At 37.0% G+C, this 144,179-nt stretch overlaps 5 protein-coding genes across 10 annotated transcripts; 2 read left to right on the plus strand and 3 right to left on the minus strand.

Annotated features, from left to right (window-relative positions):
- The first annotated feature begins 6,894 nt into the window (after positions 1-6,894).
- LOC149814796 (V-type proton ATPase subunit B 2-like) lies at positions 6,895-18,710 on the plus strand. 2 transcript variants are annotated; one of them, XM_089988459.1, is made up of 15 exons: positions 6,895-6,986; positions 7,854-7,925; positions 8,306-8,361; positions 8,497-8,595; positions 11,642-11,701; positions 12,487-12,598; positions 12,693-12,901; positions 13,290-13,418; positions 13,565-13,702; positions 16,506-16,656; positions 16,753-16,835; positions 17,003-17,050; positions 17,798-17,851; positions 17,935-18,018; positions 18,279-18,710. In XM_089988459.1, the coding sequence occupies exons 2-15, from the start codon at positions 7,865-7,867 to the stop codon at positions 18,462-18,464; spliced, it is 1,470 nt and encodes a 489-aa protein (XP_089844585.1). In that variant the 5' UTR covers positions 6,895-6,986; positions 7,854-7,864; the 3' UTR covers positions 18,465-18,710. The 2 variants fall into 2 exon arrangements, with proteins under 2 accessions (XP_089844585.1, XP_089844584.1); XM_089988458.1 differs by lacking the exon at positions 6,895-6,986 and adding an exon at positions 7,639-7,660.
- Positions 18,711-21,591: 2,881 nt separating this feature from the next.
- On the plus strand, positions 21,592-22,418 carry LOC149814797 (uncharacterized). Its single transcript, XM_089989384.1, has 2 exons — positions 21,592-21,976; positions 22,085-22,418. Exons 1-2 carry the CDS (start codon positions 21,839-21,841, stop codon positions 22,226-22,228), a joined length of 282 nt encoding a protein of 93 aa, XP_089845510.1. The 5' UTR covers positions 21,592-21,838; the 3' UTR covers positions 22,229-22,418.
- An 8,578-nt stretch (positions 22,419-30,996) lies between these two features.
- Positions 30,997-60,658, minus strand: LOC149814798 (D-isomer specific 2-hydroxyacid dehydrogenase family protein). 5 transcript variants are annotated; one of them, XM_089988464.1, is made up of 3 exons: positions 60,102-60,618; positions 31,540-31,654; positions 30,997-31,430 (listed from the first exon to the last, which is right to left on the minus strand). In XM_089988464.1, the coding sequence occupies exons 1-3, from the start codon at positions 60,502-60,504 to the stop codon at positions 31,136-31,138; spliced, it is 813 nt and encodes a 270-aa protein (XP_089844590.1). In that variant the 5' UTR covers positions 60,505-60,618; the 3' UTR covers positions 30,997-31,135. The 5 variants fall into 5 exon arrangements, with proteins under 5 accessions (XP_089844590.1, XP_089844588.1, XP_089844587.1 ...); XM_089988462.1 differs by having other exon boundaries at positions 30,997-31,455; positions 60,079-60,618; XM_089988461.1 differs by having other exon boundaries at positions 30,997-31,654; positions 60,079-60,658.
- Positions 60,659-67,106: 6,448 nt separating this feature from the next.
- Positions 67,107-74,494, minus strand: LOC149814799 (protein ABIL1-like). Its single transcript, XM_089990428.1, has 8 exons — positions 74,408-74,494; positions 74,219-74,301; positions 72,952-73,102; positions 71,503-71,602; positions 70,403-70,433; positions 68,155-68,195; positions 67,889-67,992; positions 67,107-67,242 (listed from the first exon to the last, which is right to left on the minus strand). The coding sequence occupies exons 1-8, from the start codon at positions 74,492-74,494 to the stop codon at positions 67,138-67,140; spliced, it is 702 nt and encodes a 233-aa protein (XP_089846554.1). The 3' UTR covers positions 67,107-67,137.
- Positions 74,495-83,770: 9,276 nt separating this feature from the next.
- On the minus strand, positions 83,771-120,896 carry LOC149814800 (uncharacterized). Its single transcript, XM_089988740.1, has 3 exons — positions 119,949-120,896; positions 89,312-89,392; positions 83,771-84,414 (listed from the first exon to the last, which is right to left on the minus strand). The coding sequence occupies exons 1-3, from the start codon at positions 120,328-120,330 to the stop codon at positions 84,041-84,043; spliced, it is 837 nt and encodes a 278-aa protein (XP_089844866.1). The 5' UTR covers positions 120,331-120,896; the 3' UTR covers positions 83,771-84,040.
- Between the last annotated feature and the right edge of the window lie 23,283 nt (positions 120,897-144,179).

Here is a 144,179-nt window from a genome sequence, read left to right on the forward strand (position 1 = left end):
AAAAGTAATTTACCCAACTAACTTACTGTTATGTAACAAAAAATAAGGGGAATTTAACCTTAAAATGACTTTAACTTCTAACTATAAATTAACTAAGTTAAACTTTAACTAAAACTATAAAAGAAAGAAAACTACCAAATGATCGGACTCCACCTAGAGAGCTGGACGTCTAGACCCAAGTTGGGTGCCTAACCTGGTCCACACACCTACCTCTTGGGCCCACATTGTCTCCCAAGACTTACATTGCCCAAAACTAGACTCAAACAAGCTAGGAAAGTAGGTCAATACTTTAACCAACTCTAAAAAAGAAAGTTACTAAAACTTAAATTAGGTACTTTCTAAAACCCAATCACGAAGCAAATTAGAAACTAAAACCTATCCTAAACTTGCAGCACAAGACTTTTTAAAAAGTTAATTAACTAAATTAGAAAGTGGATATTTAAGAAAAATAGAAACTACCTAGGCAAACACTACTTACCAAATTAGAAAGTAAGACTTCTAATTTAGTAACTTCCTAAAACCACATGCGAGGCCCTAGAAAATTAGCAACTAATCAATCTAATTAAACTAATCTACTACTAAAATAACTCTTAATTACCTTAATGAAATTAAAACTAAGAAAAGAAACAATTTTAACTAGGAAAAGACTAGAACACGATTATGCAAAAACCCAATTTTGAACATGTAAAACCTGGTTTTATGAAGAAAAAAAAGAAAGAAAACATACCCTAAACCGACTCAATAAATCAGGAAAAAATATAGACATGACTCTCTTAAATCCTAATAAAATATAAGAACAAAAAGCACAAGAAAACTTGAAGTAGTCTGTCCTGGGAAAATCTGGGATCAAGGTCGGATCAAACCTGAATTATGCAGAAACTAGTTCTGCAGAATCATGACAGAGCCCTGATAAAATGCCAATATCTCTCAAACTACTTATCCAATTGACCTCAAATTTGGGATGTAGACTCTAGACACACACACACACACACCCCAAGTTTCAGCCAGAAATATCTCTGGTATTGGTGTGGAGGATCAAAACAATTCACGGTTCTATTTCAGCCCTATCGCCTGATAAATTCTGGATAGATTCGGTTCTTGGGTTAATACCGACAATCCGGCCAAAAACATGACCCAAAACTTATTTTTTCTAAAAATTAGACACATTAAATTACTAAAAAAAGAAATAAAACAAAAATTAACCACCAAAGAAAGAAAATCAAATCGATTTTTGAAAGTAGTTCAGAAACCTAATTGTGCTAAACAGCCTATTACTTAAAAAGAAAATCAATTCTGCTTCACTAAAAACACCTAAACCAGATAAAAACATGGGAAAAAAAATCTAATCTTAAATGCCTAAGCTATGATGCAACAAAATAAATATGAATGCAAAACCCTAATTAGACTCAATCTTAACTACAAGGGGTGGATAAGAAGGCTTACTTTAAGGGCTGCCTGACGAGTTTGGGGGAGAAAAAGAGTGATCCAAAGCTTCGAAGACCATGCCACACGTCTCTTAGGCCTGCTGCTACATGTGCCACCTTGCGGGTTTTGGTGTGGGAACCGAATCATCGAAGGGGGAGACCAGTGAAGGAGAGAAGAACACTGGTGGTTGCATAGGAAGGAGAGTCTCAGCTACCAACGGTGAAGGTAGATGGTGCAGCCACACCAAATCTGAATTCCAAGTTCCACGCACCTACATATGCAAGAAAAACACAACAAAACAACAACCCATAGGAGAAAACATAAAGAAAACCGAAGAAGAAGGAAGAAAGAAGAAAAAAGAAAGAAGAAAGAAGAAAGAAGAAAGAAGAAAGAAGAAAGAAGAAGAATAAGAAGAAGAAGATGTGGAGGAGGAAGAAAAACACATCCAATGTGGGCTCCAAGGTTGGTCAACCTCCTAGGGCTTCAACAACTCTTCTAAAAACAATCCTACACCCAAAACTATTTTTGAAAACCACCTTTAACAAAACCTATTTCTCAAAACAAGGTTGGCGCCACCTAATAAGGGTTTTTTGGACTTTCTTCACCCATGGGCTAACGGATCTTGGGTTGGATTGGACTAGAATATGATCCAAGATCCAAAATATGAGGCTTGGCTTGGATTTGGATTTGGATCTCCTCGAAGTTTGCTCCAAACACCTTAAAATGGTTCCAAAATGCCCATTTTCACCTGATTTCGAGTGAAATTCAAATCGTATCTCATTTGCACCTGAAACAATACAAACATGGCTATTTATCCTATAAAAACAAATATAAATGCATGAATTTATGATAAAAATAATATGCATTTCATGCATCATCATAGATCTACCAAGTTTCATTGAAAGAGCTGATCCAGAAATGACAAAAAGCTGAATCGAAGAAATCTAGCGAGTCTTTCAAGTATTATCAGTGTCAGATGAGAAGAAAATCAACTTTGGCATATACATGTTAAAGGACAATACTCACAAATGGTGGGATGCCATTAAAGGAATCTGTTATCCTAGGAACGAAGTTATTCTCTAGAAAGTATTTCAAGAAGCTTTCCTGGAGAATTATTTTCTCCTACATGCTCAGGACAAGAAGAAAGTAGAGTTTTTGGAACTAAGTAAAAAAAATATGAATTTGGTGGACTACACCAAATTTTAGATTTTGAAAAAGTACTACCCTAATCTTTTTACAGATGATCGTGAAAGGGCGTACAAGTTTATTCGAGGACTCAAGGAAGGATTGTGTTATCAGGTTATGATCGATATGCCGCAGACATTCCCTGTCGCCATAGCTGTGGCAACCATGTTGAATGAACAATGGGTGCATTTCAAAGGAAGTCCAAACAAGAGACCAACAAGCAGTGGTGGGAACAAAAGGTTGTTCCCTGGAAGCCACGCACCGCGACCACCATTTCACAAGAGGAATTTTAGAGGAAAGAACTCTGACCCATAAGGCTCGAAGGCACAACAACAAGAAAGGGCATCACCTCGTCAACATCCTAACACACACTTCTCGAGATGCAGTTATTCCCACCCCAAACAACCATGCCCCAAGAAATAAGAAGTTGTTTATATTGTGGCAAAATGGGACACTTCATACATGATTGTTGCAAAAAGGTGATAAATGAGCAAAGGAGGATCACGGGAGGAGGACAATCCTCAGAACAACAACATCAACAACCTCAGTACTAGCAGTGACTGCCACAGAGGCAAGCAGGACAAAGGACTATGGCGGGATGGGTCTACGCCACCACAACTGAGCAGCTCACCAAAGGCGACTTGGTGCAAGGTACCATATAAGTCATTGGACAAGCTGCATTAGTTTTATTTGATTATGGTGCAACACATTTTAGTCATCTTTGCTAAACAATTGCATACACACATTGAACCATTAAATCAGATGCTAGAAGTATACAACTCTATAGGATATCATTTTTTTGTGTAACCTATGTACCAAACTTATAAGTAGAAATTGATGGGCAAAGCCTTATAAAAAACAATCCATGCATCAGAATCAAATGATCCAAGTACCAATTTCTTGTGAATCAATCATGTTGAACACATTACAAGGTCAGAATTTAAAAAAAAAAATACCAAAAATTGACGATCCTAAGCAATCTGGTAGGGATGCATTCAGGTAGCTTCCCACTACCCTATATATATATATATATATATATATATATATATATATATATATGAAGAGAGAGAGAGAGAGAAAGGAAGATAGGTTAATACAAGAGAAAAACTCCCCTTCACTGGTCACGCTAGCCTCCGATTGGTAGAACCCTTAAGGTGCCCCTACCCATCGAAGAGTACACCTAATTTCGACCTTGCGGCAAGGGATGCCACTTGTGGGTTTTGAACTTGTGGCATCCAGTCAACTTGGTGACATTCACAGTTTACTCCTACCAGATGAGCAATGCCATATATCATGCTTCTTGTTTCACATGGATTTTATAAAGTCTCATTTCTTATTTTTGTTTTCCATATGTCTCATTTCTTATTTTTGTTTCCCATATGTCTCATTTCTTATTTTTGCTTCTTGTTCTAGACACTCTCAGATCATAACCCAAACCATGAGCAACCATGAATTCATAATTGTAGTAGTCTAGGAGGCATTTGCATCATGCCTAGGGTCGAGTTTACCCATACCCGACCTATACAAAACCCTATTCCGGTTATGGTGATAAATTAGAAGACCTGAGTCTAGATCCGAAGGTCTGATTAATACATGGAGCCTGGTATAGTTTGTGAAATTTTATATATACCCAAGCCTGACTCGAGTTCAGATTAAGACCCATAATTTTTTAATGTAAAAATGATAAAAATATTATTTTACCGGGTATGGCCCGGGTCTGGTTCATGTAGTTCTTACTGGGTTCGGACCCGATACCATACCCAAAAATCAGGGCCAAGTCTGGTTTCACCTGGGTTCGAACCAAACCCGACCCGTTGACACCCCTAATCATGCCTAGAGCATGGGCCCCACACGTATCCATGCCCAAGCAAAGGAGTAACATGCAGACGCCTGCTGAGTGTATCCAGCAGATGCAAAATCAACATCCGTTGTTGTTCCATGATGCCCCTCAATGAACAGTGGAGGACGAAAAAACCCTGGAGGTGTGAAAAAAAATTTGTAATACATGTGTGGACAGCATGTCCTGTCTGTGTATAGTAGATAGGATAGGACATACTGTCCATGTGCTTTCGTGAATCAAACAGACCCTACTTATGTCACACGGTTGTGTCGAGGAGGCCCATGCACTCATGATGGGTGCGACAGGTATTGGCACCGATATCGTCGGAAAACCAAACGCACTGGGCCGGTTTGGGTCCGGAGTTAGCCCCATTGACCCACCCACACTCCCTCTCGTCTCTTCTATGCCTCTGACTAGGGGTGTCAACGGGTCGAGTTTACCTGGACCAAACCCTATAGGGTCTGGGTATGGTGACAAATAAGAAGACTCGATTAAGACTCGGGTTCAGATCTGAAGGTCCGATTAATACATGGAACTAAGTATAGTTTGTGAAATTTTATACCAAACCTGGGCCCGACCCGAGTTTCAATTAAGACCTGCAATTTTTCAATGTAAAAATGATAAAAAATATTATTTTACTGGGTATGGTTTGGGTCTGGTTCATGTAATTCTTATCGGGTTTGGGTATAGTTTCTCTTATAGTAGACCTGATTAGACTCGAATTCGAACTCGATATCATACCTGAAAATCTGGTTCAAGTCTGGTTCTATCTAGGTACGAACCAAACCCGACCTATTCACACCCCCTACCTCCTACTGCACACCTCCCCTCCACCATCATTGGCAGTAGAGAATGAAGGAGGAAGAGGCATTAAGGGAGAAGAGAGGAGAAGAGGAAGAAAGGAGGAGGAAGGGAGTTGAGAGAGAGAGAGGTGGAGTGGCGGGACGGGGTACGCACTTGCTGCCACCACCTCCTCTTACATATTCTCCTTCTTAATCTGCCGAGAGAGGCGACAAGCCCCCATTTCTTTTTTAGTTAATAGAGAGGGGCACCCAAACCCATATGTTATATAAAATATAACATATGAGTTTAGATTGGGAAGTCAGCATATATATATTCAGAATATGAGAACTGCCATGTGAACCGTGATTTTCATAATTTTTTTTATCTTAAATCTAACCGTACGCATGTGATCTACATGCTTGGTTTTATAAGGACCAGCTCTTAATTCTTTTTTTTTTTTTAAAGTCAAACTGGGGTTAGTCTGACCCCTACCAGTTATACAACTATACCATTGGGTTTGAACATGCAACATCCCAACACATGGTTCCGTGCACTAGCTGCTCCTACTGGACAAGCTGAGCCCCCGTTGGTAGCTCTTGAAGATAAGATTTTAAAAATCACATAATCTTAGCAAATTTTTTGGTCTCATAAATATTAAAACATTCAAAAATCACATTTTTTGGTCGTAAACACATGAACTAATAGTTTATTCTTAGCAAATTTACCATGCCAAACACTTGTACAATATTGAATTTGCAAAAAAAGTATTGAAAATGTCCATATTTCTAATTCTCATATTTCATTTCTCATATTCTAGTGACTCTATACGAGTCATTAGAATTCGTGTGAACTGTGATTTTCATGAATTTTTTGTTCATTTTTTTAAAATTTAATCAAACAGATATGATCTACATGTTTGGTTTTATGATGCATAAACAAGATTTTTTAAGGCTTTATAATCAACTCATAATCTTCATAAAATTTTAAACATTCAAAAATCACATTATTTTATCAAAAATATATGATCCAACAGTTGATTCTACATTGTTGGATTTACAAAAAAAAATGAAAAAATGAGAACTACCTTGTGAACCATGAATTTAATGGATTTTTTATTCATTTCTCTTAAATCTAACCATAGAGATGTGATATACATGCTTGGTTTTATAAAGACCACTATTTATGATGCATTAATGAGATATTTTAAGGCTTTAAAATCAATGGCTCATAATCTTCATAGATATTTAAACATTAAAAAATCATATTTTTTTATCGTAAATACATGATCACATTTGATTCCTAGCAAATTTACCGTGCGTGCAAAAAAAACTGTTGAAAATACCCGTATTTCTAGTTCTTATATTTCAGTCTCATTTTCTAGTAATTATACGAGTCACTAAAATATGAGAGCACCATGTAAACTACGATTATAGATATTTTTGTTCATTTTTCTTAAATCTAACCGTGCGGATGTGATCTACACGAGTTCATGGAATTTTCTGAATTTACCGTACACTGGTACCCACATTTTTTAATTTGCGGTGGCGTACATACCCGTACCGGAACCCGCACTCGTGTCAATGTCAGTGTCAATGTCACAGAAGACCCTACCCATCTCAGAATTTTATTATTTTCTCGTCTGTTTTGGACGACCTTTCGCATTGTGGGGCGGTCGGGCGAGCCAGCGAGCTCTGTAACAGAGAGCTCTCGTCTTCTTCTCTCTCTCTCTCTCTCCTTCCAACTCTAATCGAAGGTATCTCCCTTATCCCTTTGCCTTTATTAGCGTTTTCATAGTTGGTTCCCGAGTTTCGTATCGCAATTGATTCACGATTTTCCTTTCGTGGATTTCGATTGAGGACCTCGTTTATCCGACGAATCCTTTAATCGATGTCGAGAGCCGTGTCCGCCAACCTGAAAAATCAGGACTTTCGCTTCCTCATTGGTTCTATTCTAGGAGTCTGTCGTTCTTCTGAGGTTCACTAGGAAGTTTCTGAAACCTTCTCCCCAGTACATAGGGGTTTGGTATTTCCTGGAAATTCTGCCATTTGATGCTTCCTCTTTTGATTTGTCTCGGAAAGTTTTTTATGGCCTTGTGGTGATCAGGTTAAAGACTGGAGGGTTGAGATTATGAGTTATGCTCTCTATTCTTCGATTTATTTGGATTTTTTTAATGTTTTGATCGTGATTGACTTGAAGTGTAGACGAAAAGGGAGGTTAATTCTGGAAACCGTCGAAGAATATGATAAATAACCGTTTCCTCTAGTTTTTATGGAGTGATGAGCGTAGAAACTGATGCCTTTGCTCAAAGAAAATAGTTGTTCTCTAAAATTGATGCCGAGTTTATATGTTTCTTCCCTTTTTATGTGGTGGTGGGAAGGGGGACGGGCTACCATTATTTTGCCATGTTGACATCGGAAAGTGTTGTTGGTATTCTTCTTCTTGTTGTTCATACCTCATCTATTGGCGTCTTCTTAGTTCTTATGGACGTTAATTAGTATTTGTTGCTATTCTATAGCTATATATAATCTATTGCTTATTCCATGTGATTGGTATTTGGTTGAGGGCTTTCTTCCCTGGTTTTTTAACTGCTTTGTCAATTTATGTTCTATGCTTTCATCAGGTCATAGATTAATGATGGGTGTCGCTTCAAAGATTAGCGACTCAGATGAGGGGACACTGGAGATTGGCATGGGTAAGCTGAAATCTCCATGTTTCCATCTTTGATTTGTTCACTCAATAATGTATTTCCTCGTTAAGGGCATTCTTCTTGATCTAGTCACGTATTCTTGATTGACGAATATAGTCTTTAACTTTTCACTATGATTCTGGCATGTCTTGCGCTAGGAATTTCTGATCAAGAAGATTGACTCTTGACATCCTGCAAACTGTGTTGCAGCAGACATTGAGTTGTCTTTGATTTCCATCCATCTTGTATTTTCCAATACTGACATTAGGCTACATCACTTAAGTGTGTGGGCATGTATTTGCACACATATGCATGTGTACATATATGTATATCACGCTTTTGGGAACAGATTGCATGTGCCAATTGATGCTTTATGCTCATTGCAGAATATAGGACTGTTTCTGGGGTTGCAGGTCCTCTTGTCATCCTAGAAAAAGTTAAGGTGACATTTCTGGCAGTCTTCTTAGTAGATTTCATGTGTGGTTTCCTCACAGACCTGATTTTCTACATGATGTTACTGTTAAGCCAGACACTTGTCCTTCTCTAAAGTTCAGTTTTAAGTTTCAACATTTCTTAGGGTCCAAAATATCAAGAGATTGTAAACATAAGACTTGGAGATGGTACAACTCGGCGTGGTCAGGTTCTAGAAGTTGATGGGGAGAAAGCTGTTGTACAGGTTAATTTTCTCTTCTTTCTTGCGCATTTTTTCCTTTTAGAAACTTTTTCATTGCTGAAGTGTTTCATCTTCTCAACTGTGGTGATAATTTTTTAGTCTACTCATTAAGAGCCTCTATCATGCTGCATTTTTATGAATGTCCCTTCAATAACTTCTTTCTTTTTATTTTTTTATTTTTTTTTGAGGAGAAAGTGTTACAGTTCTAATTAATGAGGTGGCTTCTAAAACTATTCCTAATAATCTAAAGGCACTCCAGCGGTTTGGTCCATACTCTAGAAGCATTCACCTGCAAATTGTTCATAAAGTTAGAAAACTAGGGGCTGTGTATTTACTTTAACTTGGTTTGACGGGTAAAGTTTTTGGTCTTCTTGAGTGAAAGGTAGGCCTTTGACACCATTCTAGATGGCTTCTTTCAGCTGGGTTGCATATGTTTGAAGCTATGTCACATGGGTGCAGGTGCGACACGGGTGCGGTGCAATTTCAAAAATTTTGGACACGGGGACTCGGCTATATATATGTATATATATTTTAAAAAAAAGTGCACAGTCTGTGATTGTGCACACATCCTGACTATATATATATATTAAAATATATATATAAAAAATGTTTTTTTTTAGTTTTTTGCCCTAAAATGGACAAAAATAGACTCGATCAAAGTTGACTGAGTCCAAAATCTGGACGGGCTCGGCCCCAGTGCGTTGACCGAGTTCGACACTTGGTTGACCGTGTCCGCCCCGTGTCCGAAGCCGCACCCGTGTCGGGGCATGTCAATGCGGGTGTGTCGACCCCCTACCCGAGTCCGTGTGACATAGGTTTGAAGAGCTTAACCCAAGTTGGGTTCAGAATATGCATTAAATCATTGTCACTTGTCGATATGAGGATACCCTCAGCAAATTTATTTTCTTATAGACATCTATAAATAGTTTGTTTTCCTCAGGAAAATATTGGGACAAACTCTATGTAGTCAAAACCGGCGACTAGGAATCTGTCTGATTCCGGGGGGTGAGGGTTTATAAACCCTCTCTCTCTAAAAACCCTCTGCCCTCTGCCGTCACCCTCGCACGCCGCCATCATTCTAGCCTCCACTCTAGCGTCTCCCCCTTCCTCCGCCTCTTCTTCTTCTCTCCCTCTTCCTCCGCCTCTTCTCTCTCTCTTCTTCTTCTTTCCCTCTTCTTTTGCCTCTTCTTCTTCTTCTTCTTCTCTCCCACTTCCCTCGCCTCATCTCTCTCTCTCTCTCTCTCTCTCTCTCTCCTTCTTCTCTCTCTCTCTTTGCCTTTCTTCTTCTTCTTAGCATAGGAGGCAAATGTAATTGTTGTAATTGCTCTGTCCCTATTTTTTGCTGCTGCTGATTTTGTGATTATGTGTTGAACTGTTATTACTTATTAGTTTCCATGTAATATGTATATGCTATGTCACACGGACTCGGCTAAGGAGGCGCCGCACCCAAGTCGACACGCCCCAACACGGGTGCGGACACGGACACGGCTCGGACTCGGTCAACGCCGAGTCGGACTCGGTCAACAAGTTGAGGTTGAGTCCGTCCTTGTTTTGGACTCTGTCAATGTTGACCGAGTCTATTTTTGTCCATTTTTAGGACAAAAAATGTATAAAAACTAAAAAAATAGATCTTTTATATATTTTTTATATACTTTTGTTTTTAGAGAGAAAGACTGTGCAGAGCACAGTCTTTACCAGACTGTGTTGTGCTGAGCACAGTCTTTACCAGACTGTGTAGATATTTTGTTTTTAACTGTGCTGAGCACAGTCTTTACCAGACTATATATATATATATATATATATATATATATATATATATATATATATCTGTGTCCCCTTGTCCAAAAAATTTGAAATTCAGCCGCACCCGTGTCGCACCCGCACGCATGTGACATAGTGTATATGTTTCTTTGATTTTTTTCCTCTAAATTGTGTATTTTTTATTAACTTTTTGGTCTATTGCTTACTTTTGATTGATTTTATGTTGATACATGTTTAGCAGTTCATTTGCATATTTTTTTTATTTTTTTAATTAAGGTACTGACTAGTCCGCCTAGTCTTTTTAGGGGTCCACCAATTAGGCACCTCCTAGCACTTTTGACTACATAGTCACAAACTCAGCAATTTTTAAAAAATTCAAAAATAATAAAAGATGAAGAAAGAATAGAACTGAATTTCCAAAATTAATTTCTTGAAAATTTTATCAGGATGTTAAATACAATAGTATCATGATAAATTGAAATAATGATGAAATTGAGCTTGTGTGAGCTATGGTTAAATATGTGGCTCAACTAGGATTCTTAACTCTGCTTCTTTTTCGTGTAAGAGGCTGTATTGATTCCCTAGTGTGAGTTTGACATAGAATGATGATTTCAAACCCACAGTCTATTATAAAAAGGAATCTGAATTGTAATAGTGTTAAAAAAACACTTTTCTTTTTTCTTGAAGTGGTGTTTTTTGGTGGCACACTGATGGTAAAATGGATGGGTTTCTTGTTGGAATGGACTCTTGGAAGCATGCAAACAGTTTTCAAGCTGGAGAATTGCAGCTTTTCTGCCAGTGAAATCTTAGTTTTTTGCCAGTTTTTGCTTTTCAGAAGCAATCTGTTTCTGCATAGGAATGTGGTTGGGTTTCTGGCAAGTATGGACAGATTTCACATTTTTAATTTAAGTAAACTTCATTTTGCTGTTTTTCCTTTCTTGAATATTGGCTTTCCTTGTAGAAAGGATTCTCTTTCTGGCCCACACTTTGGAAGTATTGTTTTCTGAATCTCTTGTTGTGCTTTTTGGTTATGAGTTAATGAGTCATGACTAGGAGGGGGTGAATACTTAAGAAGTTGCTTTTGTGTAGATATGCTCCCTGCAATTCTTCTTTTTGTTATTTCAGTATAAGAATTCTTGTGATAATGCTAGAGAAAGCTTCTATTCTGTTTGAGATGCAACTGATACAGCTTCAGATATCTCTCTGTATCATGAATTTTCATAATAATGCCACATCCAAAGCATCACACTTTATCTGGAAAGTTTACAATTTTGTCTCTGTACTCCAGGTTTTTGAAGGAACAGCAGGAATTGACAATAAGTATACAACTGTGCAGTTCACAGGCGAGGTTAGTGGATTTTCTGTTTTTGTAATTGAGCCTTACTGATCTTGCCTCCATTCTGCTGGATATTCTGTTGTTGGAAGCCCTTGGAAAAACCAAGGTTCCTATGAGGGGAATCAAAGAGGGTATTGAAAAATCGAAGGCAATTCTCACTTGACTTTGACAAACCATATTCATTCATTCCTTACAGTCCTTAGCCTTAACATTTTCATTGCATCATTTCTCAAATTGTCAAAATTTGTTGGATTTCAGATATTAGTATGACTTTCATACATTTTGCTCTGGTTACAGTTTCTCTTTTCATTTGCATGTTTTGATCATTGTAACGTGGTTAAAGAGTCTTGTTATTTTTCTTTTGTGTTGTTCGATGTGTGACCTTTCTTAGCATTTGGCCGTTAGAGTGTTGTGTCTATTGTTGAGTAAATTAAGTTTTGAAGCATGAACATGACAAAGATTTTAGGACTTATCTTGTTTGTTTCATAATAGAATTTGGTGAAGACATGCACTATCGCTGTTAGTTTTACATAGTTAATTTTTTATTGCTTGTATACAAAATCTTCATTCATTTCTTATGAAGAGGTCTCTGTGATGGCATTCATGTTTGTGTGCTTAAGCTCTATGTAGCTTTGTTAAAATGCTTAAGATATCTAGAATTCATGATTTTTATATTTCTTTCTTTTTCCTTTTTCCTTTTTCCTTTTTTCCTTTTAGAAAATTCAACATTACTCTTTCTATTTCATCCCTTTACCTTCTGTTATTTTGATGATATTATCAGCCCTCTCTATTTTCAGGTGTTAAAAACTCCCGTTTCTCTGGATATGCTTGGGAGAATTTTCAATGGATCAGGAAAACCCATAGACAACGGCCCTCCAATTCTGCCTGAGGCATACCGAGATATTTCAGGTTGGAAACTTCAAAGAAATTGATATGCTTGAATCTGTAGACTCGGGCTGTACTCAGGTTTCTAATGATATCTTTTTGTTTTTGGTGTTTTTAGGAAGTTCTATCAACCCTAGTGAGCGAACATATCCCGAAGAGATGATTCAGACTGGAATATCAACAATTGATGTGATGAACTCTATTGCAAGAGGGCAAAAAATTCCACTTTTCTCTGCTGCTGGGCTGCCTCATAATGAAATTGCTGCTCAGATTTGTCGTCAGGCTGGACTTGTCAAGCGACTGGAAAAGTCTGGAGACCTTATGAAGGTATCATATGCTAGACTTTCATGGGTCCATGTTTGGGATTATGATATTATGTAAGCTTATCCCTTTGGAAAACTAGTGGCATGAGTATAGCTATCTGAAAAATTTCTCAATTAAATCAAATATCTATGAGCAAAATTTCATTTTCTTTTCGATAAGACAAATTTTGATTTTTGTTGAAGTGAGGATTAAAGTTTTCCCTATTTCTGCACAAATATGTTGGCGAAATTAGACCGGCATAATTGTTAAATGATCATGCCTTGGCTGAATGTTGTGAATCACAATTGCTGTCTCTAGATCATTTGGAAGAATAAATGTTATTGTAGATGGTGAGTAGCCGAGTTCAGATGAATATGCATGGACTCAATACATTCCTACGAAAATCTGCCAGGTTGAAGAAGAGGATAATTTTGCCATCGTCTTTGCTGCAATGGGGGTCAACATGGAAACTGCACAATTTTTCAAACGGGATTTTGAAGAGAATGGTTCAATGGAGAGAGTTACTCTGTTTCTGAATCTGGTACCATTTGCTTTCTTCTCTCATTTTGTTGTTGTTTATGTGTCATTAGTTTTGATAACTATTGCAGTGCCAGTACATTGCTATTCATCAGTTACAGCTCATGAAACTGTGATACCCTGTATTTTCTGCTTTTGCTTCTCATACAGGCCAATGATCCAACCATTGAACGCATCATTACTCCTCGAATTGCCCTGACAACAGCAGAATATCTAGCGTATGAATGTGGAAAGCATGTCTTGGTCATACTAACTGATATGAGCTCATATGCAGATGCACTTCGTGAGGTGATAGTTCCTTCAAATTTTATGCTTCATTTGGCTAGTTTAGATCCCAAGATTGCCTTGATTAGCTATATCAACTGCATTATCTTGTGGACAGTTAACTATGTCACATAGGTGCGGGTGCCAGTGCGGATGCAGCAATATGACACTTTAAAAAAACTTGAGGGGCTGCGGGTATGTATATATATATATATATATATATATATATATATCAACCATGTAGATCACATCTATATGGTCAAGATTTGCCAAAAAAACATATCTTACAGATTTTCAAGGGAAGAACAATGGTTGGACCATTTAGTGGGTGGACTATCCCCTTTCTTTATATATATATATATATATGATTGACATGGTTAAACCTAAATCTGTTTTGACCAGGTCCAATCTAGACCTTGGTCAAAGAAAGCTCAACCCATATTTTACTTAAACCCAATGTTGTATGTATCGTACGATATGGTACAATATGTATCATTATTATGAGGAATGTCGATACGATACACCCTCGTATCGTGATATAAGTGTGTATTGTATCTGTATCGTATATATCGTACGATACAAACCTGTATTGTATCATATCTTAAGATACATGGTGTAGCGTATTGTATCGTATGATACAGGGTATGGTGTACCGTATCATACTATACAAGGTGTGGTGTACCGTATCGTACAATACAAGTCGGTGCACTTAAAAAAGGGTTGAATCATAATTTTTCAGTTTTGGGTTTTAAAGACCTCTTGAGGGTTGGCTCCTTCATTTGTGTAGAAGCCATTAAAGAGGTATCTACGCACCCTAGGACTTGTGAGAGCGATTTGCGGGTCGATCTGTACGCAAGATAGAGGAATTTTGTGGTTTGCTTAAGTAAAAGTTCATTTTCACTATTTTGTTACTCAAGGAAAGAGGTTAAGGTAAAAAATCTTTATTATGAGTAAAATTATAAAGCTACCCTCCAACAATTTCTGCCTTGGGAAGAGCTGCTCCTTGCAACCCTCCCAACTTACTGCAAAGTTGAATCGGCGGAAATTAGAGATTTATATCAAGGTAGAAATCAAGCTCTACACTCCAACAAAGATGGCATTAGATGATTTGGCATGGCAATGGGGCACTCTAATAATGAGTGAAAACCAGGGTTACCGGAAGCGCCTAGCTAAAAGGGGAAGCGCGCTTCGGAAGCGCGAAACGTCGCACTTCCGAAGCGTGGGGGGAAGTGTCCCTCTTTTTTGGGAAGCGCGCTTCCCTTTAATGGGGGACGCGTTTCCCTTTAATGGGGGATGCACTTCCCTTTAATGGGAAGCGCGCTTCCCATCACGCTTCCCCCTCACTTCCCCTGTTTTTTTTCAAATTTTTTGTATTTTTTATTTTTTATTTTTTTCGCTTCCCCCTCGCTTCCTAGGTCGCTTCCGAGACACTTCCCGAATCACTCCTAAGTGGTCCCACGCTTCCCCGCTTCCCGTATCGCTTCCCGCTCCCGCTTCCTCAACTGGCAACCATGGTGAAAACCGATTGAAAATCGACTGCAACTATTTTCATAATATTTTTGTTTATGTAACATGAAAGTATAATTCTTGTGGCATGTTCTTAATTATAAAATATTTAATATTTTGCATTGTTCTTATGAGATAATTGATGTTTGATGATGTCTTATGCAGCTTATAGAGACATAAATGCTAGTTCATATGTAATTTTATGGTTGTATTTTGTGCAATTCATCATTGTTTCATGTGTTATGATTTTTTTAGAATTTTTGCTAGTTTTTTTTTCCTGATTTTTTTGAAATTTTTTATTAAAAATTATGATTTTTTACAATACGATATCTTATTTCGGGCCCGACCGATACAGGTAACGATACCATACTTACAACCTTGCTCAAACCTGTGTATATTTTGGCCCAAGTGATTTGGACTTGGCTTTAACCCAGGCCTGATTCAAACCTTGGTGAAAAAAAATTGAGGTGTGTGTCAACCAGACATGGGCTGCTTTGACCCAGATCTGAATAAGACCTGGGCTAAAACAGACCCAGATCTGATAGAATCAGACATGGCCTGCTTTGACCCAGGTCTGGTTTCAGCTGGGATCAATTTAGGCCCACGTCTGAATCAGACCTGTGCCTAGACCGATCCAGGTCTGGTTCATAACTGGGTCAGCTTAGGTCCAGGTCTGATTCAAATCTGGGTCAGTCTGGGTCTGAATCAGACCTGACTCATGGTGACCAGGTCTTGAATGACACCTGGCCCTACAGGTGTCATTCATGACTAGAGAGAAAGTACTTCACTAGAGGGTTGCACCGGAAAGCCTCGCTGGAGGATGACGTCACTGCCGGTTTATGAAGGAGGAGCACGAGTAGGGGGGAGGGGATGTTTTCAGAATGAGCCCTACCCCGCTCCTTTTTTTTGAAAAAATCTTTGATAAAAGAACAAAAAAGGCCCGGTCAGCATTAAATGAGTCTATTTTTTTACTATTTTGATATTGGGTGCGGGTTGACTGCACCCAGTTCAGTGGGATCCGAGTCCAACTGCACCCGCACCACATCAATGCGGGTGCGATTGGCCCTATGAAGAGTCTATGTGACATAGATGGTTAGGTGTTTCTCCATCTTTTTCTTCCTAAAGATGCATGAAGCCCACCTTTAAACCTTGTGTGTGTGTGGAGAGAGAGAGAGAGAGAGAGAGAGAGAGAGAGAGAGAGAGAGAGAGAGAGAGAGAGGTGGATGTGTGTGTTGCCCTTGCCCAAACTCTTCACTTTTTTCTTTGAATTTTAAAGACCTCTTTCAAGCTATCTCCTGATGAATCAATGACTTGTCTTCAGGTATCTGCTGCTCGGGAGGAGGTGCCAGGTCGGCGTGGTTATCCTGGATACATGTATACTGATTTGGCAACAATCTATGAACGTGCTGGACGTATTGAAGGCCGTAAAGGATCCATCACGCAAATCCCCATTTTGACTATGCCTAATGATGGTAGAAGATGAAACATTTGTTTTCTATGTATACCCCATAGGTAACGATGCTACTGGGGTTGTGCTGAATCTATTGTTGGTATGCTTTGTGAATCAGATATTACTCATCCAACTCCTGATCTCACCGGCTATATTACCGAGGGCCAAATATACATTGACAGGCAGCTTCACAATCGACAGGTGAACTTTATTCTTCATAGGAAAATCTTCTTAGGGTCCAAGATTTGCTGATGTTGGTTAAGGACTAGAGAAATAGTTTTGGTTTAATTTAGTTTGTTGTTTTTTCCCCTTTCCGACACCATATTGTTCCTAATGATATGGTTATTTGCTTGATGTGGCTTCTGCAGATATACCCTCCAATCAATGTCCTTCCTTCACTGTCACGGCTTATGAAGGTAAAAAGCATAATTATGTCATTGGTCTGTGCCCAAAGTTTAAAGTTAACGCGGAAGGGTTGTGGGTTGGATTATTCTTTAAGTTGCCAATTGGTCTCATAATCTAATTGTTTATGAACAGTGGCTTTCAATCTAAGAATCATAGTTTCTGAGGTTCAAGCTCATCCTGAGTAATGAATTTTGAGTAAAAACCAATAGTCATTGAAATGCTGAACCATAAGTTTAACTTTAAGAACCAACTACCTTGTCATCTGGGATAACCCAGGACATATGAAGCGATGTCACGCATAGAAGTGTGCTTTGTGCACACAAAAGCACACATGCACATGAGTAAAAACCAAAAGTCATTGAAATGCTGAACCATAAGTTTAACTTCAAGAACCAACTACCTTGTCATCTGGGATAACCCAGGACATATGAAGCGATGTCACGTACAGAAGTGTGCTTTGTGCACACCAAAGCAAACATGCACCCCAAATTCATCACTTAATCCATAGCTTGTACTGCGTGAAACTTGAGTTGCACGAATTTATCTCATAGGCCCTTTAGGCTCAAACACAAAATGTGTCTACGCATAGCTTGTGATGAGCAAAACATGGTTTGCAGTTTGCACAAACTTATCTCATAACTTTCCTGGTTTTCTGAGCTTTAACATGCTAATTAGCAAGCCAAGCCTCAGCAACTTTTGAGCCTCTGGGCTTGTCACCTTTTCAGATAATGTCATGATTTTTTGCTAGTCCTTTGCAGAGTGCTATTGGTGAGGGTATGACTCGGCGTGATCACGCTGATGTGTCAAACCAGGTAGGACTATTCAGAGTATCTGAAATCTACGTCTCAAAGCTTTTCTCTTTGGACAGCTAATCGGTCGCCCTTTTCTGGTACAGCTATACGCGAACTATGCCATCGGCAAGGATGTTCAAGCAATGAAGGCTGTGGTGGGGGAGGAAGCACTCTCATCTGAAGATCTGGTCTCTCTCTCTCTCTCTCTCTCTCTCTCTCTCTCTCTCTCTCTCTCTGCATGCGTGCGTGCGAATAGTAACAGGTGGGTGGGGTGAGGGTAGTGGAATATTTTGCATCTATTTTCCTGAGATGTGGGTTGCGGGCTACTTTGGATGCATAGTTAAGCGTTGCTTTGTTGTGGTGTCTTGTCTTCTGTACCGGCACGAGTCTATGCCTAGTTGCCTACCACATGTTTCTGCTCACACTATTCTAAATTTTCTGGATACAGTTATATCTCGAGTTTCTGGACAAATTCGAAAGGAAATTTGTTACCCAAGGTGCATACGACACTCGTGATATTTTCCAATCCCTGGATTTGGCATGGACTCTTCTGCGTATATTTCCTCGTGAGCTTTTGCACCGTATTCCAGCAAAGACCTTGGATCAGTATTACAGTCGAGATTCTACTCACTGATAATTTTGTTAGTGTCGGCACTCGGTTGTGCGCTTCAAATTAATCTGCTCTATTCACTTGCCCCTTCCTCTCGGGCAACTTTGATCTTTCTAAAGTCCAAACATCAAGAGAATAACTGGGAATCTTGTGATTCTTTGATTTCTGCACTCTTGTTCTAAAGGCGCTGGCATGTCGGAATTTTTGGTTGCAATGTAAAATTTATATGTACGTGTTTTTATCTAATATGATTTTTTAGTATTCTGTAGCCATGTTGCGTCCAATTTCTCAGCTTGATTTTCAGCCATTTCATTTTATCATTTCCACTGGATGGACCTCGAATACTTGCATTCGTTACACTTATCGATGATGTGTTGGCTTTCGCTGTTGCCAGGACTCAATTGAAAAGCTTCGATTTTCGAAATGCCTCAGTTTGCCGAACTCTTTTTCATATCTAAAATCACCTATTTTTTTATTCTTTTAAGATATTTTTGCCTCTCCGCAAATATGGTAATCATGAATGTCACCCAAAATGTGCGAATATCTTTTATCTAAATACTTTCGACGGACCATCACAAATATGACACGATCTTTACAAATTATTTTTTTTATGTCATCCAAAATATGTGAAGCTTTTTTAACTAAATGCTTTCAACGTACATTCACAAATATGGTAAGACAAAATGTGTGATCTTCATTTAACTAAACACTTTCATAAATATGGTATGACCTTTGCATGTGGCATAAAATGTGTGAACCTTCTTTAACTAAACACTCTTGACGTATATTTACAAATATATTATGACTTTCGCAAATAATTTGTGTGAATGTCCTCAAACTATGTAAACCTCTTTTACTTTTGCAATTAATTTGTACGAAGGTTTTTAAAATCTGCGAACCTCCTAGAACTTATACGTGAAACTCAATTTTACTGGCAGTTGAGTTTGGCTAAAACTGTATAGGTGAATCTCAGTTTCACTGGTGACGAGTTTCGCTGAAATGGTGAGTTTTGCTAAAATAGTATAGGTGAATCTCAGTTTTGTTGAAATAGTGAGTTTTGTTGTTTTATGTTTCAGCAAAAGGGTAAAATTGTCATAAATACCCTCATATTAAGCAAAAATCAAATGGGTGATATTGCGATATCTTGCTGCTATTCTTCTAAATAACATTATTATTAGGGTTAGTTGATCATTTTCTGTACTTTTTTTCATAAAGCATCACAAATAGTCTTAACTTATGTATTGTACAAAACCACATTATACTATAAAATTTTAATGCTTTGAAAGAACAAATGCCAGCAGAAAACTAAATTGCTTACATGTAGAGCTGGTAAATGAGCCAATTGAACCAAATGGATGGTAGTCTAAGCTCTCCTCATTCCTTGTGGTGAATCCAGCCAAGCTCGTACTCACGGTGAGCACGAATTAAACAAGCCCGAGGATGAGCCGTCTCATTTACAAAAGTATGTATTTTTAAAATTGAAAATAATACCGTTTGGACTCTAAAAACACTAAGCTAAGAGCTCAAATAAACTCATTTACTAAATAAATATATTGTTGTAAAAAAGAGGATTTGAACTCTAAGTTTTTTGTCTATATTCTATGATATAAAATATATTTATTATTATTTAATGAGCCTATATGGGTCAAGCCCAGCTCAGCCTATTTCTCAAGTTGGAATGAGCTCCTTATGAGTTGAGGCACAAGCAGACCATCTCTTTTCCAGCTCTACTAGCACGTATCACGTCAACATAATAATCAGACACTACCACATATTATTTAATTTGAGAACAACTTTTACACGGAACTTTAACCCATTATTATTGAATTTTCGTAATTGAATTGTATCTCATCATGTACTGGTAGGGGTCTACCTAACCCCAGCTGGATAATTAAAAAAAAAAAATCAATCATGTAAGAATGTTGTTTTACAGTGTAGGAGCTTTGAGGAAACTTTTTGTTCATTTATTCACCTCTTGCATTACTTTTTCATTTTTTTTGTTCTTGGCTTTTATTCTTTTTAATTGTTTAAGCAAATAACCATGAATAGCTGTATAATTTTACACGGTCATAGTATAGAAAGAAATTCTTTCATTTGGCACTGGACAATACTTGATATAGGAGATTTTTTATTTAATTTAAATGCAATTTCTAAATACTTTTTGTCCACTCATATCTGTGCTTAACTGAATATTTTTTTTTTCGGGTAAAGGACCTTCTTAAGGGGATAAAACCTTTGATTGCACAACGTTGAGAGGTTTAATTAAGACTTTTGATAGAGGCTTCAGCCTCTTTTAAGAAAGAGGCACAACCCTCCTCCTCACCTATCAAAGAGATAGGCTTAAGCCTCTGAAGCTGTTAGAAGCATAGATCGAGTCGAGTCGAGTCGAGTTTTGTTTTTCGATAGAGAAAGCCGGGCTTAGGCCGACCCCTACCAGATGCAACCATATACCATCAGGATTCGAACTTGCAACGTCCCAACACAAGTTGTGTTGCACCAACTGTTCCTGACAGACGAGCAGAGCCTGTTGGTCGAGTCGTGTCATGTGGTGTCGAGCCTAGCTTGATCATGCTAAACTTGTTAGACTTAAGTGGTGGACACAAATAGGGATGGCAGTGGACTGGGGTGGGGAACAAGGTCTCCCCACCCATGCCCCATCTCAAAATTCTTCCCTTCATTCTGCCTTCATCCCCGCACTGGTTTTGATTTTAACCTCCATCACGGCCTCTATCCTCGTCTTAAAAAAGAGAAAACAAGGCTACTTTACATTGTTTTCCAATAATCTTTGATTCACTTTCTTAAACGGGGAAGAACTAGCTAGGCCGACTACGGCAAGAAACCTACTGTAATTGGTTTCGTGGATTTTTCGCAAGGTTGGCGTCGACCCAAATGGGGTAGTTTAGTAATTCAGTTGTTGGCCTTATTACTTGTCTACCTCCGTCCACCCTGCCAAGACAGAAAAGTCTCATCTGTTTTTGGAGAAAATAGCCAATAATCCCTCCCGTATATTCTGCATCACCGCAACTTTCTTCGAAACTATTGGGATGTGGGAATTATTCTCTATATTCAAGAGGAGATTATCCTCAACAAAAGAAAAAATAAAATTTGGTTAAGCAGAGAGAGAGAGAGAGAGGACATTAATAAATGACGGAGAGACTCAAACCCATGCCATGCGAAACCCCAAGTTTTCAGATACAATCAAGTCCTCCGTCTTTCTTTCCTCCTCAGAGGGCCAAAGGATCAGTTGAGGTTGGTTTTTCCTCAGAGGAAGAAGACCCACAGAAGTGCTCACCTTCTCCTCCATAGAAAGAAGGTAAAGGAAGACCCAACGATTTGGGGGCTTCAAGAAAAAGTTGTGATCATTCTTCCTCCTCTGTGCCCAGATAAACTACACGAAGATGTTGAAAGGAAAGGCTTTGGTTCAAGATACTGACATGCCACTGAAGATGCAGACCCACGCCATGACCTCTGCATCCCACGCTCTTGATCTGTACGACGTCTTGGACTATACAAAAATTGCAGCCCATATAAAAAAGGTGAGTTTTGTTTTTCTCTTCTTTCTCTCTAGAACTATCCAAGGAAGAAGTTTTTTTTTTTCATTTTCAGCATGAGGTCACTCTGTTTATTGTTTGTGGGGATTGCAGGAATTCGATGCAATTTATGGGTGTGGGTGGCAGTGTGTTGTGGGTTCCAGCTTTGGTTGCTTCTTCACTCATTCTGAAGGCACTTTCATTTACTTCTGTTTAGAGACCCTCAATTTCTTGGTGTTCAAAGGAGCTGCTAAGTGATTTGTATCAGTCTTCATCCTTTCATTTTCTGGGGTTCGCCTGATGAGAAAGAATTTCGAGCCCATGCCTCGGAAGAAGCAAATGGACCCGTTTCACTGAAGACCTTTGTGAATTTATGTAAATCTCTCTCTCTCTCTTTCTTCTCTCTCAGTATATAGAGGTGTCTCTGTAAATGCTTGTGTTATCAGACGTGTAGTTTGCTGCACTATGAGAAAGCACGAATATGAATATGTGGCTTCGAGTTTCCTCTAACAAATCACGTCCGATAGACGGCCGGACTTTGGTGACTTCCGGCTGCCAGAATCCAGATCCTATTGCTGGTTGCTGGCAGGTGTTGACACTCGCTTTTCCACCGAGGTACACGTTCTGAGGAAAATGTCATATGTGCGTAAAGGGCACACGTTTCGCGGTGGCGAAACGACTCGCGTTACTTGTTTCTGGTTCCGTTCAGAGAGAGAGAGAGAGATTTCTAAAAGTTGCGTTGCGCTTCCTTATTCTTTTTCAGATAGAAAACGCGTAAACAAACAACGAACAGTTCCATCAATGTCACGTCTCTCTCTCATAATTAATGGTTTTTATTTCACCTGAATGGGTTGAGCTTAGATCTAGGTGTCTCAAACTCAGATATTAAATAGGTTCAGGAATTTGATCAGTTTTGGATGAGATACGATACATGCAAGCACATCCTGATTAGGATATAATGCATAGTGGATCTAATCGTAATATGTCAAAATAATATCAGGATCCAATCCAATTAAATCTAGTTCACAGAGTTGAATTTGACATAGACATATATATATATATATATATATATATATATATATATATATATATGCTTTGCCTACGCGGATCTGGCGTGGCAAAAAAGTTTCCCACGGGATAACGATCAGTGCAATGGGAGTGATTTGATGACCAATTCAAACGTTCACGGATCCGGGATTCCGGATTGAAGCTTTCTTCATGTGGGCTGGCTGGATCCGGATCTCACCTGGTTCAGACCCCAATTTTTTACGGATCATATCGGGGAGCTGAAGATCTGGTCCAATCCTACTTTGTTGAGCTTTGACCCAAACGCTTCTGATGCAGCAAAGCTGGTCTGTATATATTCTTGGTACCAAGCATTGCAACGTGGTGACTGTGTAAGCCGTGCCTTTGATGGTAGTTAGGCCAGTAAGACCGTTAGATTAGATCCTGGTTGATCAGGATTCATGTGACAAAGCCCTGTTTGAACCCAATTTTAAGCACCAGATCCAACTTATAATATGATATTTGGATATGGATACAGGGTGACAGGCCATGGCCACTCTCTATCTGTTGGATTTTCCGATCCAGATTCAACACTTCCCACCTTATACAACAGAAGATTTAAGAATGCATGCGAGTTGTTTCACTGTGGAGCTGTGGATTTGTACAAACAGTGCATGGAAATCTTTCTTGGCAGCTCTCAGGACAAGAGGACAGTACCCCAATGAGCTATAGACCCACTTATCGGGCTGGGACTAATTAAGGATGTCAGTGAACAAGATTTTATTTGATATCCGACCAATGTCATTTCCATTTAATTACATTTGGTAAGCCAAAACCATATATGATTATAAACGGATGTGGATATGGTTTTGATTTTTTGCTACCCAATCCAACAAATATCTGAGTTTGATGGATATCCAAATCCGTTTACATGTAAAAAAAAAGGTCAATATGGTATGATTTTTTCACCATTAAAATCCAAATCTGAATTTAAAATTCGTTTAGGCAATTGTTGAAAATAACATCGGCCACATCCGACCCAAATCCTAACTGTTGACATCCCTCGCAGGAACAGTATATTATTAAATCTTCGTTGGAAGGTTGGCTTTGGACAGAATTGAATATAAGAAAGCATCCGTATAAGTGGTCGAAAATTGGAAAAAGAAGATATTATGAGAAAAAAATGCATGCTCATCTTTTGGGACAAGCAGACCCCTACCAAGGTGGCTATATTAATTAATAAATATAGATTCTCATGCATGACGGAATAAGCCGTCAAAAAGGTACCCATTGTATAAAGGTTCATGTAGGGAAAACCCCCCATAAACGTCTTGTCTTGCACCACCCTATCCACTTAGAGAGAGAGACTTTAATATGAATTCACTTTACCCTGGTTGAATCAATGGTAAATGATCGTATTATATGGGTAATTTGACATGATTTCCTAAAAACCTTATAATTTTTTATATTCTCTCTGATGTTCAAAATCGTAAATATCCGAGATCGTTAGTATACTTTTACCTTTCGCAACTGCAAATTTAAGTATTTTTGCTATTAAATTATACTGTTGATCGAATATGTTCAACATCCACTTAAATCCAGAATTACAAGTTTTTTATGTGAATATATACCTCAAAAACTCGAATAAATTTATTTGTGAAATCTAGGTGAAACTGAAACCATCAAAATCGCAAATATCATATTTTCACATATATATTAATATTTCATATAAATATATTTGTGAAACACTTACCACTAATTTTGCAAATATCTTATTTTTTGCATATATTGAATTTGTGAAATTATGATAAATATACAAAAAAATTTATTTTTTATGAATTTCTTAAATCATATATAAACCATTGTGGATTTTCGTGTATAACAACCCAAATAATAGTGAAAATAAACAAATGGATATTTAAATGATTTAAAAACATATAAACATATAAACAATGACATTATATATAAATCATTCAACAATGTTTTCAGTTTGAACATTTAAATCATTTAAGGTGCAAGAGTAAGGGTTTCAATTTAAACATTCAATAGTGGTTTCAATTTTACATTCAAATCATTTAAACATTCAATTAATGACATTATATATAAATGAATGGCAAACAAACGACTCTATATAAAAGTTCATTCATAGAAATATTTAAATGACATTATATACAAATCAACGAGTAAGTCAATAAGTTACAATGTTGATCTTTAAATATATACAAAAAAACAAAAAACAATCAGATGAATTTCTACGGTTGATGATGTTGTGATTGCCGCGATCGTAGCTCCTTGATAACCTTATTTGCATTATCTAAAAGGTCAGCTTGAGTACGTATCATATCGTCTTAAGTACGTACTATATTCTTCAGCATGCAAATTTCTTTAAGTGAAAGAGTCAACTCTCCCTCCGATCTACTTACGCTCTTTCTATACTTCTCTTCAACTTTCTTCTCCTCCTAAAAGGCCCTCTTTGTCATTGAAGAACATGTAACCTACTGAGTCGCTACGAAATCGTCATTAGTGGCACGTTTCATGGATGACAAGTCGACGTCTTCATCGCTCGCATGTCAATCTTAAAGTTTGGAGAGGAATATTGTGGGGTAATCCTTCGTCTGATCCTTCGTGTCATGTGATAAAAATTTACTAACTCAGCGAAGGCAACTAGTTGGTTGTTGTACAAACTCAAACTGTCGAACGACTCGATTAGTCATTTGACGCTCAACTTCATTCATTTTATGTATCCAAATGTCCTCATTGACGATGTTCTTCACCCTCACAACCATATCGACATGTTTCTCCTCCTCCAATGTGCCTTCATAGGGGCACAAGTTTACCTACATTTTCTTTACGGTTAGCCCTACAAACATGCATTTATTACAAAACATACGAAATATCAATAATAATACTTATATTTTTCCTAGTCAGCCTGTAAAGCGATGCAACGCAGTCGGCACGTGACATGCAAGGACCCACTAATCTTCAGTTATGGCCCTCTTTGTTGCATGACTAACTCAACATTGTGGCATATAAAAATTCATGCACAATATCACACATATGGATTCTTTTAATGGATATGTGCTCCCATATCCAAACCTGCACAACAATGATTAACAAGGATTAATACATAGTATGTAAGTATAAGAATAACTATAAATCAAAAAGTTTAGGTACAATGAAGAAATAAATACCTCCAACAACACTAACATTTCGGCAAAATTTTTTCTTTCGCTCCTCATGCTACTCAAACTTGCATACAAGTGTGCAAGTGTGGCTGCTCCTCATGTGTATTGATTGATGTGATCTAGATCGTTCAACAGTTCGATGTATGATGCATAGACCAACTTTTCATCAGTATCAATGAATATACATAAGCCAAATAAGTATAACAAGAATGCTCCCACTATCTTGTTCACCCTACTACTACTCTTCCCTCTAACACACGATAGTTTTGGTTTTATCCTCCTTGCCTTAGTGGGGTCATAAATGCTCCTAAGCCATGAAAACTTGATCATATTAGCTTCGAACACATCATAAGTTGCTTGCAAATAAATATAACACAACTGCTTAAAATTTCTCCACCGTTGTCCACTAGATGGCTCACATGGCACTTCAGTCTAGTTATTCATGTCACGTCCTCCAATGTCATGGTTATATTAAGATCTTTGAACTAGAATGTGTTGGTTGCCGGATTCTAAAACTGTATAACGGCTTCTAAGAGGGAGGGTGACTGATGTTCTATGGTGTGATCTCTAAGAATTTGCAAAAATATATTTGATCTAATAACGTCTTCGGTTTGTTCGTTAGTATTAAAAATGGTTCGAGTAGAACTGATGCATGCAGAATGTTGGCTCTTCTGAATCAATTGGCTGAGAATTCTGCAATCCAAATTCATTTTACTCAAATCAGTCAATTTCAATGAATTCATGTATAGTATTAATATATATATCTCAATTTAACCAATAAAATCATTCAATTGCAATGAATTTTTATATTTTACATACATACATGACAAATTAATCAATTGTGTTCATGTATAGTAGCAATAGCAATATATATATATATATATATCAATTTAATCAAATAGATCAGTCAATTGTAATGAATTTTTATATTTTACACACATACATGGTAAACTAATCAATAGCATTCATGTATAGTAGCAATAGCAATATATATGAGTAATGTGTTCCTTAAGCCCCCTTTTTTGTTAGGTCTCATTAGACCCCTTTAAAAACCATAGTTTTAAGTATTTGTTCTAATGCCTAACACCGTAGATGTGATCTATAAGTTTTGTTTAGTGCAAACTGACTTTTGGATCACTCAAATCTGACCTGTATACAAGTTTTTTCTATGATCCAAAATCAATAGCTATGAAGGTACCAATTTTTTCTTACTTAGAAAAATAATTTTTTTCATCCAAAAAATATGATCCAAGAGTCAATTCTCACTAAATCGAGCATGCTAAACACATCTAACGGTTCAGGTCTATCATAAAAACAATTAAAACCTATGAAGCAAAACAAGTTTGAACGAGAAATATGGCCTAATATATTCAGTTCTCTCTCTCTCTCTTTATATATATATATATATATATATATATATATATACACACATATATAATCAATGAAACCAGTCAATTCCAATGATTTTTTATATTTTGGACACATACATGACAAACTAATCAATTGCATTCATTTATAATAACAGTAATAATATATATATATATATATATATCAATTTAATCAATTAAATCAGTCAATTGCAATAATATTTTAGATTTTGCACACATGAAAAACTAATCAATTGCATTCATGTATAGTAGCAATATATATATATATATATATATATATATATATATATATATATATATATATCAATTAAATCATTCAATTGCAATGAATTTTTATATTTTGCACATATACGTACAAACTAATCAATTGCATTTATGTATAGTAGCAATATATATATAGAGAGAGAGAGAAATTGGTAATTACTCACACGTTAGGTGTGAAATGATATGTGCTAAAAGGGTTTTTCTACCCTTTTGATATTTTTTTCGCAGTTCTGACCCCATAATTATGTTGATCATGGTCGGTTTAGAAGGGATCCACACCTTGATCATGTGCTTTTGATGAAAAAAATGATATTTAGAGCCTTAAAATTTTACAATGATTTTGGACCGTTGATTTTTTTAACCATATAAAAACTCACTCATGTGTCGGAATTGAACGCTTCAAGATTTGATCCCTATAAAATCAAGTACATAGATCACACCTGTATGGTAAGAATTAAAAAAAAAACTGAAAACCCCATTTAGCACGTTCATTTTGCACCTAACATGTAAGTAGCTACCAATCTCTCTCTCTCTCTCTCTCTCTCTCTCTCTCTCTCTCTCTCTCTCTCTCTCTATATATATATATATATATATATATATATATAGTAATGGGTAGGAGTGAATTGATAGGTGCTAAATGATACATGAACAATGAGTTTTTCAGGGTTTTTTTGTTTTATTTTTAAATTCTGACCATACATATGTGATTTATGTGATTGATTTTATAGGGATCAGCTCTTGAAGTGTTCTATTTCAACACATGGGTGGGTTTTTATACGGTTCAAAAAACCAATGGTCCAAAATCTTTGTAAAATTTTTAGGCTCCAAATATCATTTTTTGATTGAAAACACATGATCTAGGTGTGGATTCCTCGTAAATAGACAATGCCCAACACATTTGTGGGATCAGAATTGCAAAAAAAAACATGAGAAGGGCAGAAAAGCCCATTTAGCACCTATCAATTTTGCACCTACCTACGTATATTTATATATAAAATCAATGAGATTCATCAATTGCAATAAATTTTTACATTTGGTGCACATACATGACAAACTAATCAATTGCATTCATGTATAATATATATATATATATATATATATATATATATATATATATATATTAATTCAATCAACAAAATCAGTCAATTGCAATGATTTTTTACATGTCCATGAGCACCGGACCTTCTTCTCCATTGCGACCTCTTTATCGAAGCATGCATTTTCTTCTGCACATAGAGAGTAGCATCGAACTCTCAAGTAGTATTTACATCTGACGTGACCCTCACTTACATCTACTTCCTAAGGAGGGTTCACATTAACCTCAATCCCTTGGTCAGGTACATCCTCCGCTCTCTCACCACTGCCACTGCAGCCGCATCTCCAGCTTTATTTATCCGAGCATTGAGGTTAGCAACATCATATCTAGCCAATGGGTCACCCTCCCCCTCCTTAGATTCTTTCAGGATGGTAGACAAGATTATGCCTACAAACTCTTAACTTTTTTTGCACATTCTGCCTTAGATACATGCCGCTTTGGAATTTGATGTTCATTATACGACAATTCAAGATTTTTTTTAATTGTATGTGATTATCGATGGTGCATTTTTTATGAAAAAATGTCAGACAACCACAGTTTTGGCAATGGATGTGGCTCCTTCTTTACTCACTTATGCACACTAAGTCATGCTTCCAAATTACCAGGATGACCCAGCTCGTACTTCTTCGTTGGCTTTTGAAGAAATTTCAAATGATGTGGTTGTAGTCCCCTTCAACACAATCTTCTTATTTGCCATATTGTATTAATAAATAAATTCAATTTTTTCTATAATAACAATACAGAGAATATTGACCAAGCATTGCAAAAAACAAACAACATATTTGCGTTTCAAAAAAATAAAAAAAAATAAATGTGAACATTGTTTCATTCATTCAACTGTTAAAAAAAATGAAACAATGTTTGATTCAGCCATTAAACAAAATGGAAAAGGTGCTTGATTCAACCATTAAACAAAATAGAACAGTGTTTGATTCAGCTGTTAAACAAAAGGGCACATTGTGCTTACCGAAAAAACACATCGTCGATGGTTCAACGGTGATGAAATGCCTTCAATGAATAGTTGTAAAAAATATTTGACAAAAATAATTGCCAAAAGGGAAGCAGGTTGGAGACCACTTGTTGGGGACAAAAGACAAAAAAAAAACTGGATTATGCGAAAGTAATCAGGTTGGGGACCACAATGGGTTTAGATATGATTCGAGAAAATGTTTTGTAATAAATAAGCAACATTGCATATGCGTCATGCTTTTGCAAAGAGTTAAGTATGATATAAGGCAATTCACAAATTACGTTATGCGAGAACATGTAGTATATGAGAATAAGATAATTGCGAATTTAGTGAGGTTTCACAAAATGGAACAATGTTATAAATTTATGCGATTTTGAAAAATATATGCAAAAAAGTATGATATTTGTAAATTTAATGGTGTGGAGTTTCACATCTATATTTTTGTGATTTCATGAAATATATGCAAAAGAGTAGAATATTTGTGATTTTGATGGTTTCAGTTTTACCGAGATTTCGCAAATAAATTTATGCGAGTTCATGAGGTACAAATTCGCATAAAAAACCTATGATTGTAAATTTAAGTGAGTGTTGAACATATTCGATGGGCGGTACAGTTTCATCGCAAAAATGCTTAAATTCATGGTTGCGAAGGACAAAAGTGTCCTATCAATGTTGAATATTTGCGATTTTGAGCATCGAAAGAATATAAAAAATTATAGAGTTTTTAAGAAATCACGTCAAATTACTCGTACAGCACGATCATTTTCCGTTGAATCAATCTCTGGATGCCCCTAGTCAAGCCATCGGATCCAGTTCAACACCTGAGTGATAGACCATGTTCTAGTATGGTTCAAGGCAGTCAGTTTCCAACCCATGGTTGGAAGCTCTTGCTGAAGTAGAGGGTAGGAGGAGCAGCAAAATTTTATACACAGTGGGTGGCCGTCTCTTCTGACCCATGTCTTTTGGATAACCCGACCCTACAAGCACCCAACAAAGAAAACTAAAACTAAAAAACAAAAGGAAATTAGAATAAGGGAATTCAAAAGTGGGCCAATTTCACTTGTTCATCATGTATGGGACCCATGCTCATGCAATGCAATAAAGGTCGCAACAAAGCAGAAAGAAAATAAGTTTATTGTTTTTAATCACGAAACAGAATATTTTTATCCAAGTAAAAAATCAAGTGTATGCTATAAACAAAAACCGACGTAGATGCCACAATTAAACAACCTTATGTAGCTCGCATGATTCATGATACTACAACGCTGGTGTCAACAATGGCCCTCCCATTGCATATGCCTCCAAATTTCTCACCACCAAGTCTGCCATGTCCTTCCCCGTTTCAATAGTCGAACTTCCTACATGCGGTAACAGCACAACATTGTCCATATCAAACAGTTCTTTGGGTGGTTCCGGCTCGCATTCAAACACATCAAGCCCAGCACCACCAAGCTTCTTATCTAACAGCGCTTTGACTAATTCTGGCTCATCAACAAGAGAGCCACGGCCAATGTTCACCAGCACTCCTTTTGGACCTAGTGCATCTATCACACTGCGGTTTACAATGTGATGAGTTTCTTCGGTCAAGGGGCATGCCAATACAAGAATGTCACTGTCAGCAGCAAGATCTACGATATTTGAATAATACTTGTAGTTTGCACCTGGTTTTTCTGATCGTGAATGGTAAATAATGGTGCAGCCAAAAGCTTCGCTCCTCTTGGCAATGGCCATCCCGATTCGACCAAGCCCGATTATGCCAACTGTTTTTCCACTGAACTGCGATGGCCATGAAGTGGGAGTAAGTCCACCGTTTTAATGCACTTGCATGATGAATGCTGCAATTTGCACTGAGCATATATATAGGAAAATTAACTAGAACTTGATCAATTATGAAGGTCTTGAAAGGGTTTAAGAATTGAACAAGAAAATTTGAACTACTCTTGCCCAGATTTGCATATTTCTCGTGCAAGTACAGTGGTCATGCTTGAGAAGTTACAAAAGAAAAAATCCAGGTTGATTCTTGGCATCCCAAGAGCAGATCCCAACAACATGAAAATTTCTATGATTCAACCAAACACAATTGCTTATTTGAACATCAAACTTGGCTATCTTTCTTTTTGATCTAGACAGTGGATTGATGTTTATATTTTCGACGGAGAAAGCTGGGGTTAGGCAGAACCCCTACCAGTTATACAACCATACCATTTGGGGTTCGAACTTGCAACGTCCCAACACAAGGTGACGTGCACTAACTACTACTGCCAAACAAACGAAGCCCCCCCCCCCCCCCCCCCGGTTGGTAGTGGATTGATGTTTAAACAATGCATCTGTGATAAATCATCAGTATTAAACATTAATTAAGCCATTAAACACCTTTGTAAACCCAACAGGTAGTTGGCAAGCAACTACTTTGAGGGATCTCATGCAATTTGATCCAAAGTGGCATATTAATCCATTTAACAAAAAATGTCTAGAATTTCCATTCTTTATTACTAGAACATAATCAATTAGAGAACCAGAAAAAAAATAACCCCATAACACATTGAGATTTCTCCCACTAGCAAACTGGAGTAATCAATGGCTTTTTCAATGAATGTGCCTCCAAATTCTTCACCACTAAATCTGCCATGTCCTTCCGGGTTTCAACAGTAGCACTGCCCACATGTGGCAACAGCACTACATTATCCAGATCAAACAGTTCCTTGGGCACCTCAGGTTCCTGTTCAAACACATCAAGTCCGGCACCACCGAGTCGCTTTTCTAGTAGGGCCTTCAGCAACTCCGGCTCATCAACAAGTGGACCTCGTCCAATGTTCACCAGTACACCCTTCGGACCCAGTGCTTCTAGGACAGTTCGGTTTGCTATGTGACAAGTTTCCTCTGTTAAGGGACATGCTAAAACAAGAATGTCACAGTTCGCAGCAAGATCTACAACATCTGAATAATACTTATATTTGACACCTGATTTTTCAGATCTTGAATGGTAACTAACAGGACAATCAAATGCTTCAGCCCTCTTGGCAATGGCCAATCCAATTCGTCCAAGCCCAACTATGCCAATTCTTTTACCACTGAACTGCAAGAATCATCAGGGGAATTACATGCCATCGTGAATTTTGTTACTAGGATGAGCCATTTGTATCAATCACGATAGAGAAAGATAACTACAGAAATGGTCACACATTGCCATCATAAATTCTAGCCATCACTAACACAATCAATAGATCATTTAATCGCCAATCAAAATGGCAATGATTAACTGAAACATGTAGTTTGATCACATAAATCAGATCATGGCCAAATGCGTTCTGCAAAAATATGTAGAACTTTCTAAAGAAAACCATAACTAAATCATTAAATTCCATTCTTAGTTCAGAAAATAATTTATTGAAAATAATGTAATGCATGCTATAACACCATTAGGTAAAACTACAATAGTTGACTGACAACTGATCATTGAAGCTACTCTACGAACTACAGCTTTATCTGGTGTGCCCAATTTAACAGAAAAGCTTTATCTTTATTGAAATGCCTCAGGTAATGCACCAAATGAAGACTAAATGATCTTGGTAAAACATTCAGGCTCCTGGCAAGTCTGAATATGACCATGAGAGGCAGATATTATTCTAATCTGCACTACCTAGTTATGCCCATTTTCCTTGGTATGGCTCCACTTATACATGCTAAGCCGATGACAGTATTAGATATTATAATCCAGAAGGTGACGTTGGACAAATAAAGGTTGCTGATTATTGAAGGAAGTAATCCCTTGGTGAACACATGGAAGATATTTTTGGTGTCATTTCGGATTCTTCCCCAACCAGAGGTTGCCATTCATGAAATCGAGGACCACAATGATTTTTAACTCAGAATAAAGTCTCCCGGATAGGGCTTTCAACAGGTTGGACCTGGGTCTAAATGGATATGATTTTGAGGAACTGATACTAGGCATAGTTCTGATTGAAACTGGCATAGGAAGACCAGGTCTGGGTCTAGATTCATATAGCAGAAATAGCTGATAAAATCTCCACTTTTAAAATATTACGTGTAAAAATTCTGGATCTTAATTGGATCTTGGGTGTTATGAACCTAAATCTATGTGGTGGGCCTTGGATCAGAATAGGGTCCATAATTTTAATGAGTTGGATCTAGATCTAGGATTTGAAGTATCTGAGTCGCGGGTTTTAGGTAGGTTGATGGATTGGCCATTAGTGATCTGGATCCGTAGCATTATGGTAGGGTTTCAAAAAAAGTTCTTCATTGTGTAATGAGATTATGCCTAGTGGAGGTTCACCCCTCTCTAAAGGTGATTTGGAGGAATGGCAAATTATGGGCTTGAATGGCAGGCACAGAAGCAACAATTCCATGAGACAATCCAGGAGATGGACCACCACCTCTGTGTGGTGCTGAAGGCATCCCAAGCGAAGGACAGATCGCCCAACTGACTTGCCAGACTTTGTAGTGATCCAAGTGCAATGAGAGCTCGATGAAGCACTAGCACAAATGAGCAGCACACCCTTTCGAATGAGGTAGGCAAGAAGGGTAAGGTGGATCAGCCTTAGGCCATGATTGCAGTGAATTCAAGCCACACACACCAACTATTTAATAAAAAACACAATCATGCGTGCTTAGACCTCGAAGAAAAAAACTTCATAACCATGTTTCCTCAAATGGTGATTTCTCGCTTCTGATGAGCTCAATGACAAAAAGATTGCGCTCATGTCGACGATTTTGATGCACCAAGAGGCATTTCTAGATGAAGCTGAAAGGCCATCTATTTTGGGCGAGCTAGAGTGTCCCTCAAGAAATGGGTTCACTTTGAATGTGAGGTGGCTGTAACCTGCCTCCGCCTTCACCTTCACGTTGATGAAGCAAATTGGGGTTGTAATATTTGATCTAAGAGGTGGTTTAAACGTTATCATTTGTTGCCCAACTTCAAATGCCATGAAGTTCACATGAGAAGTGTTCAATGAAATGTTGGCAGGCATGAAGGCTATGGATCTAAAACTTGATATTACAATGAACGTTAGGTTGTTGTTGAATATCTAGGGAGCTCATTTCTTTATGACCCAGATGGCATAAAATATGGATTAGAAGCTAGGGATCGCCAATCACAGAGTCCGGTTCCAATCTCACATATGATGAATAACTTCTGTTAGAATCGTAATGTCGACAATTTCGATGCACCAAGAGGCATTTCTAGATGAAGCTGAAAGGACATCTATTTTGGGTGAGCTAGAGTGTCCCTCAAGAAATGGGTTCACTTTGAATGTGAGATGACTGTAACCTGCCTCCGCCTTCACCTTCACATTGATGAAGCAAATTGGGGTTGTAATATTTGATCTAAGAGGTGGTTTAAACGTTATCATTTGTTGCCCAACTTCAAATGCCATGAAGTTCACATGAGAAGTGTTCAATGAAATGTTGGCAGGCATGAAGGCTATGGATCTAAAACTTGATATTACAATGAACGTTAGGTTGTTGTTGAATATCTAGGGAGCTCATTTCTTCATGACCCAGATGGCATAAAATATGGATTAGAAGCTAGGGATCGCCAATCACAGAGTCCGGTTCCAATCTCACATGCGATGAATAACTTCTGTTAGAATTGTAATGTTGACAATTTCGATACACCAAGAGGCATTTCTAGATGAAGCTGAAAGGACATCTATTTTGGGTGAGCTAGAGTGTCCATCGAGAAATGGGTTCACTTTGAATGTGAGGCAGCTGCAATCTGCCTCTGCCTTCACGTTGATGAAACAAATTGGGGTTGTAATCATAGTCACTGATACGGACCCAATTGTAGAGGAACCTGATCTGCATCCGCTGTCCCAAGATTTTCGAAATGGATCTGTGTTGCTAGCCCAAATTGAAACCGAAGCACCAAGTACTCGAAATGGATCAATAGGTGTTGCTCCAGATTCAAGCTCCATCCAACAATAATACCCACCCCTGAGGCGCCATCTCATCAGATCAGCTATGTGAGGCCCATCATCAGGACACCACATCAGTATTGTAGCCATCAGACCAGCCAAGTGGAACCTTTGGCCAGGGCGCCACCTCATTTCATCATTGGAGGCACAAATGGGACTCGGATCCACCAACCCGCCCTAGAACCGGCCAGCCCTTGTGGGGCCTACCTAGGGGGCTGTTAAGATAAATGCACCTTTTTACCTTTTTTTATTATTATATATGTATATGTATATATAAGTATATATAATTTTATATATATTATATATACCATGTATGTATAGTTATATATTGACTTTATCTAGCCATTGGAGGCTAGTTGCATTCCGGTATATATCTTTGAACCTTTTGGTTTCATATGTATGGTAGGTATTTTTAAAAAAGTGATTGTATTAAAATGTTTTTTTTAAATTAGAAATTGTTGTTTTTGATATATGAAGTATATGTTTTAGATTATGGATACGTACGCTGAAAAAATTATATTTTACAAAAATATGTGGTTTCTTATATTCTTATATGTGTTTCAATTTTATGTAGTATTTCTTCCTTGTATGTCTCTTAACGTATGTGCATACATGTGTATGCTTGTTCTTGTGCCCATATATGTGTATACATGGTTTATCTTTGAGATTTTTAATGTATCGTGATGTTTCCTTAAAAATTTTAATTATGTGACCAATCATGAATTTTTGTGAACTTAAGATTATGAATCTTAGAAATTTTTCACATGGTAATGTCATTAGTGATAACATGGATATTTTTCATGCTTTCATAAGGTCCTTCTATCATCATGTGAATGTATTATTCCATGTATGTTTGTGAATGTATTATTCCATGTATGTTTATGTGATATTGCTCTTTTTTAAATATATATATATATATATATATATATATATATATATATATATATATCTTATTAAGTAAAAACCATTCTCAAGTTAATGGCTTGTGTATAATGTTGCTTTAAGGAATTATTGCATTAGATTTCTAGGTATATGCAACGAGTAGTCTATATGATTACTATTGGATGGGATAATTATGATTTGTCATCATGTGTGCTTTAATAATTTTGAATGTATTATGCATTTTGTGTGCATTTGTTAGTGAATAAAGATTATATTTTTTATGTTGTAAGTGTTCCTTTGTGACCCTTTTGTGGGTTTGTTTTTGCCTCTTGTTTGAGGTGTGTGAGTGCTTGTGCATTTTTGTAACCTTTAGAAGTTTCTTGTGCATTGATATTTCATTACATGCTTTTTAGAAATTTTATATTTGTTGAATTATGATAAATTTCTTGTATGACATGGGTTCATGGTTGATAGTTATACATACTATTGAACCTCTATATGTATAGTGATTTATTTGTTCTTTGAAAATCTATATATATGGTTTGGTCATCTTTAATGTTATATGCCAATTGTGGTCTGCTAGTAGACTTGTAATTTAGATTGAGCTCTCTATATAGCTTGCTTATATTGACCATGCATATGATTGTGTTGCATATAATTGCATTTATTGACATTGTTGTTCATACGATTGCACTATATATATTCTAAAATTTTCATCTATCTTTATTGGATTTGATTTGAAGCCTTATTTTTTTTCAAATCGGCACTTTTATATATGAACTCACTTATTTGAAAATTGATTTCAGTGAGTATTTTTTGCCTTATGGCATTGGTTTTGTCCATCACAGAATTTTACATGATACATCATTTCTTTTGGCCTTGTTGTTGTTGTTAGAAGAGAGTTAGCCGTTGAGGTGAGTTATGTGTGCACCTCAAGTCATCTTTGTTAGAAACTCAGATATATACGTATATACTTGAATATATATGTATATATATTCTTCGTAATACAAGAGTATGTATATGTATGAATATATATATATATGTATTTAAAGTGTATACATATGAAATACAATTTTGTAATATGTATTTTTATATTTCTTATTTTATTTTTTGTCTTCTTTATTTTTTAGTCAAAGTCAATAGTCAACATTTGACTAATTGACCAGCCATTGGGAAGTAGCCCAACGGCTATAGCCTTCTCATGTCTATAAATAAGGGACTATTTTGCCTTTGTAATGTATCTTTCAAGTGAGGTTTTTTCTCTTAATAATATTCGATATATTTCATGTGTTTTGTGCCTTAGTGCACTTTGTAATATTTACGCCTTAGTGCATTTGATGAGTGAATGTTCTTGTCAAGTTTTTATAAACTTGATTATTTGTGAGATTCTTCACATGATATCAGAGCTTGGTTTATACTCACTCGTAAAGCATGAATTGGTGGGCTGCCTCGTGAAGCGTGCTCGTAATTCTTCCTTGGTTGTGGTTTTCTTCTTCTCCTTTTCATCATGGGTGAATTCTTCCCGCACAATTCAAGCAACTTCAATTTTATTTCACCATTCAAGCTTGATGGAGGCAATTACATCATTTGGGTCGGACACTTGGAGACATTCATAAAAGGTTAAGGTTTGTGGGGATATGTGAGAGATACTATTCTTGAACCCACTCCTAAAATTATAATATGTGAAAATGGTATCGAGACAAGTCTCGAAGAAAAAGACAAAGCAATGGAAGAATATTACAAAAAATTAGATGAATGAGACATGAAAAATGCCAAGATTCTTTCATGGATGCTAAGTGGAGTCAAAACAAAAATTGCCTCAAATCTCTTGTGTTACAAAAAGGCAAGCGAAGCAATGGGAGTATCTTAAAGGTATGTTTACCGAAAAAGATATGGCTCATAAGTATTATCTCCAAGAAAAGGCTAGAAATATTAAACAAGGACATAAGAATGTTAGAGATTATTTTATTGAGTTATCATCCATTTGGACTCAACTTGCTCAATTTGAACCAAAATGGGAAGGTAAGTGTATTGAGATGTGGAGAGCTCAAGTTGAAGAAGATAGACTCTTTTCTTTTCTTTATGGATTGATACCCGAGTTTGCACAAACTAGGGCTTCCTTGCTATCATCCTCATCGCCTCCTCCTATTCATAAGATTCTAAATAAACTTAGTGGAGAAGAGGCTAGTCTAAACATGATTAAGAGTCATAATGTTCTTGCTACTTCTAACAATAGTCAAGAAGAGGATTGTGCGCTTGCCACCTCCAAACCGAGACATTATATCAAACCATATAGACCTCATTTTAATAAGAATAGAGAGTTAAAAATCATTTGTGATAATTGTCATAAGCCCGGCCACATTAGACCTCAATGTCCTAGATTCAAGGACTATAGACCTCAAGAAAAAAGGGTTGTTGCGGCTCCGTCAAAACAAAAAGTGGATACTTTAAACCTCAAAGATCTCACCAAATCATTATATCAATTGACGGAAGCATTACAACCATTGCTTAAAGGATCTACATCAGGAAAGGTCATTGCATCATCTTCAACTCCTGGTATGTGCTCTTGGCTTCTTGATTCAGGAGCTTCATTTCATATGACGCCACATAAGTCTATTTTATCCGAGTGTAATCTAACTCAAATGCATCATTTGTTTCCACTGTCGATGGAACTTGAAAATAAAGGGTGTTGGGATTTTTAAAAATGATTTGACAAAACACAAGTTTTATATTCTAAAAGTAAGACTTATACCAAAACTACATCTTAATTTACTTTCGGTTTCTCAAATCTCGGATCATGGATGTGATGTCATATTCTCATCAAACAAATGTTGGGTGCAGGATCACCAGTCCGGGAAATTGATTGAAGAAGATTCTAGGCAAAGAGATCTTTATTATATGAACTTCCTTTGTATTCCAAAAGAATCATTTTGTAATATTGCCCAAACAAAAGATATAAAAGTTTGGCACCATAGACTTGGGCATCCAAATATAAGAAAATTGAATTTTGTACCTATTACTAAGGATCTTTGCAAAGATAATTTTGAATGTAAGAAATGTTTACTTGAAAAAATGACATCTTTGCCTTATGGACAAAGAACTTTTTACTCCTCCATGCCTTTTGAGTTAGTTCATTCAGATGTGTAAGGTCGTGCTCCTGTGATTTCTAAAGAAGGATTCTCCTACTATGTTGTGTTTGTCGATGATTTCACTAGATATTATTGGATTTATTTTCTTAAGTTTAAATTTGATGTATTTGCAACCTTCAAAACTTTTCATAACATGATTAAAAATCAATTTGAAAGCAAGAGCAAAATCCTAAGAACTGACTCTGGGGGAAAATATTTGTCAAATGATTTTAAACAATTCTTAGAAAATAAAGGAATTTTGCATCAAAGATCGTGCCCTAGAACTCCACAACAAAATGGGATTTCAAAAAGAAAACATAAACATATTATGGAAACTACAAGGATACTATTTATTGCTAAGAATGTTCCTAAAAATCTTTGGGTTGAAGTTGCCTTAACCTCAGTATATCTCATAAATAGGATGCCTTCAAAAACTTTATCCAATGAAATTCCTTTTGAAAAATTATTCAAATACCAACCTGACTATCAAAGACTGAGAATCTCTGGTTGCAAATGTTGTGTCTTAAATGATAAAAAAGATAAACTATCTTCTGAGGCTATCCCCTGTGCTTTCATTGGTTACTCTGAAACACAAAAAGGGTTTAAATGTTATGATATCAAAAATGATAAACTCATTGTCTCAAGGAATGTTAACTTTGTTGAAAATGAAAGTGGATTTGGATTTGGATTTGAAGGAAATGTCTCAAGACATAAATTCTGACTATTCCTTCTTATTTAAACTATTGTCTAATGATGAAGATACTTATTTAGAATCCTCTACTGAGAATAGAACAACAATTGAACCAATAGTATACACTAGAAGAAATAGATATATATCTTGTGAAAGTGTAAATCAAAATAATCATGAAGCATTGGAAATTCCCTCTAAACAAATCATCATTCGTAGATCTGAACGAACCTCAAGGATTCCAAATAGATTTGTTTCTTATGACTAATTCTCCCCTAAACATAGAGCATGTCTTATAGCTATTCATTCATATTTTGAACCCTCCTGTTACAATGAAGACAAATGATGCTCTTGAAGGATACTATTTATTGCTAAGAATGTTCCTAAAAATCTTTGGGTTGAAGTTGCCTTAACCTCAGTATATCTCATAAATAGGATGCCTTCAAAAACTTTATCCAATGAAATTCCTTTTGAAAAATTATTCAAATACCAACCTGACTATCAAAGACTGAGAATCTCTGGTTGCAAATGTTATGTCTTAAATGATAAAAAAGATAAACTATCTTCTGAGGCTATCCCTTGTGCTTTCATTGGTTACTCTGAAACACAAAAAGGGTTTAAATGTTATGATATTAAAAATGATAAACTCATTGTCTCAAGGAATGTTAACTTTGTTGAAAATGAAAGTGGATTTGGATTTGAAGGAAATATGTCTCAAGACATAAATTCTGACTATTTCTTCTTATTTAAACTATTGTCTAATGATGAAGATACTTATTTAGAATCCTCTATTGAGAATAGAACAACAATTGAACCAATAGTATACACTAGAAGAAATAGATATATATCTTGTGAAAGTGTAAATCAAAATAATCATGAAGCATTGGAAATTCCCTCAAAACAAATCATCATTCGTAGATCTGAACGAACCTCAAGGATTCCAAATAGATTTGTTTCTTATGACTAATTCTCCCCTAAACATAGAGCATGTCTTATAGCTATTCATTCATATTTTGAACCCTCCTGTTACAATGAAGACAAATGATGCTCTTGAAGGATACTATTTATTGCTAAGAATGTTCCTAAAAATCTTTGGGTTGAAGTTGCCTTAACCTCAGTATATCTCATAAATAGGATGCCTTCAAAAACTTTATCCAATGAAATTCCTTTTGAAAAATTATTCAAATACCAACCTGACTATCAAAGACTGAGAATCTTTGGTTGCAAATGTTATGTCTTAAATGATAAAGGAGATAAACTATCTTCTGAGGCTATCCCCTGTGCTTTCATTGGTTACTCTGAAACACAAAAAGGGTTTAAATGTTATGATATTAAAAATGATAAACTCATTGTCTCAAGGAATGTTAACTTTGTTGAAAATGAAAGTGGATTTGGATTTGAAGGAAATATGTCTCAAGACATAAATTCTGACTATTTCTTCTTATTTAAACTATTGTCTAATGATGAAGATACTTATTTAGAATCCTCTATTGAGAATAGAACAACAATTGAACCAATAGTATACACTAGAAGAAATAGATATATATCTTGTGAAAGTGTAAATCAAAATAATCATGAAGCATTGGAAATTCCCTCTAAACAAATCATCATTCGTAGATCTAAACGAACCTCAAGGATTCCAAATAGATTTGTTTCTTATGACTAATTCTCCCCTAAACATAGAGCATGTCTTATAGCTATTCATTCATATTTTGAACCCTCCTGTTACAATGAAGACAAATGATGCTCTTGAAGGAGTTAACACTTGAAAATTCTAAGTCTACCCATCGAAAAGAAAACCATAGATTGTAGATGGGTTTTCAAAGTCAAGACAAAAAGTGATGGATCCTTGGAAAGACATAAAGTCAGGTTAGTTGCCAAAGGTTATTCTCAAGAATATGAAGTAGATTACGAAAAAACCTTTGCTCCTGTTGCCAGAATGACAATTGTTTGAATTCTTATAGCTATTGCAGGTATTAAAAATTGAAATATATTCCAAATGGATGTTAAAAATGCATTTTTAAATGGCAATGTCAATGGGAAAGTATACATGGATGTTCCACCTGGATTGATAGTTCCTACAGGTAAAGTGCTTAAATTAAAAAAGGCATCGTATGGACTCAAACAAGCACCTAAAGCTTGGTTTGACACATTCAACAATGTTATTACAAAATATGGTTTCAAGCCATGTTATACTGACACAACTTTATTTATTAAGAACTCTTTTGCAGGTATTATAATTTTACTTTTATATGTTGATGACATGTTGATTACAGGTAGTGACAAAGAAGGAATTAAAAAAGTAAAGCAGTTTTTGAAAAATTCTTTTGAAATGACTGATCTTGGGTTCCTAACATACTTTCTTGGGATAGAAGTATCATATTCTAATAGAGGATATATTTTGTCACAAACAAATTTTGCTTTAGATATCATTGACAGGTCAGGATTATCAGGTGACAAAGTTGTTGATACTCCAGAGATTGTTGGAATGAAGATGCAGGCTGATGATGGAGTTTCTTTGGACAACCCAACTCCCTTCAGACAGCTCGTGGAATCTCTTATGTATCTTAGTATTATAAGACCTCACATAGCTCATGTTGTATACATAGCTGATCACTTTCAGCATGTTCAACATCAGCTGATATGGGTGCAATCATGAGAATTATCAAATACATCAGAGGCACAATAAATAAGGGAGTCTTCTTATCCTCTTCTTCCTCATTAGATCTTGTTGCATACCCAGATGCTGATTGGGGAGGGGATCCAAATAATAATCGCTCAACAGCTGATTTTTTTGTGTTTTTAGGTGAATCCTTGATTTCATGGAAATGCAAGAAACAACAAAAAGTGTCACTATCATCTAAAGAAGTTGAGTATAGAGCAATGGCGACTACTACCCTAGAAATTGCATAGCTCAAACAACCAATTTCAGATATGAAAGTTCATCTTCAGAATCCTACAAGATTATGTTGTGACAACAAGAGCTCTATATGCATTGCTCGAAATCATACATTTCATGAAAGGGCTAAGCATATAGAAATGGACTGCCACGTCGTTTGTGAAGAATACTTAAAGAAGACTATTGATCTTCCCTATGTGACATCGAAATATCAACTTGTTGATTTCTTCACCAAGGCACTATGCTCACCAAGATTCAATTTTCTACTTGACAAACTTTCGGTGATTGCACCATAAGTTTGAGGGGGGCTATTAGAAAGTCACATATATACGTACATACTTATATATATATATATATACTCTTCGTAACACAAGAGTATGTATATGTATGAATATATATATATATATATGTATTTAAAGTATATACGTATGAAATACAATTTTGTAATATGTATTTTTATATTTCTTATTTTATTTTTTGTCTTTTCTGTTTTTTAGTCAAAGTCAATAGTCAACATTTGACTAATTGACCAGCCGTTGGAGTAGCCCAATGGCTATAGCCTTCTCATGTCTATAAATAAGGGACTATTTTCCTTTTGTAATGTATCTTTCAAGTGAGGTTTTTTTCTCTCAATAATATTTGGTATTTCTCATGTGTTTTGTACCTTAGTGCACATTGTGATATTTGTGCCTTAGTACACTTTGTAATATTTACGCCTTAGTGCATTTGATGAGTGAATGTTCTTGTCAAGTTTTTATAAACTTGATTGTTTGTGAGATTCTTCACAATCTTATCAATTTATAATTATCAAAGTTTATGAGTGTCATGTTAACACATATCTTAGATCTAATTGATAGTTGATTGGCCTCTGGATCCATGGTTGCCTTTGTTGAACCAGAGATGTTTGTTATGGTGAGTTGTGTGCAACTTAGTTTTTTGTCAGTTTAGATTGTCGACTTATAGTTTGGTTCTAATTTACGGTTGTTTGATCTCTGGTTTTGTGTGTTGTATCACCCATTTGTTTATTTGGTTATTGTTATTATGGATGCTTAAAAATATACTTATCTGTGATGGCTATCTATTTTTGAAACCATGGTGTTTTGAAAGAATGTTAAAATCGATATCCTTATTCTTCTTGGTGACATTAGTTTGCTTTCATTACAAATTTTCTTACCTTGTATGTTTCCTCCTATTGTGCCTCTTATCTAAGTGTCATTTTATGTAGACAAGAGATGTTTTTCAATGTGGTGAGTTATGTGCACTCATTGGTTATTCACACTTTTTGTGTGTTTGTTTTGCCCATATGTGGCATTGTGATTGTACTCTTGTTCTAGTAGTAGATACACTTGTTTAAAGTGTCAGTTTATGTAGACAGGAGATATTGTTGGTTATTCACACTTTTTGTGTGTTTTGTTGCCCGTATGTAACATTATTATTATGCTCTTGTTCTAGTAGCTGATACACTTATTTAAGTGTCATTTTATATAGACAAGAGATATGGTTGGTTATTCATACTTTACGTGTGTTTTGTAGCTCATTAGTGGCATTGTGATTATGCTATTGTTCTAGTAACTGATACACTTGATTTTTGAGATTTGGAGGTCTAGTGAGGTGAATGCTTGTGGTGGCCGAACTAGTGTTAAGATTTGCAAATATCATTCATTGTGTTATGTGGGATTTTTTAAATCTCTTTGTTAATTTTTTGAACTCATTTACTCTTGTATGGGAAATGGTTATTGAAATATTTTCATGCATTTTGCATTAAATATGCTTTAACTTCATGATCAAGGATATTTTAAATTTATTCCATGATTGATTGTCTGGTGTGTTTTGCATAAATTTAATTAATGCTTTTCTAAGCATATGTTAAAGAAAGATTTCTTATATTTTACTTGTGACTCTCCTTGTGAGGTGTCAGTGTGTATCTCCATTATGAGATTTCTTGGTCTAAGCATTTCTTGATATTTGTGAGATTTTAAATATCTTCATACTTTTTTGTAAGTTGTTATCTTTTGAAAGGTTTTCTTAAAATTGGTCCATAAGTACCTTTTTTTGTTGATTCTAAACTATTGCGTGGTTCATTCATATATGCATTAGTTGTGTGGTTAATATTGCTTCTAAAATGTAATAGTTAATTTATCCATGTGTATTTGTTTGTTCTTAAATCTTTATTGAATGATTTAAATCATTTCTTTTATCTTCCGTTGTGTAAAAATGATTTGTTCTTATCTATGAGTAATGTATACTCCTTTGCTATGTCACATGGGTGCTGGTGCAAGTACGGGTGCGGGGATGCGGCACTTCCAAAAAACCCGGGTATGGGGGTGCGGCAATATATATATATATATAGTCCAAAAGTTGGACATAAATCACCCTGGATGTGTTGACTGCACCCAGGGTCAGGTTGACCACATCAGGTGCGGCACCTAGTTGGAGAATCCCTGTGACATACATTAAAAAAAAATTCTTGGCACAAATTTTTTTTAAGTCCGAAAATTTTGACCAAAATGACCCTGGGTGCGTTGACCGCACCCAGGGTCGGGTTGACGGCACCCGGTGCCGCATCCGCACCCGCATTGCGTCGACGCGGGTGTGGCACCCTGCTAGCCGAATCCCTGTGACATAGCTCCTTTGAGAGTTATTTATTCATGGTATTGTTTGAAAATCCATATTTAATATGTTTTATGCATTAATGAACTTTTCGTGATAGATGCATGTTTTTCATAAATGTTTTAAGTAATTAATGATTTATGAGCTTATCTTTGAGATATTTTATGCATGCATCTCTCTTTTTGATAATATGTAATTATGAATTAAGAACTATGATTTCTTAAAAATTATCTATTGAGGTGAGTCTCTCAATGACTCATGTTTGAAATTAATGATTTTTCAAAAGTAATTCTTACTTTAAATGATTTTAAAAAATGTTAAATTGCCTTATTAAATATTTTATATATATTGTATTTTTGTGTGTTTGGCAATCCTCTATCCATATATATATATATATATATATATATATATATATATATAGTTATTTCTAGTTGGATTGCTATTTTGCTCTATTTTATAGGTTCTCAAAGTATTAGCGTTATTGATGATTGTAGAGACCTTTCGAGCATATCAAGAAAGATCTAGAAGTCCCTTCAAGAATTTATATTATAGAAGAACATGATGATATCTTGTGTAATGAGATTCTTTTTGTATTTGCAAACTTAAGTTTGAGGGGGATGTTAAGATAAATGGATCTTTTTACCTTTTTGTAATATTATATAGTATATAGAGAGAGAGAGAGATTAAGTCAACCTAGGGTTGACTTTATCTAGTTGTTGGAGGCTAGTCCAACGGCTAGATTCCTAGCCGTTAGACCCTCTCCAACATCTAGAAGGGTTCCCTCTTATTCCCTCTTTCCTCTCTCTTCTCCTATAAATATGTGAAGGTGTGTGCTTTGTAAAGTAAGAGAGTGATAGGCTATGTCACAGGGATTCGGCTAGCAGGGTGCCGCACCCGCGTCGACGCGACTCGACGCGGGTGCGGGTGCGGCACCGGGTGCGGTCAATCCGATCCTGGGTGCGTTGACCGTACCCAGGGTCATTTCGGTCCATTTTTGTTTGGATTTTTTTAATAAAAAAAATCTGACCTACGAAATGGGCTGCAGAATTTAAAAAAAAAAATTCTGGACAGCTGCTTGCTGCTGCTGCTCTTATTTTATAAAGGGGCACTTGTGTCCACAACAACTGACGAGCTTTGTTGGCATCCCATGCTATTCCTGCCTCCAAACAATTAATTCACAGCGTTGGAAAACATACTGTTAACTTGGAAATGATGATCCATCTTCCTCAAAAATTAAAACCAAAATTCAAGAGCCTTTTGAAGTCTTTATACTTCAACCAACCAAATCCTTTTTCGTCAAGGATTTTCTCTCTCCATAATAAATGATAATGGTGGTGGTAGAGTAGAGCCTTGGTGGCTATTAGTATTCACTTTTCTCCTGACGAGATGGGTGCTTTAGTCGTAGCCTTGTGTAGACCTCTCTTTTCCACATGTCAAATCCAATAAATTTCTTTTAGCTGTCATCTGTGTGCAACTGTATATAAAATGAAATTTGAAGAACCCTAGGCAGTGGCGTGGCAGTGGCGCCATAGGCCTCGTGAAGACACTCTCTCCAACAAACCACGTCAAACCTTTCGCTTATATTTTTTTTCGTGAAGACCAGGGAGTTTCAGACATGATTGAATCATGACAGTCAACAGAACGTAGCAGGCTGGGTCGATCAGATTGCCAATCCTTTTGGTTCATCAATTTTGTCCCGTTGAGCTAAAGTACACAAGAAGCAGAACGTGGGTAACAAGTCTTCAAACAAACACACCAGCAAAAAAAACTGAACCCCGACCTGCACCGGGGAACCCCCGACCCCTTCTCTCTCTCTCTCTCTCTCTCTCTCTCTCTCTCTCTCTCTCTCTCTCTCTATATATATATATATATATATATATATATATATATATATATATATATATATACATTTTTGCCCCTGCCGCACCGCCGCACCCTGGTTTTTTGGAAGTGCCGAATCCCCGCACCCGCACCCATGTGACATAGGTGATAGGTAGTTTTTTGGGCTTTTGTGTGTTTGGTGAGGTTTTTTGTAATTTCGTATTTTTTCTTTGTATTATTTTAATTTCATTCTTAATGAAAGTATTCATTTTATAATTTTTGTGTTTCATTTTTACTTCTATGGTGAGCTTGTATTCAAATATATTATATTTTAGTCCTTGGGGTTCATTCCAGAGTGCATCAGCATCCGTGTCTTTTTCATGACATAGTATCAGAGTACTTTAGTGCCTCTATATAAGAATAAGGGTGATATACAAGATTGCATAAACTATCGTGGTATAAAACTCATGAGTCATACTATGAAACTTTGGGAGAGGGTGATTGAGTCTAGGTTGAGGAAGGTTGTCATGATATCGGAGAATCAATTTGGTTTTATGCCTGAAAGATCAACTATGGAAGCTATACATCTTCTTAGACAACTTATTGAGAGAAATAGAGAGAGGAACAAAGATTTGCATATGGTTTTTATTGATTTAGAGAAGGCATATGATAGAGTACCTAGGGACGTTCTCTGGTGGACAATGATGAAGAAAGGTGTTTCTCTCAAGTACATTAGTATAATTAAAGATATGTATGAAGGAGTAGTAACAAATGTCCGCACTTTCGAGGGGTGACAACCAATTTTCCTATAACGGTTGGGTTACATCAAGGATCTGCTTTAATCCCTTTCCTATTTGCTATAGTGATGGATGAGCTTACAAGATCAATTCAAGAAAATGTGCTGTGGTGTATGTTGTTTGCTCATGATATTGTTTTGATTGATAAGTCTAGAGCTGAGGTTAATGCTAAGTTAGAATTATGAAGACAGACATTGGAAGCAAGAGGTTTTAAGTTGAGTAAGAGTAAGACAGAATACATGGAATGTCTGTTTAGTAAGCAACGAGGTAGTGATGGGAGTGTAGTGAAGCTTGGTGAGCAAGAAATACCGGTGGATGATTGTTTCAAATATTTGGGATCTATCATTCAAAAGTATGGAGAAATTGATGGAGATGTAAATCATAGGATAAAGGTTGGGTAGATGAAATAGAAAAGTGCAACTGGAGTGTTGTGCGATCGTAGAATGCCATTGCGGTTGAAGGAAAAGTTTTATAGGACGACTATTAGGCCCGCTTTACTATATGGTACGGAATGTTGGGCTGCCAAGAGACATCATATTCAAAAAATGAGTGTAGCTGAGATGGATGTGTGGAAAATACAATAAAAGATAAGATTCGGAACGAGGAGATACGTAAGAAGGTAGGCGTTGCACCCATTGAAAATAAGATGAGAGAGAATCGTTTACGGTGGTTTGGACATATTCGGCGAAGGCCTAATGATGCTCCAGTTAGAAGGATGGAGAAATGGAAAAATATATTAGTTAAAAGAGGTCGGGGTAGGCCTAGGAAGACATGGATGGAGGTGATAGGAAAGGATATGAATGCTTTGAACCTCACCGAGGACATGGCATTGGATAGAAATGACTGGAGGAGAAGAATTCATGTGGAAGACCCAGAATGATTTTCTTTTTTGGTTCATATCGCCGACCCCAATTGTTTTGGGATGAAGGCGTAGTTGTTGTTGTTTGTTGTTGTAGTATCAGAGCAAGGCATCGTGGTCTTGAAAAAGATTTGTATGGTATGGATTCAAGGACTTTGCATTCTAGTATGTATCTTTGGCCCTTTTGGTTTCATATGTATGGTAGGTATTTTTAAAAAATGATTGTATTAAAATGTCTTTTTTGAAATTAGAAATTATTGTCTTTTGATATAGGAAGTATAAGTTTTAGATTGTGGACATGTACGTTGAAAAAATTATATTTTACAAAAATATGTGTTTTTTTATATTCTTATATGTATTTCATGTTGTATTTCTTCCTTGTATGCATGTGAGAGAGGAGAGGGACAGCGTGCGTGAAGGAGGAACATGGGCTTTTTAAGCAATGCTTAAAAAAAACCTTATTTTGTGGTCAAATGAGGGCTTTGACCCTCATTTGACTATGAAAATTTAAGGCGTGTACGCCTCAGTGTGAGGCGCGCCTCGCCTTGAGGCGTGCACCTCAAGGCGTATGAGGCGCATGCCTCGGGGCTTTTGCGCTTTGTACGTGCGCCTCAAGGCATAAAGTCCCTCGCCTTGAGGCAAAGCGCGCTTTTTGCACCTTGAGGCGCGTTTTTAATAACAGTACTTGTATGTCTCTTAACGTATGTGTATACATGTGTATGCTTATTCTTGTGTATGTGCCCTTATATATGTGTATACATGGTTTATCTTTGAGAAAGTGAGAACTAATTAGACATGGCTTGGTTGCTGCAATCAATAGATCCTATCAAAGGAGAGACCTTTATGGATTATGAAACAGAAGAGAATCTTTGGGATGCAATTGTGGATGCATACTCAAGGAGGATGAACATTGCCAGAAAATGTGGTGTTGAATAGAATCTATAGATGCAAAACAAGGAAGAAAATCATTAAGTGAATACTATAATGAGTAGAGAAGCCTTGGGGAAGAATCTATGATAGTGTGAAATGCTCACATTGTCAAAAAGCAAAAAGGTGGCAAGAAGTGAAAGAAAAGAGTCTTTGAGCTCTTACAAGGACACGATGGTGAATATGAGCACATCAAGTCAATAATGATGGGATTTGAAGAAGAAGAGAGAGCAAAGAGAGAAGAAACTTGGAGGAACACTTCATCCAAAATAGAGAGCACTACAACATAAAAGGGATGACCCTCTTATGGTTACACAGTTACACTACAAGAGAAAAACTGTCGACCCCTTAACCTCCTACTAAAATACAAAAATACCTCTCACTAAATAATCTATGTACAATATTGAGAGGGTAGCAGAAATTAAATAAATACAAATAGTATTACAAATGATACATCAGCATATTACATTTCTCAACACTCCCCTTCAAACTTGAAATGATGATAAAGGAATCATTCTAAGTTTGTAAAGGAAGGGCTGAAAGAATGTCAGAGCCAAACTTTAGTCAATATATCAACAACTTGCTCATTTGAGCTCACAAGCTCTAATGAGATAATTTCATCTTCATAAGCTCTCCTTGTAAAATGACAATCAATCTCAATATGCTTAGTCCTCTTATAGAATTCAGGGTTTTTGGCAATATAAATGGCACTCATATTATCACAATACAAGGAGGTTCTCCCGCAAACTTTCACACCAAGCTCTTTAATAAGCCATCTTATCCAAATGATTTCTACAATAACCTGTGTCATGGCTCTGCACTCCACCTCTGTTGTGGACAAAGCAACACCTTGTTGCTTCTTGCTCTTTGAAGAAACCATGGAACTACCAAGAAAAACACATAATCCAATAACTGAAAGACAATCTCTAATTGATCCTCCAAAGTCTGAATCATAATATGCTATAATATCCATAGAGGATGAAGCTGAAAAGAATATGCAAAAATGCATAGTGTCTCACATACTGAATTAATATGACCACAGCTGCAAGATAAACTGTAGGGGCACTCATAAACTGACAAACTGCATGGACTGCATATGTGATGTCAAATCTAGTGATCAAGTATATCAAACTACCCACAAGTTGCCTATAAAACATAGGATTTTCAAGTTTCTCCCCATTTGTAGCACTCAACCTGACATTTGCCTCCATAGGAGTAGCAACTCTCCTACAATCATCTGCTAGTCGAGCCTTCATAACTAGTGTAATATCTCGTATTTTTTCATGATTTTTAAAATCGAAAAATATAATTTTTGAATTATATATTTATATAAAATTGATAATATCGTGAAAATATATTAAAATATAGGTGACATCAGCTGGGTTTGGGCATGGCCCAAAGCCCACTGACAAGACCTAATTGAACCAAGTATAATTTGAAAATTTTTTAATTTTTAACCTTTAAATTTGAGCGAAATTTAGGATAAATTCACACAAAATTCGGGTATGACCACCATTAGATCTGCCTCATAATGTAGATCGTGTTGGCGGCCTGCTTTTTCAAAATTGGATCACGGTTGGCCCAAAAAATAGATTTTTCAAAAATAACATGCCTTCATTTTTGAACTTTTTCTGGATTGGATCAGACTGGATCCGCTCCATTTGATCCAAGTTAATATGGATCTGGACCCAGTCCATGATCCATATTGACTAGGATCTAATACAGGTTGGATCCATGTGAATTTGGATATGGATTTGGATCTTGGATCCAAATATGGATCCGAAATCCATCCGTGGCAATTTTAAAACCACTTTGAATTTAAAGTTTTAAAATCAACTTTTAAATTAAAGGATGAGGTAGAGTTCTATCTGGGGTAGAACTCTCCCCCATAGAGCTTTCTAGAAGGAGGCGTCACCCCCTGGAATATTCTTTTAAAATATATTGTATTAATAATAATAAAAAATTAACTAAATCCTAAATAATATCTAGAATATAAGATATTAGAGTTCTACATTTAGTAGAACTCTACTCTAATAGAGGAATTCTAGAGGGGACGTCACCCCCTTCTAGACTAAAATAAACAATATAAAAGGGGTCATACTCTCCCTCTCTCTAGAACTGGTATTCTAGAGAGAGAGAGGTAGGGAGAGAGTGAAATAGAGAGTTGAGGTGAGAGAAAAACAAGAAAGGAAAATCATGTGAGGGTTTAGAAGAGAGAAAAGGAAAAAGGGAAAAGAAGGAAAGAAAAATATTTTTTTTCAAGCATCCATTGATTTTCTCTATTCTTTTCGATATTTGAATCAAGGTATGGGTTCCTCTCTCAATTCGTACGGGAAAGGAATATGTATAAATCGATTTGGGCATAAATTTAGGGGGAAAAGAGAAATCTGATTTTTTTTTTAAATTATATATGTATATATATATATTATCGATATATATATAGTTAATGTTTTTATGATTTGTTGATTTTCCTTGTTCATCTATGCTGAAAGTATGCATATTATTTTTTTTAACCATGCATCGGAATTCATATGGTCGATTTTCTCATGTTCACGCAAATCTGAATATATATATTCTAGGTTGGTCGATTTTTACAAATCTGATTTTATTTGTGGTTTCAGGATTGATGAGTTTGACATGCATGCATCTGAATATATTTTTGGTTCAGACTTGTCGAGTTACATGCTCATGTATCTGAATATTTTGTTTTGATTTTGATTTGTTGAGTTATATGCTCATGCAGATTTGTTGAGTTATATGCTCATGCATCGGAATATATACTGTTTTGATTCATATTTTGTCGAGTTACATGATCATGCATCTGAATATTTTGTTTTGATTTAGTATTGTCGATTTTCTGGTTCATAAATCTGAATATATATATATATACAGATAAGTATATGTTCAAATTTGTTGATCTTGTCGATCATGCATCTGAATATATTTTTGGTGATTTAGACATGTTGATCATACAAAATGAAATATATATATATATACATATATATATATATACATATATATATATATATATATGTTTTCAGTTCTGATGATTATTTGATCATGCTTTTGACAGATATATGTGTTTCTGAATTTGCCGAGTTCTTGCTCATGTTTAGGAAATATACATATGCTTTTTATTGTTGTCCAATACATGATCATGCATTGAAATTTATAAATGTGTTTTCAGCTGCTGTACACATGTTGTACAAGGTTTGGCTGACCCATGTACATGATTTTTTATCATGTACTTGGATCAGCCAGTGAGTTGTACATGTTGTACAAGTCTGGCCGACTCATGTACATGATTTTTAATCATGTACATGGATCAGCCAGCATGTTGTACAGGTCCGGCTGACCCATGTACATGATTAAGATCATGTACATGGATCAACCAGCAGGCTGGTTTATGTGTGCTTTTGGTTTGGCCGACCCATGTACATGATTTTATTTATATACATGGATCAGCCAGCGGGCTGGTACATGGTTATCTGTGAATCTGGCCGACGCATGTACATGATTATGATCATGTACATGGATCAGCCAGCATGCTGAATACGGGTTTGTTTCAGGTCTGGCCGACCCATGTACATGATTATGATCATATACATGCACCAGCCACATGTTAACACTTATTTTTCAGCTTGGCCGACCCATGTACATGATTTTGATCATGTACATGGATCAGCCTCATCTATTAGCTTGATAATCAAACCAGCTATGATATGTTTATGCTTGAGTGGTTGATTCATGTACTTGAATATGATTCGTGGATTGCACTTCTTTGGCTATGGTCGATACATGTACATAATTTTAAGTATGTACATGAACCGGACCAGCAGTGGTAAATTTACTACATAGTTGATTTGAGTATATGAAATTGGTCATGTACATAAATCTGATTGGAATATGTGTTCTTTTTTAAAAGATACACAAATCTGATCCTAAATGGATCATTTTGCAATTGTGCATGTCATACGCATGAATCTAAAAATAATTTGATGTTTGCATGATTGTGATCATATGCATGTTTGATTGATTATATGCATGAAATTGATCATGAATGGTGTGGTCTGTGAGCATCGTATTCGCATGCATATGTGCTTAGTTTAATGTGCATTCATTTTGTGTGTTTTGAACGTGCATTGTGAACATGTTTAGAAATAGTGTATGTGTTGCATGTTCACTGAAATTTTGCAATTTTGCATAAATCACTTTTGAGATATGTTGGTGGTTAGATGTGAACCACTGCGGGCCGTGTAGGCCAAGAGCATGTGTTGCTCTAACTGTTGTTGATCTTATTCATACATTGCAAAATTTATTTCTAAAAATTTGTTGGTTTTTTAAATTTAATTTCACTGTTAAATTGTGAGGGTCAGGGCCCAAAATTGTTTTTGCACTTTGATTTGCAAAACGGTTCTTCTGTAAAGAACTTGAAAATTGATTTGAAATGGTAAAAAAGACCAAACAGTGTAATTAATCTCTTCCTTAATATCCCTTCTAAAGTGTGGGAATATTGAATGGCGGACATAGGAGACCGTGAGGATACTAAAACTTTGTGTGTGATTGTGCCCTAGAACCCGATATAGTGGTTCACCTCTCGGCCACGGTTTTAGAAAAATTCAGCCACTTTGCCTGAGGGTGTTGTTGTTGACTCAGCTGTAGTTACTGGTACACCAAGAAAGTAGCGTCAGTGAATATTGATTTTTCCGATATCCCGGCATTAGATGTTGATTTCTAATATTTCAATGGATGGTATTGATTCCTGATATCGGTCAAAGAACAAGTGTGGAACTCAGTAATAAAATACAAATTGTGTTAAGCTAAAACTGAGAACCTAACTTGAACTTTGAGAATTGTGTCTGTTTTAAGTATCTGTGGGTTTAAGAAAAAGTGAAAATTAAACTTACTTGTGTGCATTTAATAGGGACATGCATGCAAAAGCAACTCTGATAAATAACTTAATAAGTTATTCATGTATGTGCATTAAATTGCATATTTTACTGTTCAGCATTAGTTCATGCATTTATGCGTATTCGACTTTGCATAATATTTGGTTCTGCATGATATTTGGTTGAATGCTTGAATGGTAAAGTATTTATGGTAAGTTGTTGCTTGTGATATTCCTCTGAAATTCATGATGTTATTTCCTTTACTATTTAGATTTTTAGAGGAATTCGTACGAAAACTTTAGTTTTTACTTATTTTCTTAAAACTATTTTACAGGCACAGATGCTTAGTGATGTCTCAGACTAGATAGCTAGAAGTTACGAGAATTGTGATGGTGTTCGGAGTGCTAAAATGATGGCTTCATTTGATATAGTTGACTCTTATGTTCTTATACCATTTTGACTTTTTGATTTATTAATAAAGTCTAATTTATTACTTCAAGGTTGATTCAATGCACGGTATGGTTTGTAGTTTGGTATACTAAATCTATGATGTGTCCCAGATCCTTGAGAGTGTTTTCTGTAATTGTTTTAAAAAAAACTCCACTATTTTTATGAGGGTCAGTTGGGGTCGTTACAACTAGATTCGTTGCATACTTATGTTGCCCTCTTATTGAGTATGCAACTTTCAAACCTAAGAAATACTTCAAATTTCCTAGATCCTTCATCTCAAATATCATAGCCAGAGCTTTTTTGGTATCCATAATATTTTGTGCATATCACTAGTAATGATAATATCATCAACATATAATAGTGATATACATTTTCCATACTTAGAAGAGGACACAAACAAAGCAGTCATAATAAGCTTAAAACCAAAGGATTTTATTACACCGCTAAACTTCTCAAACCATGCTCCTATGGTGTCAACGGGTAGGGTTTACCGGGACCCAACCCGTACCAAACCCTATAGGGTCTGATTAATACATGGATTCGGGTATAGTTTGTGAAATTTTATACTAGACCCGAGCCCAACCCGAGTTCCGATTAAGACTTGCAATTTTTCAATGTAAAAATGATAAAAATTAGTATTTTACCGGGTCTGGTTCATGTAGTTCTTATCGGGTCCAGGTATGGTTTCTCTTATGGTGGGTTCGATTAGACTTGAGTCCATACCCGATACCATACCCAAAAATCGAGGCCAAGTCTGGTTCCACCGGGATCCGAACTAAACCTGACCCATTGACACGTGGTGCTTGTTTGAGCCCATATAGAGCTCTCATCAACCTGCATACTCGACCCACAGAGTTTGAATACCCTTGAGAAAACTTCATATAAATCTTATCCTCCAAGTCCTCATTCAGGAAAGCATTTTTCACATCTAGATGCTAAAGGTTCTACTGACGAATTGCAACAACTGCAAGCAAAGTCCTCATAGTTGTCATATGAGCCATTAGTGCAAAGGTCTTAGCAAAATCAATGCCAAATTATTGGCTACCCTTAACTACAAGTCTCACCTTATATCTCTCAATCGACCCATCTACTTTAGTCTTAATCTTGTATACCCGCTTGCACCCTATGAAAGATCTACAAGATCCCATGTATGCATTCTTTCTTCCAACTCCCTTGTCATTGCTTGTTGTCACTCCTCTTTTGAAGTTGTCTCTACATAAGAACTAGGCTCGACATAGGAGTAGATTAAAGCAAAAAATCATGATGTTGAGGAGAGAAAGAATCATAAGACACTAAACGAGTGGGGGAATAGAAATTCTAGAGCAATGACGCACATGAGGAAGAGATGGTGCAGAAGGAGAAGGTTCTTGACTCGTGTGCTTTGAATCAATTAGAAGGGGATCAAAATTGGCCTCTTAATATCTTGTTTTCTCTGATTCTATCTGATCCAAAAATAGTATTTATGCCACAGTCTTGGCTTTTGAAGTAGGATAGACCAAATCTATCATCTTCCCTTTGAGTTATCTCCCCCTGAGCTCCCACGTTCTTTTTAACCTCCTTTGCCACAAGAAAAGGTATTAAGAAAGAAAAATCACCAATGTTCTTTTTTTTAGGTTTAAACTTATTGAAGTAAGGTGTGTCCTCGTGAAATACCACATGCCTAGAAATCCATATACACGCTTCTTTATTGGGCCATAACATTTATATCCTTTTTATCCATGAGAGAACCCCAAGAAGCAACACTTTATAGTGTGTGTTGAAAGTTTATCTCTATATCTATTAGGCAATAGAGCAAAACAAGTGCACCCAAAGGCTCCCATAATGCTATAATTAGGCACAGATCCATATAACTTTTGAAATAAAAATATAACTTTAAGAACACTTGATGGCATACGATTGATCTAATATGCCGCCATAAAAAGAGCATTTGCCCAATACTCTTTAGATACACTCCCATAAAAAAGTGGTGCTCTAGTAAGCTCCAAAATATGTATGTTTTACCTCTCTGTCACGCTATTTTTCTCAGGTGTATAAGCGCAAGACTTCTTATGTTCAATTCCTTTGTCTTGCAAGAGACTCTCAAACGTACCACTAATATACTCTCCATCGGAGTCAATACAAATAGCCTTAACTGTAGTGGAAAACTGATTTTCAACCATAGCACAAAATTTCTTGAAAATGTCATAAAGTTCATTTTTATTTCTCATAAAGTAAATCCAAGTAAACCTGGTACAATCATCTATAAAAGTAACAAAATATGATGAACTACCCTTAGACAAGACAGAAGATGATCCCCATACATCCAAATGTATAAGTTCAAATGAATTCTTTGATTGTCTCTCTCAACCCAAATTGCAAGGCATAACCTTATGCCAATCTACAACTTTCACAATCGCGAACATGTTAAAAAACCACAAACTTCAAACTTTCTAAACATCTTGAAGTAACTAAGTATTACAACCTAGAGCTAGAGATATGCCCCAATTATGGTGCTATAAAAAGGACTCATCTAGACTAGTTGCTCACAAACCAACTTCACACCTCCTCAGGGAGTGATAAATCAGGAAGGAAGAGTTTCTAAGCTCAGACGAGCCTTGTATAGATTGGAGCAAGCACTTCGAGCATGGTTTGAGAAGTTTAGCGTAGTTGTAAAGAATCTTGGTTTCAAACAAAATGTTCATAATCATGCTTTGTTTGTATCAACATCATATACAAGATATTGTCTATTATTACTTATGTGGATGACATGATCATTACAGGTGATGATCCACTTATTATTGCAAAAGTAAAAAGGAAGCTTGTTGAGGCATTTGAAATGAAGGATCTAGGAAAGCTAGAAGAAGTAGCAGCAACTGAGGAGACTACCTCCTCTCTCCCTAATACACCAGACGTTGCTGAGGTACTAGCAGTTGCTTCATACCACTTTTTCTTGAGAGCTAGGCATGTAAAATTTCATGTGCCCCAACTCTTTAAAATAACGACACCTCACACCACTCATATGACCTCTAGGTGCCCCACCCGAGCCTAACCTCACACCTCCACGAATAGTACTCTGTCTCGTGACCAAGCAACTAATACTTTTCTTGGGTGGCTAGGAACTCGAAGAAGACGACTGGCTTGACAATCATTTGGCATCTATTCTTTATATAGGATCCCAGAGTGGGATATTGTGGCACATTTGGCAAAGGCACATAACCTATACCACAAATGTTGTTCTCTAGAATAACTCAGCTAGTAAATAACTCAGAACATCTTTAGAAGTTTGTTTTCCTAGGCACAATGGCAACAAATTGCAAGTAAGAAGAAACAAGAAAATGTAGAAAAAAAGAAGTTTTTCCCCTGGGTTATCAGGATGAACACATCATAATGTCACAATGCAATAAATTTAAATTGTGAATCTGTGATGTTTTAAGAATATTGGATGTTCTTGGGATATTATTTATTTGCAAAAAGACATGGCAAAGTTATCACAATATTTTCAAATACCAACTGTAACTTTCTTTTCTATCAGAAAGTTTTTCTTCCTCTGAAACATGATACAATTTGTGGAGTGGTTCTTAGCAAGAACAAGTATTTTTGCTATATGGCACATTGTAGGAAGAGATAAACTTGGTTCACCATAGAAAATGATGGTCTGCTATTGCTAATGGAAAAGCAGCTAGAACATATCTAAGAAGTTTCTCCTGCTTTGACTAGTTTCTTGGTTCACTTATACACAATGAATTCACTGGCTAATCATCAACGTGGTCAAGAAAGATTCGTTTCAAGAGGTCCTCAACATCAAAAGCTTCAGAGTCATCCTGTTTCTTTAAGGCCAATAGACTACCTTCCTTGGTCGAGGGTGTGGAATAGGTATGGAATGAAATTTATGTGGCATGCTAAAAGAAACTGTTACGGACACGCCACAACCAAATAACGTGCCCAGAGTAAAGCACATATGGCACCCAAACTTCATCTTGACACAAATCATCCCTTGGTAAATAGGTTTTCCATAGTTTCTCCCATCAACATTTGGTTTTCACAGTCAATTGTTCGCTTCCTTACTGTCTCCAGCATCTGCGAGTAAGCACCAAATATATCCAACCTTTCTAGCTTCTACCATTCAATTTGAATATCTACACCAGAGATGGAGCACTCCTAAGTAAGATTTGATATCATGTTCCCTGATACAACATTCTCCCATACGGTTAAGTTCCAATCATCGAGAGGGGGCCAACTAACAGAGAGCAAAAGCAAATCTAAATTATATATCCCCAACTTCCTCAAAGCGGAAACTTAAGAAAAAAGGGAGGAGAATAAGCCAAAAAAAATATTAACCTTGGTGGTAAGTTTGTAGTCACCTCGGCTTCCCCAGAGGCCCATCCTGACGTAGCGATCGGAGGCGCAGATATGACGGAGGGTGGCGAGGATGAGGCCGATCGCGAGGTCGGCGACGTCGTCGGTGAGGACGTCGGGGGTGTTGGTGACCCTGATCCCCCTCTCCCTGCACTTGGCCAGGTCCACCTTATCCAGCCCCACGCTGTAGGAGGAGACGATCTCCAGGTTGGGCAGCGAGTCGATGAGGTTGGCGCTCGCTCCGATGACACTGTTGCCGACGACGGCCCTGATGGAGGGGGCATGAAGCGAGAGGAAGTCCTTCTGGTTGGGGGCATCGTAGTACTTGAACACCTTGAAACGCTTGCCCAACTCCTCTTGGAGGTAAGGCATGATGGGGTGCATCATCAGAACACCGAGGCTCTCCATGAGATTAGACGAAGTGGGATTCTGGGATTCAAGGGAAACTACTACTAAGGACCGATGAGGAGGTAATCTCCAAGTGTGGCGGATATTTCCGGAGAGAGAGATACAAAGACGCAAAAAAAACTTGACAAAAAAAAAAAAAAAGTACTACACCCTCGCAGGTCGTGATAAGTGACGGCTATTATATTTTGTGAATCACTATTTTTTAAAATATTTTGAAATAGATATTTTAAAAAATATATTCTGATTTTTAAACTACGACAAGGGTTTTGTTGTTCAAGAATACGAGTCTTCTCTGCTCAACCGATTCAAGAGCGCAAATTTTGGTCATGTGATTCCTAGCCTTAGACTTAATTTTTGACAGTGATGTTCCCGTACATAAAGTTCATGTTTTTTCTTCTTTTTCCCAAAGCAATATACCTTCAATCCATTTTTTTTACCTTCAAAATAATCTCTTTCGAATCTTCGACTAGTTATAGAGAAGATTCAGCTTTCCAATCAGCCAAAAATCAAGTTTATCTAACATCAGGATTGAAGTTATAACCAAAATAATTTTTGAGCCTCAAACGATAACTTAACTTATCGTCAACCCCTTGTCTTGAATTATCATCATCACCCTTATATTGTCATCATTATCTTTAAATTATCGTTAGTGTCTTCTCACCTTTCTTTTGGTAGGGTGACATCATCCAGAACCCGGCATAACTCATAATTTGTCATCAATAACCATGAATTTCAATTAGTGTCTACCTCTAACAAGAACTTAACTTGTCATCAGCCGCCCTTTTTTTGCACGCCTCTTGGATAGGATTCGCCTGTTCAGCCTTAAAAACTTGGAATTTGAAAGCTTCAAAGTTTCAAAACCCCTTTCTTAGAAAAATCTCTCGTCTAAGTCAATAAATCTTCAACAAATTTGAGTCTTTCGTTCAAAGGCAACTCATTTAAAAGTCGTTCATCTAGATGAATCATAGATACATAGAAAACATATTAGAATCCACTTAAAAACTATAAATAGAGATCCACCCCTTATTTCACAATTTGGTCCTTGCTCCTCCTAGCATTATTACTCCGCTAAAATTTCGACATACCCTAACCTAGCTAGTTAACCTAGTGTAAGCCTTCATCTAGCCTGGTCTAGGACCCAGATCCTTTGTCTCACCCCTCTCTTGAAACCTACGCCTAGCCAAAGTGTCATTCATGCTCCTTCGTAGAAAGTGCAACCTAGACCCAAGGTGAGATTTGATTTTTTATTTTATATGTTTTTCTAAGTCTTGAGAACCCAAAAGTTTGTATATTGCTTGTTTCATATTCTTTTCGAGTTTTAGTGGTTTCTACCATTGAACTCACCTTTTTTCATTCATATATGAGGTATGAGCTTTCGCAATGCCGGCACTCCAAAAACGAAGATCGAAGGTTTCTGGTTAGGCTTATCCCTGCTCAATGGAGGAGGAAATGCACATTATTCTGAAAAACGGTCTCCACAGTCTCTCAAATTCGGATCTGGTTTTCAAACTCATTAAAAAATATATATTTTCTTTAGTGGAGACCGTTATTTTTGTTTTCAAAAATCTGAGGATCTATAGAATGGCTATCACGACCGTTCGCTTAACTTCAAGATCTGAGTTTTTTAAAAAATCGACATTGCGAGGTTAGCAGTTTCACTGTTTTTGTAATTTTCGGATATTGGATCCACCTCAGATTCAAAATCCTTTTTTCTGTTTTCTAGCATGTTAGACTCTATCCAGTTCATAGAGTTCATATCTCTCTGGTCATAAGTCATTTTTTAACGTTCTAGGGCTCTTTGGAAAGGAGACGAACATGGCTATGTTTCATATGTTTAACTTGTTTTCATATTCAATACCTACAGCCTCTAAAAACAAGCATGAACAGTAAAAAATAGTCATTTTGTGACTTTTTTATTAGAAATACCTCTTTTATCTATATCTCAATGATCCGGTGATAAAAACTCATGTTTTTAGGCTCGTTGGAAAGTTGAGACTTATATTTAAGTCTGTTTAGTTCTTAGCCAGAGCCAAAAACTCCTCTAATGCAAACTCCTGTAATGCATTCATTTTTTTTACTCAAAATCTGGTGCTCGTATTTTTCCTATGTGGTGAAACAATCAACTAGTTTGTATTCTCGAAGGCTTATTGAATTGTTGTGATTCCAGTGTGATTGAAAACATAACAAACATCTTTTTCTCTATTATTTTTACTGCATTTATGGATTTCTTGGGCAAGTGGCCAAAAAATAAGCTATAATAATCAGAGTTGGCATTATGGTGCATGTTCAACACCTATTTTTAGGAATGCCTTCAGGACTATATTTCAGCACCTGTCTCTCGGTTTCTAGTGTGCCATACGACATTGGAGAGATTTTTTTACTAGCTTTCCTTTTTTTGTTGGGAGTTTTTCTGAATTCTGTTATTTTTGGAGTAAAAAATTAGTAGCAAAGCTTGCTATTGTTTCTTGATTTAGACAAATTTCGATAAAAAATCACTTTTTTGTATCTATTTTTTTTGGGTGCTCCAATACGTAAAATCTATGTGTGCATCTTGATCTTGTATGTTGTTTGTGGTGTTTGGATCTTGGTGCACATTTTGGATAAGGTTCATATTTGAATCCATGATCTTACCCATTTTCACTTTCTTGCATGAAAAACCGTTTTAGATAGAAAATCATAATATTTTCTTATGTGATTCTTTCCTTTTTATTTTTTGGAAGACTTGGTGTTTATTTTCTTGTCTTAATTCTTAGTAAACATAAAGATCTTTGTTGAAGAATCACATGTTACTTAGTTTCCTTTTTTAAGAATATTAACCTCCAACAAGTTATGAAAGTCATTTTGATTGAGACACTTCTTACTTCGTGGTTGTCTTTTCATATTTATCCTCTTTTCTTAGGACTCTTAATGTAGAGCCATTGTTTTCTGTTTGGTTTTTCAAAACTCTATCACACCCTATATTTTGAATCTTCAAATTCCCCCTAGTACCAGAAAACATAAGCTTGGGTATATTGTTGATAGACCAAGGAGATCATGAACTTGCTTATCGTACCAGGAGCCATAGATCGGGTATATCGTGAAAGATCTGGTACGGAGAAAAGCTCATGCCATTAGAACTCATTTGAAGTAACCTCTCTAATTCACAAGAAGCTTTCAAGGAGATCCAAAAAAACAGTATGCAAAATCTTGATCCATTTGTTATTTGATTGTTTTGGACTCTTGTTTGCTCGTAAAATCCCAAGCCATAGTTTTTTAAAAGGAACCCACAAATCCTCCTGTGAACCTAAACATTAAAATAGGTCAAGGTTCCCGTAACCCTGACCAACCTGAGTCTACGACCACAAGTCCACCTAAGAATATCCAAAAATTGCCTATAGGCACTTGAGAATTGTGATCCTTGTTGGGTGGAATTTCTTTCCAAGAAATGGAGAGAACCCTTTTCCCTGGATCTTTCAATCATCCCATTGATGCAAAATTGGATCAACTAGAAGGACGAGAGACAAATCCTGAAGAAGGAGAAGAAGAAGAGGATGAAGTCCAATATATGCAAGCGGACAAAGGCAAAGCAATAGTCCAAGAATTCCCAAATAGATTCGCTTTGGAAGAACTAGAGAACTCAAACGTTGCTTTAAAAGCAATAATGCATGCTGTGTTTTTACCTAGTGTTTTCACCTAAGAAAATTAGAAATAAATACATGAGAAAAGACTATGGTTTTCTATCCAAAACGATTTTCACGCAAAAAAATAAAAAATGGATCAGATTTTAGATCTATATATAGATCTTATCTAAAACATTTATCCAAATGCAAACACTATAAACAACACATAAGATGAGGATGAAGACATGGGCCTCAAGAATCAAAGCTCTGAAACCCAAAAAAATAGGATCTAATTACAAAAAAAAGGAAGGGTTTTTTCTCAACTTTTTCTAAGTCAAGAAGCAATAACAGATGTTACTGCTTCTTTTTTACCTAGAAAATATAGGAATTCGGGAAAACTAAAAACAAAGAAAATATGGAAAATAAAAATATATTTCCAACGATAAACAAAAAAGACAAAGAAAGCAGAGTCTATTATCTTTCCAATGCCACTAAGATCACAACGATCTGACAGACAGATGGGAAGATAAGACTCCAGGAACACAGACTAGTTGAACTATTTCACAACACAAGAGGAATACTTTACAAAATAAAAGTTTTCCACCAAAAAATATTTTAGAAAATCAATCTGATATCCGGATCCAAATTTGATTAAGATTATGGGAGCCGCTCTTCAAGATCTTGTGTCTTCCCTCCTCTATTGAGCAAGGATCAACCAGATCAAGGACTGAAGATCATTATTGTTGGAGCTTTCATTGTGAATGTTGGTATACCTCAGACATAAATTCTTAGAAAAAACGACTTTGGTGGTAAAAACCATCAAAACTCATGAAAAATATGAAACCCAAACAATGTAATATTCGTTAAAAAATTCAAACTTAATAAATGACATAAAATATATAAAATAGATAAAAAAATAGGGAATTGAATTTCACCTTGAGCTTCGGTAGCCCTTTCTGCGGTTGACAAGCATGAATGAGCATAGGTGACACTTCAGCTTGGTGAAGACTCCAAAAAAAGAACGAAACAAGGGATCTGGGTCCTAGGCTAAGCTAGGTGGGCTTAATTGGCTAGGCTTGGTTAGGGTCTGTCGAGATTTTGGTAGAGTGATAGTGCTAGGAGGGACAAAGACCAGATCTGAGAAAAGGGGGCAGCTCTCTTATTTATAGTTTTCTAGGCAGATCCGGATAAGTTTATTATGTATCCAAGATTCAAAACTCTGGACCTAGTCCATATTGCGATGGATGACTCCTAATAGTTTATTTTTTCAATTAAGAGTTGAGATTTAGCAAAGGTAAGTTGCCTAGGATAGGGATTTTTCTTAAGGAAAGGGGTTTTGAGACTTGAAAACCTTACAAATATGAGTTTGAAAGGCTTAGGGGGTGATTTTTATTCAAAAGGTGTGCAAAAAAGTGTCTAACGACAAGAAATTTGTGGTTGACGATAATTTTTTCAAACAAGGCTCTAATTTGTTGGGACGGTATGGCTTATTCTATGGAGTTTGCTTAGGAAAGAGGGAAAATGGTTTTAGCAGGATTACTAAGCTTATCCTAAGGTTTTGAAAAGCCTAGTCAAGAAAATTCATGATTTTGGTAAGTTGATTTGGGCCAAAACACATTTCTCTAGACAAAACAAGTCCAAATGTCATGTCTTGTACAACTCTCTAAGATTTTATTATACCTACCAAAATATAACTCATTTTAATGTAAGATTTTTCTTGTTTGAAAGATAACAAAATTTATCTTCAACTTTTATTTTAAGTTTAAGACCCACAAATATAATTGGATTGGTCAAAATGTGTGCTAAGTGGAGCGCACCTGAAAATCAAGGTATGTTTTGAACATACTTGACTATTTTGGCTATAAATCCTTTTTCGAGAATCCAATTTGACCCAAATTTGTTTTATTTGAAAGGTAAGACACACTTAGAGTATTTAATATTATGGGAGGTGTAGACACCCCAATTTTCACCAATCATCATTCAATGGATTTTATCCAATTGTCTTCTAATGATAATTCTTGACTTATGAAGATAATTCTTCATTTTTGGATCCCCCCCCCCCCCCCGACGACGACAACTTAAAAAACCACTGACAGTACCTTTAAATCTCTAATGACAAGTAATCTTTAAGCCAACATTTTTGGGCAACTACGAATGGCAACTTAACTTGTCATCAGCGAAATTGGGCAAAAACAACTAGAGTGACGAGGTTGCAATGGTTCATACCTTTTGTGAATCCTATAAAAGAAGTGAGCTTGGTGGTGAGAACCACCGAAATTTGAAAAGAATACAAGGAAATAATTTATGAAGCAGACAATGTCCCAATCAGGCTGACTTTCTTAACTTGTTGGGGGTTAAAAATATTTCTAAAAAAAAATTGGATGATATGCAATTTTTTGACAAGGGTTTCTAAATTAATCACGCTAAAGATCTAAAATAGAAACTGAAACACCAAATCTACCTAGGGTTTCTTCCTGAAATAGAAAAGACAATTATACACAAAAATGCTATGGTTTTATATTCAAAATGATTTTTCACACAAAAAAGGAAGGTGGATTGGATCCAGATATAGATCTTACCCAAAAGATATATCTAAAATTCAATGACTTTAGTGCTTTGATAATCAAGTTTAGCAATATTCAATGTGTATGTTTCAAATTTTAGATTTTGCGTGGAACATATCTGAATGAATATGGTAAAGATTTCATGTCAAAGAAGCAATAGGTAAACAAGATAGACATGTTTCTTTTCTTGTAGATGCAAGAGAGACTTACAGATGTCCAAGACAAATTCTTAGGTTCTCACCCATGTTTGGTTGTTAGTGAAGATGTATTTGTTAATGTAGTTCATGTCAGTCATGAGGGCTTGGGTTTAAATTCCAACGGTACAGTTCCTAGCAATCATAAGCTGGTAAATATAAATTTTGACTTTGTTTTTAAATCCAAAAATTTATTAATGGCATTGGCTGAGCTTCCCAATGTTCGCTATGTATAATGCATAACACTGCTAAACTTTTTGAAAAGAGACCATACAGTCAAATATGTGAACCCCCTTTCTGCTTCCAGGGAAAGACGAGAAGCTTTTTGTGTCGCCTGCAGTCCCTCGCCCTCTTGCAGTATCCGTCCAACATTCCGTTTTCCTGACTCCAGTAGAGAAGGAAAGCAAAGTCATATATGTGTTTTCAGGAAACAAACAGAACATGCAAGTAAACCACTTCTTTATGATCTGATGCCCAGTCCACACAGCAGCAAGAAGTGCGCATGATGTTAGAGTTCATCAAGTGCTCAAGTGGATGCAGAGTATGCCAGCCAGCATAGGCTGCACGCAGGGCCCACTTGGCATCTATGAGAAAAACACTGCACTCAAATTACCCAGTCACTGCAATAGGCGGTTCAGTATCATCCTCTTAGTTTCCGGGGATTGGTGAGAATGGCCCAGTTGTTCATTACACCAATTATTTGGTATGCAGTAGCAACACTTAAACACATCCACTGCTTTTTGTTCCTCGGTTTTAATTTATGATTTTTTCTTTACCTGTTTTTTTAATCAAGAGCAGGTGATTCTTTAAATGCACAACACTAACTTTTTTGGCAAAATCCACTTAAATGTAATGAACATTGAAGGAAAACTCTCTTCAGTAGATAAAAAATTTATTAGTTTTTGGAAAAATAATCATAGAGGGAACGCAACAAAAATAACTATGATAATAATAACATGAACCTTTTTCCATGAAAGCACTGAATGGAAATCATCAAAGGAAAAAAAAAAGAAGGAAAAAGTGCCACCTCCCAGGCATGAATGGTTGAGCGGAAAGAAGTGGCGCTCCCAGACTTCTTAAGTGCTGGCTGGCATTCAATCTTTTCAGGCAACAAAGCGGAGAATTCAAATCCTATGAATGAACCAGCAGACGAGAAGAGAACATCAGCATCACTGTTTAAATGTTTCATCTTAATAATGGAAAAGGTAAACACCAATCATATGGCAAAGGTGCATGAACCTAGAGCTATAGAATTGTAGGTTGTATACAGTGCAAACACAGTCTCACGCGTACCTACAGAGCATGATGAGGCAAGTGGAAGAGTAGCCTTGGTCCTGCTTACACACAATGAAAACTGTTAGAAAATTGTTAGAAGAAGATGAACAGTGAGACCGACAAAATGCCGACTGGGTAGGCTCATAGGCACGCGTTCAATGCGCTGTCTTTAAAGCGAGAGTTGCCCCACTAGGATCAATGTCTTCGGCGCCATGGGACTCAACACAACAACATTTCCAGGATACAACAAAGCTTTGCCTTCTCGCAAAATATCGATCCACACCTTGCACTAGGTGATACGGACTCACTAGACCCGCACAAGCCTAGGGTGTGCTCGGTTTGCCCAAACCTTGAGCCCATATAGCTAGTTTGACTTCTATAATTGTTTGAAGTTGAATTTCATGTACATTTTTCATGAATTTCATTTAGAATAAGGGTGTAATGGGATGTTTGGGTCATAGGATCATGCATAAAGTGGGTCTAAGTTCAAGATCCAACTCAAAGGTTTAAATACCCCATTGGCGCCAAAATTGAAGTATGCTTGGAAATGAATTGAGTTGAATTCCTCTTCTCTACTTGTCTTTTCTAGTCTTCTTCTTCCTGCTTCTTCTCTCTTCTTCATCTTCATCCCATCTTCTCATTTTGAGATCTGCAATTCAGATTAGATCTGGTTAGAGTCGAGCTCTAGAGTGCTCCTCACCGATCCTACAGAGTTGAGCTATATAGAATGCTCCTCACATCACTACCACCAGCCGATCTTTTCAATTGGCAAGAAAAATGGAGAAATCCGACGATCAAACCCTAATTCACAGTTGATCTAGCTCGCTCTTCACTGTTGACGCCTAATTCGCACATCTGGAGCATCATCCTTGTGAGATCTAAGCAAGTAGAGGTCGATCTTAGCTGCTGCCTACAACAACAAGGTACATACTGCGAGACTGAGCTTGATCTATCCTTTAATTCATTGAATTTGCTGTAGATCTACTTCTATTTGATAGATCTATCTCTAATCTACGAGAATTCATTGATATCCTTAGTAATTCGTCTAGTTTAGAGCCTAGATGGAGTGACTAAGCTCATTCTCTAGCTTGGCTATTAGTTTAGGTTGAGATCTGATTTTTTCGGCATAATTCTGCCATGCTTCGGAAAATCCCTCAGCGTTTTTATGTTGATTGCGTGCCTAAGGGTCCCAAGACCATATATGGAAATTTGCACGTTCTAGGCTGAGGTGAGTAGCTTGGATCTAACAATTTTCGCTGACTCCCGGTTAGATTTCTGCATTTCTAAACTGTTTTGCTATAGCAGAATTTCCGCTGACTTGTGTGTACGATTTTCTGAGTTCTCAGACATAATCTGCCGATATCTTTTATGTAATTGGATTGCTTCAGATGTGTGCTTGAGAAATGATCATGGTGCACCATTGAATTGTCTCGTTTTCTGACGAAATTCACCATTTTCCGACGAGATACAGAGTATCCTGCTCTGTTCCTGTGCACAGTGGACTGCTGGCACTTTGGATCACAATTCTGGTGAATCCGTACGTGCGCTGGTCCTTAATTTTGGTCCACAGAGGCTTGGAAGTGTGTAGAAAGAATTAGAACAAGGTGTACTGGTGGAAGTTTTGAAATTTGGGCGCAATTGGCCGATTTCCAGCGAAGTGTCACGGCAACAGAATACAGGATGTGTGCAGTTGTGATTTTCCGGCGATTTTGTGCATGTATCTCATAAACCACTCCTGTGTTTTGCCCCATTTTTTTTTTGTGTGATTACTGTAATACATAGAGTCTTTGTACCAATTGTGTTGAGAAATTGTCTGTGAATTGGGTGATACAGCTCTGTAAAATTAGGCCCAAAAACTGTGTATAACTGTATTTTCTGTTTGCAGTTTTTGTTTTGAGTGTTCAATCTTTATACTTAGCGTATGTTTTGAGTTGTAACCCTGCCAATTGTGGCTAGGGATATCAAAGTGTTTGTAATTGAAGCAATTATGAGTGGTTCTTAAGAGCACTAAAGTCAACTGAAATCGAAGGAAGAATAGGGTGTGTGAGTTTGGCCTAGAGGCCACATACCTACTGGCTAAGGGGGATTTGGACTCTACATTGACTTCGAAGTTGGAGGATCCTAGTAGGGCCGTAGCAGTGAGATCTTAATACTCAACACAATGGTAATTCGGTATACCCTTACTCAAATCTAGATACTTGCATGAATGCTAAATTGAGAACAAAAAGAAGGAAAAAGAAATTAATGATCGAGATTTAACAAGTACCTCACAGCTTCATTTGACTTTGCAACTTTACCTGTTCAATTAAGTTTAGTCAAGAAGCAATATTTAGCGTTTATATATCAAGCATAATAAGATGCACCAAACTCAACTACATACCTCAGGGCGCTTGTTGAAATGTCACAATTAGTTAAGTTGAACAAATGCCATTACTAATATCTAATTAATTATCTAGGCCCTCCCCAAGTTGCCCAAGTGGTCAGATCGGTTCTTGAAAAGATGGTGGAAACCCCATCTTGCCCAAAAAAAAAATCCCTAAATTAATCATACTGGTGTGGTTCTTTTTTTCTTTGGCTTAATGTAGTTATCTAGTGAAACCGAATTTTCACCGGACACAAATGTCATTTTCGGCCGTAGAATATCTCGAGAGATTTTGAAATTTTTTGTTTTTTGTCGGAAAAATATCGGGTTATAAAAAACTATTATAAATGCTATTTATAATCTCTTGTAACAAAGGTGAATTTTCCTAAAAATATTATTAAAAATTTGTAGCAATTATGGTAAATAAGGTATTTATTACACAACAATTATTGAAAATAAAATATGCCACAACATATGGGTGACAAGATAATCTTCTAATACATGTTCACAACACTTCATGGTTCAAAAAAATAGTCCCATGTCGTTGGGAGGAAAGAAGGTAAGTTAACCTCTACATAAGAAGCTGTGCCCTCTTCACAGTCCATGTAGGGATGGCAGTGGACCAGGGCGGGTATCGGGGATAAGGTTTTCACCCCCGCCCCATCTCAAAATTCTGCCATCCATCTCTGCCTCCATTCCGGCATGGGTTTTGATTTTAACCTCCATCCCCCCCTCCATTCTTGTTTTATATTCTCCATCATCGGTTCAAACGGGAAGAGGCAGGGCAGGCCCCATTTTTCCTCGGTCCACTACCATCCCTAAAAAGGATTGAGATCCAGGGTCTGACTAACCCCAGCTTGCCTTAAAAAAAAAACTAACCGAATCCAGCTCAGATATGTTTTGTATCATTATTCGGGTTGGGAATTTTGGCTTTAGAGCCCGCCTCCGTCCCATATGCAATAAGATAATGAGGTAGAAAAAAGGGGATGTAATTAAGAAATTACCAGACACGACGTAGCGTCTATGATGACTTGTGCAGGGCATCTTCCACCATTGCTCAGCAAGCCCTTCTCTCGCCGAGTACTGTTCGCACGTGAGAAGCCTCTGCAAAGAATAAATATTTAATAAGACATCAACTTTTTAGACCTAATCGATCAATCCACCCAAGTATTGTTACTTTTTTAAATACCCACAAAACAAAAGCTTTTAACGTTGACATGTTTCGAAGGGCTCAAAAAGCAAATGCGTTATCGAATACAAGGGAACAAACTAGACTATAAAAGTAGTACAGGGAACGACGGGAGCAGAACACCTTGGACTGCCGTCAACATCATAACGTATGGCACCCAAGTAGGGATGGTAGTGGACCGGGTGCGGGTGGAAGATAAGGTCTCCCCACCTTTGCCCCGTCTCAAAATCCTGCCCTCCATCCATGCACGGGTTTTGATTTTAACCTTCATCCCCGTTTCTCATCCTCCATCTCTAGACTAAACGGAGCGAAGCGGGGCAGATTCCCATTTTTTCCTTGATCCATTGCCATTCTTAAAGAAGAATTGGGGATGGGATGGAACGGGGCAAGGCAGGGATAGGACAGAGCGGGCAAAAGCATAAGTGCATCTCTGCACGGGTTTTGATTTTAACCTCTATCCCTGTTTCATATCTTCCTCAGTCCAAAAGAACGAGGCAGGATGGGCCCCATTTTTCCCCAGGTCCACTGCCAACCCTACACCTAAGTATCATCAAAAGCTTCTTTTGTTTTGAACAAATCTCAGCCGTTTACTTTTTAAATCTAAAAAGTGAACATCATGTAAAATTAATTTTTATGAGACCCATCACAGAGAAGAGACCATTTTTGTTTTCGTTTTTTTGACATCTTCTGGGTGTCGTTGGACGGTATCCAAGATCCCAAAACTGTCCAAAGGGAAGGTCCCTTGAACAAGATCTGCTCTCGAAAACGACGACGGCTTTCAAATTCAGACACGGGCCGTCACAAAGACGGACAGACGTCCAGTAACCTGAGTGAGTGGGTTGGGTCAATGTTGTATAGGTGTGTATCGGCTCATATGCATACGTATCGGCAGAATTTTGACACGCTGCAGGCCTGAATCGGCTATTTTTTAATAAATATAAAAAACACCAAAAAAATCATTTTTTTAATATTATTAACATGTGTCATTGACACATGTTAATAATGTTTTATGATTTTGGGCCGATACAGAACGATTCAGTTTGGTATCGGTATCTGCCCATACAGATGAATCGGTGGACCAACGATTCAGGGCCGATACCCAAACTGACAACATTGGGTTGGGTTGGGTCTGGCATTCCCCTTAATGAGTGGCAGGTGGTTGCGACACGTGACATGAAGGGAGGCATCACGTGAAAGGTGGGGAATAATATGGTGGGGCCTACGATCGATGGGAAGCGAAGTTGAAGGACACGCACGCACGCACCTGTTTCAAACAGTCGATTCGAGGCGCGATCCCTGAAATTTCGTCCCTGCTGAAGCAAAGAAGAGCATCCAGTTTGGCTGACACGTTTCCCAGATGATCAATGGTTGTGACCACCGCCTTCCCTACGTACTCTTTGGCATTCTCAACCGCCCTTCAACCATGCATAAGATGTGCATACATGCTTTTAATTTTTTCAACCACCTATAACATCATATAGATAACACTAACAGTACATAATTTACGACTTCAGCACTTGTGTGGAATCGGTCGACGTTCAAATACGCAGCATATGAGTTAGAGGGAAGTCTAGACTCTCGAGTCAGTCAGACGTACGGGTCTGCTGGACAGGGGAACAAAAACCAACATCTTCATCTTCATCTTCATCTTCATCTTCATTTTTGTCATTGTCAACTCCATCGATCCCCAACACAGTGTGTTGGCAACACCACTTCTTCCAAACAACACGAGGTGTTGGGAGAGATCACAACGTACTTGGTTTTTCTTTTTTGGATAATCCAAGGGAAAAACTCATCATCATGGACCACAAACTGGCTGACAAATCCGATTGATAAAACCCTTGAGGTCCCCTCCCCTCTGCTCTATCGAGGAGTACAAAGTGGAACACCTAGTATTATCACTTGGCTTTTGGGATTTTGAGTTGGGAGTGACTAGGCTTTATAGTCTTTTAAATGACAAGCAAGTATGCTTTATGAAATTGAACAGGTTAATCTCGAAAGTAGGGCAATGGACAGGCAGGGTCTCCAGGTTTTTAGTTTGTCAGGAACAAAATTAAATATGGAAGCACTACTGTTGGGTGTAGATGTATCTTAATTAATTTTAGAAAAATGACACCAAATTGACTTGTCTCAGTAGCTTAGGATGGAGATGATCCGTTGGTCACGTTAGGACGGATGGAACAGAAGGACGTGTTCTAGTGGGTATCTTGAAATCTAGCGTGTCTGTTAGTGCTTTTGGGAAAAAACCAATTTCCTAGACGTCATTTTCATGTAACTATAATGATATAACGTTGGACAGCAGGCTGGACATGGGGCACTCGTTATCTATGAAACACCAACTTAATGTCGCTGCATGAATTTTTTCTCTCAAGCAATAGCAATGTGAAGGGCGGTTGGGTTAACTAAGATAGGGTATGTTTATTGAAGTACAAGATTGGTTAGTTATAATCATCAAAAAAGAGTAAGAGAGAGAAAGAAATAATAGATAATAAACTCTTCGTGTAGACTGCAAAGAAAGGAATGAGACCAACTTCTTCCTCTGACTTGTCTGCTTTAGAGAAGCTTCACAGTAGTCCGCAGCATAGTGAAGCTGTGGTCTTAAAGATTTTAGCTCCTGTACAATTAAAAGGAAGATTTCTCAAGGATGAAAGACAGAGGAAGGAAAGAAAGAAGGAATAAATGCGCGCGGAACAGAGGCTGAAGAAGAAAGAGAGGCGTACTTGGAGTGATTTCTGGAAGCGAGCAAGATCATCCAACTTCAGTGGCTCGTCTGTGGCATTACTCCCCGATTTCTCCGAGACTACCATATCTCTCTCTCTCTCTCTCTCTCTCTCTCTCTCTCTCTCTCGTACAGGGAACTCCATAGTCTTATATATAAAATGGTATCTATTACATTCCATCAGAGAGAGAAAGACAGGGGGGGTAAAATTAAACTAGAGCAAATGTGAAGAAAGGGATGAGAAACCCGTGAACCTTTTCTTTGGATTCAAGCATGGCCAGAGTCCAGGCCAGGCCTCTTGGGATGTACTCTTCCTTTTTTTTTAACTCTCAATCAATCAATCTCTCGCCTGCCTTTTGTCTGTTTTTTTCTTTTTTTTTATCCTTAAATTATTGCAGTCCGATGGCCACAGCTGACTTCTTGCTTCAGATTTTGTTTGGGTGTTGAAAAGTTACCAAAACGCCACCTCACAACCTTGGACAATGATCTCTGGTAGGTCCGGGTTCGGGTCTGGTTGGATATTACCAAATTCAAACATGTTACGCCAATGAGTTATTAGTAATATCTGGTACTGGACATGTAAAGCCATCAGCAGATGCAAATTTGATTAGCTCCTTACGATTATTAGATGCAATCCTATAGGTGTAATGAGTTGGGATATTTGTCAAACTTTGGATATGAAAGCCCAAACAAAATAACAATAAGTGATGATGCTGGTGAGTGAGATTATAACTGTGTAAATGTATTATTCTTAAAAAAAAAAATTGTGTAAATGGATCAGATAAACGCAAACCGAACAGATTAGACCCCACCTACTTTGTCTGCTACAAATCCTTGGATTGGATAGAGTCAAAAGTATAGACCCATTCAGTTGGTTGGTGTTATGGCCCTTCAAAATTTTTGAATTTGATGGTTCAAAAGAAGGCCGGAAATGTAGATTTGGATTATGTACTAACGGGTGCTTCAATTTGAGCCCAACGGCTACTATTGTAGATGCTGAATCTCTTTGTGGGTGATGACCGCTTCGGCAGTAAGCATGTTGTAACATGTGAAAAAGTATTTGACCTTCAAAGCCCACTTGTTCTCACCATGAAAATAAGAGACTTTGAGGTGAATCTTCTTACTCATGTTTTGAGTGAACTCATGCAGTGGCTCACCACTTTGATAATTCGATCAGGTGTGCCTTTTGACCACCGTTGAAGTCGACACCTCAGTTGGTGTTATGTCTTTGCTTGTAGAGAGCATCCAACCGATCTTATAGGGATTCTACAAGCCTCACAATGCGCTCCAAATGACTGGTTTTGTCGGTGCCCTTTTGCCTTCGCCAAAACAACTCAGCTTGGATTCGTGGATTCTCGAGTGTTTTTGGCATGCTATCAAATCTCTTTGAGTTTTTCATTACAAAGAGGTTGAGATGCCTCCATGGTATTTTGTTCAATCTAATATCACTTATTATAACTCTTCAAAAAATTTGAAATTGATGGTTCTAAAGAAGGCCTAGAAGGTAGATTTGAATTCTATACGGACGAGTGCTTCAATTTAAGAACGACGAACTCAAGAATATCAAACCTGAGATTCTTTAATTGTGAGACATGTGGTACACATGTCAGGGGTGCAAAACCTTGTTGGACACGGTGGAAAAAAGGTCTAACGACAACATGTAGATTGGGAGAAATAAGAAGAGTCAACTAAATTAGGTAAGCATTTTAAGTGTAGTTTTGGTCCAAAATTGAATTGCATTGATCCAGAGGTTCTAGGGTTACCTAAGGATATGTAAGAGGGTCTCAGTGTTAGGAAAAACCACGAGCAAGAGACAATCAAAAGGAAACAAAGAACAAGAACGATCAAACAAAACACAAGAACACAGATTTACGTGGAAAAACCTCTCCTCAAATTCGAGAGAGAGTAAAAAACCACGGCCGCCCAAAGAGAAATATTATTACTCTTAACAGACAGTTACAAGCTCGGGAAAGAAAAGCGAGAATATAAACAAGGCAAGGGCGACAACCCTAACCCTAACCAAATCGGGTCGGATCCATTGAAAACCGGGTCCTAAACATAAGCCTCAGAAAAAAAATCTTCTGGGGGGGCGCTGCCCCCCTATAACCCCCCGCCAGGGGCGGCCCCCCCTGGACCCCCGCCCGATGACCGCGCAGCGGGACCCACGCCGGGAAGAGCCCCCGGACCCCTCTTTCTGCAAGGGCAAAACAGTGAATCAGACTCCACAACTCATCACTCAGATATGACTTAAACTCAAGGGAAGGGTGTTGGTGATCAGGGTCTATCGGTTTAACAATTTTGGATGTTTTGGGCACTCGATGGGATGTGATTTTTTAGGTTTCAACACCTATAAAGTTAACGAAAGCCAAACTAAGGCTAAGGAGGGCTGATATAAGTAAGTGGGAGGTCGATAGTAGTCTTGTATGAGCTCCCACATGTTCAAAAGTATAGACAAATGATCTACAATGTAGAGATGCCACTTAGTTCGTCGAAAGAGCAACATGCATGGTCAGGTGTTAGGAGAAGTACGAGCTTTAAAGAAGGGTTGAATGTCCAATCTTCGGGGTCTGATAGACATTAGAGAGAAATAGACAACTAGAAAGATGTGAGACTTCAATAATTCAATTTTATTAATCAATTTATGATTCATATGACTCTTCAAAACCTCTTTATATATATGAATTTTGGCTTGAGACATACTTGCATAAAAAAAATAAACTAAACTATGACTCCTTCTTAGTAAAGGACTCCTTAAAAGAACTAATCAACTAAAAAACTATTTATAATTAATTAACTAACTTAATAAACCCTAATTAATTTGAGCCGTAACATATGAGCACATAAAAAATTAAAACCAGAACCACTTGTATGCTTAAGCTTAAGTTCTTCATAACGTGTGCCCAAAACAACCATGATCAGGACCCAACTTGCATGTCTCTGAGCTCGGTTGCACCTACACCTTGTAATGGGAAACGACCCAAACCAATTCAAAGCCAACAACATACAAACAAAAGAATTTGATGTCAATCCCATTCAACCTTTCGTAAGCATATGTAAATCTCGATTTCGTGAAGTAATTTACCCTAAACTTACAAAGCTTTCTTGAGACCTGATCGATTGGCAACTGGGGTCATTTGTATCTAAACTACCAAGCTGAAGCTGTCAAGGAACCCAACTGTGTATTTTTTTTTTTACCTGAACCACTTCTAATCTAATCTAGGCCGTTATAAATCGTTCCATCCAAATCAAACTCAAACCCAAACGCAATCCCATTAAAGGTCGACCCATCTACATTCAACTAGGTATAAATGATGACCTACTTGGCTCTCATACAAAATGTAAAATGGCACACTAACTCACACTATACTCATAATTATAATATTTGGTTTCTGAACCCAGACTAACCTAGCCCACTTACCCCGCCGGACGACATTGGTATGGGTGTTAATTTTCGGTATTAATTCTACTACTCTATCGACCGGTGTGACAAATACCGCCGGATATATCGCGAGAAAATGCCTGAAAGTTTAAAACGGCAATTTCTTTCGAGATAAATATCGTGATATTTATATTTTTAAATAATATTTATCCTTAAAACCCCTGAGATTTTTATTTTTAAATGTGTTTTATTTATATTTTCTTATAAAAATTTAATTTTTATATTTTTAATTTATTTTTTATTCTCAATATTTTAACTAAAAAAAATGCAAGAATAAAGAAAATTTTCAAAATCTCTCGAGTTTTTTGCCTGCCGAGATTTTGCCGTTTTAAACTTTTGTCACTATTCCGGCAGTCACAAAAGGGGGCACCAAAGGTGGGGCCAGCCAGAGTAAGTCGAAACGGTTAAAGAAAACAAAAAAGAAAGGAAAAAGGGGGAGTGGTTTCTTGACTTGAAAATGGCCCGACGGGGAATTGCGTTGGTTTTTGTGATTCGTCGTTTTTCGGGCCTTTTGGATCCCGTGGGTTGGCGCCTGGCTCCCTCATGGATTCTCTCTTCCCCCGAAAACGAGCCTTCATATGACATATGATGATGGGCTCCATCTTACATTCAATCCCAGCCGTTCAATTAACCGACCAGTCCACATTCATACCTAACTGTGACCCATCTGGCCATCAAGATGCATCGGGTTGGACAATCTAGATTGAATTTAAAATAGATCTCATCATCATATCTTTTTGTTCTCAAAATGAAAAAAAGAGGGCAACTTTCACTCTGATCATGTGTTAGGTTTCAACTCCAACCCCTTCCTCCTCTAATGCAATATAAGTTGGATTCTTTTTCATGCCTACCGGCGTGCCTATCGAGCTCGGAAAAAGATTGTTTTTTATTTTTTCTAAAATCTTTGATCGTTCCATTCTAACACCAGGTTTTTATAAGATTCAAAAATCAATGGCCTTTAATTTTTAAAGATATTCAATGCTTAAAAAATTATTTTTTCTCTGATAACATAATCCAAGTGTGATTTCTTAGCAAATCGATCATGGAAAACACATAGGGTCAGATTTTTGGAAAACATCATGAAAATCCTTATCCAAGCTTGGTAGGCACAAAAAGCATCAAGCACCTCCTCATTTCTCTCTCTATATATATAATGATAAGGTGCCCAGGTTTCAAATTTAAAAAAAAAATGAGGTTTTTTTTATTGATCAGACCCTATAGATATGGTCAGTGAACAACAAGTTTTGAATCATGTGATCATGGCATAAACGTAGGGTTTTTAAGATCTTAAAAAATCAATGGCTCACAGTGTATCAAAATTTAATTATTTAAAAAAAACTTATTTTTATATAAAAAACATGATTCCTATCAAATAAACTGTGTAAAGTACATCTATAAGGTCTGGTTGAGAAGATGCAACTTACAACTATGATTTTTAGGTGGTGGTGGGTAGAACCGTATCATTACTCTCTCTCTTTCTCTCTCTCTCTCTCTTTATATATATATATATATATATATATATATTTTCCCCATCGTTTGTAAAGCGTGTCTGATCAGGTTCTTAACCAAGTCTCATGAAAAGATCCAAACCTAAACTACAATCCGACTTAATTTGTCATATCAGACCTAGTAAAACGGGCTGATGTGGACAAGTATATATTGTGTTTTATTGCGGAAAAGGCCAATAGTTTGGATTAGGCTTGAATATTGACCCAATTGAACCATATTTACCTCATTTTGGATCCAGATCCGTAAGATCTCACCATGCATGAACCTTATCCAAGGACGTGTCCCATATCAATCAAGCTTACGTACTTAAAGATGAGAGACAACAAAGCAGTGATGGACATAGCACACCAAACACAACTTATTTTGGTAAGGTACTAGCATAGTTTAACGGCCTGTCCATATAGCCGGGCTTGATAAATGTGAATAAAGACATAAAGCTATATATGCATTTTTTTATTTTATTTAATCACAAAATCATTTACAACAATCTTATAGCATGCCAAAAAAATAAAACATACATAAATTATCTTTTAACAATGGCAAGTTAACCATTTTGTAACAAAATCTAACTTGTTGACTAGGAATTTCACCTCAACATAGGTAGAAAGATCAATGAAAAGAAAAAAAAGATGTAATTCAGGTAGATATCGGACGACCAATATTTTGGCCACTAAGCAGGCTTCTTCTCTATTTGTGTGTCAAGTTGATGAAGTATATCATGGTAGATAGGATGACCCAGTATGTAGTTTTTCTTTGTTGGCATTTTTTTTGTATTGAAATATTGTGGCAAAGTACATTAAGTATACCAAATATTAAGAAGCACAAAAATTATTTATTAATAATGAGAATAAATTATTAGTTATATATGTCATTTTTACACCAATAACAATATCACTACATACAAAACAACTTAAAAGAAATTAATCAGTAAACTAAACAAAAAACATGAGCCTCAAAGGCTTTAGGATTTAGAAAATAAAAATGCTTATAACCATCAAACAATGTTCGTATGTAGTCTGGAAAAGCTAAACTAAAAATCATGCTTAAAATGTAAGATACAATATTTAATTGTATCGGATAAAAAAATTTTGCAATGCCTCCAATATTGCTATAGTTTACTAGAAAACTCATAAAGAGAGGTACAAGAGAAGATGCAACAACTTAAGAAAAAGGGTTACAAAAACTCATCAAAAATATTGTGCTTACCGAAAAACTCATCGTTAAAAATATGTTTGCCGAAAAACTCATCATCGATGAATTTGAAAAACTCAATGATCCGATGAATCATCAAAAAAGACAAAAATAGTTGCCAAAAGGGTCAACATTTTTTCTTCAGAAGATCAAGAAGGAACTACGAATTGGGGGCAACAAAAAAACTCTATAATATGCAAAAATAATGGGTGTGTGTAGACAATCACTTTTTACACCCTCGAAGAGTCACATTTATTCTATATCGATTTGCATGGTTTTCAACAACTTTGATACCAGATATATATGACTTTGCTAAGGTATTTGTGAAGTTACTATCATAAGGAGGTTAGCAAAACTTATATTTACACATATTGTGAATACCACAAGAAAATATGTGTGAACATACATTTAAGTGAAAGGTTGAAAAAAGGTGAAAGGAGGCTCGCACGATTTTTTATGACTTTGTTATAAAATATAAGATTTTACTAAGGTATTTGCAATTTTATGATTAACAAAGAAAGACCACATGAATAACTTGTTAGGAAAGTTTTAAAATATTAATGATTACTACCAAAAGTGTTTTGAAAAAGTTTAGTCCCATATCTAAGAGAGAAAAGTTTTCAAGAGGTTTAAATAGAGAGTTTGTTATCTATTCTTTACTTTGGTAAGCCTTGATTCTTTAGGTGGATTGTAGACGTTGTTGCGCATCGTGCAGCAAGGGCGCTTGAGGCGCAATGTGGCGTTTTGATGGCGCACTTTGCACTTTGCACGCTCGCAGCAGTGCGAGGTGCTCATGAGGTGCAAATATCTGTTTTGACTTTTCGGTTTTGAGTTATCTGGCCGTTTGAAAAGCTTTAAGTTGCATGCATATCGAGTTAATGTTGCATTGTGACGGTTGGGCGGTTTTGGAGGCCTTTGATTGACAGTCAAAGGTGGGTGACCGTTCAAGTACTTTTTTGTCTTATTTTCAAACCGTCAGATTTATGACCATTAATCTCATTTATCTCAAAACGTTTTGGCCTCTCTAAAAGTTTATAAATATCTTCTATTTTCGTCTTTTCAAAGATAAGAATTTTTTGACTCTCCAAAATCTTCTTCTTCCTTCTTCTCGATTTGGCTTGCAGAGTACAAGTGTGGTAGAGATCATCTGTCCTTGCGAAGCAGTGACTCTCTTGAGGTTCAAGCCTAGTTGTATCCTGGAAACTCAGTCGCATCAAACCTCTTTTCGCATCTTCGGACTTCCCGGAGTGAGGCGATTGAAATTCTAAAGATAGCGATCTTAAGAACGCGCCTCTAGGCTTGAGATCTCTTTTCTGAAATCCATTTTCACAAGGTTGGAATAACATAACCTTTCTTTGCAAATCCACCAAATAAAAGCATTTTCTTCCATGTCAGGTTTTTGCAAGCAAAAAATCCTTGTATTTAAAACGTTCATCTCTCTCTTTCTCTATATACATGTATATCTCTTTTGGATTGAGTAATCTTCTAGGGGAAATAGATAACGAACACCTGCTTGGGTCGCTGTAGGCTCCGAATGGGCTTAGATGTTGGTCATCCCTTTGGGGTTTACCTCATAGGGGACAAGCTCATTAAGTGACTCAGTTCTCTAAAAGGGTTTCTCATTATTAAAAAAAAAAAAAATTTACTATATGCATCTACTTTTAAGTTTCAAGTTTTTTTAACTTTTGATTAAGGCTCTGTTTGCAAACTGCCTCTTGGAAATGAAAAAGTGAATTCCATAATGGTCATGGATTTAGTAAAGACTTAGAGTCGTTTGGAAGCACTCTTTAGAATCCATCAAGGATTCGTCTATGGTTCCTATAAATGAACCGAAAAGGTCATCGGTGTTAGCTGAAATAAGGATTTGGGACTAGCAAAGGTCAATCATGCCAGCTATGTCACAGAGACACGTGTGGACACAGATACGTGATTCATGGATGAAACAGATTAGAAAAAAAAAATTTAATTAAGCACGATAACACAGATATATATAGTAATAAAATTTTAGTCCAAAAAATAGATTTGTTATATATAATCTGATCGTAATTTATGTATTTATTTGTAACTAAGTGGACCGCCAAGTTTATGATATAATTTTGGGATGAACATTATAATATATGTGTGGATTTATACCTTGGGAACTAATTTATGAATTATGAGATTTAATCATGGGTCTTGAGTTACAACAATACATGGTTTTGAACAACAATGGACTGCAAATGGGTGTCATATGCATTAGTGTTAGAAACATTTTTCAAAAAACGTGGTGGGAGAAGCAAGTTTAAGTTTAATGTATGTCATTCTTTTGAAACACAAGAAAAATAGTCCCACGTAGGAGACACAACAGTCAAAGACCTCTCTCTCTCTTTCTATATAATGAGGGTCAATCAAGCCTTGGTGTGTGTGGTCTCCTTTTGGAAGGCACGTGAAGTGCCCTTTTGGGCTTCTCAAAAAAGGAAACTTGCTAAAAGATTGGAATATTTCTTTGTTAAATTAAAAAATATTTTTTTAGAAAAATTTGGACAAGAATGTCCAAAAATGCATGTTTGACCATGTCTGATGCAGGCTGCAGCCAAACATGTTTGACCGTGTCCAATGTTGTCAAACTCGTGTCCAAAGCGTGTCGTATGAATCAATGTTGTCAGTATAGGTATCGGCCCAAAATCATTTGGCCACCAATTCAGCTGTATAGGCCGATACCGATACTCAAGTGAAGGTCCAGAAGATAATAAAAAATATTATGTGTCAATGACACGTTAAAACTATTAAAATAATATTAAAAATTTAATTTTTGGTATTTTTTATTGATTAAAAATAGCCTGTTCAGGGGTGAAGTGTCTGATACGATATGCACCGATACTGATAACATTGGTATGAATAACAGAGTCTTGTCACTGTGTCCATGCAAATCATGGCAGATTCGTGGTCAAAGTAGCATGTCCCTGTGAGTCCGTGACACAGCATGTCAGTTCCTACTTTTCTCCTTTTTCCCAACTTCCAAACAGTTTTGGAAGTCAGGATTCCACACTTACCACTCCAGTGACCACCGATGGTCACTTTTCAAATTTGATTTCCACTGGTATGGTTTGATTTAGTTCATGCTTCTGTTTGCACAATGTTTGGTTGGTTTCTCTGCCAAGATAAGGCGCAAAGGTGCATCCTTATGTTTGCACAATGTTTTCAACGAAAAGACCATCTCAATCTTCAGGATATGAGAGTTGGTGACTTTCTGAACCATTCTTTCATCTTTACAATTTTTTGCTACAGTTGCCAGGCTTTGCAAGTGATTTATCCAGGATTAATACTTCTCAATTTGTACAAATACAGAGGACAACGAGCAAGTGTATTCGCAAGGCCATAAACCTTTTAGTCCTAACCTCCTTTTGTCATGACATTCATCAGTCTGGACGATGAAAACCAGCAGGGCAAGAGAATGCCAAGTGACAGAAGACCTGAACTTTCTGTCACTCATTGTGAAGAACCATGGGCTTCCAGTCACCATCTCTCCGCAGGACTTTCATCATCATCAGAAGAAAGCAGTGAAGAACCCATCCAAGACTTGAAACCTTCATTCATGCGCCTAGCCATCTCCGGCGTCACCTCCGGCGGAGCCTCTAGCATCTCCAGACCAATGGTCCGGCTGCCTGCAAACTCACCATCATCAAGAATAACTGCAGCTTTCCTTCTGAGGAGGAATCCTGTGCCTCCATACAAGATCACAAGCCCCCAGCTGGACACTTCATAGCACCAAAACAGGGTTGTTGAGCAATTGCTTCCCAGTGTGAGAATGCTGGATCCCAGAAATAGGGCAAGGAGACCAAAAACAACCGCAAATATTAAGTTGAGAATGGACAGGCAGCGTACTCCACCTGGTTGACAAGAAACTAACTCTGTTCATAAACAAAGCTACAAACGGCACACAATGAAGCCCTGATGCACAACAGATGAAATTTGAGACTTGACACCATCAATCAATGGCACAACACGAGGCTTGTGCAGCAAGCATAACATAGCCATAACATAATAATGTCAAAAATAGGCTGATAATTCATTTGAGTAGTGACAGAGTTTGACCAAAATGTCACATCTTCATGCGTACAAAATTCAGGAGCACTTAAGAAGCTTGAGCTTTGTTAGGAAAACCTCGTTACATTGCTGCAAGGATTTTTATTCCCAAATATGCAAGCTGGTTCACGAAACCATTATTAGTCATAAGATACGGCAGAATGAAGAAAAGTTGCCATCATGTTGTGTCGTGGCACACAAGTGTGTGGAGATGTGTATGGATTTTCTTTATATAGAAAGAAACATTATATGGTTAGTGTTGAAAGGGTTACTAGTCGCGCTAAAAAAGCGACATTGAACAGCATCATTGATAATAAAAAAAAATAATGCTTTTTTTAGAGCATCACTTTCAAAATAATGATTTTTTAGTTGGAGTTACTGGTATAACTCATGGCCATCAGAAGTTTCTAGTAGCTGCTTTGGAGGCTAGAAGCTAAGCACTTCTAAAACTTGGTTCTGTTATCATGGGAGCACACTTTCTAAGACATTGAATTTCCAATATGACAATTGAACTTTCATTAAAAGACAACACATTTGCATAATTATTGAATTGTTATTCCTGTAATAACAGCACCATAATTAACAGACTTTAATTAGTGTGAATAATAAATCTTGAATGCGACACAGTTTCTATAATAAGTGCAAATGTTTTCACTTTTATTGAACTCAAAGGTATTTTGGGTTATTAACTTATTACTTAGAAAACATAAGCAAGCCACAAAATGTTCAAAGCTTTCTTCTCATTATAGGAACACATGTACACTATTATGCATTCTCATGTATTTCATGTATGCTACATTGATCTTCATTTAATATGTCGCTTACTAATTATTATAAATACTAACAACAATTTTTTCTTAGATATGTTAAAACTAGGCTTTGTTTGTCATGTGATATATGTACAATAAAACTAATTTTAGTCATATAGTAAACAATAACAGATCCAACAAGTATTACATTAACATATACTTTATGTTTAAAAAACGTTTAGTTAATTAATATTAGACGAACTAGTAGCATCAGACAGTATAACCACTTTAACTTTTTTTTATTTGTGCATTCTAAAGAATTAGTTAGCCTCTTAAATGTTTCTTGGTCACTTCTAATTTCCCATTTCACATGTACTTACAAGCCCTCGTTTTCTTGCTTTCGCTTCCTGTGCATCGTTTCTCAATTCTGCTTTCCTTTTTGGCAACCTTAATACAACATAAAATCAAATCCAACCAAGTACTCAAAGCTGTGAAGATCATAACATTGATAACCTTTCTAATTTTCATCATAACCAACAAAAAACACATTCCCTACTTCATCAAATAAAACATGAACACACAACAAGCTGGAGGATCTGAGTTAGAAGGATCTTCTAGCCTTGTAGGGTTGTAGTATTTATGAAAGTATTCTCCTAGCACATGAGATTGTGGAGTCTTTGGAAACATCGTCAATGCCAACTGCATGTTTGAATATGAATATGTCTAAAGAATATGAACATTTAGATTGGGAGTTCCTCAAGCATGCTTTACTATACTTAGGATTCCATCTGAGCTAGGTTCACTATATATTGTTGAGAGTTACTACAGCCTCCTTTGCAGTGGTTGTGAATAAGATGCAGCGGGGATTTTTCAACAGCTTCAGAGGCATTAGGCAAGGAGACCCGATTTCTCCTTACCTCTTCTTAGTGGTGACGGAACGCCTCCCTCAACTGCCTCTCTACACAGTCTGCAAAAAAGAAATCTTCATTTCCAGATTCACTAGAGCCATACTCAACCTATTCCAACCAGGTATTTCGCAGACGATGTCTCTTGTTTAGCCGAGCCACTCCCGCATCACTTTGGTGTCTTTGGGAGATTTTGGAGGAGTTTGAGCAGCATTCAGGTATGAAAATGAATCCTACCAAATCGATGATAATCCTCTTGAACATGCAGGCAAATCAGGTTCAGCATGTAAAGGATATTATGGGTCGGTCCTTGGGGGAGTTACCTATTACTTATTTGGGGCTTCCCCTGCTTGGTGGTAAGATGCTGGTAGGATACTGTCAGAAGTTGGTGTTGAAAGTGAAACGAAGATTAGCTGCTAGGAAGGCTCAAATCTTATCCTATGCAAGAAGGATCTGCCTCCTCAAACATGTGTTCCAGATTTTGATCATTCATTGGAGTCTCTTTCAGGCTGCCAAATCAGGTGATTCACACTCTTGACAAGGTTACATCGAATTTCTTGTGGTGCTCAGATGGAGAGGACCAGAGGTGAGACATGTCGGTTGGTCAAATGGCCAAAACTGTGTAAACCAATTTTAGAAGGAGGCAAGGTAGGGTTGAAATATCTCATTGAAGTTAACAAGGTCCCACCAAGCTTTCTTGGCTTGGCTCATTGTCTTGCATAACTCATCATGGACCGAGTTTAAGAGATCCAAGTACTTGAAGACAAAGAGTTTATTGACGATACGATGGGGAGTTGCTGGTGCATGGAGAAATGGAATCATTTAGGGGTGCATGCAGTGCGTGACTCCATTAGTTGGAAGATTAATAGTGGATGTAAGGCAAATTATTTGTTAGAGCCCTGGGATGGGTCACTACTTATTCAGCGTATTAGTGGTGCTACATATGGACTCATTGAAAAGGGATGTTAGATTAACTATGCAGCAAGACCTTGTCCAGAGGTGAAGGAGATTCTTTCACCATGGGAGGATGTGAATGGGATACAGCTCTCACGGGAGGATGACGAGTTGCGCTGGAAAGGGGAGTATTGGGTACTATGAGTAGGAAGTGGCTGTGGGAGGAAAGTAGAAGTAAGATGCAAATTGAGGGATGATGTACCTTTATTGGGCCTCGCATTGCCTTCCAAGAGCTGCATGGACAATATATCTGGCTTCTGACAATAAGTTGTTGATGTTGAATCTGCCACATCGAATTGGAGTGAGCATTGCAAATCGCTGTTTTATGTGCAAATGTGATCCTGAGTCTATTAGCCACTTATTTTTCACCAGTCAAGTGTCAGCATCCATTTGTGGGGAGATTTGGCAAAAAATGGAGGCCTTATTGTGAGGTTACATGAAAATAAAAAATGGCAGTTCTCCCAATCTTTTTCAACTCCATGGATGACCACGTGCTGGAGGTAAGTTTTACATGTTATGATATGGAAAATTTGGGCTGTGCAGAATAGAATCTATCATGACCAAGAAGAATGGTTGTTGCATAAGACGCGGCAAAAAAGTTTGGGTTGCATGTATTGAGAATTTATTGAAGTTCAAGTAGACTCCAGAGCAGGCTCACGAAATACAGTTGTGGGCAAGAATCTAGATTGTTGTTCATACCTGGTCCCTGGCCCCCTCCACGGAGGAAGATATTTCATATTCAGATTGTTGTTTCCATTAAAGGGAATCTGATTCAGATAGCATACATAATGTGTAAAATTCAATTTCAAGGGAATTTTATTGAAGCAGGAGTTCCAAAGTCTTTGGTAGTAATGTTGTTTTTGGAAGCCCCAATGCTTGATAGAATTTTGGGTAATGTGCCCATTGCAGATAAGGATTGTTCAGTGGTATCAAACAATATGGAGTGGTTTCTGGTTGCGAGTAGTGTTGGAGGGAAGGCAACATCTTAATAGAGAATACTCACACTTGTACAATCATGTAAATAAATTAGCAATTTTGAATGATAAGCCTGCAAATGATGTAGGCATTTTGTTGTTGCTTCCCTTAGGCAAAGGTGACCAAAGAAGGTGGGTAGATGAGCCAAGGGAATTGGGTGGTGGGAAGAGATTAAGAGCATACAACACCCCTCCACCCCCTCTTTTTCTTGTTTTGCTGATTTTTTTTGTCTTGTATAACTGATTTTGATGTACAGGTTATTTTATTAATGAAAGGGAGCCTTCCCCCAACTTATTCATAAAAAAAAAAAGACTAATGCTTAATTGCATACCACTAGCTTTAAGAATGGGTATTTCATCACTAATGTGCTACAGCATATTATGAGTTCAATACTGAAAAGAATCAATGCCACACACTCAATAATACTTTTAAAGCACATTAAATCACCAAATTCTTATATAGTGAGACCTGGTTTAGACTTCACTTGGATCACCTACGATTTCGGTCAACAATAAACAGGAAGAAAGCAGAAGAGAAATTGGATCCATACCAGGATGGCTGAACAGTTACTGATTTTATCTACACAAAAGAAGCCCTATAGCACCAGTAATTAAAGCTAAATTGCCAACCAATGCGAACATGTAATACCTCATTCAGGAAGGCTATTTGATGTCAAATGCATCATCGCACCACCAAGTTCTTGAGAAAAAAATAAACCTCGGTTGGCATGATCAACTACTTAACCAAGCCAACATCACTATCTATATTGTGCAAACTCTAATCTATAATGCAATCAATCTAACCCCAAGTTTGACTATCGATCAATGTGGTCTAAAATAAATTTAGAAAGTTGATAATTATCCAAGGAAAAATCAAAGTCAACACATACTAAGAACTAACATGAAAAATACACCAAAAAAGAACCAATATGAGCAGGAAAATTGGTTGCCAGCAGTCCTCATAATTATGGATTGAATATCTTCAGATATTCCAATTTCAACCACCAGAACTCTGGAATCTTTCCAAAGTTCTGTATGGAGAGAAACTACATGTAAAAGTAGATGTGAGTCACTGAGCAATAACAGAATTAATAAAGTTTGCTTCCATAAATAACATACCCCTCTTTGAAGCACAGTAATTGTTTTCTACGACCCTCAAACATGCATGTCTAGCAGGAGCAGAATATGCAACAGCCATTCCTGCAATTAAAACCATTGACATAAATCTTGAGATATAATAATACATCATTCAAAGTATATCCAAATTTCTTTATTTCTTTAAAAAATATGACCAAATTATTTAACATAAAACACATGATAGATCATGGAACTCCAGCAAAAATAAAAGATAAGTATATAAAAAATTTCATCGACAGATTATGATGCCTCCTGACAATCCAGAAGCAAAATCAAGTAGAGCTTTTTTCCAAAAATGAGTGCCTACATCAACCTCATATAAGTATAGAAGAAACTCCACTCGTGTAAACATATAAGCTCCATTCAAGCCATGATATATTTGGATCCTCAGTAGCGTCTAGAAAGGTTAGTATTAGACAAGGTTGAAGCAAAATGATCTTTTGGAATATTAGAAACCCAGCACCAACTATCTTAAAACCCAGAATCAACTATCTTAAGGTTGCATGTTTTTGACATAGAAATACAACAACTAAATAGGCTCTCAAATATCCAAATGACAAGATCTCCTGAAATTACAAGTGCAAACAACTATATTAAAATAAATATTTATAACAAACAGGAAAGAATAACATATTATAGCACCAATGTTGTAAATTTAGATATCAGTGTGAGTACTAATAGTCACTCTGATGCCAAAACAAGCACAACGCATAATTGTTCACAAAAACTTCATACAACCCAAAAGTGAGAACAAAGAATTATTCAACTAGGTCAAGAATCCGCCCCAATCTAGGGAATTTCAAACATCAACAAGAATGAAAAGTTCTCAACAAAGCACACAGTAAATTCCAAAAAGTTCATCAGTATAAGTACATAAAACATCATAGGCTTTCTTGCATTTGAATATGAACAAGAAGATGAAATTGATAACATGAGATTATTTTTCCAGATCCCAGAGGATGATGCAAGTCATAAAACCAAAGGAAGTGCCACAGATGAAGACCAGATGGGTTTTCTTAGTGCGTTGTACCAATGTTTGACCTAGGAATCGAGCTTCACATAATACCCGAACATGTTGAGGGAGAATCATGCATGCAAGGAATTTTGCAAACTATTGAGGCATGCCCTGTATATAGCACCAACTTAACAGTCAACTTCATAGTCCTTCCACACAATAACATCCTAAACTCCCTCACACATAACACATGTAGAATCTGTATATTATTCCAGGTTGAAATTTGAGGCATATTACAAGACAATTCAACCAGACAAAAAACATGACAAAGGTCACATGAGATTGAACACCAATCAGACGATTGAGTAAACAAAGGCTGTAATAGGTAAGACAGTGCATACCTTATCTGTTTTGACAAACTATTTGTAAAATTCAGCAAAAGATGCAGATCAAACCAGAATGAATGTTTGTAACATATCCTATACATACATATGATATGCATTTATGGCATATAAAATAAACTGTCTGCCAATTGTTGCATATTCCAGATCAAGTCGGATTTGCTCCTACCTAAACCAACACTCTTAATTAGATTGGCCTTTCTGAAGTGTTACCCAGGAATATCAGAACAAAGTTGGATTGTCGATGATCCCCTTATAAGAGCTGCATGCATAAGGAAAACATAAAACATGGAAGTCTTGTGCACATCTATTGCCTTTAAACACGTAGAAATGCAACACTTGTAACTAGTTTTAACCATGCTCTCCTCTATTTTGTTCTCTCTTTGGGCCATCCTTGAAAATGAGAAATTGTGAATAACAGCTTTTTCATCCAACCAGACAGACTGCTAAAGATTGAATTTCCATTCAAGACCATATTTTCATTAAGTGATCAAGTGGTTTGTCTTTGTCACCAACAAATTGAATCTAATGGAATCCAATCAACGCACACAACTCTCTAAAGGCCCATTTTTATCCACAAATACACACTGTAGAAAATCAAGAACTTAGGTTGGATTTCTGGCAACCCATGGTGAAATGGGAGGCCATTCAAATTTCTATTGCCTTCATTTTGCCTATTCTCCAGATCACAGTAATTTAGGAGGTAGCAGTAATTTACCCAGGTGTCACCCATCCATAGATCACAGAACATAGATGCAATGGAAGTTTGGAAAACCCTACACAGCGCTCATCACCTTTCTCTTTCTAACTGGTCTCCACCAAATGAATTTTTTAGCTTTTTTGGTGCTTTGACAATTCTGACCCCATAGATGTATTGGCATGGTAAATTTGGTAAAAATTGGCACATGTATCATGTTTCTTCGATGAAAAAAAGGACATTTAGAACCTCAAAATTTTACAAAGATTTTGGGCCATTGATTTTTCAAACCTTTAAAAAACCTACCCATGTGTCAGCATCAAACGCTCCAAGAGTCGATTCGTATAAAATCAAGCATGTAGATCACATCTGTAAGGTCAAATTTTCAAAATAAAATAAGAATAAGAATAAAAAAACCATTTAGCATGTTTTCTTCATTATATATATATATATATATTGATGACAAAGGAACCTTCACCGAGAACCGGGTCACTTAATGGGCATGCCTCCCTGCAAGATAAAACTTTGGGTTAAGGATACCACCCAGCCTTACGCGCTCAAACCGTGATAGAGCAACGACAACCCCCATGCGCCAGTGGGATTTGATCCTGGGCCTTTAGCTTGACATAGGACCCTATATATATATATATATATATATATATATATATATATATAGAGAGAGAGAGAGAGAGGGGAAAATCAGATGGTGTTCTCCAAGTTTTGGCGTGTCCTAGCGTAACCCATACCTAAATTGCCCAATCACATAATTAGATGGTTAAAACAATCCCATAGATGTGATCTACATGGTTTGTTTGATAAAGCATGTTTTGGATCATATTATTGCAATGTGTAGAAGGATTTTCAAAGGCATGAAAATTCAACAGCTCACAATGTGCCAAAATTTAACAACTTAAAAAATCATGATCTTGGTGTTCTTGACCCTGGGGCATAGGGATATCAATGGATCGGGTTTGGGTTGGATATCTGACAAACCCAAACCTGATTAGTCGGGTTTGGTACAAAAATTCAATCCGATTAAGAAATCGGGTCAGATTCAGCTTTGTACAATCGAATTCGGAGTCGGAGTCGGTTTTTTACCGAGATCCTATGTCACATGGGTGCGGGTGTGCGTCACTTTCAAAAAACTTGGGTGCGGGGTGCAGCAAAAATATAAAAAATTATATTATATATATATATATATATATATATATATATATAAAGTCCAAAAGTTGGACATAAATGACCCTGGGTGCGTTGACTGCACCCAGGGTCAGGTTGACCGCATTGGGTGTGCGTGCGGGTGTGGCACCTAGTCGGCGAGTCCTTGTGACATAGCCGAGATCTGATCGAAGTCTCAAGCATGCAACATGGTATATACATTTTCAATAAAAAAAAAGATGTCCATAAAACTCGAACAGCCAACCTCGCATATCAATCAACAACTTTAACGACAGCGGCTAACCACCCAAGCACTTTCGCACTTGAGAATGGTTATGGAACATCATTTTATATAACGACTAACAGCGAATCCGAACCAAATCACCTTTTTAAGCAGATTTTGGATCAGATTCAATTATTTAATGTTTGGACGGATTCAAAATCAGTTTCAATAATCTCTTATCTAACTCTGAATCTGAGTCCAATTAAAGCATATCCGATTTGCCGGATTTGGTAATGCCCACATCCGACCCATTGACATCTCTATTGGAGCACACCAAAACTTGGGGAACATTCACTCTCTTGTTAAATATATATATATATATATATATGTGTGTGTGTGTGTGTGTGTGTGTTTGTTTTGATGTACTTGTGTATGTAATATAGTAATATATGCATTTCTATGTATATATACTATACTTTGGTACATTGTAATAGGTAATGCCCTCTAGGGGAATTTTGGTCTTTTCCTATTTGTAATAGGTGTTGTCCCTTAGGGACATTTTTGTATTTTTATCTTGTTATTTTTGTCTTTTTAATCTTAGTTAGGGCCTTTATGGTCTTTTGACCATATAGTCGTTGGGAGATCCCAAGGGTCACATTTAACAAGGCAATACTTTTTGGAAGTAAGAGCTACAAAACAAGGGGATATGAATGTAAGTGACTACTTTAGCACATTATCCCCTTTGTAGCATGAACTATCCCTTCTTGAACCCAAATGCGGATGCTGAACTAAGGCGAAAACAAATGAAGAATGAACATTTTTTCAATTCCTTCATGGACTTCGCCTGGAATTTGAGCAAGTTCGGTCATCCTTATTGCATAGGACATCCCCACCTGCTCTTAATGAAGCTCTTGCCGAAATATGTCAAGATGGAACTCATTTGTCTATGACGAAAGAGGTTGAAGTTCATGTCGTTTCAAGGTTGGGAAACAATTTGAAGACATAAGCCTCATCATTTTTGGAGGCATGTCAATGGAGGGGAAAGAAAAAAAAAAGTCATTTTTATAATGAGTCAGGACACATCAAACCCGATTGTCTTAAGCTTAAAAGAAAGGTGGCTTCCGTTGGAGAAAGATCCTTCAAAGCAATTAAAGAGCCAAAGAAGGATGAGGGCCTCAAGGAATCTATTGCACAATTAACGGAAGTCTTCTAACAATTCTTAAAGACAAACTCTTCTACTCCATCCACAACCTGTGCCGCGATCTCATCTCCTCCAGGTATGTTCTCTTGGAATCTTGACTTGAATACTTCTTTTCATATGACCCCCCATGCCTCGCTTTTATCCGAACAATGCATTAACTCTTTTAAATCTTTTGTTTCTACCGTCGATGGAACATCCTTAGAGGTTAAAGGAATTGAAAATTTAGATAAAATTTCAAACAAATCAAAAGAATTTTATGTTTCAAAAATTAGAGTTATTCCAAAATTGAACTTAAACATTTTTTCGGCTTCCCAAATTTACGATCACAATTGTAGAGTTTCTTTCTCACCCACTGATTGTTATATACACGATCTCCCGTCCGGAAAGCAGATTGGCCAAGGCCATAAGAGAGGAGATATCTACTATATGGATTTTTTGTCTTTACTATCCAATTTTTTTTGTAATCAAGCTCTATCTAACGATATTGTCGCTTGGCACAAGAGACTTGGTCACCCAAGTGCCTCTAAGTTATGTCTCTTTCCATTATTGAAAAAGTTTTGTAATGAAAAAAAAATTGTTTGCAATGATTGTATTCTTAAAAAAATTCATTATTCTCCTTTTCCCAATAGTAACTTTGTTTCTCAAAGACCCTTCGAGCTAGTGCATAAAGATGTATGGAGATTGGTGTCGGTCATGTCAAAGGGGGATATTCCTGCTATGTTATTTTTGTTGATGATTACACTAGATATACTTGAATATACTTAGGCACAAATCCGATGCTTTCTTCTTTTTTAAAGAATTTTACATGCTTATCAAAAATCAATTTTAAACCAATATATCTATCTTTCGATTTGATTCGGGAGGTGAATATATGTCCAATGAATTTCAAAATTATTTTACACAAAATGGGATTATTCACCAAAGATCTTGCACAAAAACTCTTCAACAAAATGGGCTTGCAGAGAGAAAGCATAGGCATATTATTGAAACAACTCGAACTTTACTTATTTTCAAAAATGTTTCTAAGTGTTTTTGGGTCAAAACCGCACTTTCCGCAATATGTCTTATTAATAGAATGCCTTCTTCTTCTCTTAAAAATATCTCTCCTTTAGAAAAATTGTTCAAAATATATCCTGATTTTAAGAAATTAAGAGTGTTTGAATGCAAATGCTTTATTTTTTTTCATGGAAATGATAAACTTTCACCAAAAGTCATGGAATGTGTTTTATTGGATATGGTGAAAATAAAAAAGGGTATAAATGTTATGATTTACAAAAACAACAAATTGTATATTTCAAGAAATGTGACTTTCTTAGAAGAACAAACCAGATTTGATTAAAATGAACCTTTAAAAGAAATTGATTATTCATTCATTTTTTATTTATTGCCCAGAAATAATACCCAAGTATCCATTGATTGTGACAATATTGAATGTGTTGACGAAGAGGTCTTTCTTAATAGAGATATTTCCCTTAATAATGAAGATAACTCTCTTAGTGAGAATTCTTCTAATGAGTTGGGAGTTTATACTTGACGAGAGGGTGAAAGCCAAAGTGCGTTTCAAAATTATTCACAAGGTCAGCCATTAGGAGAATCTTTTTTAGAAAGTCGCAAAGAACTTTTAGGCCTCCAAGTAAGTTTGTGTCTTACGAATCCTTTTCCTCAAAATATAGGTTTGCTTGATGACTATTCATGCCTACCATGAACCCTCTAATTTCAAAGAAGCTAAACAATATTCCTATTGGATAGAAGATACGAAATTAGAATTAGAAGCTCTTCATAAAGCCAAAACATGGGAAGTTGTTCATTCACCTATAGGAAAGATGGCTATAGGTTGTAGATGGGTTTTTTAAGTCAAAACCAAAAGTGATGGGTCCTAGAAAGGTATAAAGCTAGACTAGTGGCTAAAGGGTATTAACAAAAATTATGATATTGACTATGACGAGACTTTTGCCCCTATTGCCAAGATGCTTAGTGTTAGGTCATTGATTGCCTTTGCATCCATCAAATAGTGGCTTATTTATCAGTTAGATGTGAACAATGTTTTTCTTAATTATGACCTTTGTGAAGAAGTTTTTATGGATCCTCCATCCGAGTATAATATTGAAAAGGGTCAAATTCTTAAACTTAAAAAAGTTTTTTATGGTCTTAAACAAGCCTAATATGATCGATTTAGCAGTGTTATTATTGATAGTGGTTTTATCTCTTGTTATATTGACATTGCTCTCTTTGTTAGAAATGCAGAGAATAGTATGATTATTTTCTTATTACATGTTGATGATACGATCATCATTGAAAATGATAAAAATGGCATCAAAGAAATTAAGAATATTCTTAAAAGAAATTTTGATATGTCTAGCCTCGATTTCCTGAGGTATTTTTTAGGTATTGAAGTTGCCTATTCTTCTAATGGATATGTGCTTTCTCAGATGAAACTTGCATCAGATATTATTAGTAGATCTGGTCTAAATGACGAAAAAAAGATAGATACTCAAGAGGTGATCAATGTCAAGATGAGGGTCAATTATGAAACTCCATTAAAGGATCCTACTCCATATCGTCAGTTGATTGCGTCTCTTACATACTTATTCATCACTAGGCCGAATATAGCACATGTGGTTCATAGTGCAAGTCAATTTCAGCACCATATATGGGGAAAAGGCTTATGGGGGATTGTAGATGGTTCCGATTCGGAACCTAAGCTATCTCTTACTAAAAAGGAGGGAGATAAAGAGGTCCCTCTATCGAAAGAAGAGAAAATCAAGGCTATTGCCTCATACGAGAAGAAATGGAAAGAATGGAGAATATCTCATGCGAAGATAATGTCATGGCTTATCAATAGCGTTGACATTAAAAAATGCTCAAGTCTTGCCAAATTTGATCATGCCGATAAGGCATGGGAATACCTTAAGAATATGTATTCCCTTAAAGATATTGCACACGTGTGCAACCTCCAAGAAAAAGTTCGAATGATGACACAAGGAGACAAAACTATTCGTGAATATTACAATGGGTTGTCCGAACTTTGGGAAGAACTTTTCCTTTTAAAACCAAAGTGGCATTGTGCCGAAGACATCGAGCTTCGTCAGAAACAACTCGATGCCGAACATTTTTACCAGTTTATCACTGGATTAAGGCCGAAATTTGAAACCACTAAATCGGCCCTACTTCACCGGGGAAAAATTCCTTCTATTGTTGAAACTATTGAAGAGTTAACAATGGAAGAAAATCGTCTCCGGAAAGGTTCTTTAAAAATTGAAGATGATTCCATTTTAGCCGTGTCTAGACCAGGAAATCATGTTCGATCATATAGGCCTCCTCACTTTAACCGACAAAATGGTGACTATGATAAGAAGAAAGTTATTTGTCATCACTGTCATGAACCGGGACACTACAGGCCACAATGTCCCAAACTTAAGGAGCTGAGAGAAAAAAGAGCTGCAATTGCTGGATCGGAGCCTAAAGATCAGGATGCACCAGTTTCCCTGGCCCAACTAATGGAGATTCTTCAGCCTCTCATCAAAGGTGCCTCTTCCTCATCTGAAGCTTCAACCGGCGCAGCAGCCTCATCTTTTTCTGATCTAGGTAAAATTTCTTGGCTTCTTGACTCTGGTGCATCTTTTCATATGACCCCAAATAATCAAAGTCTATCCAAATGTGTTAAAAATAAAACAAGTGTGTCAAAGGTCTTTACTGCTGATGGGACTTCTCTTGAAATAGAAGGAATAGGAAATTTTGAAAAAATTTATAAAACAAAAAAAAAATTATTCCAGAAATTAGACATGTTCCCAAATTAAATTTAAATCTTTTATCTGTATCTCAAATTTCTGATTATGGGTGTAATATTTCTTTTTCTTCTTATGGTTGTTGGGTACAAGATCGCCAGTTAGGCAAGCTGATTGGGGAAGGCCATAGAGAAGGAGGACTCTATTACATGGATTTTTTGGAAATGTCGAAGAAAGCTTTTTGTTATAATATTCAAAAAATAGAGTTGGAACTGTGGCATAAGAGACTTGGTCACCCACATATAGCCAAAATCCAACATTTTCCAAATCTAGGAAAATTTTGTAACTCTGAATCATTTGATTGTAAAGATTGTATTCTCGGCAAAATGAAAAGATTACCATTTCAGAACAGAACCTTTTTCTCTTCAAGACCACTTGAATTAATACACTCGGATGTTTGGGGTCCTGCACCAGTAATTTTTAAAGGAGGATTTGTTTACTATGTTATTTTTGTCGATGATTTCTCCCGACATACGTGGATGTACTTTCTCAAACATAAGTCTGAAGTATTTTCATACTTTCAAACTTTTCATAATATGGTTAAAAACAAGTTTCAAAATGATATTACTATTTTTCGCACAGATTCAGGAGGAGAGTTTTTATCCACAGATTTTCAAAATTATCTTAAATTGCATGGCATCACACATCAAAGATCTTGTCCTTATACACCTCAACAAAATGGACTGGCAGAACGAAAACATCTCCATATTATAGAAACCACTAGGACTTTATTAATAGCAAATCAAGTCCCGAAAGTCTTTTGGGCAGAAGCTGCCTTAACTGCCACATATCTCATTAATAGGATGCCATCTTCTTCGTTACAAAATATCACTCCCATTGAAAAACTTATGAACATTTCTCCAGACTACTCTAGACTAAGAATATTTGGGTGCAAATGTTTCATATTTACTGACAAAAATGATAAACTTTCCCCTCATGCGATTCCCTGTGCCTTTTTAGGATATGCTGAAAACCAGAAAGGTTATAGATGTTTTGACTTCAAAAATAATAAACTATATGTGTCTAGAAATGTTTCCTTTCTTGAAAAGGAGAGCTTCTTTGATTTTAGAAAATTAAAAGACGTCACTGAGTACTCCTTTTTGCTAGATCTAACATCAACATCTGATGAATATGACCTTGACTGTAACTTTAATGATGATCAAAGAATTATTGATCTTAATGTTGAAAATGAAGAAGTTCATAGAGATACTAGTATTCAATATTCCAGGCGACAAGAGTCTAATCCTCCATGTGCACTTGAGAAATATTCTAACATTCCAACTAGACAATCAACCCGAATCTCGAGGCTTCCAGGAAAGTTTGTATCATACGAGTCTTTCTCACCCACATATAGGGCAGTTATTGCATTAATTCACTCATATGAAGAACCATCCACATATTTTCAAGCAAAAAATGATATCAAATGGATAGAAGCCATGAAAGCTGAATTAGATGCACTTGAAAAGGCTTCTACATGGAATATTCAAGATCTTCCTCCAGGGAAGAAAACTATAGGATGTCGATGGGTTTATAAAATTAAAACCAAGAGTGATGGTACTCTTGAAAGATATAAAGCCCGTTTAGTAGCCAAAGGTTATGCCCAAGAATATGGGATTGATTATGAAGAAACCTTTGCTCCGGTGGCTCGTATGACTACTGTCCGAACCTTAATTGCCTTAGCTTCTATCAAAAAATGGTCTATTTTTCAAATGGATGTCAAAAATGCTTTTTTAAATGGAAAGCTAATTGAAGAAGTATATATGGAACCCCCTCCTGGTCTAAGTATTCCTAAGGGTAAAGTCCTTCGCTTAGAAAAAGCTCTTTATGGACTTAAACAAGCACCAAAAGCTTGGTATGATAGGTTTAGTCGTGTTATGATTGATATTGGTTTTCAATTCTGTTTAACTGACACTGCTTTGTTTATTAAGAATTTTGATGCAGGGATCATTGTGCTTCTTCTCTATGTGGATGATATGATCATCACCGGAAGCGATAAACAGGGAGTTGAAACAATCAAAACACTTCTTAAATCTCATTTTGAAATGACTGATTTGGGCTTGTTGAGATATTTTTTAGGCATTGAAGTTGCTTATTCTCCTAGAGGATATTTATTATCTCAGACTAAATTTGCTTTTGATATTGTTTTCAGGTCTGGTATTACTGATGATAAGAAAGTCGACACTCCAGAAGTTGTTAATGTTAAAATGAAGATTGATGATGGAGAACTTCTTGCAGACCCTACTCCTTACAGACAGCTTGTCGGGGCACTATCCTATCTATCCATTACTAGACCAGATATAGCACATGTTGTTCATACAGCAAGTCAATTTCAACATGCTCCTACTTCTGTTCATATGGGAGCAGTCATGCGTATTATCAGATACATCAAGTCCTCTCTTTCACGAGGACTTTTCTTATCTTCCTCCTCTTCTCTTGATTTAATTGCATATACTGATGCTGATTGGGGAGGTGATCCCAATAACAGACACTCAACCACTGGCTTTTGTGTCTTTTTAGGGGAATCATTAATCTCGTGGAGGTGTAAAAAGCAGCAGAAGGTATCTCTCTCATCCACCGAAGCTGAATACAGAGCTATGGCAACCACGACCATGGAAGTAGTTTGGCTTCGACGACTGCTTGCTGACATGGGAGTTGAAGCAACAAAGGCTTCACAAATGTGTTGTGACAACAAAAGTGCGATCTACATTGCCAGTAACAGAACATTCCACGAACGCACCAAACACATCGAAATGGATTGTCACTACGTCAGAGAGGAATATCTACACGGGATAATTGATCTGCCATATGTCACTTCAGAATATCAGTTAGCAGACTTCTTTACAAAGCCTCTCGCTGCTCCCCGATTTCACTTTCTCTTAGACAAACTTTCGCTCATTGTACCATAAGCTTGAGGGGGAGTGTTAAAATGTAAAACTGTACATATATGTATATATAATAATATTATATTATTATATATATATAAATACATTTTTCATTTCTTTCTTTTCTGTAATTTTTTTCCTTTATTTTTATTTTTTGTCTTTATGTCATCTAGTTCAGTTTGAACTAGAATGACTGTTGCTAGTCAAGTCCTGTCCAGACTTGACTAGCAATAGAGCTGTTGGACTGACACAGTCCAACAGCTCTTAATAGAGTTGTTGGACTGTGCCCAACAGCTCTATTGAGTCCTCTTTCAGCCGTGTATATAAAGGGGTGCAGCCCCTCTTGTATTTTACTCCAATGCTTCTTAAGCAATTGGTTTTTCATATCAATAAAGAATACATTTTTATTTTTATTTTGTTTCCAGTTATACCCTTTTTAAGGGTTATGCTTTAGTGTCATTCTTGACACTTGCTCTTGTTAATCTAAGCTCGTGTTTCGAAGATCCCCATTTCATTTCAAGCTCAATTTGAAAGGCTCACTATGGGACCTCCCGATCTTTGGATCGCCCTAGTGGGAGCAACGGCCGTGGGTACCGCGGTCCTCTGTATGTGACTATTGGAATTGATGGCTTGGGTTTTGACTAATGGTCAACCCTAACTTTTGTGGTCCAGGGACAACATGGCAAAAGAATATGTATATAAGTTTGCTATTGAACATATTTCTATACATACAAATGATTTTTTAATGCCATGTTTTCATATGCTATGATCTTTACTGTTGTACTTTGAGAGGCTAACCTCTACGTTGAAAATGTTACAGGTTCTGATTGATGGCGTGGCGTTGGACAAGGCTCGACGAGTGTGTTGCTCTAGGGATTTGGTTTTGGGCTGTTTTGTTATAATTTGAGACTTATTCTACTGATTCTTAAATTATGAACTTGAATTTCCAATAAGATGGTTTGTTCAGTTATTTGTTTGTAGCGAGCCCAAATCTATTATGTGTTTCAAAAAAAAATGGTTACAAATTTTGTGTTGAATTTGGGGCGTTACAATGTTGGTATCAGAGCCACCTACGAGGTAACACACCGTCAAGAATTGTTCGACGTCCACCTGTCAGGTAATTATTACTAAATTTAATGATAGACAATTTTCAAAAAAAAAACTATCAATCAACTTTGATAGTGCTTGGACCCTTGCACCAAATAGGATCGGGAGCATGGGACTAATAATGGAAAGTTGGTTTTGTACAATTACTATGTCATAATGCATCAAGTATAACAAACTCCTGTGTAATATAATTGTATAGATGGTTCGCACGAGAGGAGCTCGTACCATATCAACTAATGGGAAGCGAAATTCTCGAGGCCACCGGGGTGACGAGCAAGGACCATCGCAACCACCACCACAGGATCCTGCCCAACAACAAGCTTTCATTATGAACACATTGCACACAATGGCGACGTTCATGCAAACTGTAATGGGAACTAGCATGGAAGGAAGATCTGCTACACCGCGAACAAGTTCGCCATGTGAAGCTAGAGTTGTCACCTATAAACAATTCATGAGCATGAACCCACAAATGTTTAAAGGAGAAATGACAGGTGATGCTGCAGAAGAGTGGTTGTACCGAGTAGAACGAGTATTTGAGGTGTTGAGTGTACCTGAAGGGAGCAAGGTCAACTTTGGGACCTATCTCCTGAAAGGTGACGTTGACCGATGGTGGCGTACGGTGAAGGCAGTGAAATTTGCTAATGTACGGGCGACTTGGGCCGAGTTCAAGGAAGCATTTAACAACGCTTTCTACCCAACTCACATTAAAGAGAGGAAGATGCAGGAGTTCTTAGACCTGCAATAAGGAGGATTGAACATCGAAGAATATGCTGCCAAATTTAGAAGCTTGGAGAGATATTGCCCAAATACATATACAACCGACGAGGCAAGGGCTAACAAGTTTGTTCGGGGACTTCGTGATGGATTGAGGAGTCGTGTCATGAGTAGTCGACCGCGAGACTTAGACGACGCAATCACTATGGCGACAAAATTGGAAGAGGATTGGCTCAAGTCCCAAAAGAGGGGCAAAGACCAAAATGGCTTCAAAAGAAGAAGTGAATTTCAAACACAGAAGCGATCCATGAGGCCGTTCAAGAAAAATAAAGCAGACTCTACAGCAAACAAAGCCGCTGAGCTATGCTCGACATGCAAAAGATCACATCCTAGCAAGCCGTGCTACCGTGAGATAGGAGCGTGCCTCTTCTGTGGGGAAATGGGGCATTTCATCAAGGAATGTCCTAAGAAGCAAGAAGCAGAAAGAAAAAAAACAACAGGAGGGCGACCAGCAGAGAATAAAGTGAAAGGTCGGGTCTATGCCACCACGGTGGAGGAACTTAAGGGAAATGAGCTAGTAGAAGGTACATGTCCTGTAAACTCACTCTTAGCTTGTGTTCTTTTTTATTCTGGGGCTACACATTCATTTATAGCCAGTTGTTTTGCTAAGAACTTAAAGATCAAGGAACAAAGAATGCCATACACACTAAATGTCCTAACTCACTTGGGTCATAGAGATGCTTGCCAATACTATCTCCCAGATGTTGATGTGGAAATACAGGGACACCATTTACTGGCACAATTAGTAATTATGGAGATGGTAGGGTATGATGTAATCCTCGGAATGGATTGGTTATACCACCATTATGCAAACATCGATTGTAGAAGGAAGAAGGTCATCCTATCTACAGTTAATGCAAAGTCGGTTGAGTACCAAGCTATGGGGAAAAGACTGGACAGTGGAATGGTAATCTCAACTGTCAAGGCAGAAAAATATAAGTGGATGTACCGCATTCTTAGTTAGTGTGGGTGCGACTTTTGATAAGGAGATCGACTTGAGTAAAATAGAAGTGGTGAGAGAGTTTTCCGAGATATTTCCAGAAGATCTACCTGGATTACCTCCGAAGAGAGAAGTAGAGTTTAGAATAGAAGTGTTACCGGGAACAACACCAATATCCAGGGCACCTTACCGTATGGCGTCAGCTGAACTGGAAGAGCTAAAGAAACAAATTCAGGATCTTTTAGACAAAGGCTTCATACGACCAAGTGTGTCGCCTTGGGGAGCGCCTGTATTATTTGTGAAGAAGAAAAATGGGTCTATGCGCCTTTGCATAGATTATAGAATGCTTAACCAAGTAACGATTAAAAAAAAGTATCCACTTCCCAGGATCGAAGATCTATTCGATCAACTCAAAGAAGCTAAGGTGTTCTCAAAGATTGACTTGAGATCAGGATATCACCAGTTGTTAGTAAAAGAAGATGATATTCAGAAGACAGCCTTCCGTACTAGATATGGCCATTATGAGTTCCGTGTGATGCCATTTGGATTAACGAATGCACCTGCTGCATTTATGGATTTAATGAACAGAGTATTTATTGATTATTTAGATTGGTTTGTTATAGTGTTTATAGATGACATACTGGTGTATTCCAAGAATGAGGAAAAACATAAGGAGCATCTGAGAATGGTTCTGCAAAAGTTGAGAAAGAATCAATTGTATGCCAAATTCTCCAAGTGCGAGTTCTGGCTGAGTCAGGTGAGCTTTCTGGGTCACACTATATCGAAGGATGGTGTGGCAGTAGACCTTAGCAAGGTGGAGGTTGTACAACAATGGAAGCAACCTACTACTGTGTCTGAGATCCGAAGCTTTTTGGGGTTAGCTGGCTACTATAGAAGATTTATTCAAGACTTCTCCAGAATAGCCTTACCCATGACAAAGTTGCTAAGAAAAGGAGTTAAATTCGTCTGGAGTGAAGAGTATCAGAAAAGTTTTCAGACACTAAAAGAGAAACTCACATCTGCGCCAGTATTAACACTCCCTTCTGGGACAAAAGGATTTCAGGTATACACAGATGCATCGGGAACTGGTTATGGTGCAGTATTGATGCAAAACGGAAAGGTAGTCGCCTATGCATCAAGGCAACTAAAACTGTATGAACGAAATTATCCGACCCATGATCTAGAATTGGGTGCGATAGTATTAGCTCTAAAGTTATGGAGGCATCATTTGTATGGAGGAGAGTTTGAGGTCTTCACAGACCATAAGTCTTTAAAATATCTATTTTCACAAAAAGAGCTCAACATGCGACAAAGAAGGTGGCTGGAGTATTTGAAAGACTACGAATTTAATATTTCCTACCACCCGGGAAAAGCAAATGTTGTGGCGGATGCTCTGAGCAGAAAGGCTAAAGCTTGCGGAATTTTAATGCAAACTTGGAAACTGATGGAAGAAGTAGCTCAATGGGAGTCATTCCAAAACATTGAAGAAAAAGTGACTATGATCGCACTGATCCGAGATGAATTATTGGACAGGATCATCGCAAAGCAAAAGGAAGATCCACAATATGCCAAAATGGTAGAAGCATGTAGAAAGAAGGACTCTCCTTATTTGCAAGATGATGATGGTTCTATCTGGTTCAACCGGAGATTGTGGGTCCCAACCGACGAAGAAACTAAGAGGTATCTTCTAGATGAAGCCCATAAGACTAAGTTCACTATACATCCAGGAAGTACGAAGATGTACCAGAATATCAAGAGAAATTTTTGGTGGCCCGGCATGAAAAGAGATGTAGCAGAATATGTCTCAAAGTGTTTAGTATGCCAACAAGTGAAGGCAGAACACCAAAGGTCGGGAGGCCTTTTACAAAGAATAGATATTCCACAGTGGAAATGGGAAGATATCACCATGGACTTTGTGGTGGGTCTGCCTCGCACTAAACGTCAACATGATGCAATATGGATAGTAGTCGATCGGTTAACCAAGTCATCACATTTTCTCCCTATTAGGATGACCCAAACACTGGCAAGTTTGGCGGATTTGTATATTGAAGAGGTGGTGCAACTCCATGGAGTGCCGAAATCTATTATCTCAGACCGAGATCCGAGGTTTACTTCACGGTTTTGGGAGCAGTTGCAAAGGGCTTTGGGCACAAAATTGAAATTGAGCACTGCATTTCACCCGCAAACAGATGGACAATCAGAAAGAACCATTCAAACTCTGGAAGATATGTTGAGAGCATGCGCTCTTGAGGGAAAAGGAGACTGGGACAAGCATATTAAATTGGCAGAATTTGCATATAACAACAGTTATCACGCTAGCATAGGAATGTCACCTTTCGAAGCTCTGTATGGCAGACCTTGTAGGTCGCCTGCTTGTTGGACAGAATTGGGCGACAGTAAAATAGAAAGCCCCTTGGTATTACAACATTATACAGACCAAGTGCAGTTGGTAAGGAAAAGGCTACTTGCAGCACAGAGCCGACAAAAGAGTTACGCAGATCGAAGGCGAAGAGAGCTCAGCTATAGTGTTGGAGACCATGTATTTGTAAAGGTCTCCCCAACAAAAAGTATATTCAGATTCGGGAAGAAAGGGAAGTTAAGTCCAAGGTTTATCGGACCGTTTGAGATTTTAGAAAGGATTGGCGAAGTAGCCTATCGGATTACATTACCACCACAATTTTCGCATGTACATAACGTGTTTCATGTGTCCATGCTTAAGAAGTATGTACCGGACCCTTCTCACATTATCGAACATGGTCAATTGGAACTCCAGGAGAACTTATCTATAGATGAAAAACCAGTGCGAATAGTAGATAGAAAGGAGCAAGTATTGCGCACAAGGGTCGTACCTTTGGTTAAGGTGAAGTGGCAGCATCATGGATTGACTGAGTGTACTTGGGAGCCAGAGGAGGCAATGAAGAACAAATACCCCCAACTGTTTGAAGGATGAGGTATGTGACTAATTTCGAGGACGAAATTTTTTTTTAGGGGGGTAGGATGTAAAAACCCGATGTTCATTGTTGTTGTTTTTTTGTTTTTGTTTTTCATTATGAATTTAATTGTTAAGGTTAGGTTCTCATATTTTCCTGTACATGTATATTTTTACATGGATCGACCATTGATGGGCAAAATCGCCTTTAAGGTTTATGAGTGTAATGTATAGATATAAAATAATGATTCTGGCCAGCATGATTGGAATAATAAATTCCTTTCCTTCTTTGTCTTGATTTATTAAAAACAATTAATTCAAAATGTGGATTTGGTTAAGGATTAAATGACACCTAATTTAAGTAGGTGAAGATAGAAGGTTGGATTTTAAGGAGGTAAGTAGCACACGTTTTTTTTAAAAAAAAAACTCATTTAGAAAGAGAGCTATTGTAGCAAGGAATTTTAGTACATAGATTTTTCCTAGATGGCAAGCTTAAGAAAAGGGGTGGCTGGAAGGTTGGGTTGATTGTTAGGATTAACAACGTAAGGGGAAGGTGGCCTTAAAGGAAGGCATGAGATAGGGATGGAAAGACTTTAACTTTGAAACAAAGAAAAGAAGTTTTTTTTTTGTAAAAGAGAGAAGGAGACGTGGACTGCATCCTCAAACAAGCTTTTAGAAAAAAAAAGAGAGGGGGGAAGAGAACTGGAGATCGATAGAGGAGCTTGAGCAACGGAGCGGGTTGATCAAAATCTTCTTGCACAAGAAAGCGAAGGACCGGAGCGATCTGGAAAAAAAAAAGGTACGGCGGTTTAGATTGTGGCTTATGATTATGTGCAGCATGTATATGAACGAAAGGTTTTTGAGAAAATTTAAAACTGTATTTAATGCCTTTGGATTTCCAAAGAAATGAAGAAAAAAAAATCAGACTCTACACGTTAATGGATATAGGACCAGACGTTAGTATGTGTTTCAAGAGGGCTTGGTGATTGGGTATACATGGGTATATGTTTGTACAGATGTTCCTCAGCATAAAAAAAAAAAAAGGTAAGCATGAGATTTATATGGGACGTTAGGTGTATGTTAATTTATATTATGTGACTTCATGCATGTACTTTAGTATGACATCAAGATGGGGCAGCCTGTGCAATTTAGTGGTTGGAGAATTCAGCGTGAGGGCATGGTTGAAACCATGTATTAAATGTTTGTTTTTGATGGATACAGATTACTCATATAACTGTGAGTTATAAATATTATGATTTCATTAGTGAATGCAAGTAGCTTGTATTTCTTTTTTTTTAGAAGGGCTTGGTATTGTATTGATAACACATGATGGTAAATGGCTGAACATAATAGGGCATTGATAACATGAATTACAGACCAGATTCTAATCATAAATGGTTTTAATGACTTACTGGTTTCTATCAGACTGTATAAACAGAAAAAAAAATAAAATAAAATAAATAACTTGGGTCAACTAGTGACGTGCAAATATCAACGATCCGATGAAATTTTTAGACATGTCAGGGCATTTTGGAATCATCGAGATGTTCGTAACTAGTCCCTGAATGATGTTGAATGGGTCTGAGTCCTAATTTTTCAGCAAAATTAGTCCTTTCAGACGTTTATCAAGAGATAACCGTTTTAGACAGATTATGTTAAAATGACCAAACTTATTTGTTTCATAAATTCTGGTGAAAGTTTTGTATGTTTGAAATAGAGTCCTTTTGGTGCAGATATAAAAATACGGTATTTGAATCCAAAACCCCAACGAAAATTTATAAAGGGCATTTGGATAATGTACATGGAGGATATCATTTTTTGGTGTTCTATGGTTTTATTTTCTCTAGTTTAAATTTATCATGTTTGTAAAAACACCTCAACCCTTGTACCCTGGACCAAGTTGTACATATGTCGTGTACCCTAAATGGGGAAGTGAAACTCCTCCTGAGGGAGTATAATAAGTCAGGACTTCTGTTTGCCTACGGAGAGGGTAGGTGGTACCAGGCTTCGGGATTTCTGTTATATTGTTTGGAGAGCAAGGCGTCTCCTCGGTCCACCCAGCCCGGTTGTCCTAGGGGGACCTGGATAGTTACACGGGGAAGCCCGGTGACTAGCCCTACTGACTGAGCTCAATTTGAAAGGCTCACTATGGGACCTCCCGATCTTTGGATCGCCCTAGTGGGAGCAACGGCCGTGGGTACCGCGGTCCTCTGTATGTGACTATTGGAATTGATGGCTTGGGTTTTAACTAATGGTCAACCCTAACTTTTGTGGTCCAGAGACAACATGGCAAAAGAATATGTATATAAGTTTGCTATTGAACATATTTCTATACATGCAAATGATTTTTTAATGCCATGTTTTCATATGCTATGATCTTTACTGTTGTACTTTGAGAGGCTAACCTCTCCGTTGAAAATGTTACAGGTTATGATTGATGGCGTGGCGTTGGACAAGGCTCGACGAGTGTGTTGCTCTAGGGATTTGGTTTTGGGCTGTTTTGTTATAATTTGAGACTTATTCTACTGATTCTTAAATTATGAACTTGAATTTCCAATAAGATGGTTTGTTCAGTTATTTCTTGTAGCGAGCCCAAATCTATTATGTGTTTCAAAAAAAAATGGTTACAAATTTTGTGTTGAATTTGGGGCGTTACAGTTTTGATGTACTTGTGTATGTAATATAGTATATATTCATTTCTATGTATATATACCATACTTTTGTACATTGTAATAGGTAATTCCCTCTAGGGGCATTTTGGTCTTTTCCTATTTGTAATAGGTGTTGTCCTTAGGGACATTTTTTGTATTTTTCTTCTTTTTATTTTTGTCTTTTTTATCTTAGCTAGGGGCTCTATCATCTTTTGACCATAGAGTCGTGGAGAGCTCCCAACGGTCACATTTATAGTCGTTGGGAGCTCCCAATGACTCTATTGGGAGATCCCTTTGGCCCCTTCATGTGTATAAATAGGGACCTCTTGTCCCTATTTTTCTTAATGCTTTTCTTAAGCATTTTATAAAAGATTTATATTTTTATGTGTGGTTTATTGTTCTTCGTGAGTTTTGTTGGATTAGCCCTTTGTGGCTTATTGTATTTTGCCCATTAGTGGTTTTATGTGTTTGTGCACTCTTATAGCCCCTTAGTGGCATTGTGTTTGTGCACACTTTGTTTCATTACATCACTCTCTCTCTCTCTATATATATATATATATAATGTTTGCTACTATCATGGGTAAGGAACTCTCTAATAAAAAATTGTAATATTTTAAATTTTTAAATGTTTTTTGTGCATCTGACTCTACATCTTTGGGTTAGTAGAAATCAGTGCTTTAGTGTGTATGTAAGATTTTGTAAGGATTGAAAAATCAACAGCCTATAATGTACCAAATTTTCAACCATCATAAAATCATACTTTCACGTTGAAAAAATGTGATCCAAGAGTTGACTCCTGTTATTTTGACCATGCAGAACACATCCATGGGGTTAGATTTGGTCAAAACAACCACCCACTATGAGTTCCAACAAGGGGCTTCCTTAACCCCAAGCATACCAAACACTATCCCACATTTACATACACTGCATACATACATACATATATATCAATAAGTAGAACTTAGGTCGGAGGGCATCAAGTTTAGACAATGAGTATCATCCATCGTGCAGTTATTCACTCCTACAAACAAATTTGAATCAACCACTTGGATGATATTTGATGCAGCCTTGCCTACTCTTTCACGTACAAATAATATAATTTTCCAACTTGTCCGAGTTTGACAGAATAATTGGGTGTTCGCTCCTAAGAATAACAAAAAAGACTTTGTATTTCAAGTACCATGTTGATGACCCTATTCAAGTGAAGTCACATGTGGCTTATGAGTAACTGTTACACACTGTATATCAATGACACTCTTGGCACATAAGCTAAGTCAACTAAAACCTTTAGAACCGTAAGATTCACAAAATTGAATGTAGACGTGGCAACATTTTTTTACAATCAATGGAGAGAGATTCTAACCCTAATTTTTGGTAAATTTGGTCAATTCCCACAATCTGACATGTGTACAGTAGCCTTTAAGATTCACAAAATTGAATACACATGTGGCAACATTTTGTCACAACCAAACCAATGCAGAGAAATTCTAACCTTAGTTTTGGTCCGTTCCCACAATGTTGACATGTGTACAGCAAACTATACAGGACAAAAAAAGCATCACACACCGACCAACTTTCAGCCTTAGTTATACTGAAAACTAGTACAAAGAAAGAAGCCCAGTCAGGTGGCTTATCTTTCCAACCCCATAGATGTGTTCTGCATGGTCAAAATAATAGGAATCTTGGATCATATTTTTTTCAAGGTAAAAATACGATTTTACAATGGTTGAAAATTCGGATTATATATATATATATATATATATAGAGAGAGAGAGAGAGAGGGAGGGAGGAGGAAACATTTGGTCATGGCGACATGAGGTGCAAACACCTCTTTTTCTTCAATTTTTTTCATTTTTCTGGTTCTTTTTCATGAAACCAACCTGACAAATATGATCTACATGCTTTTCATAGTGGGAATCAGCTTTTAAATCACCTGATTACGACAAGTAGGCATGCTTTTATAAGGTTTCAAAAATCAACAGTCTACAATGTGTGATACTTTCTCGATTCATAAAATCATGTTTTTTCATTGAGAAAACACAATTCAAAAGTTGGTTCCTACTCTTTAGAATATACTGAACACATCTATGAGGTCTAAATTCATCAAAAGAACCTGTGCCTATGAGTTTCAGAGGAAACATGACGTCTTGGTGATATTACCAAATGTTTCCCATACATATATAATATATATATATATGAGAAGGGATGGTCCTGCCTCTTTTTTCATTAGGTCTCGTTAGGACCTTATGAAAAAGGTACTTTCAAGTATTTTTTGCTTGATATGTAGAGCTAGATGTGTTGATCATTGTTTACTCAATAGGGAGCGTGTATTTGATTAAGATTTTTTATGTTCAGATGTGTATTTTAAAGAGGTAAAAAGATTACCGGTGAATATTGTACTAAAATTTGAGGATAAAATATTTACATTTTTACATCAAATCAATTTGAAAGGAAGTTTGTTTCTTAGTAAATAGGTAATGATAAAGTTATAAACCCATCTAATGGTTCAGATTGAGCAAAAACTACTTGAAAGTATGATTTTTGGAGGGTCCTAATTGGACTTAATGAAAAAAAAAGGGGTAGGACCTCTCTCTCTCTCTCTCTCTCTCTCTCTCTCTCTCTCTCTCTCTCTGTGTATATATATATATAGTAATGGGTACGTGCTAAATGAGTTTTTCAGGGTTTTTTTGTTTTATTTTTAAATTCTGACCATACAGATGTGATCTATGTACTTGATTTTATAGGGATTAGCTCTTGAAGAGCTCGATTCCGAGACATGGGTGGGTTTTTACAACGTTCGAAAAATCAACGGTCCAAAATCTTTGTAAATGTTTGAGGCTCCAAATATCATTTTTTTCATCGAAAACACATTATTCAAGTGTGGATTCCTCGTAAATCGACTATGCCCAACACATTTATGGGGTCGGAACTGCAAAAAAACACCGGAAGAGCATTAAAACCCATTTAGCATGTTTCATTTAGCACACGCCCATTTCTATATATATATATATATATGGAAACTGGAATATGTTTACCAACCAAATATGTTAGCTGGTATGAATCGAGATTTTTATAGGTATTTTTGCAAATCAAACCCAGCAGATGCATTCGGCGTGGTCCATTTGCTAGGAATCGACTGTTGGATCATCGTAATCGGATCAAGAAATGCGATTTTTATGCTTGAATATTTATGAAAATTCTAAGCCATTGATTTTCAACCCTTAAAAGATCCTTCTTATACATAGTAATTGGATGATCCAAGAGTCTGTTTCTATAAAACCAAGCCTCTAGATCACATCTGTACAGTGAAATTTTGGAAAAAATATAAAAAAAAAAACTATGAAAATCTTGGTTCATACCAGTAAACATATTTCAGTTATATATATATATATATATATATATATGTGTGTGTGTGTGTGTGTTACAGACGTTTGTAAGTGAAATCTATTAGAAAACACTATTTTTGGCACATTTTTCCACCTTTTTTTGTAGATCTGACCTTATAAATGCAATCTACATAATTTCTTTAGTAGAAAACAGGTTTTGGATAATATGTTGGCAACATGTAAGTTGGTTTTCCAAGGCTTCAAAAATCAATCACCCACAATATACCAAAATTTAATGACAAAAAATGATATCTTTACAAGGAAAAAGATGATTTAAAATCTGATCCTTAAATCAAACAAACCATGCCGAACACATCTATGACGTCATATTGAGTCTAGACAACTTGCACATATGATTTTCCAACTGAATTGTACATACAATATGTGTGTGTGTTGTGCTTTGTATTGGGTTAGGATCCAAAGATTCCAAACCCATAAATACCTTTCCTTAAGGTTAAGAAGTCTGGTATTCTAGTTTTTCTCAGGCTCAAAATATGTTCTAGAATGATGGGGGATGAGAGTAAGCATGTTACAAAGGTTGACCAGTAGAGCTCCCTCCCAATGTTGTAACTATCGTATCGGAACACATATTGAAAGGGCAGGCGGTACATGTGTATTGTACCATATTGCATCGTAAGATACAAAAAAACATTTTAAAAATCACAAAAAATATATACAAAAAAAATAAATAAATAAAAAATCAGGAAACTTTAAAAAAATTATAGAATGAAATAAAGAAAAAGAAATCAGATTTAAACATTATGAACAATTAAACATACATATGTACTATTATAACATGAGAAACGATATTGTAACAAACTAACAACTAAGAAAACAAAAGGTTTACTATTAAAGAGACACATTAGATAACAAGAAAATAAAAAAAGTTTTAAGTATACAAACTATAACAATAACATAATTCAAAAATAAAATATAATTTAAAATATTTATAAAAAAATAAAAATATGACCGCAAAGAGAAATGAAACACATTTAAGTAATCAAACTACAATATTAAGTAAACTTAATTATGAAATAGATTGAACATGAATAAATACGTAACAATTATCAATAATAAAAGCTATAATTATGATGTTATAACATTGTATCCATTACATATATTGAAAGAGTCTGAAATTAAACATTTAAAAGTAAAAAAGATGAAAGTAATAGGTTATTTCATTAGTAAGCATTAAAACAAAGAAGTTTCATAATGTCTTTCATTAATTAGTTTCACTAATTACAATAAGCACAAAAGTTGAATAATGTGTTCTCCATAGTAATACTTCTCTTCTTTCTTGTCTTCACTAATCACCATAAATTAAGAAGAAATTTCTATTTTTTTGTTCTTATAGCTTATGAAATAAGTGAATAGGACTCTACTAAAGACTTGTTAATGTAAAAAGTTGTCACTAAAAGTGCAAAAAGGGTTTGTAATAAATTACTCAAAAAATTTCAACAAAAATTTTGAAAAAACAGTTGTATCTTTCGATACGGTATGTATCATACGATATTGTGCTATGTCACATGGGTGCGGGTGCGGGTGCGGGTGCGGGTGCGGGTGCGGGGATTCGGCACTTCCAAAAAACCCGGGTGCGGGGGTGCGGCAGGGGCAAAAATATAACATATATATAAGGGGGTCCGGGGGTTCCCCCGACGCAGGTCGGGGGTCCAATTTTTTTTTATGGTGTGTTTGTTTGAAGACTCGCTACCCACGTTCTGCTTGTTGTGTACTTTGAGGCAACAAGACAAAATTGATGAAACAAAAGGATTGGCAATCTGATCGACCCAGCCTGATGCGTTCTGCTGACTGTCATGATTCAATCATGTCTGAAACTCCCTGGTCTTCACGAAAAAAAATATAAGCGCAAGGTTTGATGTGGTTTGTTGGAGAGAGAGTCTTCATGAGGCCTACGACTCCACTGCCATGCCATAGGATTCTTCAAATTTCATTTTATATACAGTTGTACAACAGCTAAAAGAAATTTATTAGATTGGACATGTGGAAAAGAGAGGTCTACACAAGGCTACAGCTAGAGCACCCATCTCGTCAGGAGAACAGTGAATACTAATAGCCAGCAAAGCTACCACCATCATTATCATTTATTATGGAGAGAGAAAATCCTTTACGAAAAAGAAGGATTTGGATTGAAAAGGCTCTTCAATTTTAGATGGTTTTAAAATGCCCCTTTATAAAACAAGAGCAGCAGCAGCAAGCAGCTGTCAGCAGAATTTTTTTTTTTTAAATTCCGCAGCCCATTTCATAGGGAAAATTTAAAAAAAAAATCCAAAAAAAATGGACCTAAATGATCCTGGGTGCGGTCAACGCACCCAAGATCGGGTTGACCGCACCCAGTGCCTCACCCACGTCGAGTCGCGTCGAGTCACGTCGACTCGGGTGCGGCACCCTGCTAGCCAAATCCCTGTGACATAGATACTGTGTGATACGGTCCGATACACTGCATTTTCCGACTCAAGGGGGTATATCACATCGCATGGGCTAGCGATACTATGACACACAATATTGTATCATACGATACAATACTGATAACATTGCTCCATCCCTCTTTGAGTGGTTTAAAGTTGTCCATGATTTGAGGGTCATAGTGCTAACTTTAAGGGCCATACTGCTTCCACAATCGAGAGCTTCGAGAGAGCTATCATTTTTTGTGCAAAGATGAGAAATTTACTCCTCTTCAATTGGTGCAAATAGGTGACCAATGGGCCCCTCTTACTTGCCTCCAACTGTAAGCCCTTGAAAAGGGCAATGAGGATGAGAGGGTTATATAGCCCACTATGCTTTAGGGTCTCACTCAATGTTGTAAGTATCGTATGATACAATACAATACGTATCGTTACTATGTATTCTAACAATATGATACACATTCGTATCGCAATACGAGTGTGTATTGTATCCTTATCGGGTGTATCGTATGATACACCCTTGTATTGTAACGTATTGTACAATACACTTCAGGCGCACTTTAAAAGGGCCGAAACTTTTTTTTTTACTTTGGGTCTTAAAGGTCGTCTTGGGGTCGATTTCTCCATTTACGTAGAGGCCATTAAAAAGAAATCCACGCACCCATAGGAGACTTGAGAGCATTTTGGGGTTCGATTCTGGCACAAGGAAGAGGTATTTGTGGTTTTCTCGCGTAACAGTGCATTTTCGCCTAATTTTCACTCAAGGAAGTAAAATAAGGTAAAAACTCCTCGTTCTTTGCTTCATTTGTGTATGATTGAAGTTGAAGGAGGGTAAGCTCCTTTCTTTTTTATGATTTTAGAATATATTATTTTAGTTTTAGTTTTTTACCCTTAATTCCATTTTTGTGCCTTTAGAACTCAAAATTTGTCCCTAAGTGTGTTATTGAGCATTGTTTTACAACTTTGTAGTGATTAGATTTAGTAATTCGTGTTCTAGGAGATCAATGGAGGGTGGAGGTCTTGGAGGATGACTCTCAAAGGATCATGCATTGAAATATTGTACACAAGTTGAATTGAAGATGTATTTGAAAGGAATAGCGAAGTGTAACTTTTGCGGTTTTGTAATGCATGGAGGATTGTATATATTTAAATGTCATGTTGTGGGGCATAGAAATTCCACCGTGAAATTATATACATATAGCATTCCTACTGATATTCGTGTTAAGATTCTTACTAGTCTTATAGAAGATGATAAAAGAAAGACACGAGTATGTGCAGCATTTGTGGGAGAAAATTGCCAAAGGTGGTCACTGATTCAGAAGATGAAGATGACTCATCATCATCTCAAGCCACCGAATGATGCAATAAACCAAAGAAATCATTGAGTTGAAGTTTAATACTAAAGATGACTTTTATATATGGACATATGTTTCTGAACTCTAGCTTGTATGTCTTTCCCCTTAGCATGAAATTTTGTAACTAAAAAATGTAACTTTAACTTTTGTAATGAGTTATGAAAACCTTTTGGCTTTTGAATGTATCATTATTTTATCTTAACCGATTGTATTTGTGGTGATTAGATGCGCGGATGCACAACCAAATGTGTGGTTGTTAAATGTTTAATGACATATCTATGTTTAGTTAATCTTATTACATAAATATATTGTGTTCTTGTATTTTATGATTTTTTTTTTCAGATTTTTTTAGTAAAATTTATGATTTTTTACGATACGTATCTAACTTTGAGCCTGATTGATAAGGGTTATGATACGCTACTTACAACCTTGGTCCTACTTATATAATTGTGGGTCCAATAACCTAAGTATTATGTTGTAGCACCTCATTTATTTAGTTTGCAATCGGTAGGGGTCTACAGCTTTTAACTATAATATGACCCATGCCTCTTAAGTCTTAACTATAATAAATGACCCACGGCTTTTAACCAAGGCTTGGATCTAAAGTGGATCCACGACTCTTAACAATAATAAGATTCATGCCTTTTGAGGGTGATTCTCAAATGTCCGCTACTTGACTAATGCAAGTGAGCACGGATAGAGTCCCCCCAAAGGGGGGATGGCCAACCCAACATGATATAAAGTGTGTTGTCATCGTGTATCTCAAGAGGCACCCTACCATCGCGACTATTGGTGTTCCTTGCCTTATGCACAACCCATTTCCACCAGCATCTAATCCACAACCCATTTCCACCAACACTTTTGAGTGATTCCCTAAGAGTCGAAATCCAACTTCCTAGATCCTATAAAAGAAGTAGTTGGCAAGGCTCTTCCCAACAGCCCTTTCCCTTGTTCATTGTCACTATGTCATTTTTCAGATGTCTCGATTTGGACTGAGCTTTGTAGGTAGGGATGGCAGTGGGGCGGGGTGGGGCGGGGGACAAGGTCTCCACCCCCGCCCCGCCTCCCTGGCGGGGATGGATTTTATCCTCCACCCCCGCCTTCATCCCCGTTTCATGTCCTCCATCCCCGGTTCAAACGGGGATGAGGCGGGGATATTGCGGGGAAAAGTGGTCGGGGCGGGGTTGGGGCGGGGATGAGGCGGAGATCGTGGCGGGGACGGGGCGGGGCGGGGAAAAGTGCGCGTCCATCCCCGCCTCCACCCCCGGACGGGGATGGATTTTAACCTTCGTCCCCGCCTCCATCCCCGTTTCATACCCTTCATCCCCGGTCCAAACGGGGCGAGGCGGGGCCCCACTTTCCCCCGGTCCACTGCCATCCCTATTTGTAGGCATCTTTCAAACCATATCAAGTCTAGGTTCTCATAAGTGGAAATTTCGTTTGCCCTTATTTCATCCTTCCAAGAAGGATTTTTGAGCCAATTTCACCACGTAGAATTCCCTCCTTCGTTGTCACCATCTTGTAAAACTTAGATTTTCCTGAACATACAACAAAGTGTGGGTTGTTCCTAGCCCAAAGAAATGGTACACCTACAGCAGAATTTCTCCCATTAAAGTTAGGTAGGTGGCATTTATTGCACCACCAATCCCCCCACTTAACTAGTATCTTTAAAAAAAATCCAGGTTTATATGGTCTTCCTTAAGGTTACCACCTTTTAAGCTTCCTCTTCTAGTTGTTGTTACCAAGATGATCTTTCCTATTAACAAAGAGTAAAGGAAACAAGTTTACTTTGATCCAGTTACCAAGCATCAATATGCTCTATTCAAGCTCTTGAGGAATCCTTCTCCATAAGCACTCTATCAAAAAATTCAAAGAGATCCACAAAGAATGTTGTCTTCAAATCTTAATCTATCACCCTTCATAAAGCATGCACCATCTATCCAAGAACCACTGTAATTCTCAAAGAAACTTGATGTTAATCTTCCTGGAGCTTAATGGAGAAAGACAGCAGAAGGTCCTCCTTTGCCTTCTTATGAGCTGGCCAGCTTGAAGCCCAAAACTCTATTATTGGCTCTCCCATTGGTGAATATGTGGCATTACTTGTCTGCAACAATGTCTAGTGAGATGTGTCCCAAATCCTCTCTTTATATGTATTCCTTCATTCTTATTCCAGTACCCGATAAGGAAGCTAACCAAACCGTGTCGCTTTATACATTTTTTATTTTGAAAATTTTCTTCCAAGATATAGCCCGTATGGAATATAAACTGAACAAGATATTTGCCACAAGTACTTTCCTACCAACCCTCTCAGGATCGATTTGTATTCGCACAAATTTTATCATATTAGGACAATATTGAGGTTCTTAGTGAACCTCAAACAAAGATACCAACAAGCATTCTCCTAAAAGCATTCAAAATGCTTGGATTTCTCGAAGCTTTGATGCATCCACCGATAATAAGAAATGCATCTTTGAAGTTGAAAACCCCACCTATACCTGAATGAAGGAATAACAGCATGGTCATAAGTATCAATCGGTGGGTACTTCATTAACTAAGAAGCATTTTTGCATTAATTATGTGGCTGGTGAGTGGAAACTTATGAACACCAAATGATTATATTTTCTTCACTCTTCCAAATGAGACTTCATTTTTTCCATTTTTGATACAAAGCCAAAAGCGATATTGGGAACTACAAAGAATTCAAAACCATAATCACACCATATGGTACCTTATATCAAACAGTTTAAAAGAAGCTCAAGGATCGCTGCAAACAAAATGCTCATATCATAATTTTAGAAAAGCAAGTTACAGATTGCTCTGGAAAGACATTGTTAATAATACATATTCAACATCTATCCAGCTCTTGATTCAATGTAACGATTTTATGAATTGCCATTAAAAGAAGAAATGGTGCTGCATTTATTTGTTTGCATCTGATCAACCTTGTTAATAGACACAACAAGGAACTGAATTTTTTACAAAAAGATCCAAAAAGTAACACATAAAAAAATAGCTATCGATATCATCCTATCCCCAAAAAAACAATTAGTGATGACTAGTTCAAGAATATCATATCCAAAAAAAATGTCAAGGTTTCAAGCTATGACATGAACAAGATCTGCTACCACTTAGTAACACAGAGCATGATGATTTTTGTGCTTCAGCTGCCTACTTAGATTGCTGCACAAACTTCAAAGCCTCTAAACCCAAGACAATCATGCAAATCATACTAAAAACAAATGCAGCAAAGAACAATACTCTAAACAAAATTCACTCATAAGGATGATTTTTCTTCTTGTTAAAAGCATGCCCAGAAATAATAAGCGTCTCTAGCTCCTTACCTGTAAGTCGTTCTTCCAAAAACTCAATAAATGCAAACAATAAGAAATGAAGAAGCACAAAACAAGAGAGAAGAATGTCACCATTATAAGCATGAATAACAATAATTGGCATATCAGAATCCTGATTCATAAGTTATTCCTCCCAAAAAGCAAGTAATCCATACAAAGAGACAAAGAAACGTGGATCAACAAGAGGGAAAACTACATTATAGTGAAAGATCATGACCACAATGATGAAAGACATGGTTGAAAACTCTGCATATGACAATGGATGACTAGGTTGCAGTATATCTAAGCCAAAAGGAACTTGAAGTGATTCCCGCATTGGACTTTCCCTAAGAAAAGTACGAAAAATGATGGTGGTGATAGGATAGCGATGATGACTACGATATTAATGGAAATAATTACCAGCTAGAAGGTAGAGAAGCGAGCAGAAAAAGATGATAGACGAAGGGATGAAGACCACCACCCAGAAATATTGAGCCGCCTCCTCATCCGTCAAGTAATACGCGTGAGGAAACAACTCGATGCCCTGGGTTCTGTTTTCAGGCACGATGGGCAACGGCTGAATCCGGCGGTCTCGACACAGAGGCCGATCACCACCATTGGCCGGGAAGATGATGGTCAGGCTCACGGACGCAGAAAGAAACACCGCAAGCCAAAGAAATGCGACTGCACAGGTGATCAGCGGCCTCTGGATCCGTCCCCATGCTTTCTCTTCTTCCCTGAGGTTATCATACTCGTTCCTCGGCATGAAAGCCTGCCGGAGAGCATCCCCGATGATCGCCATATTAAAGAAGAAGGGAAAATGAAAGAAACGAAAACCTTCGGAACGGAACAACTAAATCCCGAAATCTTCAACCCACCAAATTCCCAAATGCACTTTCCGCCTATGAAAAAGCCGATTGCCCAACACCGGCAAACTTACATCCCATTACCGATTGAAGGGTATCTGGATACGAATACTTCCCGTCACCGGCGCTCGGGATGGCTCAATGTGCATCATATTTGATTCGGAATAACAAGAAAGTTGAACGTGGGGGAACTTTCCGGTTCCGACTTGCGCTTTCACCAACAATCCCGGAATCCCACGCTTTGGAACGTGGTTGATCACGACGACGACCCTGAGCGAGGAATTCTAGGGTTCCGAGTGTGCTTCCGTCGATGATTCCTGTTTTTGGAGGAAACTGCGTCGGTTGTGGCGGGAAAGAAGGAGAGGGAGGTGGAAATTGAGGGAATTCTGGGATGCTTGTAACTAGAACTTCCTGAAGTTCTAGAATCTAGGGTTCCTTTCCGTTTGTGCTTTGTCTCTGGTTTCGGATGGAGGACGATGGTGCGATGCGGCCGCGCGTGGCTGACTGTGAAACGGGCACTTTTCTGAATTTCATCATATAATAATGTTTCTTTTTGGATAAATCCACCAACTGATTTCAATGATTTTATGATAATTTGTTTTTTTATTGACATGGTTCTTGAGCCTGCAAGGACTGCACCTATGGCCGGCCATGGTTTGTTACATACATGACATAGAGGGTTCATGGCTCTTAAGCTTATTATGGGATCATCTCCTACTGCAAAGTTGAAGTTGGGTATACCAATCTGAGCTCTGCCAATGTGTTGCATGTTATCCTAAGCTTTTACTTTGACCTAGCCAAAAAAGGGGAAAAAAGTTATTAGATAATTTGCCCTCTTATAAAAACTTAAATGGTAAAAAAAAAAGTTTACATCATATACAACAAGATTGAAAATAAAAATAATGAAAATCATAAACATATTTATAATTTTAAAACATTATAAAATAGTTTCACTTTATGGCTAATTATTAAGGGAATGAATTCTTTGTCATAAAAGAAAAGAGAGAAGAAAGAAGTTTTATGAGAGAGTGAATTTCCTCATTTTGTGCCATCTTAATGAATAAGGGGAGAGTGACGTTTTAGAGAGAGAGAGAGAAGTTAGAAATAGTAACTCATTGATTTTTGAAAAATTTAGGATGTGTTTTGCAAGTAATATTTCTTTTTTGTGTGAAAACTCTAAGCAAATGCTCTTACAAATTTTTAATTAATTTACAAAAAAACACCAAATGTTTTGTATATTTATAAATACACCTGTGATGTTTTAAAAAGCCTTAGGTTCGTCATTGGCACCTTAGCTCGACTTTGTTTGGTTAGCTCTAGTTAAATGATGGCTATCCTTAAACCAATGTTAGAATAGGTTTCAAACCTGAATCAATTTTCAAAATAATTCAGGGAATCCGCTGATTTTGGTTCAAGTCAAATCAATCCGAATCAGTTAATTTTTAAATTTTCAAAAATCTTAAAAAATACAAATAAAATATATAAAACAAAAGAATTAACTCTACTTGATTTTAACTGAACCGTGGTTAAATTGACCGATTCACACTGATTCAATTGTAATAACAATGCCTTAAACCATGCCTCTCTTTGCCTTCAACATCATGCCCAGCTTCTACCATTCTTTGTGAAATCTGAAGAAGAAAGCAAACCTAATGCAGTTACTGAATGCTCATTTGGGGTGCATGATTAGAAGCAGCCCATGTGATGATGCTCCTTTGCAACCTCAAGAAGTGAGTTTGCGAGGATTAGGGGTGGCAAAACCTGACACGACCCGCCAACCCGTCTCTTAGGCGGGTTCGGGTTGGGGTATGCCAACCCGCCAACCCGGCTGACCCGTTTAATAAACGGGTTAGGCGGGCGGGTCAACCCGCTAACCCGACCTGCCAACCCGCCAACCCGTTTTCCCGACCCAACACTTTTATTAAACGGGTTGGCGGGTCATGTCGGGTTACCCGTTTATTAAATGGGTCGGGTTAGTGTTTGCCACAGCCGACCCGTTTAATAAACGGGTCGGGTTCGGGTTGAGGTATGCTAATGCGCCAACCCGACCCGATTGCCGCCCCTAGCGAGGATACTCACCAACTAAGGTTACAAAACTAGATTATGTAAAAATAATGGAAGTTGAATTAAAAGATACCCTACCAACTAAGGTTACAAAACTAAATTATTTAAAATAACTAAAGTTGAATTAATGAAGATGAAAATATCAAGGAAACAACAAGAAAAGAAATACTAAGAAATTATCCCACCAAAAGATTCGACCCCTAGACATAACAAAAGTTAAATTAGATAACAGACTTTTATGCTGAACCTATTGCTCCAATCTGATTAGACCTTGGATTTAAGTACACGTGAAATATGTTCTAAAGTGATGGTTGTAGGCACACCTCGTCTGCCCTCTCGTATTTCTTGTTGACCTATGAATGGTGCACCCTTCTCGGCTAGGTTATTGATCCAGCTAGGGATTAGACTCGCCATCTCCAATGAGATTCGAATCAAGAACGCTTGGATCCTGGTCAAAGGATCCTGGTCAACTAGACAATCCTGAACATGTTCTAAAAAATTGCCCAAGAAAGGTTAAAGCACCTAAGTCATAACATTCATGAATGTGTTCACCAAAGTCATGTAAAGTTTATCTAGAATTTTAAAATCCATTTTCACTTATCGCCTTAAATAATGTAAATTTGATGTTATCTACTTTTTAAATTAATCTTTAAAAAACCTTAGAACCAACTAGTAAATCAGGCATGTCACCAAGTTGAGGAATCAAGAAATGATACATGACAATTATCTTATTGATAGCTCGACTCGATATATGTGCAAAGGCCCATCCTTCTTCAGGGTAAGAAGTGCAAGCATAACAAAAGACTCACACTCTCATATAAAGGCTTTATATGGGAGTTTCCAAACTTGCCATTGCAATTCAACATTTTCAATTGGATTCACTTGGTATCCTAACAAATTAGGAAGACTAGAACCGGATAAAAATATCAATGGCGAGTTGAACTAACCTCATGGAAGGTAATCCATCAGGCAAATCATCTGGCATAATGTCTTGAAATTTCAAAGTAAAGGATTGTATCAAAAGATAAACATTTGACTCAATGGTGCACACTTTCCTAGCAACTGAAGGTAAGCAATACCTCTCATTTTGGCAAGCATCCTAGAATTTCCTATAAGAAAGGCCAACCAACCTGATTTGCTTCACAATTTTATTCATTCGGGTATGAATAGTTCCCTTAAAAGGTAACAAAAAGACATGTTTTTGCTATTGTATTAGGAGTCTGTGTTCTTGTCACCTAAATGTACAGCTTCCTATCAAATTGCCAAAGCTGACTCATGCGTTCCCATTTTCAAATCTTATCCAAATTTCCCAGGATCCAGACTCATATCCAAAACCAAGGTCGCCCAAGCTCAACCAAGCTGCTCCAATATCCAAAGCCGCCTATTTAGAATTCATTTCATGAAACAGACCCAAGTGCATCGGATCCACCAAGCAAAAATCCAGTCGCCTAGAACCAATCCACCTTACAACGGCATTCTAGGTATTTTGGAAGATTTGTGGGGTCCACCTTGGAGGGCACCCAACCTTCTTGAATATGGTCTAGATGGACATGAGATGCCATGGGCTAACCCTGAAGGTGTTACCTAAAAATGGGATAGGCCAAGGAAGGTGATACCTAGGGCTAATTAGGTGTTATCTATTCTTATCTAGGTTTTACTTAGAATAGGTTTTCTTCTAGCTTAAGTTTACTCATTTTAGCATTTGAAATAATTCAATCTTGTAAATGGTGATGGTTGTTAATGTCTCACCCTTGGCTTATATATGGCCAACCCTTTGTTATTGAAAATATAGAAAATATTTGAATTGAGTTTGTAAATTCAAAACTCTCTCTCTCTCTCAAGGATATCTAGTCCTCTCTCTTTCTCTCACCTACCCTTGTCCCCTAGGCCCTCACTCACTTTCCCCTTGGCCCCTAGGCCCTTGTCTGCTCTAAGGTTCATCTACCTTGAGCCAACCCTGACCTCTAGTATGTCGACCAACTCATTGAGACTAGGCAACAACCAAGTCCTTAGTATGTGTGGTACATTCAAGCTAGCAATTGGTGGACTCGCACCCTCCTCAGCATCTATGTTGGTCTATAACGTTTCAGCCCCATCACGAATGTGCTTCTCCTTTAGCATAACCCTGGTGTGTTAGTCCAGCCTTGTCCTAAGCCTAAATCTACCTTAGCCCACTCATCAAATCATTAAACCCTGCACCTAGCCTAGATTTTGCTCTGTTGTTAACTGCAGAAATAGAGCCAACTTGAAAACTTCATATCTCCCTTTCCTGAACTCATTTAGGACTGAGATTTTAATTGTAGCTTCACTGACTTGTCTTAAGACTACCCTAAAAAATCATGATTTTACCAAACCCCAATAGAGAGAAATAGATTTTATACTATAACCTGTCAAGCCCAAAATCCAATTTAGCCAGCCTTATCCCATGTTTTGTCCCTTCTGATTTTGAGCTCGTTTCTCTCCAACTAGAAGGAGTTAGACTCTTATTTGTTGTTAGAACCTTCCTCAACATGAGATTGCGCAGTGTTGCACCTTTTTGAGATAGGATTCCCTCATCCCCATCCCTCTCTAGTACCCTCACAATTTTTTAGATTTTTTCTACGTTCCATTTGGAACAAATAATTTTTTTCTCGAAACCTATTTGTCCCAAATAGAATATGTTTTGAGGCATGTCCCTATTCCTACCCCCTGCTCCCTAGACCAGTTCTCCTAGCTCAGAATGATTTTGACCTTACCCTTTAGACAGAGTCTTCCTCGACCTCTCTAGAAGACCTCCACCAAATCTCATGATTTTTAGTGCACTCGTTTGAGCGTATTGAATTTTATACAAAAACTGGTCGAACTCCTAAACAAAACCATTTTAAAACCAGACCTTATTTGACCTTCCCAACCTATTCCACACCTAGCTTTAAACCCAATCCCACCTCGAGCCTACTGGAGAACAACAAATTGGTATCAGAGCAAACTTGGAGTGAACTCAAGCCACCTAAGCGAGGTGATGATCAATCACCTAAGATGAATTCCAAATTCATCTACAAACTCGGTGGAAGGCCTAACACCAAAACTGGTGGTGTTCCCACGAAGGATGTTAGACCTAGTCTTCAACAAATCTTGAGCAGGTTGCAGCAACTCCAAGTGGATGACGAAGCCACTCGTCAGCTACTACAACCCAATGAAATTGATTATGGGTTACTTGAAAAGAAGCGTGATGAGTCAGAGAGAAGGTCGCACAAGATTTCGTTTGCGAGGAGTGCAGGACTGAGTTCTCATAAATGAGAATTTAAAGCCCAATCTTGTTGATCCTATTGATACTCCCCTGCAACCAGTATGCGCCCTATCCACCTGCATCAAACGGAAGTGGTTGCAACCATCCTTCTTGCAAAGTTCATAACTTCATAGATGGAAGCAAAGGTTTTGAACTCCAATGTTGTTGCGGCTTGTGCGCATCATGACAAGGCACTCCCTAGTTCAAAAGGGAAGTTGGTTGACTTGTCCCCTTCGAAAGGTGATGAGTTGGAGGTCCAGAGCAAGGATCACATTGAGAGAGTTGACCTCGCAACCAACACATGTCAACTACACTTGTGCCCCCACATCTGATGGAAGCCGATGAACTGCCTCAAGCCACCAACCTAGCCCCCCTCGAATAATGACTTTGCAAGGAGTCCTCAGTGGGTTTGGCAAGGCTGAAGTCAAACCCCAGTTGCAACATAGGAGGAGTTGCCAAGGCAAGGAAACAAACAATTTATGTCGGTAACAAAAGTGAAGGCAAGGGGTTCAAACATCCCTTGTAGGTACGTAGAATGAATGTCCATTATGAGTTGCGGACTATGGAAGAACCCTATGGAACTCGACTTTCATATTTCCAAAATGAAGTGGAGAACAAGGCAACATCAATCGAGATGCATGTAGCAAATCAAAATCGTGTGTACAATCATTGCAGAATAGGCTGACAAAATTGTGTGTACAATCCATCAGTTGGAGACACACTTGAGCAGACTTCTTCCGTACGTCTAAGATACGCAAGTGTTGTGGGTGTAGTGGGCTTAAAGAAAGTTTGTTGAATTTTTGTTTTTGTTTTCCTATTTTCTTTACTTTTCTTGTTGAAAGGTATGGTAGTATAACACCTCGCTAATGGGAATCAAGTTCATCCCCAACCTTAAAGACAACTTAATCTAATACCCAACTTGTTTTTCTTATCCCAACCAAGTAAGAACCCACCTATACGCAAGTGTGTACAAACCTGCAACTTGTAGCAGTCCAAACCCTTGTCAGAATTCAAAAAATTCTCTATACAAACTGTGAAGAATCTAGATATAAAATTTGGACCCTAGATTATTCAGTGGGTCCTTAACCTACTCCCAAAATTTATGAATTTATTGAGTTCCCAGTGATGAGAACTCAATTTTACAATCAAGCTGGTCGCTACCAAAACCTAGCATGTTCCTCCATAGTTTCAAATTTTCTTCACTTCAAAAAATTTGTAACTCCCTAACCCCATAGCCTCTACTCCTAAAATTTTGATAAATCTCTCCCTAAAATGTCTAATACCAGTTCCTAAAATTTTATATTTTTATATCGCACTGTTTGGGAGAAATGATTTTTTCATCTCAGGCATTGTGTGATTCAGTCTGTCCTACAAAAGTTCTAAAATTGTTTGTGACTTCCAAAAATCATAACTCATTTTTTATGTCCCTTGGCCAATAAATTTTTCTCGTACCTTCCTTAAAGTGTAAGGAACCATTCTCTAAAATTTCAAAATTTTCTTATACACCATTTGAGAAGAATAATTTTTCTACCACATCCTACCCTAAACCAAGCCCTGTTTCTTCTTAAATTGTCTTGAATTTTCTATTAATTTTGAAAATTCATATCTCCCTAATTTCGTGGCCTTTGACCTTGATATTTTGATTCAACTTTTCCTAAGATGTCTATGACCATATCCCCAAATTTCATGATTTTACATTGTACCATTTGGGAGAACAATGATTTTTGTCAAATCCTACCTGAACCAGCCTATCCCACTATCCAACTTCCCTAACCCAAGTCCATTGAACCTAAGCCTATGTCCCTAACCAAAAACCTATGATCCTTACTTGAGTCAACCTATGTCTAGTCAGTTGGGTGTGGAGGTGGTACATTAATGGGTAGATGAAGATTCATGAGTGGTTTTATACATTTACCCAGCTTGGAATATGTGGTTCAGATTCTATTTCCATTCTTGGGTGCCATATGTTAAGTGTTGGTGACAACATTGGTAGATCATCGTGAGAGCTGCAACTTGTGGATAATATTGACAAATATCTTGCACGGGATCCATAGCTAGATACTTGTTATGAATGTTGTCGTATGTACTCAATACAATGCCATGGCTACAAGCCCATTCGCGATGGCTTCTTCAGTGGATCAAACTACAAATTCAGTTGCAACAACTTATGCCAAAAGGAATGCAATATTGAAAAATAATGGAATCAGAGTAGTGCAATGGATGCAAGAAACACTTTATTGCCTAAGGGACTAGGCAATTCTCAAAAGGGAAAGAGTGATGTGTTCCCATTTTGGAACCATATCCAAATTTCCTAGGATCCAGACTCATATCCAAAACCAAGGTCGCTCAAGCTCAACCAAGCCGCTCCAAGATTCAAAGCCACCCAATTAGAACCCATTTCATAAAGCAAACCCAAGTGGATCGGATCCACCAAACTAAGATCTAGTCGCACATACCCAATCCACTTTAAAAGGGCATTATTGGCATTTTATAATTTTTTTGGGGTCCACCTTGTAAAGTGCCCAGACCTCTTGAATGTGGCCTAGATGGACATGAGATGCCTTGAGCTAACCCTAAAGGTGTTACCTAACAATGGGATAGGCCAAGGAAAGTGATACCTAGGGTTAATTAGGTGTTATCTATCCTTAATTAGGTTATACTTAGAATATGATTTCTTCTAGCTTAAGTTTACTTGTTTTAGCATTTGAATTAATTCAATCGTGTAAATGGTGATGGTTGTTAATGTTGCAGCCTTGGTCTATATATGGCTAACCCTTTGTTATTGAGAATATAGAAAATATTTGAATTCAGTATGTAAACTCTCTCTCTCTCAAGGATATCTAGTCCTATCTCTTTCTCTCACCTACCCCTGGCCCCCTAGTCCCTCACTCACTTTTTCCTAGACCCCTCTAAGGTTCATCTACCTTGAGTCAACCCTAACCTCTAGTAGGTCAACCCACTCATTGGGACAAGGCTGCAACCAAGTCCTTAGTACGTGTGGTACATTCAAGCAACTGGTAGACTCACACCCTCCTTGATATCTCTATTGGTCTGTAGCATTTCAGCTCCAGCCCAAACGTGCTTCTCTTTTAGCATAACCATGGTGAGTTATCTCAACCTTGTCTTAAGCCTAAACCTACCTTAGCTCACTCCTCAAACCGTTAAACCCTGCACCAAGCCTAGATTCTGCTATGTTGTTAACTACATAAATAGAGCCAACTTGTAAACCTCATATTTCCTTGCCCTGAAATCATTTAGGGTTGAGATTTTAACTGTAGCTTTCGTGACTATCCTAAGACTACCCCTAAAAAAATATGAATTTACCAAACCAAAGTAGAGAGAAATAGATTTTATATTGGAACCTGCTAGGCCTAAAACCTAATCTAGCTAGTCCAATATGATGTTCTATCTTTCCTGATTCTAAACTAATTTCTCCCTAACCAGAATGGGTTGGGCTCTGATTTTTTGTCATAACCTTTCTCAACCTGTTGCTAGTATCCTCACCATTTTTTAGATTTTTCCATGTTCTATTTGGGAGAAATGATTTTTTCTCGGAAACCTGTTTATCCCAAACATAACCTGTTTTGAGGCTTGTACCTATTCTGACCCTCGTGTTCCCTAGACCAGTTTTTCTAGCCTATAATGTTTTTGACATTTCCCTTTGGACAAAGTCTTCCTCGACCTCTCTAAAAGACCTCCACCAAGTCTCATGATTTTTAGTGCACCTGTTTGGGTGTACTGGATGTTCTATGAAAACTGGTACATGAACTATTTTTACTGAATGTTCTACACCCAAAGATGATTTTCCTCTCCCAACATTAACTTTATTGTATATAGCATTGCTGGACATGAATTGTTTTTATTTATGGACGATTTTTTGTGGTACAATCAAATCAAGTTAGTTATAGTTGATCAGCCAAAAATGTCCTTTACTATACTCTGGGGCACCTTTTGCTACAAGGTCATGCCCTTCAGTCTCAAAAATGCTGGGACAACCTATCAAAGAGCCATGATTGTTATTTTTCATAACCAATTCCATAATTGCATAGAGGTCTATGCAGATGATATCTTGATCAAGTTTAGGTCTAGAGTCAGCCATCTTGATTCATTGAGAAGAGTCTTTGACCGCTTGAGAAAATATAAACTCAAGATAAATCCTTAAAAGTGTGTCTTTGATGTCAAGTAAGGTAAACTCTTTGGTTTCATCATGAGCAAACATGGCATCGAAATAGATTTTGTCAAGATCAAAGTCATCGTTGTCATGCCTCTACCCGCCAACCTCAAGCAATTGAGGATGCTTCCAATAAAAAATCTAGGGAATTAGAAGATTCATATCCAACATATACACTATGTGTGAACCCTTTAACAGGCTCTTGAGAAAAGGCGTCTAGTTTGTTTGGGATGAAGATTGCCAAAAATCTTTTAATAGACTCAAGCAATATCTTCTCAACCCACCTATTTTGAAACCTTCAGTCATAGGAAAACCCCTAGTTCTATACCTATTTGTCAATGATGTGGCCCTAGAATTCCTATTTGCCAATATGAGAATGATAAAAAAATAAAATATGCCATTTATTATACCTGTCTATCAATGATATGGCCCTAGGATGCCTATTTGCCAATATAAGGATGATGAAAAAATAAAATATGCCATTTATTATATCAGTAAGATCTTTATGGATTACAAAAAGAAATATAGCATATTAGAGAAAACATGCGTAGTTCTTGTTTGGGCAACTCAAAAATTGAAGCATTATATGCTAGCATGTGAGGCTAGAATTATGTCTAAGCTTGATATGATCAAGTAAATCTTTGAGAAACCAACCTTGATTGGAAGAATTGCAAGATGACAAGTTTTGTTGATGGAATTTGATATGAGATATATTTCAAAAAAATCGATCAAAGGGTAGGCAATAGCTGATCATCTAGCTCACCTACCCATAGATGAGAGATCATGGATAAATGATGATTTTCTGGATGAAGATATCCTAAATATAGATGAGAAAGAGCAAATTTGGCAATTATATTTTGATGTATCTTAAAATGTCAATGGATCCATGATTGGTTTTGTTGTCATTACTCCCAACAATGAAAAGATTCGCCAAGATTTTAAGTTGGATTTTTCATGCACCAACAATATGGCAGAATATGAAGCTTTGATTCAAACGATAAAGTGTTTGATCGAATTAGGAGCCAGAAAGGTCCAAAATCAAGGCAATTCGATATTGGTGATCTGCAAGTCATAGGAGTATGAAAAAACAGACTTGGAAAAATAACTCCCAATGCTGATATGGTTTCAGAGTTTGTGAATTCTCTCACATTGGTAGAGACGATAACCAATTTGTTGACAGTATTACGAACCTTGCTTCTATTGCTAGAATGGAATAGGGGTAGGACCAAGCAACATCTTTTATTAAAAGGTTAGGAAAACCAATTTATGATTTCAGAGAAAAGTCATAAGAAGTCGATTACCAAGCTCTAAGAGATGAAAAACCTTTGTTTCATGACATCAATAATTTCTTAAAAAATAAAACTTTTCTCGAAAATACCCATCCCATAGACAAGAAAGCCATTAGAAGATTTCCCCATAGGTATCACCTCCTTGGTGTTGTCTTCTACAAAAAGGGTTACAATGATGAGCTCCTTACATGCCTGAATGAAGAGGAAGCTAAGAAAGTTCTTGATGAGTTTCATGATGGACTTTTCAAAGGACATGTAGGTGTTCAGTTGATGGCTAAGAAAAATATTGAGGGTAAGATACTACTTGTTAACCATGGAGTGTGATTGCCACTCTTATGTTAGAAAATATAGAGTATGTCAGGAACATACTCATGGCATTCATGCACTTTCATTTGTGTTGCATTATGTTGTATCAACTTGGCCATTTTTTATGTGGGCATTCGATGTCAGAGGAATCATTCATCCACATGCATCCAATGATCACTGTTACATCTTAGCTATCACTGAGTACTTCACTAAGTGGGTCAAAGTCATATCCTTATCTCGAGAAGAAGCTAAACATGTTGCATTATTCATCTACAAGAATATAGTGTGTCATTTCGATATACCCAAGGACCTTTTAAGTATAATGATTCTCATTTCAAGAACGAGAAGGTTAGGAAGATATGCAAAAAAATTGGCATAACCCAATATTTCTCCTCCATATTGCCCCAAGGTAATGGTTAGGCTAAAGCTACCAACAAGATCGTCATCTACATCATTGAGAGAACTATAGAAACATGTCGGGATTGACATGAAAAATTGCATAATGCATTGTTTGCATATCGCACAACCATTTGCATGCCCACGATTGTCACTCCATTTGAAATGATATATGGATTTTTTGTTGAAATCTAAACTCATTAAATTCTCAAAGGTTCCTAATCTCCCTCAAGTCAAGGAAAAATCTCCTTCAAAATTCTGCAAATTTTATCAGACCGTGAAACATGACATTGAATGGTGAATTATCCTAAAGCATAAGTCCCAAGTCAAGACAAGTGAAGTTATTCTTTATGCATCTTGATACTATTCAATTTCTATTCTCTATCCTAATTCCTATTCTCATCCATATAGGCGTGTGTTTTCATAACACATGTAGTATTAGAAAATGAGTTGTTATTATACTTTCCATTTTTTTTATCCATTCCCATGATACACGATTTTTTTTATTATGATCACATGAAAAGATAAATAGTTATCATATCCTAATGATAGTTCATTACCATGAAAAAGTTTAATTAGCATTAAGAGAAATTTTCTTTGATATATGCATCATGCATTTTAAAATTATGCAAGTTATGCTTCTTTCAAATTTAAATGACTTTTTGAAAATCCATGGGCTAATGACAAAATAGAATTTTACTCTTGAAAATTTATGGGAAAGGATATGTATTAATTATACTTGCAATCTTGGATTTTATTCATGTGAATATGGGAAAATGTATGCTCAAGATTCGTATGATGTGAAAATCTGTTTTTGAGAAAACCGTGCCACCATGATCATTAGAATCATGCCCAAAGTGAAGTAAATGAATTAAAGATTCAAATTAAAGAAATTCAGATAGTTGTGGTTCATCTAATCAAAACAAAAATAGATTTTTGGAAATTCAAATTTCTTTAAATAAATATCAGATTTCTTTTTGAATGAGTATAGGTTTTTGAATAAATGAATTTGGAATTACTTAATTAAATTTTGGATTTGGATCTATCCAAATGGATATTGGATTTACTTAATTGAAATTGGATTCGGATATTCTTAAATGAATTTTTTGGATTTGGATTTACTTAATTGAATTTTAGATTTAGATTTTCTCTAATTAGATTTTGGATTTTGATTTTCTCAAATAAATCTTTTGATTTAGATATTCTCAAATGAATTTGGATCTACTCAAATGGATTTGGATTCTCTCAAATGAATCTTTGGATTTAGATTTTCTCAAATGATTTGGATCCACTCAAATGGATTTGGATACTCTCAAATGAATCTTTGAATTTAGATGTTCTCAAATGGATTTGCATCTACTCAAATGGATTCGGATCCTCTCAAACGAATCTTTGGATTTAGATTTTCTCAAATGGATTTGGATCCTCTCAAATGAATCTTTGGATTTGGATTTTCTCAAATAGATTTGGATCTACTCAAATGGACTTAGATTCATTAAATAGAAGCTTTGTAAATTGGGATTTACTCAAATGAATCTATACTCACCCAACCACACCATGAAAAAACGTCAAAAATATTTTACCAAAGGAATCTTTTTGGTAATGAGTCTTATGCAAATCCTTAGAATGGATTCGATGTGAAACCCATGCACCTTAAGGGTGTAATGCTCGAAGAAATGAGGCTACCCAAAAGCTCGCATCCAACATTCAAGTTGACATGATTTCAATCGTCAAATGATTCATAAATATCGTTGCCTTAGAAAAGGGGCTAGGCATGTATATAGCCAAACATTAAAAGGAGTTCACATATGCATAAAGCAATAAAAAAACTTTATGAACTCAAGCCAAGGGATAGGCAACAATATAATAAAGTTGCATGTGAAAAATGCATACATGTGCATAGAAATGTGATGAATGTACATTGACTTAGACATATAACTTATGCTTGAATTACATATTGCCCATGCATAGGCCAAATATCATATGGATATATACAACACTCATATAATAGTGTGTGTATTGCCTACAAAATAAAAGGTTAGGCAAAGAAGCACCGCATATGACAAATGAATTACATGAGTAGCACATGTTGCATATACGCCAGTGATATTGATGTTCACACTTTTATACATGATACCCTTGTAAAATGAAATATTGTTGCACTGCACTTAGCATGCCAATCATTGTTGCATTAAGGCATGATGAATATCTCATATGTGTGTGAAATGAATTAAATTGCAAAAGGTAATAATGCTCTAATGAGAGCTGAGTGACTGCATTCTGTGAGATGAAGTCTTATTACTTGTACTAACTCCCATACATTTAAATTTGATATTTACGTCGTCACTGACAAGGTGCTTTTCGAAAGGGCACGTGATTTGGGCTGGGCATAGACCTTGTCATGACATACTACCTTGCGAGGAGTATGGGGTTATTGAGACTTTAAACCTCGTATGACATGAGAGCATGACTACTAACATACCCATAATGAAGATGGAGCCGCCCATATCACCCATTCACAACTGGTTCACCAAAAGAGGGTGGATGGTACACCTCGAGTGACAAATGTCTCATGTAGATTTTTATAACTATATGTCATATTTGACTTGAAAAATGAGGAGCAAAGCATCATCAGACCTCCGCCACTCGAGGCATGGAGGTCCAGGTCACCAGACAGAGGGTAGACCTTAGATGCTGCAACAGTAGGGATTGTAATCCAAATTTACCCATGAATCAATCATCTCTTGGTCTTGAGGAGACTGAGGCTTAGATTATGGATTCGGGCAGCAGAAGCTACGATAAATTTACCCCTTGCATAATAAACCCCGTAGTAACTCTCACTGTCGCGATGACCACCTCTGCGTACCGGGAGGAGTAAGACTATCAAAACTTAATACTAACCATGTTGACTCACTAACAAAGTTAGTTGTAATTTATTTTGATTATATTGCCGAGATCATGATGTTCTTATTGATGTCTTATTATTATCTTGCTACTGTTACCAACTCATGATCACAACATTTCATATGAATCTAGCATGTTACGTATTGCATAATAGATATTGATGCCTTATCATAATGCATGATGTTTAATTTTACTTACCTGCTCGTAAGAGTTTGAACCCGTTTGTTATGGGGCGCAGGTAAAGAAGAATGATACAGTGTAAGAACTGGATGCGCGGCGGGACCCTGATCCAAACCTTCCCTAACTACATTTCAATCTTGGAACCAACCTTTTCTTCTCTCATTCTGATGAGATATTTTGATTAAATTTTGATGATGTATACATTTGTTAACTTGTTCTATTTACAAATCATGGAATGGTTTTAACTTCTCATGATTATAGAACTTTGTTTCAAACATATTTCTCATCTCTGTAACCCACTAGAATTGTCCAACTCTTTCAAAACCCAAATTATTTCCGTTGTGCTATTTCAAAAAAAAATGGGGCTAAAATTCTAAGTTTTTAAGTTGGAAATTTTGGGGAGTTACACATCTTCCTTAAAAAACCTTACCCTTGGGGTATAAGTCTACCTAAAGAGGATGATAGTTCAGAGTTGTAAGAAGAAAGTGATAATGAATATGAAGGGATCCCCTTTAAACCCAATCAATTGACCCATTAAGCGAGTATTTGGGGTATCAATCAATATCAGTCCTAAGGAATAACCTGTCATCTGGATACAACGATCAAGATTCAAGCTGAATACAATGAATGGGTCAAGAAACAAAAGGTACAATTTACTTCAGACGAAGAAGCCCAAGAATATATAAAAATAGAATTGGTGTGGATAAAGGAAGAAAACAAGCAGATCCCTCCTCCTTTCCCAGAGTCAGATAATTCATGGACTAAAGTGCAACCTCTCAAACCAATAGATCCCTATTTTGCTTATCTAGAGACTCGAGGATGGTATTGGGAACAAATGATCAAAATGGGTTTGAACCCAAAGCAAGAAATACAGAAGCCAATAGATATCATTCATTGAAAAAGAGGCAATGTCTCATATATCAAAGAAGGTCAAATTATCGATATAAGCCATTTGAAGAGCCATTAGTCAGTAGATTTGTTTATCCAAAATTATATAAAAGGCGTTGGACAGAATCACCAGGACCATTCGACTCAGAGTGGGCAGATTTTAGATTGCGAGGTCTCTTCCAAGTAGACAAAGATCTGCTTTATGTTCTACCCAAAAGGTTTCAGAGGATTCACCGAAAGATAGAATTTACTCATATTCCCACTGAAGCACCTAGAGATATAGATCTCAACTCCCCAATTTTTCCCATAAAAACCTAAAAGAAAAACTAGATGGTAATTGGATCTTAAAAGATCTTGAAACTATAGAAATAAATTCTCTATTGTATGAATTCTCTTTTGATGTAGGCTTTACTTTTGTAGCTATAGATTCTACTAAGGAGGACGATCATGAGTCCGATCAAGAATCGAGTAGCCACACCCAATCTGCAAATAGGTAATCATGATCCTGATCTTCTACCATATCCTCCATAAATCAAAAAAATAATAAAAATTAAAAAAAACAAAAAATATGTCTTTGTCTTTGTATATAGATGGCATTACTTTCCCCTTATTCTAGAATTTCTCTGTGCCTATGGATGGGATCCATGAAGTCTTTGTCAATCCTCCCCTTTTCGTCAATGTTTATGTTCTTTATTCAAAAATCCAAAAAATGGTTATTTTAAAACCTAAAAAATTAATAATTTGAAAAACCTGGCACTAAAGTTTCTTTGGAGCACACTGAGCATGAGCATGAGATTAGTCTAGTCCAGAAACATTGCATAAAAGAGGAAGAGTCTATTGAAGACATCTCTGAGCTTTATGAGTTTAAGATAATTTTTAAAAGGCAAAAAAACCCTTCTTTAGTGGTTAGGGAAGAAAACTTAAAAGTCAACCTAGGTACCTTAAAAAAACCTCAAGTTGTTAGAATAGGAGACTCACTGTGCCTAGAAGAAAGCAAAACCTTAGTTGAGTTCATAAATCCAAGGAGTGAAAAATGTCTGGAAATGCATTTTGACAGTATAATCTTTTTTAAAAAATGACAATGTCAACTTCAAGCAAGCTAATATCAAGTATCTCTTGCATTGTTTTCTCAAAGAGTTGATCATTCATAAGTCAACATTTTTTTCTTAAAAACTTGCTTTGTGATTATCTTGATCAAAATAGGTGAAATCATAGCATTTTATCATGCATCATCATGTTATGTTATATGTATTTTTTTTGCATGTTACTAAAACGTTTTCTTGCAGTTGATATAGTTCTTAGGAACCCAATTATCCCATGTCTCATTAAGAAAAACCTACCTAGTCCTATCTTAAGATCATCTTGTAAATAGATAGACATTAGGTCCATAGGTTATTCTACAGATTGATAAAGCAATTTGAAACACTTGTCTCTTCAACTATCATAAACCCAATCCTTTGTCATATTAGATGGGTCTTTGAAGCAAGAACTCTTTCATATCTTTTCAAAATGATCCAAAATATCTTAAGTCATTTTTTATGCATTTGCCCTAAAAAGCTTGTCTCTGTCATTGTCTTTTAAAAAAGAAGACTTTTTCTTTGACAAAATTGTCAATCGTCTTTCATGCAATTTTAAGTGACAATGCACTTATTCTGTCTTCGCCTGATCTTGCTCAGATAAGATTTCTCGCTCACAACATCGAATTTAAGAAAAAGCCCTAGTGTGAAATACAATATTAGTTTAGCATCACATTTGGCCAGACCTCTCTACCTATATAACATGCATCACGGGAGTCCCTCGTGTTAAGCTACGTATTTGCCTTTGGCTATCATTCTTGCATCGCCAAGCTATTTATGTGTTTGTCTTGATCAAATATTTTTTTTTGAAATACTTTGTCAGAGCCAAACATTTTACTCTTTTCAAAGTTGTTGTGTCTATTTCCTTGTTATCAATAGAGCTTTGCATGCTCGACAACAAAGAAGGGTATTATGTAGACACCCAATTTCGGACCAAGAAATTTGTCATACAAAAAATCTTTATTTTTACCGCTCAATCTAATTTTTGACCTTTAAAACTACCACTTCAAGGTTTTTAATCAAAAGAGAAGTTGAAGAGGAGGTACGTAGCTTTCTAACGCACTAAAAATCAAGTCAAAGAAACATCCAAATCAAAATCTATGACTAAAACAAGTTTTATAGTTATAACAACATTTATTTGTCATTATTACTTTTCAATCGTTGTTATGTCTTTTGAATTGTCGTTATACCTATGTCATCACATATTTCTAAATAGCCCATTTCTGGTCATGACATCATGTGTCATTATTAGATATAACTACACATCCATTTGTTGTTATATCTTTCAACAAAATTTTATGTTGGCAAACACAAAAAAAGGTGTCCAACCCATTTTGAGCATTTTACCCAGCCAAGGACACCTTTCTCACTTAATGACTCTTATTAATCATATATCTTATTCCCAATTCACCTCCCTTTAATTAAATCTAAGCCCTACATTTGAATTCTTTTGATTTCAGCCTTTGATCTTGTCCCGGATGTCGAATATATGAAAAACATGTCCTGATCCACTTAAAATCTTACAAAAAGGGTGCTAATCCCCTTATTTGTAAGAAATAGTCATTGCATTCCTAACACTCACTCTGCCAAAATTTTGTCAATGACCAGACCTAGCCTAGCCGACCCACCTAACCCACTTGGCCTAGCAGACTAGCTTAGTCCTAACTCACTCACATATGAAGCCCGTGCCAAGCCGAAGTGTCTTTCGTACTCATACACTCATCAACAGTAGAAAGGATTACCTAAGCTTGAGGTGAGTTTGGTTAAATTTTACTTATTATTTTAATTATTTGATTGAGTCTATATTTTTTTAATGAATATTGCATTGTTTGTGTTTCTTATTTTTCTTGATTTTTGATGGTTTTCACCACCAAACTCGCTTTTTCTAGGAATTCATGTTTGAGGTATGCTCCCTTTTCATAATGCAAGCTCCCACAACAACGATCTCCAGTCTCTAATTCGGCTGATCCATACTCAACAGAGGAGAAAATACAAGGTCATTATCTTTTAAATTTCATATTCGAATCTTGGATCTATTTCAAAATAAAATATTTTTGGTGGAAAACTTATATTTTTATACCTTTAAAAAACTCAAGATCCACAAGAAGTATTGCTTAAGTCTATAAACAGATTTTTGACATTCTTTATCCCATATAAACTCAGCACCTTTTCTCAAATAAAACTACATTTTAAAGTATACATGCATGTTATTATGGTACTCTTTAGTTCTTCAATAATTATCTTTATTACTGAAAATATGTTGTTAGTTTCAGCCAAGGTTTCTAATTATGAATATCACAACAATAGTTCTTCAATTTACTTTGCACTTGTTAATATAGTTTATTGTTATAGAAAATTTTATTTTTTTATAGTGCATTTGTGCCCACCCTAGTTTAAATTTCTGGCTACTCCCCTATATATATATATATTGTGGTTTTTCACCTGCTGTCAAGCTCATGATTTTCCAAGCTTGGAAATATTGCTAGGTTTTCAAAACATTGGAAACAATATACTTAGCGATGCTTAATCAAGATTGAACTTAATTTTTGCCAATTAATTTGGTTGTCTCCAATCCCTGGTCCAGTTTGTGTTTTGTTTACCTCCATGACCCCTAACTGATACGTTCCTCATAGATCTTTTTTCTAACAAACTAATGCCTTATGGATTAGGGACCGCCTGTGTTGGTGGTGGAAGGCTGAAGCAGTTGGGACAGCTCTCCCTGAGTCTCCTCCCTTCAGCCCTTCTGGGTTTACCTAAAAATTGCAGGCCATCCGCTGTGTATCTCATGCACATCATATCCTTGATTTGATATTATCTGCTCTGCCTCTAGAACTAATTAATGCAATTAGTACTGCCTAGTCCTTGGTGAACCGAGAGAGCTGCTGCATAGAGATGGTAGGGTTGGCCAAAAGTTTGGCTTCTGTTTTTTTTAAGAAAAATTTATAAATACCCGCTTAACTTTTGAGCTATTGACAAGTGCCCACCTAACTTTTGAAATTTTACAAATGACCAGTTGGGTTAACAAAATAATTCTCAAACACTCGCCCCTTCTAATCTTAAAGCTTTAACATGGTAAGCTTATGCCAAAATACAATTCTACCCATAGATGATATTCAAAGTCCATTCTTCTTACTGCCACTCTTCTACTTCTCATGGCTTTCAGGTTTTCACCTCATCTCTCTCTCTCTCTCTCACTCTCTCTCTCTCAATGTGGAGGGGGGCAATGGTGCTGCTTGTGGGAGTTCTTCTTGCACATTGCTCATCATTATCTTTTTGCTCTTCAACATCTAACCAAGAAAAATGTGACATTTCTGTGATTGGTAACTTGTGGTAAGAAAAGAGAGACATCAGTGTGGTTTGCTCATTCTCTGATGATTCTTGATCTTGTTGGAGATTAGCAAATCTTATGGTTTCTCGGTCTCGATTGAGTTGGTGGGGGAAGGAAATCTCCCTGGAGAAAGTGAGTGCCTAATGTAGGAGTAAAGCTGCATGCAAGCCGGGTTCACAAGCGATTCAGGATCCAATTGAATATATAGTACTTAGGATTTAGATTTTTGTTTTGGGTTTATTTGTGTATTTAGATCTTATCCAAGATCCAGTGTAAGGTAAGGTTTCATGTTTTACTATAAATAATTGTTATGGGATTTACACAAGGGGCAACTGACAATTGAGAGTTGAAATTGATTCCAAAATATTAAATTCAATTATTTCCTGTTTTTTAGTTATTTTTCAGTTCTTTCCTACTTTTCTTTGGTTTTCGTACATATGAGTAGGGTAACATAGTTTTATCGTAAATTGAGCCCTCTCAATTTACATCAGTGCCATAAGAGCATTTAAATTTTTTTGATGAACTCATTCCATCATGGCCTAAGGTGGAAATGGTGGAGGGTAGAATTGTCTTTGAGCATGACCTAACCAAAGTCTAACTAAAGTTCAAGCTCCAAGGTTAAATCAAGTGTGTTTTTGAGAATTATTTGTTTAAGGGTCATCATTTGTAAAATTTTAAAATTTAGGAAGTATTTGTAAATAGCTCAAAAGTTAGGCATTTATTTGTAAATTATTCTTTTTTAAATTTTGTATTCACGCCATATTTAGCAAAGAGTTGGGAGGAAACAAACCCCATTCAGGGATGGCGTGGGTTTCTCAAGGACAACCTTAAGTGGACATGCTGTAAATGTGTACAGAGCTGGGAGTATAATTGACCAAATCAGGATTGATGCCCAAATTGATTGTGCCCAAACACTTAGGCATTGCTGATACCAAGAGCAACCACATCCTGATACCCCTATTGTCTGCTGCTAATCAATAACTGGTGAAGATGAGAATGAGAGTAGGTCAGAATTAAGGAGTCTAAGGGGCCTGGATGCGATCCATTATAGAGATGAATTGCACCCAAATCCAATTCAAAAGGTTGATATTTTTTTTTGAAAGGCAAGTTGGGTTTAAGCAGATCCCCTCTGGTGCAAAGCATCTTGAAGATCCAAACATTGAAGACAAGTTGGATCTAAATCTAACTCATCAGACTCGATCCAGGATGCGATCTGTTGCAAATCCAATCATGCAGGACTATCTAAGTTCAATTAGATCTCCGAGAACCCAAATCCGTTTTGAATGTCATATTTTAATTACTGAGATATTTTGCATTTATCTTCTCAGAGATTGTATTTTTATTTTTTTGATTCTATTTTGTCAAATTAAGAAATCATATTAAATTTTTTTTATTCTTTTTTAGGTATCGAATTCTACCGATCCAGATAGTTCTAGTGCCCTGTAGAATTTTTTTGTGGTACAGAAGGGTGTATGTAGGGGTGGCAATCGTGTCGGGTTGGCGGGTCAACCCGACGGGTTGGCGGGTCAACATACCTCAACCTGAACCCGACCCGTTTATTAAACGGGTCGGCTGTGGCAAACACGAACCCGACCTATTTAATAAACGGGTAACCCGACACGACTCGCCAACCCATTTAATAAATGGATTAGGTCGGGTAAACGAGTTCTCAGGTTCGTGGGTCAAGTTGGCGGGTTGGCAGACTTGTTGGTGGGTTGGCAGGTTGACCCACCCACCTAACCCGTTTATTAAACAGGTCAGGCGGGTTGGCGGGTTGGCATACCCCTAACACGAACCCGACCCGTTTAATAAACGGGTTAGGCGGGTCGACCCGTTTATTAAACGGGTTGGTTTTTTCCAAACCCGAACCCGCCTAAGAGTCAGGTTGGCGGGTCGTGTCAGGTTTTGCCACCCCTAGGTGTATGAGGATTCAGGGTAGTTTATTTTTTTTTATCACATTTATTTTAATGCATGCTTTGTTTGTGGATCTGTTTGATATTTTGGTTTAGTAACACCTAGATTTATATCTTTCATGTTTTGAAGATTTGCTAGTTCGATCTTCTACTGCTTCGAATAGTTGTTTGTTCATTCTGCATGCTAAAACTTCTACTTGAATTCTTGAATAGTTTAGCTTAGAAACATATCAACGTATTTGAATAATATCTTCTTGAGTATAAATCCAAAAATTGCAAATATAGGCTCATTGGAAAGACGTGTCTGTCACACATATTTCTCGTGTTTATCTTTTATGTCAAAACAAAAGTTTGTTACCTCGAATCGACCTGTGACTGAGTTCTGTTGAAACTCGAATATCATTCTCATAAGTTTTTGCGCGTGAAGATCCATTTGGATCTTGGATCGAGAATCGACTGATACGTCAATTCTACACAACCCCTACCAGTTACTATTCAATGTACCACTGGGGTTTGAACCTGAAACGTCCCACCACAAGGAGACGTGCACTTGCCAACCACACGTCCCGTTGGTCCAAAAGTTTTATTTTTTTTCGAAAGGCAAGCTGGGGTTAGGCAGACCCACCAGTTACACAACATACCATTGGGGTTTGAACTTGCATCGTCTCGATGCAAGGTGACATGCACTAACAGCTCCTACCAAACAAGCTAATCGTTGGTCCAAAAGGTTGGCTTTTACTTAGATAGAAGTCCCCAAAAGTTCTGATGTAGTTCACTTTGTAGATGAACAACATCAATGACAAACCTCAAAATAAAGTCCTTTTTGTAGGTGTTGAGTGCCATTCATCCCCATGATGAATGACATCCAGGTGCTTTGGACGGTTTTTCTGTCTAAAGCTCCTTGGACCTGATCCACTCTCGAGGAGGATGGCCTTTTTATCTTTTGCTGAGCTCACGGTTGGGGCTGCATGGCTGTACCATTTGTTGTTAATGCCCAAAATTCATTTTTACGCGTTCGCACTGTTAGAAAAGTAGTATACTATACTCATGTGCACGTTTAACAACTTTTCCTTCGCACCTTTGCTATATACAAAGCATACTAACGGGGGCTGCTTGTCTGACAAGTTGTAAGTTCGAATCCCAATGGCATGGTTGCTTAACCCCAACTTAAAAAAAAATGTGAGAAAAAGCATAAGTTGAGTGCAGTCCGAGGAAAAGCCAAAAATCTAAATTAGGGTGGACATAAATGTGTGCGAGCATATATATATATATATATATATATATATATCAAGAGAGAGGAGGTGGGTTTAGGGAAGGCACATCATTCTGGTCAGGATGAGCACTGCTCACCGTGACCCAAACCCATTTATTGAGGATTTCTTGGTTTGAGAAATGCACAACATTAGGATCAGCCCTCATCCTAACCCAAACCCTCTTATTAAAGATTTTAGTGCCAGGGTGTGCACTTGTGGCTCCGCTACTTATGCAGTTTTTTCAACTTATCATCATAAAACCCAACTAATTGGTGTTGTGATGTTGCAAGTTCGAATCCCAATGGTTTGATTGTACACTTAACACCAACTCTAAAAAGTAAAAAAATGTGAGAAAAGCATAAATAGAGTGCAGTCTGACGAAAAGCCAAAAATATAAATTTGGGTGAACATACACAAATACAACAACAACAACAATTACGCCTTCATCCCAAAACAATTGGGGTCAGCGATATGAACCAAAAAAGAAATTCATTTTGGGTCTTCCACATGAATCCTTTTCCTCCAATCTTTTCTATCCAATGCCATGTCCTCGGTGAGGTTCAAAGCATTCATATCATTTCCTATCATCTCCATCCAAGTCTTCCTAGGCCTACCCCGGACCTCTTTTAACTAATATATTTTTCTATTTCTCCAACCTTTTAATTGGAGCATTATTAGGCCTTCGCCGAATATGTCTAAACCATCTTAAACGATTCTCTCGCATCTTATTTTCGCACAAATGCACATGTATA

This window comes from Nuphar pumila, chromosome 15 (genome assembly GCF_984573655.1).
Source record: "Nuphar pumila chromosome 15, dmNupPumi1.hap1.1, whole genome shotgun sequence".
In the NCBI taxonomy this organism is placed as follows: Eukaryota; Viridiplantae; Streptophyta; class Magnoliopsida; order Nymphaeales; family Nymphaeaceae; genus Nuphar; species Nuphar pumila.

Excerpts from the sequence above, each read along its gene's own strand:
- LOC149814797 (XM_089989384.1), top strand. The coding sequence starts at position 21,839 with ATGTTGAAAGGAAAGGCTTTGGTTCAAGATACTGACATGCCACTGAAG. Across the intron at positions 21,977-22,084 it reads TTGCAGCCCATATAAAAAAG|GAATTCGATGCAATTTATGG; the intron begins GTGAGTTTTGTT and ends TGGGGATTGCAG.
- LOC149814800 (XM_089988740.1), bottom strand. The coding sequence starts at position 120,330 with ATGGCGATCATCGGGGATGCTCTCCGGCAGGCTTTCATGCCGAGGAAC. Across the intron at positions 89,393-119,948 it reads GCTTCTCTACCTTCTAGCTG|GAATGGCTGTTGCATATTCT; the intron begins GTAATTATTTCC and ends TTTTAATTGCAG. Across the intron at positions 84,415-89,311 it reads TTACTGTGCTTCAAAGAGGG|GTGGAGTACGCTGCCTGTCC; the intron begins GTATGTTATTTA and ends CTTGTCAACCAG.
- LOC149814796 (XM_089988459.1), top strand. The coding sequence starts at position 7,865 with ATGATGGGTGTCGCTTCAAAGATTAGCGACTCAGATGAGGGGACACTG. Across the intron at positions 7,926-8,305 it reads GACACTGGAGATTGGCATGG|AATATAGGACTGTTTCTGGG; the intron begins GTAAGCTGAAAT and ends TGCTCATTGCAG. Across the intron at positions 13,419-13,564 it reads TTACTCTGTTTCTGAATCTG|GCCAATGATCCAACCATTGA; the intron begins GTACCATTTGCT and ends CTTCTCATACAG.
- LOC149814798 (XM_089988461.1), bottom strand. The coding sequence starts at position 60,504 with ATGGAGAGCCTCGGTGTTCTGATGATGCACCCCATCATGCCTTACCTC. Across the intron at positions 31,655-60,078 it reads ACTACAAACTTACCACCAAG|TTCAGTGGAAAAACAGTTGG; the intron begins GTTAATATTTTT and ends TGGCCATCGCAG.
- LOC149814799 (XM_089990428.1), bottom strand. The coding sequence starts at position 74,494 with ATGGTAGTCTCGGAGAAATCGGGGAGTAATGCCACAGACGAGCCACTG. Across the intron at positions 73,103-74,218 it reads CAGACAAGTCAGAGGAAGAA|GGCGGTTGAGAATGCCAAAG; the intron begins GTTGGTCTCATT and ends GCATGGTTGAAG. Across the intron at positions 67,993-68,154 it reads TGCCTCATCATGCTCTGTAG|GATTTGAATTCTCCGCTTTG; the intron begins GTACGCGTGAGA and ends GTTCATTCATAG.